This window comes from Petromyzon marinus, chromosome 80 (assembly GCF_048934315.1).
Source record: "Petromyzon marinus isolate PM22_M1 ecotype Great Lakes invasive population chromosome 80, UKy_Petmar_22M1.pri1.0, whole genome shotgun sequence".
Lineage (NCBI taxonomy): Eukaryota > Metazoa > Chordata > Hyperoartia > Petromyzontiformes > Petromyzontidae > Petromyzon > Petromyzon marinus.
In genome coordinates, this window is record NC_133746.1 from 5,613,460 (window position 1) to 5,757,638 (window position 144,179).

The 144,179-nt window shown below is 44.8% G+C and overlaps 1 protein-coding gene and 2 long non-coding RNA genes across 4 annotated transcripts; 2 read left to right on the plus strand and 1 right to left on the minus strand.

Moving 5' to 3' along the window:
• The first annotated feature begins 22,284 nt into the window (after positions 1-22,284).
• Positions 22,285-26,951, plus strand: LOC142907636 (uncharacterized). Its single transcript, XR_012931157.1, has 3 exons — positions 22,285-24,200; positions 24,575-24,892; positions 25,838-26,951. It is a non-coding gene; the product is annotated as an uncharacterized LOC142907636 (long non-coding RNA).
• Positions 26,952-27,058: 107 nt separating this feature from the next.
• LOC116958581 (sodium channel regulatory subunit beta-2-like) lies at positions 27,059-68,184 on the minus strand. 2 transcript variants are annotated; one of them, XM_032981297.2, is made up of 6 exons: positions 67,241-68,175; positions 60,454-60,504; positions 54,686-54,843; positions 41,824-42,037; positions 37,227-37,365; positions 27,059-30,389 (listed from the first exon to the last, which is right to left on the minus strand). In XM_032981297.2, the coding sequence occupies exons 1-6, from the start codon at positions 67,260-67,262 to the stop codon at positions 30,347-30,349; spliced, it is 627 nt and encodes a 208-aa protein (XP_032837188.1). In that variant the 5' UTR covers positions 67,263-68,175; the 3' UTR covers positions 27,059-30,346. The 2 variants fall into 2 exon arrangements, with proteins under 2 accessions (XP_032837188.1, XP_032837189.1); XM_032981298.2 differs by lacking the exon at positions 37,227-37,365 and having other exon boundaries at positions 67,241-68,184.
• Positions 68,185-127,868: 59,684 nt separating this feature from the next.
• Positions 127,869-137,924, plus strand: LOC142907634 (uncharacterized). The gene is made up of 2 exons (XR_012931146.1): positions 127,869-131,196; positions 136,165-137,924. It is a non-coding gene; the product is annotated as an uncharacterized LOC142907634 (long non-coding RNA).
• Positions 137,925-144,179: the final 6,255 nt, after the last annotated feature.

The window sequence follows — 144,179 nt, forward strand, 5'->3', positions numbered from 1 at the left end:
GTGGTGTTGGTTAAGAAGCTTATGGCAGATTGTATTTTTGTGCGCGGTGTCCCGCCCTACTGTCGTTGGTTGTTGTGAGTCAAGATAGCTGTTTTTTTTTTTAAGGGAAGGGCGGTTGATGTTGAGACAGTGCGGAGAGAGAGACAGGGCGTGTGTGGAGAAAGTGCGTGGCCAAGTGGTCACGAGGGATAATTACAGGAGGGAACCATCGGGGAACATTGGGATCAGCTGAGATAATTCGAGAAAGGGGACGTGGCCGGGGGCAGAGCGAGGCCATGCCAGAGAGAAATACTAGGCGGCGGGTGAGGGAGCTTGGGGCTGCCGTGTGATTGAGGTCGTCTGTCTCCATGCCTTCGCTGTCTTCAGGCCATCACTGTCTTCGCGTCGCCGCTACTCATGTGTTGCCCTAACCCAAATATCTGGATGGTATCCTAGCCCAAGTATCTGTATACTAGCCAAGTATCTGCATATTATACTAGCCCAAGTATCTGTATGTTACTCCTAGCCCAAGTATCTGTAGGACACGAGATCAAGTTATCTGCACGACGCGCCTTAATAAATATATAACGAAGACTACAGAGGTTGTCCGAGAGTCATTACACAAGTATGGCCGGAACTGCTTCCACGTGAAGACTACGGAAATACAATTCCTGCCGGGCCACACAGTAATTTAGCTCAGGGTCCGGCTGGCATATGCAATGACATGCTCCTTGTGACAGAATGGCTCCCAACCTACTGCTGCAGGCATTGGTGTCCAGGATGAAACCTGCGGAAAAGTCAGGGATGAGGTCATCCTTGAGCATGGTGAAGGCCACTTGGCAGGCCTCCGTCCAACTGTAGACGTCCTTGGGGGAAGTCAGTTGGATTAGTGGGCGTGCAATCTCACTGAATCCCTTCAACGAACCAACAATAATAAGTGGCCAGCCCCAGGAATTACCTGATTTCTGTCACATGTCTTAGCCCCGGCCACTCCACCAGGGAGCATACCATATCCGGGTCGGTTCGCAGCCCTGCTTCACTCACGCGGTGCCTGAGGTTCCCACCTCGTGCTGCGTGATACATCACTTACGCGGCTTGAGTTTGAGGTGGGCCACTTGCAGTGATTGCAACACCTCCTGCAACCTGGACAAGTGTTCAGGCAGGAGTTTACTGAACACTTTTACGTCATGCAAATAAATCAAACACTGTCGGGCGGTTGTTGGGGCGTGGTTTGCGCGCCGGTGGAGTGGCTTTAATGCTGTGGCATCACACATGCTTAAACAGATTTTGTTACACTGGATAGATGGGGCTGAATGGGCGCGGTAAGGGCTAGAGAGAAGATGGAGTGCTCTGTTACAAAAGGGTGTTGAGCTGAGTGGACTTGCCAATGACTGGTACCAGCTGTGTCAAGATCGGCCTCTGTGGAGGAGGCTCGTGAAGGACGCTACTGGGTAGTTGGAGGCAGAGGAGCGATGCTCACAACCACAAGCAGAGTGCCAGGTGGTTACAGTGAGGGAAAAAAGTATTTGATCCCCTGCTGACTTTGTACGTTTGCCCACTGACAGATAAATGATCAGTCTATAATTTTAATGGTAGGTTTATTTGAATGGTGAGAGACAGAATAACAACAAAATCCAGAAAAACGTATATAAAAAATGTTATAAATTGATTTGCATTTTAATGAGGGAAATAAGTATTTGACCCCCTCTCAATCAGAAAGATTTCTGGCTCCCAGGTGTCTTTTATATAGGAAACGAGCTGAGATTAGGAGCACACTCTTAAAGGGAGTGTTCCTAATCTCAGCTTGTTACCCGTATAAAAGACACCTGTCCACAGAAGCAATCAATCAATCAGATTCCAAACTCTTCACCATGGCCAAGACCAAAGAGCTCTCCAAGGATGTCAGGGACAAGATTGTAGACCTACACAAGGCTGGAATGGGCTACAAGACCATTGCCAAACAGCTTGGTGAGAAGGTAACAACAACTTGATTAGTTGCTTTCGTGACTGCAGGAATTACTCTTTGGTTTTTTCGGTAAAGTCACGTAGAAATAAGAAATAACAATAAAATAAAATTACATAATAGCATACGACGTTTACATTTCAACGCAAGCAATCATCATCAGGTATAGAAGAGATAAATTTAAGAGAGAGAGGAAACACAGAGAGATGGAGAAGCACATCAAATTGAACAAGATTTAGTAAAATTTGGAAACAATGTAATGCAGCACAGAGGGTCAGTCAACACACAATTAACGCATGGTTCTGGCCGATTACGTTATTTCAAAGATTGATAAATTATAGGTTAAGAGTGATAGAGTACAGATCACAGACACATATACAGACATCCAAGCAGAGAGAGCCAGCACAGAGACACACAGAGAGAGACACACATGGGACAGAGTGAATAATGCTTCTGTGTCGAAGCCTTAAATAGAGGGGAGGGAAAGGGGGGGTTGGAGACAGAACAAAGGAATACAAATTAGATGGACTGGGAGCCACCGTACATGCAGAAGTCAGATTAGCATGCCCACAGGGACTGTGTAGAGAAACAAGCCACATGGACTGGGAGCCACCGCACATGCCGATGCAGCGTAGTGCATTATATTGTTTCCAAAATTTACTAAATCTTGTTCAATTTGATGTGCTTCTCCATCTCTCTGTGTTTCCTCTCTCTCTTAAATTTAGCTCTTCTATACCTGATGATGATTGCTTGCGTTGCAATCGAAACGTCGTATGCTATGATGTAATTTTATTTTATTATTATTTCTTATTTCTACGTGACTTTACCGAAAAAAAACAAAGAGTAAGGTGACAACAGTTGGTGCGATTATTCGCAAATGGAAGAAACACAAAAGAACTGTCAATCTCCCTCGGCCTGGGGCTCCATGCAAGATCTCACCTCGTGGAGTTGCAATGATCATGAGAACGGTGAGGAATCAGCCGATAACTACACGGGAGGATCTTGTCAATGATCTCAAGGCAGCTGGGACCATAGTCACCAAGAAAACAATTGGTAACACACTACGCCGTGAACGACTGAAATCCAGCAGCGCCCGCAAGGTTCCCCTGCTCTAGAAAGTTTGCCAATGAACATCTGAATGATTCAGAGGACAACTGGGTGAAAGTGTTGTGGTCAGATGAGACCAAAATGGAGTTCTTTGGCATCAACTCAACTCGCCGTGTTTGGAGGAGGAGGAATGCTGCCTATGACCCCAAGAACACCATCCCCACCGTCAAACATGGAGGTGGAAACATGCTTTGGGGGTGTTTTCTACTAAGGGGACAGGACAAATTTACCGCATCAAAGGAACGATGGACGGGGCCATGTATCGTCAAATCTTGGGTGAGAACCTCCTTCCCTCAGCCAGGGCATTGAAAATGGGTCGTGGATGGGTATTCCAGCATGACTGACCCAAAACACACGGCCAAGGCAACAAAGGACTGGCTCAAGAAGAAGCACATTAAGGTCCTAGAGTTGCCTAACCAGTCTCCAGACCTTAATCCCATAGAAAATCTGTGGAGGAAGCTGAAGGTTCGAGTTGCCAAACGTCAGCCTCGAAACCTTAATGACTTGGAGAAGATCTGCAAAGAGGAGTGGGCCAAAATCCCTCCTGAGATGTGTGCAAACCTGGTGGCCAACTACAAGAAACGTCTGACCTCTGTGATTGCCAACAAGGGTTTTGCCACCAAGTACTAAGTCATGTTTTGCAGAGGGGTCAAATACTTATTTCCCTCATTAAAATGCAAATCAATTTATAACATTTTTGACATGCGTTTTTCTGGATTTTTTGTTGTTGTTATTCTTTCTCTCACTGTTCAATAAACCTACCATTAAAATTATAGACTGCGCATTTCTTTGTCAGTGGGCAAACGTACAAAATCAGCAGGGGATCAAATACTTTTTTCCCTCACTGTAAAACTCAGCAAGTTAGTACAGCAGGGAGCACAGGTGGTGCATCGGCCAATCATCTCAGTCAGTTAACCCATGGTACCAGAATCTGTTCTATTACCTGCCAACGGGCATTCGAAACTTCACGTAGCCTGGCACAATCGCCGTGGTGATGCCACCGCCACTTAGTGGCAAATGGCGGTAGTTGTTGTTGGTGAGAGGAGGTGAATGGGGTGATTGGAGATGAGCGGTGGTGTGTGGGTGAGTGGTGGTGGGTGGGGTGAAATGTGGTGAATGGGGTGAGTGGTGGTGTGTGGGTTGAGTTGCGTCAATGGTGGTGAGTGGAGGTGAATGCGCTGAGTGGAATGAGTGGGGGTGAGTGGAGGTCAGTGGTGCTGTGTGGGCTGAATGGGGTGAGTGGGATGAGTGGAGGTGAGTGGGGTTTGTGGAGGTGAGTGAAGGTGAGTGGGGTGAGTGGGGTGAGTGGAGGTGAGTTGGGTGAGTAGAGGTGAGTGGGGTGAGTGGAGGTGAGTGGGGTGAGTGGGGTGAGTGGAGGTGAGTTGAGTGAGTAGAGGTGAGTGGGGTGAGTGGAGGTGAGTTGGGTGAGTAGAGGTGAGTGGGGTGAGTGGAGGTGAGTGGGGTGAGTAGGGTGAGTGGAGGTGAGTGGGGTGAGTGGAGGTGAGTGGGGTGAGTGGGGTGAGTGGAGGTGACTTGAGTGAGTAGAGGTGAGTGGGGTGAGTGGGGGTGAGTTGGGTGAGTAGAGGTGAGTGGGGTGAGTGGAGGTGAGTGGGGTGAGTAGGGTGAGTGGAGGTGAGTGGGGTGAGTGGAGGTGAGTGGGGTGAGTGGGGTGAGTGGAGTGAGTGGGCCTTACCTGGTTAAAATAGAAGTAGTTTTTAGTTGAAAAGCGGAAGTAAGTCATGGCGACGTCTCCTAGCGCTGTGCAGGTGAACAGTGAACCAGAACAGCACTCGCTTTAGTCGTGAGCTTGCATTTTCCACTGCAAGTATGGACTGAGATTCTTTTTTTTGTATTTTAAACGAGCCCCCTTATCGCTTTCGTGCAGCTTTTAGTCGGATGTGGTGTGGGTGGCCTGCTCCTTGCCTACAGATTGGATCACTCACTGGTTGGAAATCCGCCTCCACAATGGTAACAACGCAATGAGTCCAAACTGATTAAATTTTAAACCAGGGACGTGATTCGCAACCTGATGGCTTTGGGGGAGGCCGTCACCATCCAGCAGTTGATTAACCAAGGCTACTGCTGCTGATGATTATGTAGATGCTGCCCTTCCATTTGTATATGAACGCTCTAAATGCCCCTTGTGAGTTGTTGACTCCAATGTGTCCCCTTGTGCCTCGCTTTGGTCAGTCGGGACTGCAGGCTGGATGAGTAGTCCACCGACACACACAGAGAGAGAGAACGCAGTCAGCCCAATAAGCTGACTCGAACTGTGAGTGAGGAGTTCAACAATAATAACGATAAGCACAGTTTATACAAGTCAAGACGTAGGCTTTCGCGACGAACAGCACGATTTATAATCGATTTATTTGGGGTCAGATGGCCGTGTAAGTAAAACGTTGCGTCGTACACCCCTACTCCACCCGACACGGACACAATAAACTTGTCACGTTGTGAGAAAATAATTAGAGTTACTTCTTCACCAACAGCAGCACTCCACTGGTAATGTTGGAGAGCGATTCACAAAGACAAAGATCCCTGCATAGCCTTTCACAGACTGTTGGGGCAAGTGCTGTTAGTGAGCACCGATGAAGGCTGGCAAGACACGCGAGGGGATGGGTGGCCTTTGTCTCCCCAGTGGCGATGTTTACACACTGCACCAGGTACTCATTTGAGGCTGAGTCGACCTAGGGGAGGCCCAAGACCGGTCCAGATAATCGTCACTGATTTTGGCCGTGAGCGGGAATCGAATTCGGGTCGCCAGGTTCGTAGCACAGCGCGCTAACCGCTACACTACCGCTCCCCACTACACTACACACAGACACACACAGACACAAAGACAGACACACACACGCGTTCATAGTTGTGTACGGTTGTTCTACTCGGAAGCTACAGCCAATAGGGTCAGGGCACGTTGCCCAGAGTCGTGAAGATGCCCTCCAGCCCCACTGTGGCCTCCCCACTCCCAAAGCGGCGGGGCCCGGGGCGGTCTCCCCAATTCACCGTACCCTGGGGGACGGCTCCGCCTCAGGAGGTGGCAGGAAGTGATAGGCAAAATTTGACGTGTTCACACAAATAAAATATTTGTTATATTATAGAAATACATTTAGAAAAAAACGTCGCAATATATTTTTACGTGAGGTCACAGATATTTACATGGTCACGCAGGTTATTCGTATTAAATTAGTTATACAAAACCAATTAGTAATGGTATCGAGGCATGTGCGTACACTCTCTATTGTGGTTGTTAATGTTTTTTTCCTGGTCCTGATACCAGATCTAAAAGATATCCCTCGCTGGCAGCGTGACTCATGGTTACAGAAAGATTATATCACGGATGTACGATACATACTCACACACAGAACGTGGTTATCCGAATCCCCAGTAAAACACAGAAGGACGGCGTGGCTTAGCGGAAGAGATATTCTTTGGTTCTTTCGGTAAAGTGACGTAGATAGAAATTTTTTAATAAAGTGAGTAAAAATAAAAATGATAAAAAAACATGAATGTAGACTGTAGCCTGGTTCTTAATCGGAGTGAGTGTACTGGTAGTCTATAATGTAGACTGTAGCCTGGTTATTAACCTGGGTGAGCATACTGGCAGTTTATAATGTAGACTGTAGACTGGTTCTTAACCTCGGTGAGCGCACTGGCAGTCTATAATGCAGACTCTAGCCTGGTTTGTAAGCTTGGTGAGTGTATTGGCATTCTATAATGTAGAGTGTAGCAATGATTTAAAGCTTTCGTGACTGCAGGGATTCATATTCTTGGTTCTTTCGGTAAAGTCACGTAGAAGGGAAACGAAACAATAATAAAAATATAAAACAATAAAATTCTAACGACGTTTCGACTGCAACACAAGCAATCATCATCAGGTGTGAAAACCACAACAAGAAAATTTGAAAAAAGTGGCGGTTATTTTTAACAGCACCACGGAGAGAGATTTGACAGTTTGGGTATCACAAAAAAGATCTCCAAAATCTTGAATAAACACAAGATCCAGGTCCGTTTCTACACATTACATAAAATCCGTGATCTGGTTCCGTCTGTAAAATATGTGATTTCGGACATACAGTACCCTGGCGTCTACAAACTAAGTTGACTCTGTGGTAGTAGTTACATTGGAGAAACCAAACGACATGTCTCGGACCGGATTCGTGAACACAAAGCAGACCTGAAACACAGTAGGACCAACACCTCGGCCGTGGCAGATCACTGTTATAATTCAGTAGGTTCACATGACATTGACTTCTCCAAGACGGAGGTTCTCTGCAAGCCATCTGGCTACCATGAGAGATTCGTTCATGAGGCCATCCACATATACAAACACAGAGACAATTTCAACCGAGAAGATGGATTCTGGCTTAGCAATCATTGAAAGGATTTGATAAACCATTACGGGTCTTAATTGATTGATCACACTTAAGGTGGCTTTCAGACCGCATTAATTATTTTTCGTCTCCCCCGTCCTCTTTTCCGAACATAGATGGACTCGAGTGTCCATCTGAACAAACTGTCAAATCTCTCTCTGTGGTGCTAACGTAAAAAATAACTGACACTTTTTCAAATTTTCTTGTTGTGGTTTTCACACCTCATGATGATTGCTTGTGTTGCAGTCGAAACGTCGTGATAATTTTATTGTTTTATATTTTTATTATTTTATTGATTCCCTTCTACCTGACTTTACCGAAAGAACCAAGAATATAGTATAGCAATGGTTATTAAACTGAGTGAGCATACTGCCAGTATATAATGTAGACTCTAGCCTGGTTCTTAACCTGAGTGAGCATTCTGGCAGTCTATAATGTAGACTTATTATTGGTTCTTTCAGTAATATAAAAATAAGAATAAAATAAATATAGAAAACAAAAATATAAAAACTAAAAACAAAAATCACAATGTTTCAATCACAACACAAGCGATCGTCTTCAGGAGGAAAGAGAGAGATGGTCACCTAAGGCAACCGTTTATAAAGGTTTAAAAATGGGCGTGGCACGAGAGCAAAAGATCATGTGGCGCAGCGAAGTGGGCGGGTCATATGTGCCTTGGAGTCAGAGAGCAACAATGTGAAGCACAAAACATGCAGTACCACAACTCGTCTCTGTCAGAACGAAGTGGGCGGGGCACATGTGCCTTTGGGCAAGACAACAAGAAAACGACACAAATCAAGTCATGACTTGATCTGTGCTCCCCCGACAAGAACACATAAATCAAGTCACGACCCAAAGTGGTTTATGACATCTTTACAATGATTGCTGAGTTAATAACCATCCTCTCGGTTGAAATTGTGTCTTTTTCTATATATATGGATGGCTTCATGAGCGAATCTTTGTTGATAGCCAGTTGGCTTGCAAAGTACCATCGTCTTAGAAAAATCTATTTGGTGTGAGCCAGCTGCATTAAAATAATGATCAGCCATGGCAGAAGTATTGGTCCTACCGTGTGTCAAATCTTCATTATGCTCACGAACAGGGTCCGAGACATGTCGCTTAGTTTCCCCAATGTAACTGCTGCTGCAGATACAGCTTAGTTTGTAGATGCTGGGATATTGCATGTCAGGAATCTTGTCCTTCACAGATGGAATCAGATTACGAATTTTATGTACTGTTTTAAATCGGACCTGGATCTTGTGTTTGTTCATGATTTTTGAAATATTTTTGGTAACCCCTGCTATGTATGGCAAGGTGATGGTTTTGATTGGATCCTCAGATGGCTCCTTCCGCACGATTGGGGTGATGGCTTTGCGGATTGTGTAGTCAGAATATCCATTCGCCTTGAGAGCTTAGTGTACGTGTTTGAGTTCACTGGTTAGGTGTTCATGGTCGGAGATACATTGAGCTCTGTGGTGTAGTGTTATGGTGAGGGACTTCTTCTGGGATGTATGGTGGTGGGAATCAGGTTTTAGGTAGGCGTCAGTATGGGTTACTTTCCTGTAGATAGAATGGCTCATTGAGCAATCTGGTCTCTTTTTTATTATGACATCCAAGAAAGCTAGCATGCCATCCTCTTCTACATCCATGGTGAATTTAATGGCTGGGTGTATGGAATTGATGCGGTTGAGGAATTGGTTCAGAGCCGGTCGGCCATGTGGCCAGATGACAAACGTGTCATCCATGAACCTTTTCCACAAGGACGGGCGTAGAGTGGATGCCTGGATGGCGTCCGTCTAAAACATTTTCCATGAAAATATTGGCTACAACCGGAGATCAGGGAGAACCCATTGGGGTGCCTTCAGATTGTTTGTAAAATGTTCCATTCCAGGTGAAGTATGTATTAGTGAGGCAGTGTCTCACCAGGGCCAGTACATCAGCATTCCTTACTTAATTGGCTGTGTTGGGTGGTGGTAGGTTTAACGACACATTTATATTTACGCAATCTCACCCAACAAAAACCTATCTTATGGATAAATCCACAACATTTACAAATTGAGTACCGCGACGTTTCGCTGGTAATTCAATTATAGCTTCATCGGGTAATTTTTGTTGTTGCCAGAATTACTTACACTCTTCTTGCCTTTATAGGCGGCTTAAAGAGACACTTCAGTTATCAAAGACTAACACTTATGGAAACATTCCCTTCTCAAAATGCCACGTGCCATTGATAATGGGTGACATTGTTAAGCGTATTTCATCGGCATTAAGAAATAATGAGAGTTTGGATTTAAGAAAAAAAAATCAATTCGACCAACAAAATCCAATGATTCGTTCAACTCTAATCTCGCTTGTCATCTATTTTTTAGAAGCTTTTTGTTATTTCTTAGGTACGATAGAAGGTACGAAATTACGGTACGATATATATTTTCCGAGTACGAAATACAAAAAATAAAGTCGTTCCGAGGAGTTCCCCATGCGAGCGCCGCGGTGGCTCGGAGATGTTAACTACCTCGCCTGGTTTGCAGGAGGTCGAGGGTTCGATCCTGACCCCGACGATGCATGCTGAGTATTTGGAGTTTGCGTGTCTCTCTCTCATCATCATCACGGTGGTGAGATGTTAATTACTTCGCCGAGTATACAGGAGGTCGAGTGTTCGATCCCTACCTTGATGATGCTTGTTGTCTATTTCGAGTTTGGTTGTCTCTCTCATCATCATCACGGTGGTGAGATGTTAACTGCCTCGCCTGGTATACAGCAGGTTGTAGGGTCGATCCCGACCCTGAGGCCGGCTGTATATTTGGAGTTTGCTGTCCGCGGTTGTATGGATTTTTCTCTGGGTCCTCCGGTTTTTCTTTCCATATTTAGAGCCGACGTCACGCGTTTAGAGTATTTATCTGCAATACATTTTCACATGATGATAAGCCACTTTGTTGAGCTATAATTCGCAATGACCAGATCGCTTCTGAAAGAGATATATAGCTCAGTGGGCCTTACCTGGTAAAATAAAAAATATATATTTAGCATAGTTATAGTTTAGAGACGGCATAAACGCAAACGTCGCGACGTTATAATGGAACACTTTTTCTATTGTACTGGCAACGGTATAACGAAACAGCATTGATCGAATTGACATTAAGCGGGGACTCTCTGTGCCCGCGGCATTATGGGAACAGCATTAGCACTGGGGAGACAGATCCAGCTGGCCTTGGTGCTGGCCACCCACCCTCTCGTGTGCTGTGTGGGCCTTCATAGGTGCTGCTACTCGCTAACAACACTTTCCCTTAACAGGCTGTTAGAGGTTATACAAGGGATTTTGTCTCTCTCTGTACGAGTATGTGTGATTTATACATTTACACTCACATCACTTGCCGTAACAGGCTGTGTGGGCTATACGGGCATCTTTGTCTTTGCAAATTTACTCGGAAACAAACAGGTGGAGTTTCCATTCTCTCAGCCACCAAATAAACTTTTTTTCACAATCAGCCATGCTCTATCCACTGCTGGATACAGATCAATGTGATGATGTCTCTACCCTGTGCGTGTTCTCTAATCTACGTATTCCGTTCTCTCTGTCTCTCAGTGTAATCACCATCACCATGCTCTATCTTTTGCTGGATTGAGATCAATGTGATGATGATGTCTCTGCCCTGCATATGTTCTCTAATCCACGTGTTCCTCTATCTATCTATCTCTTAATATGAACACCATCAATATCAACCATGCTTAATCCACTGCCGGATGAAGATCAGTGTGATGATGATGTCTCAACCCTGCGTGCAATCTTTAATGCACGTGTTCCTCTCTCTCTCTGTCTCTCAGTGTAATTCCACGCATGTATATTTCTCCACGCGTCTTGCAAACTTGTAAGATTTTGCTTCCTTTTCTGTGTCTATGTTCGTCTTTCTGAACGCGCGTTACAGCACGCGGAGCACGCGGATCCAAACCTCTCTCGAGCCAGCTTTTATTGTCAAGGCAGCAGAGAGAAGTTTTGAGTGGCGGGTTTGACAGAGAGAAGGTTGAGTTGGAGGGGAGTGGAGTGAGATGAGAAGGGGTGAGGGGAGCAGAGTGAGATGAGAGAGGAGAGGCAAGAGATTGAGATGAGAGGGAAGAGGCACGAGAGTGCGTCAATGGAAGTGGAGTGAGATGAGAGAGGCAGGAGAGTGCGTGGAGAGGATTGGAATAAGATGATAGGGGAGAGGTAGAAGAGTGTGTAGGGGAGGAGAGTGAGATGAAAGGTGTGAAGCAGGAGAATGCGTGGAGGGGAGTAGGGTGAGATGAGAGGGGAGAGACAGGAGAGTATGGCGATAAGGGAGAGTTAGTCGAGTGAGATGAGAGGGGAGAGTCAATCTGTGCGTGCGATCACGAAATTGATCCTGTATCGGATTGGGAGTCAGAAGAGAGACAGAGGGTAAATGATCGTCTCTGACACGGACATTTAGAACCTGATCGAGAGACAAGCACACACACGCAGCTCTGCTCGCGCCTGCGTAAACAGCATCAACAGCATCAACGCCGCCGCAATTTCCCCGAAAGGAAATCGAACTTCTCACCGAGCGAGCGACGTCATTGCGAGGAGCTCCAGCACGGAGCTGGAGACGCGAACAGCGGGAGATCGAGGCCGAGTCGACCTTGGGGAGGCCCACAACCGCTATCGAGCACCGGTGTTGGGTGGCCGTGAGCGGGAATCGAACTCGCGTCGCCGTGGCCTGCGGTGCAGTAGTGCGCTAACCGCTGCGCCACCGCTCTCCCGCGCCTGTGCGTCACACGGGTGAGAGACACGCACCCCATACTTACCCCAGCAGTCTGTTGGAGACCACAGGTGCATCTTTTGTCTTTGTGCAGTGTGCTCAAGGCAGACTCGCGAGTACCGCTATCCACCACGTGTATCCGTAGCGGATAGCGCGCAGCACTACGAACCCGGCAGAGACCCGAGTTAAATTCTCGGAAGCGTGTTGTTATCACTTTAAATCAGACGGTAGTTCCATAAAACAAGATCGATGCATTATTTACTACAAGTTTTTGTTTTATTCATTAACAAACTCAATTTTCTTAACTTAAACATAATTTATACCTAAATTGGTGTTTTTTGGCATAGAGATCCGATGAAAATGGATATATATTAATGATATTATCCGCAGCCATCCTCCCAGTCATTATCGCGGATAATTGAGAGTCTACTCTATTTGGCACTGCTATAAATGTCCATTCGGTGATTAGCCCACTTCGTTGAGCTATCATTTGTGATGGCCAGGTCGCTTATGAAAAAAATCTACGTAGCTCAGTGGGTTTTACCTGGTAAAATAAAAGCAGTTTATAGTTGAAGGCGGCAGGAAGTCGTGGTGACGTCTCCTAGCGTTGTGCAGGTGAACAGTGAACCACAGAGCAGCACGCGCTTTCGTCGTGATAAAATGATTTTTTTTTACTTTAAACGAGTCCCCTTATCGCTTGCATGCAGCCTTTATTTGGCTCCAGTGTGGATCGCCTGCTCCTTACCTACAGATTGAATCACTCACTGGTTGGAAATCCGCCTCTACAATGCTATCAACGCAACGAGTCCCCACTGATTGAATGTTACACCAAGGACCTGAGACGTTGCCTGATGGCTTTGAGGGAGGCCGTCACCATCCAGCAGTTGATTGACCAAGGCTGCTGCTGCAAAATACTGAATCACTGTGCTGCTCAGCCGCGCAGCTCAAGAAAGTCGTTCAACGTCAACCGCTCAGGAGCCGCGTTATAACGGGGGCGCATTCTGTGTTATAGCGGGGGCACATTCCGCGTTATAAAGGCGGGCGCATTCCGCGTTGTGCTAATGCATTCTGGAATGGAAGAAGCAAATTATTACTTACCAAATAATGTAGGCTATAACTATTTTATTTGCACCGTGTCTTGGGTTTAGATGAACGCAGTTCTCACAGTGAAAGTATTCATAAAAACAATCAATTGAAAGGTTACGACTTCTCACAATTAAGTTATCCTGCATCTTTAATTCCGGGTTCATGCGTCTTGGATTTCCTCAAGGTGGGTGTGGATCGCACAACTTGATGCTGCTGCTCTATTGGTTCGATAGCCAGATGCGTTGATGAGCAGGCTTGGTCCAAGGTAGACAGCAGGTAGTTAATTTTTCATGAATGATTTTTTTTTTAAATCATTGTATCTTCATATTTAGTTTACTTGCTTATCTGTTGATGAGGGGGCTCCTATGCGTGGCATAACGCTGCCACGTCCACCCAGAACCTGGAGTTTAACCAGTTGCACTTCCGCGCCCTTTAGGCCCCTCTTCGACTATTCTAGAAGTGGCATCACGGGGGAGTGCTCCAGTCGTGTACTTGCACAGTACAGCAGCGGACTGGAGGCCCCTCTGTTGCCATCCAACATCCTGAAACTTTTCACCATCGCCTTTTGTACTATTTTTGCCTTCTCTGTGTTTTAAAAAATATATACAGGATTTGTTGATTGCAGGAGATCTAAGCACCACCTAGTTGAGTGGAGGAAGTGAGCACCAAACGGTAGAACGTTGATTGGTTGAGCTCATTAAGGCAGAGTCGTAGGACAGATTCCGCTCGTGGTGGTGGTGGGTTTGCTGTTTTCTGCCATGCCATAGTAGACGAGCCAACAGCAAGCAGCAGCAGCAGTCAGGGTCATAGAAAAACACGAGCAGGCACTTGGGGGAAAGTGTGGCTGGAAGCGGATCGATGATCGCCAAGTAGTATCATCATCATCACACGCCCACCATCACAATCGTCATCATCCACGGTAAATACAACTTCTAAATGTGTTTATTTGTTTTGCCTCGTGTTATTGTCTATTTCTATTACCACACAATTTAAACCAAGCGTATGGCTGTTATTTGTTTGCACAGTTGATCTTACGTTGTTGAGACGTTTTCACTTTCTCGGTGAGACCACATGGCTCACGTAGCGCCCCCATCGCTCGATGTGACAGGCAGGAGGAGTTCTCTCGGCCGTGTCACTCATAGCCACCATCGGGTGTCTGTCGAATTGATGCATCTTAAAATGTATAGGGCATGGGTTGTACTCATAAGTGAACTGCATCTCATGGATTCCGTCCTGTTACAGACAGGTCTAATAATATAATCAGAGCGGCCACTCCTATCCTCTACAGAGTAAACGATACAGCTTTTCAGTTTATATGAGCACATTTGCAATTCGAATAATCTTGAGTTGAGAGCGGTGATGCAGTGGTTAGCGTGCTGCGATAAGTTAGATTCCCGCTCACGGCCAACACCAGTGACGATTATTGGAACCGGTCTTGGGCTTCCCCTAGATGTCCATTCACCCATTTTCACTGACCGGTGGTGGTGAAGTATGGTCGACCAATCCCCATAGCTAGCCCCGGTACGGTCAATCAGTGGATTGGCAAAGGGTATTGGAATGAGCCAAGTTTTTCCTGTGATGTCTTCTTGTAAACCAAACTCAGATGGTGGAACACTGTCGAGGCTTTTGAAGTCAGCTGTCGGCTGTGAATCACTTTCTGAATCTGACACTGGGACGTGACCGGTGGTGGCATCAGATGCATTACAACCACGGTGTTAACTACATCGCCTGGTCATGGGTTCGATGCCGACCATAAGACTTGTATATTTGGAGTTTGCATGCATGCGTCTAGAATTTATTTCGCACCATATGTAGCCAACTGCGCTCATCAGAGGTGCGGGGTAAGGACAACAATCTAGCACAAAAAGCAGTTTTAAAGAAATTAGTTTTCATTCTATATTTAAAAGTGCATAGCTCCAGTGACTTCATAATTTCCCCGTGATCGCGTGGATTTTTTTTTCCGGGTCCTCCGGTTTTTCCCTCCACATTTAGAATCAGCATCGTACGTTTAAAGCATTTGGCTGCTTGTATACATTTCCACGTGATGATGATGTGCCACTTCGTTGAGCTACAATTTGTGGCTCGGTCACTTTTGAAAAAGAGCTACATAGCTCAGTGTGCCTTACCTGGTGAAATAAAAAATAGTTGTTAACATAGTTTATTGGCTGTGACGACCTGATGCAACCACGCGTGCCCTTTTCAAAACGTTGAATCGTTACCCCGATTGTGCTATCGGCATAACATCGTGAGATATGCAACCTCAGAGCTACCTCTGAAATCCCTTCCAATGACACTTCCCCACCTGCACTGCCACCCGAGAGTGATGTTCGTCGATGTACAGTCAACCGCTATGTATTACAGCAATTCCCACAGCTGGGGTTTTCATAATAAGTCTGTGTGTGGAGAGAGACGGTGTGTGGTTGATGCTACCAGACTGCCCAATATCCACGCATAACAACGTTCAATGCTGGTCCCTGCATTCGTTTTTCACATTTTCCTTGTCCAGAAAATGGCCCCATTGAGCACTTGGGTGCCACCGTGGCTAGGATAAGTTAACTACCTCGCCTGGTATGCAGGAGGTCGTGGATTCGATTCTGACCCTGACGATGCCTGTATGTTTGGAGTTTGCTTATTCTCCCCATAATCACGTGGATTTTCTCCGGGCCTCCAGTTTTCCCTCGACATTTAAAAACAAGAGTATTTGGCTGTTATACATTTCCACGTGATACGTCACTTCATTGAAATATCATGTGGTCAGGTCGCTTCTGCAAAAAAATATAGCTCAATGGACCTTAACTGGTAAAATAAAATACAAATTTTAGTTTGAGTTTACATGATGGCTATTGATGGCGAGAAGTGTGTTCCTTAACTGGCACAGCTGTGAGTATTGCAAGTTATCTCAGACACGTGTGTTATATCAGTTTGGGGATCATTAAGTGAACACAATGTATTTATTTATTGCTATATACAGTGTGCATTGTCAGTCATGCAGAATGTACTGTAATATTGCTAAAGACATCGTGAGTGGTTCCATTTGTAGTGACTGGGAATGTCACCGTGTGGTGCCGGGCCTGTGAGGCCACGGCGGGATGTATATTGTTGTGTTGAGACCCCGGACACGGGGTGTAGTACCAGCCCTAATGGGGGCTTGGGTGAGCGCTGGTTAAGCGCGGTGGCACCATGCACAGCGTGTGGTGCGGGCTCCCGTTGAGAGAGCGAGGGAGTGTCAGCCAGCTAGGGTTACATTGGGGGCACGATACTCCGGCTGACCTCGGGACATGTGACCGGATGCTACTGGAAGGGGGGCCACCGGTGGAGGGGGCCAATGGGTGGTCACGTGGTCCGAGAAGAACTCTTGAGAGCCTTCGGGCAAGGGCGAGAGAGATCGAGAAGGTGGGTGGGGTGAGAGGCGGAGCCAGCCCCAGCCCAGCCCAATATAAGGGGGGCCCTGAGAGGGGCTCGGGGTTCTTACTGTTTGAGAGGCAGGAGATCCACGTCAAGCTTGAAGAAGCCTCCAGCCACGCGGTCCGGGACCCAGCTTGTGGTCCGGACCAGGATAGTGGAACCGTGTCTAGTTCCATCGTAGCGTGGTTAGTTGGGTGGTTACCACCCGAGGGTATGTTGTGTTAATAGCCCTGGAGTATGTTGTGCAAATCTTATATATAAAAGTCTCCGCACAAGGGATTTGGATCAGTTTGAAAAAAAATTGACAGCCAGCATGCCCTAAGCCCCGCGGTGGGAATATGCTATTCCGTTTTCTCATCCGTAAACTTTAAAGTAGTTTAATGAACAAATTTGTGACATTCTTATTTAAATTATTTACTTATTGCACGACATCGACCGTACCAACTGACGACAATTGCGTGGGGGCGGCGGACCCTGCCAAGTGATGCGCGTTCGGTCCAGCTCACGGGGGACATTTCATTTTATGCATTTTACATGCAATACATCCACACATAACACTGCGGATATTTCTTCACAGTGTGATGTCCTCTGCGCCCCCCTCTGCCCCCCAACACAATGCGTCCAGTTAATACTACAGAGTCCGTAGATAATAATATGATAGTGCTTAGATACCATTTTTCTTGCACGGGCGGGGGGATGGGTGTGGGGGTAGCAGCCCAGCCTCCAGCCTGCCAACGTGCCACCTCCCCTGCCTCGGCAATGTAGGCCAGGATGGGGGCTCCGCATGGGACTAGGTCTCACCAAGGCTATGGTAAGTACATTTCCTTGCTTCTTACACTACAATCACGTTCGTACAAAACTGTTGTTTTATTAATCACCTTGGAAATGATATTATTTTTGTTTCTGTGCTCACAACATATATATTGTTCATAACTTGCCCATTACTTTCACCTTTTTTATTCTGTCAACTCACATTAAAATACACCTCTTTATGCAAATATCACCTTACTATTATTACATTACTTATCTTCACTTACATCTTTCGTGACTGCAGGAATTTTCATTCTTTGCCTGTTTCGGTTATGTCACGTAGCTACAAACATTTCAATACGTTTTGCTTTTATCACTATGCCATACACACCATGCATATCGCTCAACAAATATTTTCGGTTTATTACTTGCCCATTACTTACATCATCATTATTTTGTGTGAACTCACGTTAAAATATCATCTTTATTCTTGTGTTAACTCACGTTCTAATACACCCATTTTCACAATTATCACCTTCCTGTTATTACATTACTTCTCTTCACTTACAGCTTTCGTCCCTGCAGGGTTTCATATTCTTTGACTTTTTCTGTTACGTCACGGAGCTACAAACATTTTAATAAATTCTGCATTCGTCTCAATGCCATACACACCATACAAATCGATTATTTTTTGTTTATTACTTGCCCCTTACTTTCTTCTTCATTATTGTGTATACTCACGTTCAAATATCATCTTGATTCTTGTATGAACTCACGTTCTAATACACATACTTTTTAAAAATATCACCTTCCTATTCTTACATTCCTTCTCTTTACTTACAGCTTTCATGACTGCAGGATTTCAGATTATTTGCCTCTTTATTTTACATCACGTAGCTACAAACATTTTTTTTACTATTTTTTATTTGTCACTATGCCATACACACCATACAAACCGTAAACCTTTTTTTTTGGCTTATAACTTTGCCCATTACTTTAATCTTTATTATTGTGTCAACTCACGTTAACATATCTTCTTTCTTATTGTGTCAACTCACGTTCATATACATCTATATTTATACATATCACCTTCCTATTCTTACATTAATTGTATTTACTTACACCTTTCGTGACTGCATTCTTTCATATTCTTTGCCGCCCAGGTAAAACTGCATGGCCGTGAGTCGCAGCCATTACCACTACACCTTCGCGTGCGACAGGGATGTCCTCTGGCTCCCACATTATTTCACATCTATTTTTACCACGTACTTCGTGAAGCCTTCAATCTGCTACAGATACAACGGGAGGCTGATCGATGCCCGGGTGCGGTCAAGGGATGGATCCCTATTGTTCAACCATGTTATGTATCTCAATGATCTGGTAATTGCTGCTCACTCAGAGGACGAGTTGGAGGCGCTGCTGCTGAACCTGGAGCTTGCCATCAGCCCCACTAAAACTAAGCACCTGCCTGGCTATTTTGTACCATCGGACACTCCACCCCCACAACTCTCAATGAGTGATGGGGCGCTTGTGGAGAGAGTGGAGAGTTTGCGATACCTGGCCAGTGTGCTCATGACCGGCTCCAGTTTCACAGCAGAGGTCTCACTCCGAATCAGTCCAGGGGCATTGTTTTTTCATCGGTTGCATAACGCCGTGTGGAAGCTACCTGGTATGTCACTCTGCACCAAGCTTCAGGTCTTCTCGGCCACAGCAATTCCCTCCATTCTCTACGCATGCGATACGTGCACCCCCCTAATGGAACATCTTCACCGGTTACAAACATTTATGCTGGCCTGCCTATGATCCATCCTGGGTCTTACCACGCTCGATTGTGTGAGGAGCTCACTAAGCCTTTAAAGATGTGGACAAAGTCCTAACCGTGAGCTCCTCCGGCAGGCAAGGCTGTGTTGGCTGGACCATGTAGCCCGCATGCCCAGCCACCGCGTGACTAAACAGATTTTGTTCAGCCGGATTGTGGGGGCTAAACGAGCGCAGCGCAGGCTCGAGAACAAATGGCGTGATGTGCTACAGGAGGATGTACAGCTGAGTGGACTTGCCGATGACTGGTACCAGCGGTCTCAAAATTGGCCTCTGTGGAGGAGGCTTGTGAAGGACGCTACTGGCCAGTTGGAGGCAGTCGTCCTCCAACAACAACGGGGGGCAGAGGAGCGACACTCACAACAACGAGTGAAGTGCCAGGTGGCTAAAGCACAGCAAATTGGCACAGTAGGAGGCACAGGTGGTGCATTAGCCAGTCGTCTCAGTCAGTCCACCTGTGCCATCTGAGTTTGCCCCGTGGCCACAAGCGTCGTGGTACCGTCACCGCCACTTAGTGCCGAATGGCGGTTGTTGTTGAATCTATGTATGTATGTGTGAGTCGATATGTGCGTGTAACTACATGTGTGTGTCTAAAGTCGATGTCTGTGTGAGTCCATATGTGTGTGTGCGTGTTAGTTGATGTGTTTCTATGTGTGTGCGTCGATGTCTGTGTGTAAGTCCATGTGTGTGTCTGCCTTTTTCGCCTGGGCAACGCCGGGTACTTATCGCTAGTAGTTAATAAACATGTTGCTCCTAAGACATTGTCTGCGACTCAGTTGGACTCACTACACGTTCAGAGGCAGCCTTTCGTCGACAGGCTCTATCGGAAATTTTAATACGAACTCTGTGGCTCCTCAACAGCAGGAGTAGTAGGTAGCACGAGCATCGATCGGTCGATCATTAGTATTTATTCTCGATCGAAAGTGTAACAATCAAAATCGTAATTTGTGCTTCATTTTGAGTGATTTATCCAATCATTTATTTCGTGAGTTATAATTTACTAAACTGTGCGATGTCAGAGAAACCAAAGCGTGTTGTTTTAACTTTGCTTTTAAGAAAAGAGAGTCGCGGAAAATGGATATTTTTGGATTATTTGCGGTTTTTATTTTTTTTCTCCGTGATTAGCGTGGATAATCAAGAGTCTACTCTATAGCCGTTTACCGCCCGCGTTTCAAGCATAGGAATGCAGAGCGTGTGTTAAGCATCTATATTCGCTAGGATTCACCATTGCTATGCACTGTTTGCAGGACTGACTCAACAGCTTTAAGCATTATATGAAAAAAATAATAGGTTTTTACCCTTTTTGGCAATAACACAGTTGTGTTAAGATGTTCAAACGCCAAATAGATATCTTGTTGCAAAGAATCAAGTCTGCATTAACCACACAAACTTGTGGTGAACATTCACACAGACACTCTCATAATGTATGCAACGTCTTTGAAACTGATTGCCCTACAGCAGACAGCCTTCTTTATGGCCTTGTCTCACCACCAGTGTTAGACGAGAGAACACCAAAAGGCAAACAGTAGCTCGGGTCGAGTGGCTAGATCATGGGATACTTTTTTGCCAGTAGTGTAGGCGAATCAGTTTATTTATGCCAATTTCACAGAGTAAACAAATTGGGCAACAATAAGCTATTTCAATAACAATGTAGTGATGAAATGGATGAAATGTTTTATTTTTTATCTAGGTGAACATAACTTTGCATCTGAGGTTTTGAATGCTTAAATTTAAATATGACACTAGAATTATATTCTTTCAGATCGTATTTGGGGAATGTGATACCACTTACGAGTATGTATCAGGGCCATGTTATCCAATAGGTCGCAGTAAACACTGTGCCTAGGGCCTACGAAAACTAAAGGGCCTACGACAAACATTGGACCATTTTAATGGTCCAATGTTTGGACCATTAAGGTGGTCAAGACGGCAGCAACAATGGTGATGAACAGCAACACCACCAGGGGATCCACTTCCAGCAACAGCCCCGAGTTCTCGCCCTGGGCCCACTTTTATTCTGCCAGCGTCGCCTCAATCCGCCCTCACCACGCCCTCTTTCTGGAATCGACTAGTAGGTTCCCGGGCTTCTAGATGGACCCCTTCCTGGGCTTTTCCTTAGATCTCCTCACCTCCGTATATATTTGCTCTGCTGACGTGTACTGCACCCTGCTGCCATTACCACTTTCCCATGAGCAGCCAGCGTTATTACACTACATTTTATGTTTAAAAAATGGAACCAAGATATATTTTTGAATGCATATATTTTCATGGCTGCTCGTTGCAATTTCTTTGCAGTGGTAACAAGTCGTTGACTCCTTGTAAGTGAGGCATATTACCCTGAAATAACAGTCAAGCTTAAACGAAAGTAAAGCAACATGGCGATCGCCATGCGGTCGTCCTGTCAGAACATTGAATTTGTTTTCGATGAATATGAACGGCATCCTTTTAATGCTGTGTCATCCGATATGATCATCGTAGTAAAAAAAATAGTTGACATTTTAGCTTATAATATTTTTAGGCTTACCTTTTTTTTTTCAATCATTTCAAATTAATTATGCTTATCTGCAGCACACAGTCGAATGAGGGCACCGTAACCACATCCATCCAGCGGCTGGACGAAGTTCCGCGTTAAAAAAGCGGAGTGACAGTGGCGGTAGTAAGATGGGCAGCAGAACCAGCTGTAGGAAGTTATCACTGAAGACCTATGAAACAAGTGCCTAGGGTCGCCTAGAAGAACCTTCATCCGGCCCTGGTATGAATAAACACATTCTAATGTGCATCTATTAAGACAAATTGCTAAACATGCAATGTATGTGATTCCACGGGTCATATATTGCCAAATTCAATATATCACATTCCTGCCAGCCATTTTGCTTATGCCACGTGAGGGTGTTTCCTCTGGCAACCTTCGCAATAGGAATGTCTTCATCAAAGATTTCAGTCCCAGCAATCACGAGTGGCATCACTAGGATACAAAGAGTGGCTGTCGCTCTGCAGATGGCTAGCAACTTGATGGTGTGTTCTATAGGTAATTCCACAAAGCTTGAGATGTAAAGAAACGCCTAAATTGTACAAACACATACGTATGCCTTCACATCAATGAATCATTCAGTGGCATTAAACTACAAAATGTATGGATGCATCTGCACATTTATAACGGTGCATCCATTAATGTATCTTGAAGTCACAAAACATGCATCCTATGGCATGTGTAAGGCTTTGATGATTCTATAATTGCATGTTGCTCTTATGTGTTCAGCTCACATTGCCCTCCCCGTAGCCACCAGAAGCCACTCCATTCACCACAATGTACGGATAATTGATTGTTAAATCAAATCACGACAATGAATGCCTTGTATCCCGGATTGTTCTCAACGAGAGAAAAACATGTGAAGAAAAATCATGTGCACATATAGGTAATGTAAAGATTTATGAAAAATAAGAATGGGTTTTTACCCTGTCTGGCATTGAAACGGGAGTTATTTTAAGGTTTTCAAACACCACGAAGGCATCAAGTCTGCATTAAACACACGTATTTGTGGCAAAACATGCAAAGAAACAATGTATGCATTGCCTTTGAAAGTGATCGGCCTACACCAGAGACAGCCTTCTATATGGCCTTGTCTCACCACCAGTGTTAGACTAGAGAATGCCAGTACAAGACAATGCAAATTATACAGTTACATCTATGGGACCCACAAGTGCATGTGGTTTATGTAGACTAGATGCCTTGCAAAATATATCTATTTGGTGTTTGAAAATCTTAACACAACTCATGTTTTATTGCCAGAAAGGGTAAAATCTATTCTTATTTTTCATAATTTTGGATACTGGCAAAAAAGGTCCCCACAGATGTGTAGTGGAATAAATGGGCGCATGGGGGTAATTGGAGAGATTACGCAGGGGTAGGGCAATATGGGTCATATTGGGACAAACAGGTGCGATGGTTGGGACGATGAGGTAACGATTGGGCCAATTAAGCTGGGGAGCCAAGGACGGCTGTGATTGGCTGGTGTTGTTGTCAGGGCTGAAGTGGCGTCTGGAAGTCTGGCGAGGTAACAGGTGTACGGGCACGCGGAGCGTTGTTGGGACGCGGGTTAATTAATTGGAGTGTAATGAGAGCGGGGATAAATTGGGGAGACGTGAGAAACCGGAGTTGGGGTCTGGATGAGGTAGGACGTGGAGCAGCTGAAGAGAGAAGTAGCCAGCAGTGGAGAGAGCACAGTGATAGCGAAGAGCAGAGACTTAGCAGTGGAGAGAGCCCAGTGATAGTGGAGAGCAGAGACAAAGCAGTTAGCAGTGGAGAGAGCACAGCGATAGCGGAGAGCAGAGATGAAGCAGTTAGCAGTAGAGAGAGCACAGTGATAGCGGAGAGCAGAGACGAAGCAGTTAGCAGTGGAGAGAGCACAGTGATAGCGGAGAGCAGAGACGAAGCAGTTAGCTGTGGAGAGAGCACAGTGATAGCGGAGAGCAGAGACGAAACGGTTAGCAGTGGAGAGAGCACAGTGATAGTGGAGAGCAGAGACTTAGCAGTGGAGAGAGCCCAGTGATAGCGGAGAGCATAGCTGAAGCAGTTAGCAGTGGAGAGAGCACAGTGAGAGCGGGAAGCAGAGGCGACGCAGCTAGCAGTGGAGAGAGCACAGTGAGAGCGGGGAGCAGAGGCGACGCAGCTAGCAGTGGAGAGAGCACAGTGAGAGCGGGGAGCAGAGGCGACGCAGCTAGCAGTGGAGAGAGCACAGTGAGAGCGGGGAGCAGAGGCGACGCAGCTAGCAGTGGGAGAAGCACGAAGACATCGGAGCTGACGGAGAAGTGGAGATTGGAGAGACAAAGGCGGCGAGTCGAGTGAAGCACGGCGAGCGAGCTGTGGCAACAAGGCAACTGTGGAGCATTGAGGACATGTGGAGAACTGTAAATGAAGTGGTGTTGGAAGAGAGACAAAAGTTGTCCGAGTGAAGTCAACCACTACCATATGTAAAGCTTACTAACATGCGTTTATACTCGACAGTAATAAATAAGTATTACATAAACTGACATGCAGCTATCAGGACGAAAACGCAATTGAATGTTGTGAAATCATTACTTTTGGCTCTTGCATGGATTGCGTCCGAACATTTCGGACATTGCGTTAATTATTACTGTGGCTTGTTTTTGTCTTCAGTTCAGTAAGCCCCCCCCCCCCCCAAATCGCAACACAACCTCACGCCGAGCCTTTGCTCATGGAGGATAACACGCGGCAGGGTTATCCTGGTCCCATGTTCACACACAAAGGCACATGCGTGGTGCATGGTCACTTTTAACCTCGGTTGGAGAAAACCGTTTACCAGCAGTGTTTTCTTCTCACACAGGCACCGCCGCTGCAGCCACCCGGGCCATGCCAACTCTACCTATAAATGCCACCGTATTTTACCCTTGCCGTAATGGTGTGGACTCTGGTCTTCCTTCTGTTGCTGCTGGTGCTTCTGTACTCGTGCCGTCGCCACTGCTGCCACAGCAGTAATTGGTGCTGTTGGAGGAGACTCGCAAGCATTTGTAGCCGCAGCGGTGAAGGTGGTGGTAGGAGTAGCAGAGAGGGTCACCCTACGGCACAGGGGAAGGAAGGCTCGGACGAGACGCTGCACCCTGCTGCTGGAGAAACGTGCCCCGTGGAGCTGGAGATGAGTGAGGTTCGTGAAATCCTTATCCTTAAATCGATCTCAATCTCCATGTTTGTAGATATTTAGCCGGGCGGTGGTGTTTGTGACCACCGTGGCGCCCATGGAAGAGGTGGGAGTACCCAAACTTTGCCCTACCACCACAGGCTGATCGACTTCCTCTGGGGAAGGGGGGTATGGAAGAATTCAATCAAATTTCCAGAGTGCAGGTCACCTTGGGTTGTGCTGCTCGTCAATGAAACCACGGCAGCATCTTTGCATCACAGTGGAGCCGCGTGGTTTGAGTTGCTGCCCTTTGTTGCACGCCGCCACGGCATGGTGGGAAAACTCCACCATCCAAGCGCGTTGGCCACAACCTAACCTCTCGGTGTGCCGTAGGTGCTACCAGCCACGGTGGCTAGGAGATGTTAACTACCTCGCATGGAATACAGGAGGTCGTGTGTTTGATCCCGACCCTGACGCCTGCTGTATACTGTATTTGGAGTTTGTGGTGTCTCTGCCCATGGTGAAATTATAACTACCACGCCTGGTATACAGGAGACCGTGGGTTCAATTCCGACCCTGATGATGCCTGCTGTATATTTGAAGTCTGCGTGTCTCTCTCCCCGTGGAGCAAATTGGCACAGTCGGGGGCACAGGTGATGCATCGGCCAGTGATCTCAGTCGGCCAACCTATGGCACTTGGGTCTGTCCCGTGACCTCCTCCTGCACCTAGCCTAGCACGGCAGTCAACCAATAGTACCTGGGTCTATTCCGTCACCTCCTCCTGCACCTAGCCTGGCATAGCATTCAGCCCATGGCAGCTGAGCCTTTTTCGTGACCTGTCAGTAGAGCCTTAATTTACTGCAAGGGGCCTCGGAGTGCACCTGGCCTGGCATAGGTGCCGTGGTGACCTCATCACTTATTCGTGTTGGTATTGGTTTCCATGTGTGTATTTGTGTGCGTGTATGTCGACAGATCGTGTATGCAAGCCTTCAAACGGAGCTTCTCCCTCCTGGTGCGGAGGCTCAAGGAGCTCCCGTAGAGGACGTGACAACGGTGTATGCGACTATCGTGGCATTCGGTGGGGAGAACGAACTTCCAGACTGAAGGAATAAACAATCGGCGTGCATCACTAAGTGGCGGTGACGTCACCACGTGCGCTTGTGCTAGGCTAGGTGCACTTTGAGGCCATCACGTGAAGTGTTGAAGTCCCGATGGCAGGGGGTCACGCGACAGACCCAGCAGGGTTTGACTGACTGAAACGACTGGCAGATGCACCAACTGTCCTGGCCACTGCGCCAGGCTAGGCGCAGGAGGTCACAGAACAGATCCTGGTGCCATCGATTTGACTGAGTTGGCTGGCAGATGCACCAACTGTGCTCCTCACTGTACCAACTCTGTGCATTTTATCTGCCCGGCGCTCTGCTCGTTGTGAGCGATATTCCTCTGCCGTCTGTAGTTGCTGGAGGGCGATCCCTCACCTAGCCAATGTCACGCCATTGTCACGCCGCAGTTGAAGAAGGCTGGAGCAGACACTTCTGACGTGAAAACTACAGGGCCAATTTCCCACTTGACAAGTCTATGTCGAAGCTACTATAAATCTTGTGGCTATTCTTGGTTCGTGAAAAAAATATCCCGAGTCTGCAGTCAGTGTGCCAGCGAGGTCACTGAACAGAAACATCACTCCTGAAGTTTAACCACGACACCTGCATGGCAGCCGCCTACACAGGGCCGGATTGAGGTTCCTGTAGTCCCTCGGTACTTCTGTTTCGTAGGCCTTCAGTGACAACTTTCTACAGCCGGTACTGCTGCCCATGTTACTACCTCCGCTGTCACTGCGCTTGTTGCACGCGATACTTCAAATTGTGAAAGGGAGCCTTCCTTTTCGAAGCTAAAGCTGATTTAAAAAATCTCTCTCCAACCAAACATCGGACAACAAAGCTTATCTTCCTTTTGCACTGCTCTCTATTGAGAATGAGATTGTGCGAAAACACCATTACAAGATGTTATTTGCAAATTTAGCAATTAATCTCGAAAAGTTCATCTCCAGTGTTAATTTATCTCACCTTATTAAAAAAAACGACTGACATGACTGCCTCTTTGTATATGCACTATTCCTATCCTTGCTGTATATATGTATTCAAGAAGATATCTTGGCTAAAATTGTTATCATACAAACAACAAAACAACATGGTCAACATTTTCATTCGTAGACCCTTTATTTTTCGTAGTGCCTACTGTGACCTATTTGATATGGCCCTGCACCCGCAGTAAAGCCGTCTTACCGTGTGATTCGGTTTGACATGGACGAGCTTAACTCCTCGGGTGATCGCCTCCAGAGCACATCCGGACTTCTGGGTGCCGTGACCTCACAGACTGAAGCCTTCACTGCGCGTCGGCCACAGGCGGTGTGACATTTGTCCGAAGCCAGTCAATGAGACTACAGGTGTCACGCGATGCCCCACAAGGAAGTTGATTCAGTTCAGTGTGCTTCACCACCAGATGTCACGGTATCAAACTAAACTGGTTTTATTTTTCTCTCCGCCTAATGACGACCGCTTGTGTTGCAATCGAAACGTCGGAGTTTTTTGCTTATTTTATTTTTAATTGATTTGACTTTACCGAAAGACCAAAAGAATAGGTAAAGCCCACTGAGCTTTCTAGCTCTTGGCCACAAGTGACAGCTCGATTAAAGTGGTCGATCATCACGTTCAAATGTAAAGAAGCCAAATACTCTAAAACGCGTGATTGTTGATTGTAAATGTGGAGGGGGAAAAATTTGGAGGACCCGGATAAAAATCCATGTGAGCACGGGGTGAGAGAGACACTGCAAACTCCAAGTATACAGCAGGCGTCAGGGTCGGGATCTAACCCACAACCTATTGTATACCAGGCGAGAGAGTTAACATCTAGCAACAGCTTGCACTCAACGACACACAACTCTATCTGCAGTCGTATGGCTCGCATATTCTCTGCCTGATATCAGAATATGTATTTATTCTGTAGATGCCAGATGAGCTACTGAGGATCGTTTTCATATGCAGTTGGGGCACGGGGTCAGAAAGTTAAAACAAACAATACAAATAGAATAAAAGATACGAGAGCAAAGCATCGAAAAGGAAAGCAAATCACAAAAAAAAGAAATACTTAAAATAGATCAAGGTAAAGCACGTGTGTATGTACGTTGAACTACTTTTGCATCCAACTACTGCACACCGATGGATGGAGCAGAGTTATCAGAATTCATAGAATCACCACCTAACGTGAGTTTCCGAATGTCAGCTCAACGTCGACAAGGACGCCGAGACACATTTACGCTCGTAAACATAAAAAATAAGTAAAAACCCACATGAAGCTGTACAAACACAGCTTACAATGCGGACGGCTCTGCTTCCAAGTCGCCTTGTCAGAGTGATTGCAGACTCGCGTCCATCACTGCGTTACAGTGGACATTTATTACATTCCCTTTCGTAAAAATCCATTTGGGGAATAGGGAATTGCGCAAAAATTCGTGGCCTATGCAATAAATAACCTCAGTTATTTGGCTGTCTAATGGAGGCAGGCCTACGATACGAGAATTGGATCGGTTATAATAAATGATATTCGAGGGCACCGGTAGCCTCGCTGAAAGAGCCTCGGTGAGGACAGCTTGTACACAGACTCTGAGGATGTTAGGGCTGCTGCCCCTCGACTCCCTGTTCTTCTGTGCCCCCCCGCTCTACTCTTCTCCCCCCCTCGCTACTGCTCCTCGTGGCATGATTTAAATAGCTGCACGAACCACTTCGCAAATACACCGCGGTGCCCTTCTCGTACACGCCAACCACGAGCTGCGCAGCGGCGAGAGTGCTCACACGTGCGGAACACACGGGACACCACAACGCACATGCTCATAAGTTAAGGTGCACTGCGAATGTTTGTTGTGGTGCAACCACAACAAAAAAAACACGAACAAGAAAACAGCTTAAATTGACTATGTGACTGTGCAAACAGAAAATCCATGAAAAAAACAGCAAAATATTCCTTAAAAAAGCACTGTACACCAACGCTGTGTGCAAAAAATCCCAGTGGGATGCAAGTCAAACAACAACAACCACAAGAAAACTTAGGTTAAGGCCATCAGTCTAACTCCATACTACAACAAAACTAACATGTCCAAACCAAAAAACGTTTTCGAAATCAACAAAAAATAAAGCCATAATTGCAATACATTACATAAATAACATGTAACACCAAAATCCTAGAGCCATAGCTGGCTGCATGAGTTACTCCACAACAACAGAAGCATCAGTCGGAGTTTCAAATTTTTCAATGCACCATTAAGATCAGCACGCTAAATCAAAATACAGATAATACTTTGCAGCGTCATCTGGAGCGAAACATTTTATTTTATTTTACGCCAATGAATAGCAGTGGCAGCTAGGGGTGTACAACTCCTCTAGAGCAGTTTTGAGAGAATATCTCATTGGTAGCGATTCGAGTTGCAGTTTATGGGCAATAGCATTCCAGACCCTGGGGGCATCAATAGCAAAGGCCCTTCCTGCAGCTTTTGTACGGCAATAGTGAGGACAGCTTGTACACAGAGCCTCAGCGAGGACAGCTTCTTTGCATGTTTGTTGCTCGACATTTGTTTAGGATGCAGCTTGGAGGTGACCATTAATAACCAACTGAAGGCAAGGCTGAAGGTTCTTGTAGGCCATAGGCACTTCTGTTAGTAGGCCGTCAGTGATAACTTTCTGCAGTTGGCACTGCTGCTCACTCGCTTGGTTGTGCGAAAATCACCATTTGAAGATGTTATTGATAATTTTTCAATGAAAACATCTCGAAAAGTCCACCTACAATGTTAATTTCTTGCAACTTATGAAAAAACGATTGACATGACTCTGCCTTTTTTTTGCTACACTGTGCTTATCCTTGCTATATAAATATATTTATTCAAGAAGATATCTTGGTTACATTGTTTATCGTATAAACAACAAAAAATTGTAACATTTTTGTTTTCGTCTGCCCTAGGGACAGTGCCTACTGTGGCCTATTGGATAACACAGCTGTGACCCAGAGAGAGAAATGTCTTGTCTCGCTTGAGAACACGGTGGCTAAGAGATGTTAACTACCTTGTCTGGTATGCAGGAAGTCGTGGCTTTGATCCCAACCTGGACGATACCTGTTGTATATTTGGATTTTGCGGTGTCTCTCTCTCATTCTTCCTGATAGCGTGGATTTTTCTCCAGGTCCTCCGTTTTTTTTCTCCACATTTAAAATCAACGTCATGCGTTTAGAGTATTTGGATGCTGCTATACATTTCCACGTGACAATAAGCCACTTCGTTGAGCAATCATTTGCGGCAAGATCACTTCTGAAAAAAGAGCTGCATAGAGCAGTGGGGCCTTGCCTTTCCCACACCTCCGATTAGCATAGTTGGCTTCGCACAGTGTAAAATACGTTCAACATAAATACCTGGAAAAATAAAAATTAAATAGATGATTTCTATGTTTGAATGTCATTGAGGGGAACTTCTTGCTCAGGCGATCTATGAAGGAACAAGAGAGACAAAACAATTAGCTTCAGTTTTACAGAATAATAACAATAGATGGGTTTGGTGGATTCCATCTATGATATATTACTAGTAGGAAACGTAGTGGACTGGAAGCCCAACCGGGATTAATTCACAGGAGGCAGGGGATTCATTGTGTATGTCTGTGGATATCTGTCCACGTGTATCCGGACACCCGGATATATAACAAATGCGCTCCTATTGGGCATTACTGGTAGGAAACGTAGTGGACTGGAAGCGCAACCGGGATTAATTCACTGGAGGCAGGGGATTAATTGTGTATGTCTGTGGATGTCTGTCCACGTGTATCCGGACACCCGGATAAAATGGGAGGGGTAGGGCTGGGTGGAGAGGGGAGGGTGGGGAGGGGCTGGGTGGGGAGGGGAGGGTGGGGAGGGGCTGTGGAGGGTGGGGAGGGTGGGGAGGGGCTGGGTGGGGAGGGTGGGGAGGGGCTGGGTGGGGGGTGGGGAGGGTGGGAGGGGTGGGGGGTGGGAGGGGTGGGGCTGGGTGGGGAGGGCTGGTCACCCCGTGGTGCCCTTTTAAAACTCAACGTTTAACCTACTCACGCCAGCTTGTGCCCGCCCTCATAGTCGGGCATATTTGCGGAATATACTACGCCGCCATTGACCCTGGCCATTGACCGAGCAACCCAACGTTCCTACCAGCTCCCTCCGCAGGAATGTGTTAATTATTTCGATGGGAATGGTGGGTGTATAACACGTACTTATAGCTGGGAGACGGGAGTCATAATAATAATGATTGTCAGTTTAACAGGTAGGAGGCTTTCACAAACCAATATTATCCATAATAGATGCTTTTTTTGGGTTATATCGTGTAAGACCGAAACAGGAGAAGGATTTCTCCACAACTCTGGCTGTTGCCTAATGAGACTGAGTTGTAATTATCAGCGAAACGTAACACGGGTACTGGAATTGTAAATTTAGTTGTGGGTTTACTCTCCAACACACGTTTTGTTTACGTGACAAACCTTACTGATTGGCTGTCGGGTGGTGGCGGCGGGTTTAACAACACATGTACACTTACACAATCTATCCCAACAAAACTTCTTACTGTGAATAATAATAACAATAATTTCGATTAACAAAATGTGCATTTCGAAACGCTGGGCATTGGGAAGCACGTTTTTTACGTCAAAAAAGTGATTTCTTTTATTTTATTCTTGCATTCGTAGCAATATGTTCATGAGCTGACTGCCAATGTTGAAGTCTGATAGCCACCACAAAAGGAGCCTCAGGTCAGATATTTTGCGCAGTTTTGCCATTCCTCTAGTACAGGAGCGCAGACTACGGTGGCTTATGGTATGATCCATAGGTTGGCTTGCATGACAAACAATCACATTTCTGTGGCTTATCTTGAACGCATCTCCGTGGGTTCAGAAATGCAGCTTGAAAGCTTGCTGAAACAAACTAATTTGTTGCAGTGTATTAAGGCCGACAAAACACCAGTATTTTCAGGACATCCTTGGATTCACAAGGTGATCCCAAACGTTTCTGTAAGAGCCTGAAGGAAGGCTCTTGAAGGTAAAAGGCCTTCCTGATCAAGCTGCGTAACTCTGGCATAGATCTGCCAGTCCAGTGGTATGCTTTTCGATCCACCAATTGACCAATCACACCCCACCACGAAACATGAATTTATAATCCTACATATTTCAGACATTGAAGTATTAACCTCTATATATCACCTCTTTATATGACAAAACAACTTCCTCTGGTGATGGTGCCGATGGCCCTTCCCAACTTTGCACTTCATTGGTGTGGCAAACCCTCATTGCAAAAACGCCCGAGGCCAGGGAGTTGGAAACAAAAATAACAAGAGGCATTTTGGTAAACTGGACTATAATGGTAAACTGGACTGCCATGGTAAACTGTACTTCCATGGTAAACTATTGTTTTGATGCCTTGCACCAAGATTACATTTCGTGGCAAAATATCGGCAGAAATGTATGTACCCTATGCAATTCGAATTTTTTGGTTAATTGTGTAGTGACATAAAATCGGTCAAGTAGCAGCATAGCGCTGGCTGCTGACAGGGAAGGGGATCTGCAGCTTACAGCAGCCCTGACTGACAGCAGGCCACGTGATAGACCAGAGAGGAATCTAGGGGAAAGGTTATGGGAGGGGCACATCGAGAACCTGCTTGTAGGTTCCAGAAGGGGGCGTGGCCGGAGCCGGAGCCAGGCCATGCTGACAGTATAAGAGGGGCCCCGGGAAGGATGCCCCTTTAGATCTTTGTGGATAAAGGATGTAATGAACTGCTTTCGGGGGGGCGGTTGGCATTTTTTTAAGTCCCCCGACTTGATTGAAGAGGCCCAACGTCACGGTTCAGGCTCTAGTGAAGGAGACCATCATGGTTCCTCCAGGCGCTCAGATGTTGGTGCCCTTGCGGCTGCAGAAACAGCTTGATCACGCAGACACCATTGGTGGGGTCCTTAACCCCTTTGAACAGAGTGATTCGGGGTCTCGCGTTGCACGTTGGTGGGGACCCAAAAATAGTAAGGGGGGACCAGGATCCCTTTCTGCAAGTGTTGAACGTCGGGCTGGGCACCGCGGTGGTCCAGGCAGTTATGGTCTTGGCCCACGTGACGGCTGCGTGTTGTGAGGAGGCCAGCAATATAGCCGCAGAGGTCGTTGCCATGGTGGAGCAGGGAGGCAAGTCAGATGAGGCTTGGGGAGCAGCGGGGCGAGTTGCGTGCATTGCTCCAGGAATTTGCTGATATTTTTAGTCAGGGGAAATATGATATTGGCTGCACATCACTATTGCAGCACCATATTTATTGATACGTCTAACACCGCTCCTATACATCAAAATTCATATAGGTTAAGTCCCAAGGAAAAGGACCATGTTCGCCAGGCGGTCGACGAAATGTTGGCCGCCGACATTATCACCCCTTCCATCAGTCCGTGGGAGGCTTCCATTGTCCTGGTTTAAAAGCGGGATGGGAGTTGGCATTTTTTTGTGGATTTTCGTAAGTTTAATTAAGTCTCCGTGGTGGACGCATACCCATTCCCACGGATGGATGACTCTTTGAACGCCCTGTCGGGTGCGCGGTTTTTCTCCACCCTCAACTTGCTGTCAGGGGTTTGGCAGTTGCCTTTTGATGAAGGTTCCAAACCTAAAACCGCATTCCGAACACCCCAGGGATTGTTCCAATTTAACTGTCTTCCGATGGGTCTTCACTCTGCTCCGGCCACATTTCAGCGACTTATGAAGCTGGTCTTAGTAAGCCTCTAATGGGACTCATGCCTCATTTACTTGGAAGACGTAATTGTGTTCGGACGCACGTTCCAGGAATACTTGCAGCAGTTGCAGTTGGTGTTTGTCAGGGTGCGGGCGGCCAACCTTAAATTCAAGTCGCAAAAGTGTAATTTTTTACAGACATCGGTTCGCTATTTGGGCCACATTGTCAGCGAGTCCAGGATAGCTATTGATCCTGACAAAACTGTGTGCATGTGCACATGGCCGACCCCCACATCGGTGGGCGAGGTCCACATATTTGTCGGGTTCGCGTCATGCTACCGCCGGTTCCGACCCAAGTTTTCAACGATCGCTAAACCGCTCCACGGGCCAGAGATTTCAATGGGAGGAGAAGGCCGCGTTTGTTGCGCTGCGTGACGGCCTCGCCAACGTACCTCCCCTTGGATACCCTGATTTCTCTCTGCTCTTTGTGTTGGATACAAATGCCAGCGACACCGGAATCAGCACCGTGCGCTGTCCCCCGCAGAGCAGCGTTATTGTGACGCACTGTGAATTGTTGGCCATTGTACATTTTGTACAGCAGTACAGGCCGTACCTTTACGAAAGGCAATTTATCATGCGGACGGATCATGTGGCCCTTCAATATGCTTTGCGGGTTGACCAGCCATCCGGCCAACTTCCCCGCTGGTTAGAAACTTTGCCGAACTACTCTATCATGGTCACCTACAGGACGGGTGCACGCCACTGCAACGCGGATGCGTTGTCGCGGTTACCGCCGAGGGACCGCTGTGCATGTTTGATGGGTGTTGGCCAATGTAAACCTGCAGCTACAGGATCGCCGTGCACTGTTCTAGCGTCGGTTGATGTTCCACCACCCGCGGCAACCGCTCCCTGTGACAACACAATTGGTCTCACGCACGCTGAATGGGGCTGCCTATAGGAAGAGGATGCGTTCTTATAAAATTACGGTGTCGCGTTGGAACGAGAGGTAGTAAAAAGGTACCAGCAGGAATGTCTCTCATAGCCCTTCGTGATGGGCTGTTAATGGGGTAGGATGAGAAATTGCAGCGTTACTGCATCATCGTGCCAACTGCTCTGCGGGGTAGAGTTACACGGGTTGTCCACATAAAGTTAATGCACCTTGGGGTTCAGAAAACGTTGTTTACCTTGAAGCGTGACTTCTTTTGACCCAGAATGTCGGAGGCATGCCCGGCCACCGTTGTAATCCATCATGGTGTCTCATATTAATGAGCTCATTGCCCTCGACATTCTTGGCCTGTTTCCCGCCACTCAAAGGGGAAACAAATTCCTTCTCGTCGGGGTGGAATATCTGTCCTGGTGGCCGGGGGCATGGCCTCTGCCAGATCAGTCGGCCGCGTCCATCACAGGCACATGGGTACGTTTTCGAGAAAGGGACCCTGGAACACCTCCTTACAGACCAGGGTTGAAATTTTTCATTAAAATTGTTAAAGGAGGTGTGCGACTCCCTGGGCACTAAAAAGATCCGGACATTGCTCTACTACCCCGAGACTGAGGGGATGGTAGAGCTCTTGCACAAGACTCTTACGTCCATGCTGTGCTAACAGGTTAATGAGACAGTCTAAATCTTGACTTAAATCTTTCGTGACTGCAGGAATTCATATTCTTGGGTATTTCGGTAAAGTCACATAGATAGGTTCAAATAAAATAACAAAAAATTACAAAAAACTATGACATTTAGATCGTAGAAAACTGTAGACGACCACTTGTGTTGCGATCGAAACATCTTAGTTTTTTGTTATTTTTGGTTATTTTCTTTGAACCTATCTACGTGACTTTACCGAATGACCCAAGAATATGAGACAGTCTAATTGGGATTTGCACGTTCCGGATGTTCTCGCCACGAATAGAATGGCCCCTCATGCCTCAATAGGGTTCTCCTCCTTTATCCTCATGTATGGGATGGGATGTGACCCCCCATGGAGGCTCAGTTAGGCATGGACCTGGGCAAAAAGGTCGCTGTGCCCATGCCCATGAAGCTTATGATCAGGCGGCTGATGTAAGTGCGGAGGGTATCTCGGGGAAATTCTGCCAAACGGCAGGCCGTCAATGAGAAGCTTGTAGGACTCCGTGAATCCGGAAACCCATGGACCCCTGGGGACAAGGCATGGTTACATTGCCCCAAGGTGCCCCTGGGCACATCACCTAAATTTCACCGGTCATGGCAAGGCCTGTTGAGGTGATTGAGGTCAGAAGGTCGCAGTGTGTGCGTATCCAGGTCGGTCGCAAGTGTTGGTTTGGTTGAAACCCTATTTTCCACCTTGTGATGCCACTTCATCCCCACCACCTGAGTGCCGGGTGTCTGATATGTCCGGCGAGCTAGGGCGAGCAGGCTCGGAGGGTGCGCCTCAGCAGGATTCCATTGTTTCGCCTGCAGGATCCCAGTGGCTGACACCCACAGACCCACCGACGGCACCTTCTACAGATGGACTAGGGGCGACAGAACTGCCGTAATCTTCTTCTTATCCCTCGTCTTCTTCTCGGGAGGGGGCCGCGCTCATTAGGCCATTTATTAATCATCCCGGGGGTCCCCAGGGAGTCCATTCTTGTCCCATCTGGGGGCCCAGCGATGAGAACGCGCTCCAAAAGTGTTAGATTTCGATAACCCACATCTCTTTATAATCCCTGGGGTATGCGTCTATTACCGTGGGTTCTCGCCGTAAATTGTTAATTCTCCCTGTTGGTTTTCTTAAGCCGAGACGGCTTAATTTTTGGTTTTTACGGGGGGGTAATGTAGTGACATATAATCAGTCACATAGCAGCATAGTGCTGGCTGCTGGCAGGGAAGGAGATCTGCAGCTTGCAGCAGCCCTGACTAACAGCAGGCCACATGATGGACCAGAGAGAGATCTAGGGGGTCATGGAAGGAGCAGATCGAGAACCCGCTAGTAGGTTCCATGGCCGGGGGCGGAGCCCGGCCACGCTGACAGTATAAGAGGGGCCCCAGGAGGGGACCTCGGGGCTGTGGATTGGAATGGGATCCTGTCGTGCTGCTGGAGTCCTCACCGTCATCCCCATCTTCACCATCTCGACGTCGCCAGTCAGGCAGTCTACCAGCTGTCCTGACTGGGAATCGTAGTTACCAAGTGTTAACTGTTAGGCTGTGTTAATAAACAGAATTTCCATTGTTTAAGCACCAGTTTTGCCTACAACTCTCAACGTGTTATACATTCCATTGCTGCATTCATCCTCCGTTTGGGTCACTTTGATGCTGTTGTCTTTCTAGGCTCATGCATCACAGACCCCCTTGCAAACTAATAAGGGGATTGGCTAAAACGCGACCTTGCGTGTAACAAATTAAAGTCTATTGATATCATTTGTCAGCAGAAAAATATAGCGTTTATAAACATTTGCAGGTGGAGGGGTGTGTTGCGATCGAAATGTCGTGAGTTTTTGGTTTTTATTACATTTGTATTTTTTCATAAAAAAATATAATTTATTTTATTATTTTATATCTACGTGAATTTACCAAAAGAACTAAAGAATACAGAAAAATATATCCGAATAAGTGTGAGCTACATAATCATTGAACACGTAATACATGCAACTTTCTCGTACCTCTGCGTGGTTTCTTGTTGTGTAAATTCAGATTTCGACTTTTTACAGACATAGTATCCGATGGCACCACATAGAAGACAACAAAGGAATGCCACCAAAGCTATACTTATATAGATGTAAGGTAACTGAGGCACCGATTCTGGAAACAGACAGACAAAAGCGAACGTTACGTTGGACAAACGCAGCTGATTCTCCACTGCAATTCAGAGCAAACCTAATCTATGAACAAAACCATTTTTATTTTTCCAGGTAAGGCCCACTGAACTGGATAGATTTTTTTTAACCGACCTGGCCACAAATGATAGCTCATTGAAGTGGCTTAACATGTGGACATTTGAATCTTATGGGGTTCCATAAGCCCCTGGCTCTCACATAAACATTATAATATAATGTAAACAAAAACTTTGCTCTTTTTCACCAATGGGTTTGAAGGATGGTGGCAAGTGTTGTCTTGTTAAACTATGCCTTTAAAACCGAAAACTACTTACCTGCAATACCTCTATTTAGTACACTATCGAAAGAAATAATTTACCTGCCTCTGTCAATCATCGTGTTTCTCAGTGTGGATTTGTGAACACACTTTGTAAACAGTACATAATATATTCAGCCTACGTGTTAAACAGTACATAATATAGTACACATTTTCAATGCGCTGTTCATATTGTAACAAGCGTTTATACCAATGTTACTCTACATACTGTAGGAGTGGGTCGCCACTCCTCTTATCCGCATTGGTACGAGCGGTATGTGGGGACTATGGCTTGATCACAAAAATAACGATCTGCACAGATGAAACACGGACGAGAGAAGTATTATCAAACAGGAGGAATTATCGGTGCAACGCATTTCATCTGTTAAATATCTGCAAGTAATAGGATTGTCATCGATTGATTCTGGCTGCAGACATTGGTAGGTCACAAGTAATAATGAAGATTAGAGAGCATTTTCACTGTATTATGCATACCGTTATGGCAAATAAAGGACTTAAGTCGTGTAGGCAATTCTAGATTGGAAGCTTTCGTGACTGCAAGGATCCATACTCTTTGGTTCTAATCGGTAAAGTCACAAAGTGTTGTATATGTGGTGTGTGAAAATTTGATGAAAATAATGAAAATTCAATGAAAATTTAAATGTGCATAATTAATCCGGAATTATGTTAATTTGGTAATTATGCATATAAATATGCTAATTCGAGAGGTAATCGTATTAATTATACGAATAGGTGTGGTTATGTCAATGATAGCCTTAATGAAAATCAGGCCCCGCCTCGTTGACGGGGTGGGGTTATCAATCGGAATAATGCAATCAATCATATGCAGTTATGCTAGTGTCAACTCGGCTTCGTTGTCCCCCCTCGTATTATCGATCAGTGTAATGCAATTATTCTCACTTTAACGTTTTTTGAGTGGATTAGTGTGTTTATATTTTAGGTCCCCAGGTTCATATCATTCTCGCTTTGACATTTACTGAGTATGGATTAGTGTGTTTATGTTTTAGGTCCCCAGGTTCATATCTCGTCGCAGAATCAGATCTTATGCAAAAATTTCACGAAAGATTCACACGACTACTTCTGCATTAATCAATTTATTTTCAAATTAAACCTTAATTATAATATAGTATGTGAACTCTCAATCTCGGAACTTCAACACGGTATCAATACAATATCATCAACGACTGTACTCAGCGTTAGCCCGTAGTGGCTGCGGGCTCTTTCCACTGCTGGAGTATCTGACGCTGCGCTCGCGGGCGGCAGGTCACGCTTTTCTTCTGCTGTGATGAGTTGAGATGAATCTTCTTCTGCTGAGTGAGTTGAGATGCACGCGCTCCCTCTGTTGAGGTGCCCAAGCGCTCTCAGCGCTGGTGACGTGAAGTGGCGCGCTGTTGCGTGCGCTGCCTCTCCTTGAAGATGCGCGAACGTGCCCGTGCTGGTTCGCTGACAGCAGATTTCCTCCACTGCTGTATGACTCAAGTCGCACGCCCTTTCTCTGTGGAGATGCTGAGGTTGTTGGCGGCTGGCCAAGCTTTTCCGCTGCTGGTTGAGCCACGTTGCACTCGCTCTCTCTGTGGAGATGCTGAGGTTGTTGGTGGCTGGCCAAGCTTTTTCGCTGCTGGTTGAGCCACGTTGCACGCGCTCTCTCTGTGGAGATGCTCGAGCGCTCTCAGCGCTGATTCGCTGACAGCAGTTTCTTTACTGCTGGATGACTGCTGCACATGCTTGCTTGGCGGTGCTGGTGGTCTTTTTCCGCTGCTGGATGGCTGGCACTTGATGTAGGAATAAAGTTTCGAGTGGTACTTTGTTCCCTGCCCTGGACTCACTTTCGTTGATACATCGCGACTCAGCGATCCTCGCTACTCAGCGAGGCTCGTGCTCCTTGGAGCCAGCTGTTAGCTGCGACTGCTCGTGTCTGTCGACTTCTTGCACGTTGATCCGTCTCGACTGCCTTGACTGACTTGACTTAGCCGTTATATTAAAAAATACTCTCCGCTCTGTGCAGTGAAAGGGGAGGGGGGGCGTGGTCTCTGTGTGTGTGCGTTCGTGTGTGTGTGTTTGTGTGCCATCTGCCACAACCCCGGGGGGGGGAGGAGGGGGCGACCCTCTTCGTAACAACAGCTTTCCTCACTAGGGTGTTAAATTCTTTCCTCGTGCTGTGGGGAGAGACAAAGACGGCCGGGAGGCTCTTCCTCTCTCTCTCTCAACCTTTGAGTTAACTTCCCCTCCCCTCTTGGTGACCCTGGAGGCTGTGTCCATCAACCGGTTTGTTTGTGAAATCGCCCCCTGGCCATCTGGTGATTCGCAGATAACCTCTCTGCCCTCTCTTGGAGATTATTATTCTATACATTTATGGCCTTTTTATGATTTCCATCTGTGTTTGTGTGTTTTTGGGTTTGTGTGTTTTTATTCATTATTTCGGGTCATTAAAAATATATATTTGCAAATATTATTATTGCTATTAATTTTGGAAAAAGTCGATATCCAACATGACCGTGGGAGTTATTATTTATTTAATTCACTGGCACTCCTAAGCCCCGGCTTGCTGTTGCTGTAGCTGGGTTGGGTTTTTCCCGGCTCTTTGCTTACATTTGCAGTTTTGCTGTGCTCTGTGTTTTTTTTTCTTTAATCTTATTTTAACTCTGCTTATTATTCGCTTATGGCTGGAGGTTAGAGAATTCATTTTGACTTAGAAAAATTCTGATTGTCATATGCTTCGGGTCAAGTTGTATAGAAATTATCAAAATATGGAAATAACATTTCATATTGAATTAATAGACGGGTTATGGTTCACTGACGTAGCTTGTGGCCTGGTTGCCAATTGGAGTGGGTGTGATGATTGACCATGTTATCCCACTTCTGTCGTTGAATCCTGAACTTTAACGTTAGTTTAATAGTACCACAGGTTAAATGGATGAGCTTTTTTTTTACTTAACTATGTCTAGGCTAACGCGAACTCTTGGTGACCCTAGGCTCCTTTGCGTTTACGCCAGTCTCCTGCAATTCGCTGTGCTCTGCTCTGTCTGCTCCCTCTGACCCTGGGAGTTTGTGAACTGTCATCAGTAGGTCATGGCAAATGGCTTTTCATGACCTCCACATGCCATGCTGAGGCCTGGGTTGGTGTTGTTTTTATTCATTATATATATTTTTTAAACAATAGAAATATGTATCTATATGTATCGGAAAATTACTTGTTAATATTAATATGGAAAAGTGGCCTATATACAACAGTAGGTAAAGAAAACAAAAAATCACGACGTTTCGGCCAAAACACGTGGCCTTCATCAGGTGAAGGGACCGGACTGTCCAGAGGACAGCGTTTGAGTAAACTTCCCTCCACCCCCCCCCCCCGTGCTGGTCCATCATGTACTTCATACGTGCATCATGTCCATTTTTATGCAAATTCCTTTGTCAAGGCACTTTTGTTTCCTCCCACACAGCTTAAAGGGCGCGACCTGGGCTTGGCTGTTTTCACTCGTGTAGGCAGTTTGAGCAGCTTTGGATAAGACTTATGACCCTGTCCATATGCGAGCATGGAGTGCATTCACTTGTTCAGTTTTTCTGCGCATTCGTCCTCACTGCTGCACTTGGACGACATGACAACAGAATGATCCTCGCCAGGTGGGTCATGGCGTTTATGTGCGTGGTGGGATGGAGTGGCCAAAAACACATTTATTAATAACGATTTGGACTTTCAGTTTATTCGAGACCCCGGGGTCCACATGAAAGGACGCTACTTCGTTGGCCAGGTCGCGTCCGAGAAAAATCTATGCAGCTCAGTGTGCCTTTCCGGGTAAAATAAACAAAAATAGTTTGGTTTATAGGTGAGCTTAAAAGGCAGCGACTCTGAGCAAATTAAACAGTGAGCTTTTAGCGAGCAAAATAAAACATGACCAGACTTGACAGTATCTTCTGATCGTTTCATCCTCAACAAAACATGTCATGGAAAAAACCGGAGGACCCGGATCAAAATTCATGCCACCACCACGAGAAGAGAAAACGTGGACTCCAAATATATAACAGGCATCGTCAGGGCCCGGTACAGAACCCAATACCTCCTGAATTCCAGGCGAGGGAGATAACATCTACGTGGTGCCCCACACTCACCGCGTCCCTCGTCAGTGGCGGCCACCACCTCCAGGATGAGTGATGTCTGACCCTCATTGAAGGAGGGCAGCAGCAGCACTTGGCACAGGTAGATTCCCGAGTCGGAGGGCTGCACGTCACGTATAGTGATGGAGGCGTTGCACAAGTCGGTGGTGCCGAGCCAGTGAGCTCGCTCCAAGAAGGTGACCTCTCCCTTGCTGTTCTTCGAGAAGACCTGCAACGTCCAGAGAAAAAGTAAAGGGTGAATTGATAAATCGTCATCACACTGACAACCAAATACAGATTCCTCTTGTATAGCCTTAACAGACTGTTGGGGGCAAATGCTGTTAGCGAGCAGCACCTATGAAGGCTGACACGGCACATGAGAGGGTGGGTGGCCAGCACTACGCCTGGCCGCCTTTGTCTCCTGAGTGGCGATGTTTTAAACATTGCACCAAGTACTCATTTGAGGCTGAGTCGATCTAGCGCAGGCCCAGGACTGGTTCAGATGATCGTCACTGGTGTTCGCCATGAGTGGGAATCGGCCTTGGGTCGCCGAGTTCGGGCTGATGGTAAGGCCCCACCTCTTTGTAGCACGCTACTCTTCTAGCAGCAGCGCCTCCAACCCCTCTGTGCGAGCAGCAATCGCCAGATCATCAGCATACATAACATGGTTAACCAATAGGGAACCATCCCACGACCGCGCCCACGGAACGATCGGACAGAGAGAGAACACGTGGTCTCCAAATATACAACAGGCATCGTCAGGGTCCGGGATCTAACCCAAGTACTCCTGCATACCAGACGAGGGAAATAACATCTCGCCACCATGGCACTCAGACTCAGAAGCGCTAGGAGTAGGAACCACACTATGGGCGGGAAGGCAGCAGCAGTTACGCAATGAACCGGGGCTACCAACAATTGCCCCAAGCTTAGCCGGCCCTCTGCATATGCAGGTGTTGTGTTGGAGGAAATCTGAGCAGCCAGAGAAAACCCTCGCGTGCCTGCGAGGGGGAAACACTCTATCCCATCGTACAGATGGAACACAGGTGGAGTCCACACGCATTAAACTGCTGTTGTACCACATTCTCCTGACAGAGCCAGGGGCACGGCTCCTCTTCGACGCCCACCCATGGTTAGAAGGGAGTGAGGTGGAACATATCGAGATTACCGGTAGTCCACACACTTTGCCGGACCACCTTCTCCTGGCAGTGCCAGGGTACGGCTCCTCATTGATGCCTTAAATGTGTACCTGGCACAGTGTGTGATATATATCAGCACTGGGGATACAAAGGCAACTACTGTACGTGGTATTTTTCGGTAAAGTCATGTTGAAGAGAAACAACAAAATAATAAAATATATATAAAACAATAAAAAATTCTCACGACGTTTCGACCATAACTCAAACGGTCATCTTCAGGTGTGTTGGTTCGCATAAATTTATCTTAAATAAACGGAAGTGAAAATCTTAAATTTATGCGAACCAACACACCTGAAGATGACCGTTTGAGTTATGGTCGAAACGTCGTGAGAATTTTTTTTATTGTTTTATATATATTTTATTATTTTGTTGTTTCTCTTCAACGTTACTTTACCGAAAAAACTAAGAATATGAATTACTGCAGTCACGAAAGCTTTAAATCAAAATTTACTGTACGTGGTGTTATTGTTTTACCACCCAACCCCGTGTGTGTCAAGCTGACCTTTATTTGGTGCTCGCCAACGGCATTTGCCTCAATAGCGTGTTAAAAGCTACAAGGGGGATATTTGTGCTTTTGTCCCTGCATTTCCATGACGTGATGTGTTTCTTTAGTGTTTTGGAAATCCCCATTCAATCCCTGGATCGAATTACCCTTTGTAGGTGAAGATGAAACGATCAAATAATACTGTCAAGTCGGGTCATGTTTTATTTTCGCTCACTAAAAGCTCACTGTTTAATTTGCTCAGAGTCGCTGCCTCTTAAGCTCAACTATAAACCAAACTATTTTGTTTATTTTACCCGGTAAGGCCCACTGAGCTGCACAGATTTTTCTCGGACGTGACCTGGCCAACAAAGTAGCGTCCTTTCACGTGGACGTTTATAGCAGCAGCCCAAATACAGTTGAACCTTATGGCGGGACCCCGGCGCCTCGAATAAACGGAAGTGAAAATCTTAATTAATTTATTTATTTTTGGCGAATCCGTCCCACCACGCACATAAACGCCACAACCCACCTGACGCGAATCATTCTGTTATGTCACGTCGTCCAAGCGCATCAGCGAGGACGAATGCGCAGAAGAGCTGAACAAGCAAATGCACTCCATGCTCGGGTATGGGCAGGATCATAAGTCTTATCCAAAGCTGCTCAAACTGCCTACACGACTTCAGTCCTTTATTTTTCATAACGATATGCATAATGCAGTGAAACTGCTCTCTTATCTTCATTATTATTTGTGACCTACCAATGTCTGCAGCCAGGATCAATCGATGACAATCCTATTACTAGCAGGTATTTAACAGATGAGATACGTTGCAACGTTAATTCCTCCTGTTTGATAATACTTCTCTTGTCCGTATGCATCTGTGCAGATCGGTCATTTTGCGGTTGAGCCAGAGTCCCCACATACCGCTCGTATCAATGCCGATAAGAGGAGCGGCGAACCACTACTCTGTAGAGTAACATTGGTATAAACGCTTGTTACAATATGAACAGCGCATTGAAAACGGGTACTATTTTATGTACTGTTTACAAAGTGTGTTCACAAATCCACACTGAGAAACAAGATGATTGACTGAGGGGTGTAAATTATTTTTTGGATAGTGTATTTAAAGAGGTACTGCAGGTAATTAGTTTTCAGTTTTAAAGACATAGTTTAACAAGACAACACTTGCCACCATCCTTCAAACCCATTGGTGATAAAGAGCAAAGTTTTTGTTTACGTTATAATATGTTCATGCGAGAGCCGGGGGCTTATGGGAACCCGGGGGTTCCAGTTGATCATCGATTATATCCGGCTACTTCCAACACTATCTGGCGGTCTCGGGCCAATCGAGTGAAAACGGAAAAAACCACCGTGAGCCTGACAAGAAAAATAGCTACGCTTGAATTCAGCGTTAAATATTATATACACTACATTATACACTACATACAACTAAAACAACTTAAGAAAATAAAATACTGCTCGTATATATTTGTAATGACTAATAACTACGCTTATAAAAACATAAAAAATGTCCAGTGCGTGTAATTCGGCGTTCGCCCGAGCACCAGTATAAAGGCGGCATCAGTGCGGTGATCGTCAAACACAAGATGTTGCTGAAACAAGAGCGTAGTAGTATAACCACGCACATCACCCCATCCAGAGTTTTAAAGATTTAAGTGGTAAATACGGTACAGTAATAGTGCGGGGGATTTCCAGCACCAAAGGTGAGTCTACATCAGAGAGGTCCGGGATATAATTTGCCCGGTCTCCGGCTGGCCTGCATACCAACGTGAAGTACGGAATTTGATCTCCACCTAGAGCGCAGAAAACTGTCATTAACATGGTGACTTAAAAAAAGCATGCAATAGATCAGAGACGTCCCTGGGGTACGGTGTATAGGGGTAACCGCCCCGGGCCCCGCCCGGTCGCCTTTGACTAACAGTGGCCTTTAACAAACTGTTGGGCCACGTGTTGTTACCGAGCACCTATGAAGGCCAGCACAACAAACGAGGGGGTGGGTTGCCAGCAGCACTTTGTCTCCCCAGTGGCAATGTTCACACATCGCACCAGATACTCATTTGAGGCTGAGTTGATCTAAGCGAGGCTCAGGACCCGTTCAGATAGTCGTTGATGGTGTTGGCCATGAGCGGGAATTGAACCCGGGTCGCCAGGTTCGCATAGCAGCGCGCTGACCACTCCGCCACCGCTCCCCCCCACTCGCTTCTCTGAACAAAATAGTTCCGCAGTTCAGTTTGCAAGTGCGAGTTGGCGTTTTAAGTCGAGGGAAAAAAATACAGCATATATAATGGAAGCTTTCGTAAGTGCGGATATTCGTAAGTCATGTATTCGAAAGTCGAGGACTGTCAGTCCTTGTGGTGAACCATAGGTATAACTGCTTTCATAACCTGCATATTTGATTAACCGGCACCATCCGTTCCCCATAGATGCCGAATAATACAGCGTTTGCTGTAATTCTATTTTTTGAATTGTTAGAGCTTGGATATAGCCAAACTAATTAAAGAACCAAATGAAATGGCATTGGTAACTGGGTTGAGCCCATCACCTCACTGCAATCCAGAAACCACATTAATCACAGGCAGAGGCTTAATACCTGAATTGAAACCAGGATCTCAGCTGTAGTTGCACAGTGCTGCCCTCTCACCTGACTACTTTATTATTAGTCGATGAGCACTGTTAATCTATGGGAACTGTAAGTCTATGGGCAATGTTAGTCTATGGGAAATGTTACTTAATTGAGAATCAAATTAAATGAATATAGTATATGGGCAATGTTACCCTATGGGACATGTTAGTACAGTAGACTAGATTTTCCGCGCAAATTGACGGGAAGGACTGTGATGGATAATTCAAAATAGCAGGTAATTTAAAAATATTCATTTTCCGCGGATCTATATGCCAAAAACCACGAATACCACATCATATTTAAGTTAATAAATTTGTATTTGTTAATGAACAATACAAAAACTTGTAGTAAATAATGCATTGACCTTATTGTTTTATTTAACTGCCTTCTGATTCAAAGTGAAAACAACACGTTTCCGTTTCACTATCAATCGCACGGTTTCGTAAATAAAAAAAATAATCCAATAAATGACTCGAAATGAAGCATAACTGACGATTTTGATTGTTACTCTTTCGATTGAGAACGAATACTAACGATCGACCCATCGATGATGCGCGTGCTCAGTGATAAAACTTTCCTGCTCCCACCCAGCACAAGGCTCTGCCCACTAAGTGGACAGCAGAGCCACACCAATCGACATCAAACTCCGGCGATGTTGTAAAGATATGCAACTCCTGTACTGTAGTGGCGATCACGTGCATGGATTTCGGATTAACCGGAGCAACATATTCCTTCGGTTTAAGCACGTGACTTGTAAACATTTCCAAGAATAACAACGTTGTCTAACTGTTTTTAGATGATTAATTTGGGTTTAAGGGAAAATCCATGAGCTATTCATTAATGTCAAAATCTCAGGTGTTGTCTATATATAGAGAATGTCTACACCCTGTAACGGCACAATTGAACAGTACCACACAATGGTGCGCCAGGTGCAGGTTTTACAATGGCAACCATCGCAACTGTGCACACAAAGCGAAAATAAAGTCCTGTCAACAATGTGAACAATTGGGTGCAACCAGCGGAACATTAAATGCACAGTAGATATCGTGGACAGAGCTAAACTAAAACTCTAAATTACAGTTTACGCATTGGGATCCGAGGATGTAATGTGCATAATTAATTTGAATTATTAGTAGGAGTTGATAATCGATTAGCCGGCTTCCAACATTATCCAGCGGTCCCGGGCAAATCCGGAAAAACCGGCAAAGCCGCTACAAAGGCTATCACCAGTCCGGCGATCGGCAGTGTGCCTGACAAAGTAGCTACGCTTGATTTCAGTGTTAAATAGTCTATACAGAACATGATACACTACATACAATGCAATGAAAATACTGCTCGTATATCTTTGACTAATAACGACAGTAATACAAACAGAATATAAAGTGCAATCTGACGAAAATAGTGGCCTTGGCATCAGTCTGGCGATCGTCAAAACACAAGTTGTTGAAACAAGAGCGTAGTAGTAATAATAGCACGTTCGTATCACCCCATGATGCTGAGTCTTCGAGCTTAGAGTGGCAAGTGTGGTACAGGAAATACAGAAACTTTTTACAGTAGGATATTTTTTTTGTCTGCATGCATGTTTATTTATGATATTTTCACGTAGTAAACACATTTTAAACACAACAAAAAACATTTGCACAGATAAAAACATGTTTTACTTGAAGGTGCAAAAATAAGCTACAGTATTTAAATCCGGCGCCCCCTCTCCGAAGCCGGAGGATAATTATTGATGATTGACTAATTATTATGTCGTCAGGAAAGCCACACTGAGCTACTACTGCTAGCTCTTTTATAAAAAGCCACCTTGCTATCACACAATGTCTCAACGAAGACTGGGTTTATTATCGCCGTGTGGAAATGTATAGCGGTAGCCAACGTCTATAACTGCGCGATGTTTATTCTAAATCACCATTTATTGACGCGCTGCTAGGGCTGGCTCCGCTTTGCTGTTGCCAGTCACCCCAGCTGGCTGTCTGCCGTTGTTTACTATTTAAACAGCGGTGTCTGATAACAAAGCGGCCAGGTACATTCACATCCTGGGGCGGGTCGATAAAATAACAACCACTTTTGTGAGAAAAATATCAGCAGCAGTGGTTTGTCTTTTTATCTTATCTAATTTTAATTTATACAGCAAAGTATATTTACAGCAACGTATATTTACTCAATTGTACAGCAGCATGCTGTTATTAGATGAGTTGATAAGAAGTATGGTAGTGCGTGAAAATGATGATGATCATGATAGTAACGATGAGTGGTTAATGATGAGCGAGTGTGATGGATGGGTAGGGGGTGGGTTTTGTTCAGCGAGGGATCATCATTGAGTGTGTTTTAAGGCAAGAACGGAAAAATAGACGCTTATGTCGGTTGTTTGACGTATAAGAGTAGCTTGTTCCAGTCTCAGGTACTGGAATTGTAAATGCTGTTGTAGGTTTGTAGTGATTTCAACTGAGTCGCAGACGTACTCTTGGAGGCAACACATTTATTTAACACCAACACACGGGGTAACTGCCCCATAACAGAATAACAACCTATGGTGGTGACCACCAGGCTAACTACACTAATTACAACATAACTGCGACTACGGACCAGGACCAACAGCTCAGGTCCAGATCCACGTGTTGGAGACTTGTAGAACATAGGACGTAGACGAAGGTTTCTTCAGGATGAGCAACAGCGACGGTCTCTCTGGGGGACCCGGATTATATTCTCTGCGGTGTGGCTGGCTCCGCCCTTGGCCAAGACCACCTTCCAGAATCCTTGAGCAGGATCTGGACTACGACAGGTGACCACCCCTAGCCCCCACTTGGGGCCCCTTTGTAGACTTAACCGGTCACGTGTCCTCTCAGGTCAACAAGAGTGCCACGACCTTTAGTAACCCCATTTCTATGGCAGGCACTCCCACACCCTATCCTGTAGGGGCCGGCACTGCACGCCAAGCGTGGTGTTTACGTAACAAACCCTTGCTGATCGGCTGTGTCAGGTGGTGGGTTTACATATACATTTATGCGATCTGACTCAAAAAAACCTACATTGTGGAAAATAACATAATAATAAAATAACATACACACCTGCCATGATTATTAATCTGTTGGGGCAGTAGCTACCTGATGCCGATCCCTCTGAGTGGCAGTGTTAGGAGTGCATCCCTACCCCCACGGCTGCTGGCTTCAGTATGAACGGGGGGGGGGGGGGACCATCTTTATCATAGCTTCTTAACAACGTAGAGGACCGCAAAGCTTGGGTCAATGGCGAGATGTTAACTACCTCGCCTGGTATACAGGAGGTCGTGTGTTCGATCCCAACCCTAACGCCTGTTGTATATTTGGAGTTTGCGGTGTCTCACTCCCTGTTATGGCATGTATTTAATTGCCTGGACCTCAAGTTTTTCTCTGCACATTTCGAATCAAGAGTATTTAGTTGCTGCTATAGATTTTCACATTTTAAGCCACTTATGTAAACGCAGGGGCCAAGTTCCATTCCTGCTTGCACCCACCAACAAAGGTGATAATTATCTGAACCGGTTCCTGGGCCTCATGAAGGTCGACTCAGCCTCAAAACGAGTTAGTGGTGCGGTGCGTAAACATCGCTGCTATGGAGACAAAGGTGGGTGGGCGTCGTGATGGCCACCCACCCCATCATGTCTTGCTGGCCTTCATAGGTGCTACTCGCACAGCACCTTGGCGAATAGTTTGTAAATGCTCCAGGGGAGATCTTTGTCTTGTTTGTTTATATGCCCTGCAGTTTGGTGGGTGTGTGAGCAGGTGTGTTGTTGGTCCGGCTTAAACGACCCCCTACCTTGTTGTTGCCGGATGGCAATGCTGTTGTGGGCAGTGCCGTGGGGGGCGGGCCTACTTAGATTGGCCATTCCCCTCATGGCGATTGTAACCACCACAGCGGCCAAATGGGGGCTCTGGATGGGTGCGAGGGGCTGGTAACCCCTCCACCTTCAATTAATTACCACAAAACCACGAATGAAAAATGTAATTAATAAGCTTATGCAGGATGCACCGGGGAGGGGGGGGGGGCAGACGTCTATGACGTCTCCGGGCCAAACCCCAGTTGGCGGAGCCAGGAGACTGAATCCTTACCCTCGGGGCTCCTCCAGAAACAAAAAAACTACTGCGGTGGCCACTTGGAATTTTCGAATGCTCACTGCAGAGGAGAGGCTGCCACTCCTCTGTCGGGAGCTGGACCGGTACCACCTGGATCTCTGTGGTATTCAGGAGGGCCGGTGGACTGGCTCTGGCTCCTGCCACCATGAGGGGTGGACAGTCCTCTACTCGGGGCAGGAGACTGCCAAACAACAGGGAGTAGCTCTTCTTCTGAACAAAATAATTAAGGGGGCATGGGAGCATGGCGGTGAGGTGTGGGAAGCTGTAAGCCCCAGGCTACTTTGGGCTCACCTTCCCATCAACCAGAGGCGAGGAGTGGTGGTCGTAGTTACTTATGTCCCCACTGAAGACAAACATCCGTGGAGGGATGCAGGCAAGGCTGATGAGTCAGATGCCTTCTATGACCTCCTGTCACAGGTGCTAGCTAAAGTGGCCCCATGGGATAGAGTCATCTTGTTGGGTGACTTCAATGCCCGAGTTGGTCATGATGCTAGCACCTGGTCTGGAGTGATTGGAAGGCATGGGCCAGATCAGCTAAATAAAAACGGTAGGAGGCTGCTAGATTTTTGTAAGCCCATGGGCTTGTAATTACCAACACGGCATTGGCGCATCCACACATCATGGATGCATTCCGGATCCAAGCAAGAACATCTGCTGGACCACAGTGACGGAAGAGCGGATGTGGGCCCATGTCCTTGACACCAGGACCTACCCTGGAGCTGATCTGCCCACTGACCATCGACTTGTCATCTGTAAGATGCGCCAGCCATTTTTCCACTCCGGTGGTGGGTGTACACCCAGGACCCCATTCAAACCCATAGTGGCATGGTCTCAGCTAGCTGATGAAAGTTACAAGCGAGAATTTCATCATCGCTTGCGGCTGGGTTTGTCATCGTCCCCCACTCCTCCTGATGTTGAGGAGAAATAGGCGAGATTTAGGACTGTGGCTAATGCAGCTGCCATGGTTGCTTTGGCTACATGGTCCAGACCTCTGCGGAGACCCTGTATGACAGAGGAGGTGTTCAGGCTGGCTGAGAAAAAGCGACAGGCCGACTCTCATCAGCTACGCATCCCACGTCGGAGAATGAGGAGGCTTACCGCAACCTTTGCTCGGAGGTTCAGAGAGCCATGAGGTGCTGGAAGGATGGGTGGTGGTCACGGGTTGATGAAGAGATGGAGTCTGCCTCAATGGCCCGCGATCACAAATCGCTCTTTAACTCTATCAAAAAAGTAACCTGCAGTGCCACACCTCTTACCATCATTAGGGGAAAAAACGATGATCCAATCTCCGACCCCCAGGAACAGGTTAGCATATTTGCTGAGCATTTCTGTGAGGTCCTGGGGGAGGGGAAATCCCTCAGCCTGAAAACAACGTGGAACAAAGTGGGGATGACCCTGCTGAGGCTGTGGTGCATCAAATATTGGAAGAAGAAGTCACCTCCTGTGAGTGGCTGGCTGAGGTGCCATCTGTTGAGGAAATACTGACGGCGTTCCGGAGTCTGAGACCAGGAAAGGCACTGGGCAGAGATGATCTCCTAAGCGAAATGCTGAGAGAGGGTGGCGTTTGTGCACAGACTGCCCTACATGACATCATAACAACAGTCTGGATGACTGGATGGGTTCCACAGGATTGGAAGGATGTCCTGGTGGTCCACCCCCTTTAAGAAGGGGGACCACACTGACTGTAACAACTACAGGGGCATCTCACTCCTCGGTGTGACAGGAAAGGTCCTGGCAAGGATTATTCAACATCGCCTTGCGAGGCATGCTGAGGAGAGGCTTGCAGAGCCCCAATGCGGTTTTAGAAAAGGGTGGTCCTGCAAAGATGTCATATTTTCTGTCCCTCTGCTACAGCAGAGGTGTATGGATTTCCAACAAGACTTACATCTCTGCTTTATTGACCTGGTCAAGGCCTATGATACCATCAGTAGGCCAGGGCTCTGGGTTGTTCTTCGTGCTTTCGGAGTCTGTGACTCTCTGCTCAGGATAATTAATGACCTTCATGATGGTGAGCGGGCCCGGGTAAAACTACGTGGCAGGGAGTCCGAGCCATTCCGTGAACACCTTGGGGTGCGACAGGGATGTCCTCTGGCTCCCACATTATTTAACATCTATTTTGACTACGTAGTTTGTGAAGCCTTCAATAGCTGTACCTGAGGAATTTCCATTTGGTACAGATACAATGGGAGGCTGATCGATGCCCGAGTGCGGTCAAGAGATGGCTCCCTATTGCTCAACTATGTTATATATGCCGATGATCTGGTAATTGCTGTTCACTCAGAGGAGGAGTTGGAGGCGCTGCTGCTGAACCTGGAGCTTGCCACGAAGAGGTGGGGCCTTACCATCAGCCCCACCAAAACTAAGCACCTACCTGGGTATTTTGTGCCATCAGACACTCCACCCCCACAACTCCCAATTGGTGATGGGGCAGTTGTGGAGAGAGTGGAGAGTTTCCCATACATGGGCAGTGTGCTCATGACCAGCTCCGGTTTGACAGCAGAGGTCTCAGTCCAAATCAGTCGAGCAGCATTATATTTTCATCGGTTGCGTAACGCTGCTGTGTGGAAGCTACCTGGTCTGTCGCTCCGCACGACGCTTCAGGTCTTCTCAGCCACACGTTTGTGAAACGTGGACCCCTCTGGTGGAATATCTGCGCCGGTTAGAAACATTTAAGGTGGCCTGCCTATGATCTATTCTGGGTTTAACCAGGCTGGATTGTGTGAGAAGCTCATATATCCTTGAAAGATCTGGACAAAGTCCCATCGGTGAACTCCTCCGGCAGGCAAGGCTGCATTGGCTGGATTATGTAGCCCGCATGCCCAGCCACTGCATGTCTAAACAGCTTTTGTTCGGCCGGATCGAGGGGGCTAAATGGGTACGGCATGGGCTAGAGAAGAGATGGACTAATGTGGTACAGGAGGATGTGGAGCTGAGCGTACTTGCCGATCACTGGTACCAGCGGTGTCAAAATCGGCCTCTGTGGAGGAGGCTCGTGAAGGACGCTACTGGGCAGTTGGAGGCAGTCGCCCTCCAACAACAACGGAGGGCAGAGGAGCAACGCTCACAACAACGAGCGGAGCGCCGAGTGTCTAAAGTGGAGCAAGTTGGCACAGTAGGGGGCACAAGTGGTGCATCAGCCAGTCATCTCAGTCAGTCGACCCTTGGAATCTGGGTCTGCCCCGTGACCTCGTGCCAGCTGGTGTTTGACACTTCACGTGGCCTCAACATGCACATCGCCTGGCACAAGCGTCATGGTGACGTCACTGCCACTTAGTGGCGAATGGCAGTTGTTGTTACGACCTGCATTAGAATCAACACACTTGTGCCTGCTGCTATACATTTCCACAAATGGTGATAATCCACTTCGTTGAGCTATTGTGATGGCCAGGTCGCTTCTGAAAAGAGCTACATAGCTCAGTGGGCTTTACTTGGTAAAATAACAAAAACGTATAAAAGATACAGTATATATACTATGTATATTATAAGGTGGTATAAGAGAGAAAAAATGCCACTTTTTTCAAATTTTCTTGCTGTGGTTTTCACACCTGATGATGATTGCTTGCGTTGCAGTCGAAACGTCGTGAGAATTTTATTGTTTTATATTTGTATTATTGTATTTTTTCCCTTCTACGTGACTTTACCGAAAGAACCGAGAATAAGATAGTATAATGTTTTGGTAGCGCCGGATCATTTAGACAGCAACGAGCGAATGCTGTCCAATGGTAGCGTTGCAGAGTTGACATCGTTGCTATGATTTTTGTTTTATTAAACCCTGCCTTAATGACCCACTCAAGGAGGGAAAGATCCACTCAGAGTGTTTGATAATGCACGACAAGAGCAGGGCACACATTTACGGCTGAGCGGACCTAGGGGGAAGTGGTGGTAGCCACGTAATTGATTAATTTGCATACGTTATTTATTTTATATTCAGTGACTTTCTTAACTTTTCCTATACTTTGCACTGCTATCGTTGTTTTAGTTTAACATGTAGGCTTCACGATCGATATTATCCATAATAAGTTTTTGGGTTAGATTGCATGAAAATAAATGTGTCATTAAACAACTCGGGTTGTTGCCTGATGAGGCTGATTGTTGTAATTACTGGCGAAATGTAAGAGTACTTGAATTGTAAATGTTGTAGTGGGTTTACTCTCCAACATACTGCTGTGCATGTACTAGTAGCGAATTGGCACAGTGTTTACATGGAAAACCTTACTAATTTGCTGTGTCGGATGGTGCCAGCTTTAACAACACATTTATCTTCACATGATCTAACCAAAAAACCTTTATTATGAATATGTTTTTTGTGTATTGTGTTTGTTTACTGTCGTTACTTTCCGACTCCCCCGCTGTCCACCGTGCAACCTTTTCCTGGACATTTGTGGAAAATAAAAATACTACAGAGCCTTATCATAGCCCGTGCGGTTTCTCCAAGCTCACCTTCTCTTTGCTGCCATTCAACATTCGTAGCCAGTGAAACTCGAAGTGCTCGCTGTTCTGATTGCATGTGTAGTTGCACGGCAGGATGGCGGTCTCCCCAGTGGCAGCGCTCACCCACTGCTGCACCCACACCTCGAAGAGCCCCTCACAGCGGGCGCCTGCAATAGAAGACACGTCGGACAAGTGATGGTCAGGGGCATCGTGGTGTCTGGAAAAAACAACCCCCTACCTCCTCGTTATGCCGGATGGCAATGCTGTGGTGGGCAGTGCCATGGGGGGAGGGCCAACTTAAATTGGCCATTACCCTCATGGTGTCTGTAACCACAGTGGCTAAATGGGGGCTCTGGATGGGTACAAGGGCCTGGTAACCCCTCCACCTTCAAATAATTACCACAAAACCACGACTAAAAAATGTAATTAATAAGCTTGTGCCGGAGGTTCCAGGGGTAGAGGCGTCTATGACGTCTCCTGGCCAAACCCCAGTTGGCAGAGCCAGGAGACTGAATCCTTACCTTCGGGGCTCCTCCAGAAACAACAAAAACCACTGCGGGTGGCCACGTGAAATGGTCGAACAATCACTGCGGAGGAAAGGCTGCCAGTCCTCTGTCGGGAGCTGGACCGGTACTGCCTCGATGTCTGTGGTATTTAGGAGGTCCAGTGGACTGGCTCTGGCTCCTGCTGCCATGAGGGGTGGAGAGTCGTCTACTGGGGGCAGAAGACTGCCAAACAACAGGGAGTAGCTCTTCTTCTGAACAAAAGCATGAACGGGGCGTGAGAGCGTGGCGGTGCGGTGTGGGAAGCTGTAAGCCCCAGGCTACTTTGGGCTCGCCTTCCCATCAACCAGAGGCTAGGAGTGGTGGTCGTGGTTACCTATGCCCCCACTGAAGATAAACATCTGTGGAGGGATGCAGGCAAGGCCGATGAGTCAGATGCCTTCTATGACCTGTCACAGGTGCTAGCTAAAGTGGCCCCATGGGATAGAGTCATCTTGTTGGGTGACTTCAATGCCCGAGTTGGTCATGATGCTAGCACCTGGTCTGGAGTGATTTGAAGGCATGGGCCAGATCAGCTCAATAACAATGGTAGAAAGCTGCAAGATTTTTGTAAGCCCATGGGTTTGTTATTACCAACACGGCATCGGCGCATCCTTACAACATCATGGATGCATGCTGGATCCAAGCAATAACATCTGCTGGACTACATAGTGACGAATCAGTGGATGCAGGCCCATGTTCTTGACACCAGGACCTACCGTGGAGCTGATATGCCCACTGACCATCGACTTGTCATCTGTAAGATGCGCCTGCCATTCTTCCACTCTGGTGGTGGGTGTACACCCAGGACCCCATTCAAAGCCATAGTGGCATGGTCTCAGCTAGCTGATGAAAGTTGCGAGAATTTCATCATCGCTTGCGGCTGGCTTTGGCATCGTCCCCGACTCCTCCTGAAGTTGAAGGGAAATCGGCGAGGTTTAGGACTGTGGCTCATACAGCTGCAATGGCTGCTTTGGGTACATGCTTTAGACTCCCCCAGAGACCCTGGCTGAGAGAGGAGGTGTTCAGGCTGGCTGAGAAGAAGCGACAGGCCCACTCTCATCGACTACAGAATCCCACGTTGGAGAATGAGGAAGCTTACCGCAGCCTTCGGTCGGAGGTTCGGAGAGCTGTGAGACGCTGAAAGGATGGGTGGTGGTCGTAGGTAGCTGAGGAGATGGCAATCAAAAATGACTCTTTAATTCTATAAAAAAGACAACTGCAGCACCACACCTATTACGATCATTAGGGGAAAAAATGGTGATCCAATCTCCGACCCCCAGGAACAGGTTTGCGGATTTGCTGAGCATTTCTGTGAGATCCTGGGGGAGGGGAAATCCCTCAGCTTGGAATACGTGGCACAAAGTGGGGATGACCCTGCCAAGGCTGCGGTGTCTCAAATATTGGAAGAAAAAGTCACCTCTTATGAGTAGCTGGCTGAGGTGCCATCTGTTGAGGAAGTACTGAAGGCAATCCTGAGTCTGAGAGCAGGAAAGGCACCGGGAGGAGAAGATCTCCCAAGCGAAATGCTGAGGGAACGTGGCGTTTGTGCACATACTGCATAACATGACATCATAACAAGTCTGGACCACTGGATGGGTTCCACAGGATTGGAAGGATGCCCTGGTGGTCCTCCTCTTTAAGAAGGGGGGCTCCACAGACTGTAACAACTACAGGGGCATCTCACTCCTCAATGTGCCGGGAAAGGTCCTGGCAAGTATTATTCAACATCGCCTTGCTAGGCACGCTGAGGAGAGGCTTGCGGAGCCCCAATGCGATTTCAGGAAAGGGCGGTCCTGCACAGATGCCATATTTTCTGTCCGTCTGCTACAGCAGAGGTGTAGGGAATTCCCACAAGACCTACATCTCTGCTTTATTGACCTGGTCAAGGCCTATGATAGCATCAGTAGGCCTGGGCTCTGAGATGTTCTTAGTGCTTTCAGAGTCCCTGACACTCTGCTCATGATCATTAAGGACCATCATGATGGTGAACGGGCCCGGGTAAAACTACGTGGCCGGGAGTTGAAGCCATTCCTTGTACACCTTGGGGTGTAACAGGGATGTCCTCTGGCTCCCACATTATTTAACATCTATTTCGACCACGTAGTTCGTGAATCCTTCAATAGCTGTACCTGAAGAATTTCCATCTGGTACAGATACAATGGGAGACTGATCGATGTCCAGGTGGGGTCAAAGGATGGCTCCCTATTGCTCAACGATTTTATATATGCCGTTGATCTGGTAATTGCTGCTCACTCAGAGGAGGAGTTGGAAACGCTGCTGCTGAACCTGTTGCTTACCATCAGCTCCACCAAAACTAAGCACCTGCCTGGGTATTTTGTACCATCGGACAATCCACCCACACAATTTCCAGTTGTGGAGAGAGTGGAGTTTCCCATACCTGAGCAGTGTGCTCATGACCGGCTCCGATTTAACAGCAGAGGTCTCGCTCCGAATCAGTTGAGTGGCATTATCTTTTCATCGGTTGCGTACCACTCTGTGGAAGCTACCTGGTCTGTCACTCCGCACGAAGCTTCAGGTCTTCTCGGCCACAGTCATCCCCTACCTTATCTACGCTTGCGAAACGTGGACCCCCCCCTAATGGAACATCTTCATTGGTTAGAAACATTTAGGCTGGCCTGCCTACGATCCAGCCTGGGTGTTACCAGGCTGGATTGTGTGAGGAGTTCACAAATCCTTGAAAGATTTGGACCAATTCCCATCTCTGAGCTCCTCCAGCAGGCAACACTGCATTGGCTGCGTCATGTAGCCCGCATGCCCAGTCACCGCATGCCTAAACAGCTTTTGTTCGGCCGGATTGAGGGGGCTAAACGGGCACGGCACGGGCTAGAGTAGACATGGAGTGACGTGGTACAGGAGGATGTGGAGCTGAGTGGACTTGCCGATGACTGGTACCAGCGGTGTCAAGATCGGCCCCTGTGGAGGAGGCACGTGAATGACGCTACTGGGCAGTTGGAGGCAGTCGCCCTCCAACAACAACAGAGGGGGGAGGAGCGATGCTCACAACAACGAGCGCAGCACCGGGTGGATAAAGCACAGCAAGGTGGCACAGTAGGGAGCACAGGTGGTGCATCAGCCAGTCATCTCAGCCAGTAGACCCGAAGAACCTGGGTCTGCCCCGTGACCTCCTGCCAGTGGGTGTTTAGACACTTCACATGGCCTCAACGTGCACAGAGCCTCGTTGTGACGTCACTGCCACTTCGTCGCGAATGGCGGTTGTTGTTGTTGGCTAGGATATGCTATCTCTCTCCCCTGGTATACAGAAGGTAGTGGTGGGTTCGATCCCGACCCTGACGCCTGCTATATATTAGGGGTTTGCGTCTGTCTCTTTCTCTCCCTGGTGGCGGCTTGGATTTTGTTTCCAGGTCCTCTGGTTTTTCCCTCCACATTTAGAATCAACGTCACGTGTTCAGAGTATTTGGCTGCTGCTATACAATTTCCACGTAATAAGCCACTTCGTTTAGCTGTCATTTTTGATGGCCAAGACGCTTCTCAAAAAGACATACAGTAAATAGCTCAGTGGGCCTTATCTGGTAAAATAAAAAACATGGTTTGGCTTTAAATAGTTTTAACACACTTATTAAGGGTCTTATTCAAACATGACTTTAGAAAATAGGTTTCTAACATCGTCGTCATCGTCATCTCTGTGATATTCTCTCTCACATACACAGCAAAGACAAATCTCCCCCGTATAGCCTTAGACATACCGTAGGGGACAAATGCTGTCCACGGGTAGCACCTATTCAGGCTGGCACTATGACAAACGAGGAGTGGGGTTGGCCAGCACCACGCCCGGCCGCCTTTCTCTCCCCAGTGGCGATGTTCAATACACCAGGTGATGATTTGAGGCTGAATCGACCTAAGGGAGGCCCAGGGCCGGTTCAAATAATCGTCACTAGTGTTGGCCATGAGGGGGAATCGAACTCGGGTCGCCCGGTTGGTAGCACAATCACTCCTACAAACACAAAGTAGCAGTGTTCCCTGTGCGGTGAGTGGCTGGGTGAGTGGGTGATTGAAAGAGTGAGTTAGTGGGTTCCTGTGAGAGTGAGTGGGTGGTTGTGAGAGTGAGTGAGTGAGTGGGTAAGTGAGTGGGTGTGTGGGTGAGTGGGTAGGAGAGTGAGTGAGTGGATGGCTGAGAAAGTGAGTGAGTGGGTGGATGGTTGTGAGAGTGACTGAATGGGTGGTTATGAGAGTGAGTGGGTGGCTGAGAGTGAGTGAGTGGATGAGTGAATGAGTGGGTGGCTGAGAGAGTGAGTGGCTGAGTGACTAAGATAGTGAGCAAGTGGGTGGGTGGTTGTGAGAGTGAGTTAGTGGGTGAGTGAGTTGGTGAGTGTGAGAGCGACTTAGGTGGGAGTTATTTTGTTTACCGAAATTAAATTAAATGGCTCTTCTTGTCATATTGGTTCTCGACCCCTGACCATGGGAGTGCAGTTTACCGTTCCGACCGCAGGTATTGTGGTCATTGTAAACATGACTCCTTGTAAAAAAAGGTGTCAGTTTTGTTGCCAGATAAAACAGTAAAAACAATTATCATATTGTTTTACTGGCAAATGAGGTTTCCAATGGTGTACAATTAGCCTTCTTCAGGTGAAGGAACAGAACTGTCAGGACGATACCGAAAGAACCAAGAATATGCACTCAATGTTTGTGTATTGTTTGTTGTAACTTTCTGACCCTATGCCCCTACTGGACATCTATGAAAAAGGGCTTCATAGCTCATCCGATTCCTTCAAGGTGAATAAAGATTTGGATTTTCATTCTGACTGGGTGGCCTCCGTCTAGACCGCAAACTATAATGCTTTGATACAAGGCGTGGTGATGTGGTCAACACGCATTTGGCTGTGATACATTTCCATGTAACGAACGATAAGCCACTTTGTTCAGCTATCATTTGTGATAGCCAGGCCGCTTTTGAAAGATAATTTTAAACATAGCTCAGTGAGCCTAACCTGGTGAAATACAAGTAGCTTTTATATTTCAAAACAAAGTGTTCACTTGATGAACAGATGTATAGGCAATTAATTACTGCTGCTTAAGAATAATTCACACATTATCGAACACATCTGTTTGGTAAGATTCAGATGAGACGCTAAAAGAAATTGAACTAAGAAAATGTAATCTAGCCGACAGCTCGGGCCCAGTAAACAATGCAACGTTGGGTCAACGTCCGGCGAAAGGGACCAACATTGCATGTGGTGTGACGCAAGCACTTACACACGAGAAGGTGGAGGTAGATCAGAGTTTGGCATCTCCTGACAGAAGCTTCTGTAATACAATCAAACGGCATTAATTGATTACATAACGGTTTACAGACTCAGAATATTTTTTCGACTCCAGCAGGAGGAATCTGATGAGCTGTAAAGCTATTTTTCACACAGGTGTCCAGTAGGTCAGAATGTTACGACGAACACAATACAAAAACACCGATAGGAGTGCAACGTACATATAGGGAAGGTAAGCAAGTCACTAAATATAATAAAAATATGAGTACAAATTGCATAAGTACATTAATTCCTGCCGATGTTTCAACACCAACTGGAATATTGGGCAAGGCAGCAAAACAACAACAGTAACAGTTCCAGACCACACCAAGACAACAACATATTTATTTCGACTCCAGCAGCAGGAATCCGATGAGCTGTAAATACAATGGCACATTAAGACTGAATTATCTATACAAGGCGTAAGGATCAAAGTTTATAATCACATTTGCAAATGTGGATGTGTCCAACACTAATCTCCCTTTTCAGAATATTTTCATAAGGAAGCTTTACGATACTAAGGGAGGAAACAAGGCTGTTCCAAAACGATGGTGCTGCAATACCAACAACAATACCCCGGTTTACGTGGGGGATGTGTTCCTGAAAGGTGCGAGGACGAACATCGAAACAACGTCAATCACTGCCATTTAAACACAGAACGGCGGGTACGCTGTTAATGTGCGTATCTTCATGTATGGGTTTCTATGAGTCTATATGCGTCTTCATGGGTCTCGATGGCTCTCCATGGGGTTCTATGGGTCTCTATGCGCTCGTAATTTCCACACGATAAGCCACTTCGTTGAGCTATCATTTCGTGTGCTCAAGGTCACTCATGAAAAGGAGCTACTGTACATAGCTCAGTGGGCTGCATGGCAGCAATCCCACCCTCGATTTAGCACCACCACCCAATGACGTTTGACTGCGCAAAACAAGACAAAAACTCCCCTTTTGTCACTTGCAAGCTGTTCCCACCGCTATTGATTACACGGACAAATATCCTTCCCATTTAGCCTTGAACAGGCTGTTGGGGAAAGTACCAATTGAATTGCGTAAAAGGTCTGCGAATATACGATCGCAAATATACACAGTCTTATCTCCACAACCGATGAGTGCTGAACTAGCCACTAATTGGCATGTTTTGTTTACATGACAACCTTAACTAATTGGCTGTATCAGGTGGTGGTCGGTTTAACGACACATTTATACTTAAGCGATCTAACCCAAAAAAACCTCTTATGGATATTTGTCGCGAAAGCCTACTTCGTGTAAACCAAATAGACAGCATATTACACACAGACACGTACAATATTAATTTATTATTTGAAATGAACGCGATGCTGAAAAAGGCACGACATCATGTGCATTTATTCAATGTTCCGGCTGCTCAGTTTTAATGCAGTTAAAGAGATATCCATCCACCCATCCCTCCATAGCTCTTTCCTGTAAATAATCAGCGAGCAGTGTGCGCGTTTTAAACTCGTTAAGTGGGCTCCTGGCCTCTTGACCGGACGCGCAGTGAGCATCAAAGACAAAGATCCCCCGTGTAGTCTTAACAGACTGTTGGGGCAAGTGCTGTTCGTAAGCAGCAGCAGCAGCACCTTTGAAGGCCGGCACAGCACACAAGGGGGATGGGTGGCCATGTTGTATATGTAGTGGGTTTAACGCGCGCAGGGGTTTGCAAACAGTGTGCACGCATGTGTGAGCTTGGGACAGTGAGGTCTCGTCAGGGCAAACAGGTACAGACAAGGAGAGCAACGAGAGAGACGACCAATTAAGATGCATAGCGGTGATTGGCTGGCTGCAAATGCAGATACGGGGTAGGCGCCTCGCAGGCGGCTGACGGAGGCAATAAGCGTGGCGGAGACACCTCGTGAGCGACAGCTCAACGAGGGCCACCTGAGGTCTCTTAATGAGTGAGAAGATATAAGCTGATGTGCGGAGAAACGCAGTTGAGTTGGTTGGAGTGAAGACCAGACAAGAGAAGTCCGGGACCCTACTCTCCACATCCTCGTCCTCTCCAACGGTGTTGGCTGATCCCCCGCTGGAGGCAAGGGCGAGGTTGGAGGAGTGAGGGTAGACAGGCTAGCAGTAGAGAGGCTAGCGGAATCCTAAGTCTGAGTGTGCGAAGACTAGCCATAGAGAAGCTGGCAGAGGATATAGCGAGAGGCTAGCAGTATAGAAGCTGGCAGAGTATAAACAGTATAAACATCACCACTAGGGAGACAAAGGCGGCTGGGCGTGGTGCTGGCCACTCACCCCCTCGTGTGCCGTGCCTGTCTTCATAGGTTCTACTCGCTAACAGCACTTTCCCCTACAGTCTGTTAATGCTACACGGGAGATATGCGTCTTGTGTGTTGATATAGTGGGTGTGTGGTTGTTGCTACTAGCATTATAATGAACACGCTTTTATCATTTGTGATAACCACGTCGCTTCTGAAAACAAAGAGTTATATAGCTCAGTGGGCCTTACCCAGTCAAATAAAGATCGTTTTAGGTTTAGTTTCGCCGTACCCTCGGGACGGCTCTGCCTACACTCCACTGAACCGACCTCCAGCTCGGCTCAGCACCAAATTCAGCTCTACATTAAGTGGGGTGTTATACCTCGGTATGCAGAGGAGAGTGCGTCTTGTTTATGCTCTACCCCCTTCCTGATGTTTGCATGTCGTTTTGAGTTTGCATATTGTTTTGAGTTTGCATGTCGTTTGGAGTTTGCATGTCTCGCTCCCCATGGTCACATGGATGTTTTCTCTCCGGGTCCTCTGCTTTTTTCCTCCACATTTCCAAATATGTGCTTAGAAATTAGATTATTTTGCTGCTATTGATGTCCACGAAATAAGCCACTTGGTTATCAATTGTGATAGCCAGGTCGCTTCTAAAAAAAATAAGTTAATACCTCAGTGGGGTTTGCTTAGTAGAATGGGGATAGTTTAGTGTTGTTTTTGTGTTTGTGTATGTGTAGTGGGTTCACGGGACTCGGAGACGGTGAAGTAGAGGCAGCACTATTTATTCAAAGCTTTGCAGGTTTACACTAAGAAGGGGTAACGGCCTCGTCACCCGTATACACACCGGGACACCCTCTAGGCTAACAGCCTAACCACTTTACTCCCAGTTTCCTCCACTACAGGCACTAGAGGAGGCTATCTGACCTGTCCCTGGTCATGGCACAGGTCACGGCACCCAACAAGACAGACCGACCCTTGAAAGGGCTCCCGCTCTGAGGCTCTGGGGCCGCACCACTGGCTTGCCCTGCCGGCCCTGAAAAGGGCAGCAGTCAGGGTAGTTCCAGGGTCTATCTAGCTGGCCTTCTTCACTGGTTCTTCACTCTTGGCTTACCCCAACACTCTACCCCGAGCTCTTTGGCTCCCCGCCCTTTATACCAATACACCACTGAAGGGCGGGGCTGTCGCGGACGTGTTTGTGGCCACAACTATGTGACCGTGTGTTCCCTTCTCGCAACACCTCTACATCTGTTTGGGTTATTTGTTTACCCTTCTTGTACTTTGCACTACTATCGTGTTTTTTCTACTGTTTGTTCTTGTTATGATGGTCTTATGCCATGCCCCTACTGGACATCTGTGAAAAGAGCTTTATAGCTCATCGTATTTCTCCTGGAGTATAAATATTGAGGTCACGCGTGTTTCTTGCGGTGAGGAGATGGTATCTCCCTCGCCTGGTATTCAGGTCATGGGTTCAATCCCGACCCTGATGATGCCTGTTGTATATTCGGAGTCCGCATATTTCCACATAAGCTGCTTTTTAGACCTTGGGGAGGAGGCCCAGGGCCGATTCAGATATTTGCTGTTGTTGGCCGTTAGCCGGAATTGAACCTTGGCTATTTGCTGGGTTCGTAGCGCAGTGCAGGAACGTTAAACCAGGGCCGGATTATAACATTCTGGGACATACGCTATGTCAAGCTCAAGAGGCACCATAGCGTTACCAAAAAAGTGTAATATTGTAAAATAAATATCAATTAAAATAGAAATAGGCAGTCACCAGTATTACGACGATCCATTTACATTTAGGTAATGCCACCATGGATAGATTTACGCCGCACCTTCCGACATGACTGAACACATTTTAACAGTCAGTCTGGTTTCCAACGTGGCTTGGCATGCAACTTTGTTATTCTCGATAGTTTTTTGTGGATTTTTGTTTTACTTATGTCCTTCCCCTGGCATCTCCAATTAGCCATGGTTGGTTACATACGGTACAAAAGAAGTTGAACATACATAAATATTGCCGATGAAAGAAAAAATAAACCACATTGGCAAGTTATATTTCGCATTTTTAAACGTATAACATAGCATGTGGGAAATCTATAGGGGTCCGATTTATGACGATACTATTTACGACGGAAGATTTCCAGGAACACATTGTGTCATGAAAACGGGGACCGCCTATATACATGGGTGATGTAAAACTTGAAATTTCGTATTATATGTTGATTAAATGAGTTCCTAAGCTGTAGCCGACTTAGCCTATTACCTTAATCCAGCACTGCACAAACATCGTCATCATCATCATCCGCCATAGTAAATCTATTGCTGCATGAAGGCGACCCTGCGATGAAAAGATCCACCCGGTACGTGGTGCAACACACAAAAGCGCCCAATGTAATGGCTCAATCTCGCTGCAGTGGCATCAACATCAGCAAAAGCTGCTCTTCCTCTTTTGAAGGACACAATTGCACCTTATGGCGGTACCCCGGGGTACCGCAGTACCCCGGCTCTCGCATAATGTCCGCGATGCAGTCATTTTTAGTCTGTTGATGGTCGGCGATGCGGCAATCGACTCATCTCGACGAGCTGTACACGATGCACTATCCAAAGTATAAATTATCCTGTACAACTGTTAAAAGATGGCATCGGTCAGGGAGCTAAGCAAAAACCACTGGGATATAGGTTTTAATCTATGTTACAGCCACTTGTAATTTAACTAGGTTCTCAAGTGCATTTGATGGTCTAAGCCCAGTCACCAATGACTCTATATGTATTAAAAAAATGCAGGCAAAATGTTCAATTTGATTTGGTGGAATAGCAGATCTTTCATGAGAAAAACTCTCATGGCTGCACACACACCCATACACAAAACACATTAATTTGGTTTTCACTTACTTTCGCTATATTCCAGCATTGAAAGCTTAAACCGGTTTCACTTTAATTATAGATTTGAAGTTTTCGTGACTGCAAGGATCCTTATTCTTTGGTTCTTTCGGTAAAGTCACGTAGGTAAAGAACGTGACTTTACCGAAAGAACCAAAGAATACGGTTTGACTTTCAAATGAAAAACTCATCGCAGGGTGCATGGGAGAGTTTGACCACGAGTTTGTGAGACATCCTGCATATAATAATTCTACTGTAAGACTTCCAAATGGCTTCATTGTCTCATCATATGGCGCTACGACCTTGAAATAAATTGGACATAACAAAAGGTCAATTTTTTCCGTTTCAAACGCACATTTTAAGTCAAAACAGGGCTGCGAGCCTCACTCATCTTTCAAAGGGCATTTAGCGACACTTTTGCAACACGGTAGCCCACAGTACACCCGAACCAAATCGCTATCCTCAGGGGTGTAACGATTCACTTTACTCCCCCATACTCTACTCCCCAAAAAAATAGTCTCCCAGAACTAAAATATTTTATTGCCTCGGCCATTTTGTATTATTTGGTACCCCGGGGTACCGCCGTAAGGCTCAATTGCACGACTGGATTGTCTTTAGTGCATCTCTATAATTCTATCTGCCTCTATCGTGGAAAAGTGGAGTCATGGGCACCACCTCCTGCCTCTGACATTCCTGCATAAGGACATCAACAGCAGCTGGCCGATGCTGCACTGCAGCACCTGCTAAGATGGAAAATTAAAGACAGCCAGAGCTGTGCGTTTAGGGCCATGCAACCCAAGCTATGGACCGCACAGTAAAATCATATAGACACATATTACGTAGAGACTTATAGACACAAAGAGACATAGACTCATGGATACAGGGAGACACATATACATAGATACTCAAAGACACAGGGAGACAGGTAGACACAGGGAGACAGATACACACAGACTCACAACGACACAGATACTCATAACGACACAGATACACTGAGACTCATAGACATAGGGAGCCATAGATAAGACTCATCGAGACACAGAGACTCATAGACAAAGAGACACGGCACACGAAGGGTGGGTGGCCAGCACCATGCCCGGGCCCCTTTGTCTCCATAGTAGCGATGTTCACACACCACACCAGGTACTAGTTTTGAGTCGACCTAGATGAGACCCAGGAATCGGTTCAGATAATTGTCACCGGTGTTGGTGGGTGCGAGCAGGAATCGAACTCGGCTCCTGCGTCGTTCACAATCTCCATTGTCCCTCACGATGCCCCCCCTCACCTCCCTGTGCTCAGACAGGTTTCCGCTATTTTTCCTTACTGGCTACCCTCCTTTGGAAAAACTCTCACTCCACATAAAACAAGCAGCTTCACGAACCATGTGTTGTTCCCCCCTTGAGACTGATCTATTTTCAATATCGTACACTTCTCCTACTTCCCTCCCTTTTATCACCCATTCTTGCCATCCCTTCCCTTCTAAAACACTAATTTCCCATCCCCTTTTTCCATAAGCCAATACTAATGTAAAGTGATTTGACAAAATCGCTACATACAATCCTGGATGAGATAATGCAGCCGTGCGACCCGCTGCGCTACCGCTCCCCGGGTATAGGCTGCACACACACAGATACGCACCTGCTGCTGTTGGTGTCTTCATGTCGATACCTCAAAGTTAAACTGCGCTACGTCCCATTGTTTCGCAACTCCCGCCTCCCAGCCCGCGCTCGTAATAGGCGTGTCTTAGACCCATTGATAAGATTTTAAATAAATACATTTGATCATCAATTATCCGGCACGCGATTATATCCGGCTGGTTCCAACATTATTTGGCAGTCCCCGGCAAAAATAATAATTAAAATACTGCACTATATACATCACCCCATGCAGTCTTCGAGATTGGAGTGGTAATTATGCTACAACAAAAACAGTAACTTTTTAAATTTATTTTTTTATTTTCGTCTATTTGTATGTTTTTTTGCCAATGTCATACGGTAAAAAATTTAAACGCCTAAAAACATGTTTCGCAATAATTTTAAAAAATTGATAGTTTAAATAATAATGATTAGTGATTATCCGGCGTTTTTAAAAATCAGGCACCCCCTTCCCCGTTAAGCCGCTGGATAATTGCAGCAATTAGTGGGACCCCGGGGTCCCATCTCTGCCCCGGGGTGGGAAAAACCGCGTAGCGACACGAGTCTTGCCTTACCGACAACAAAACTAGTGTCAATCGATTGGCCTCGTCGAGAGCTACTCGGGGCACTACGTTTCGTAAAAAGTTGAAAAATTACATAAACACGTTAAATTCACTGCGGGGGCGGGATCCGTCCGGTGTACTTGCGGGATCACGAGTGGGCGGACTGAAAAATAATAATTATTTACCTGATTTTTGCGGGACCCCAGGGTCCCGCCAAATGATTCAATTATCCAGTTGATCAACTGTAGTGGTATATACACACACACACTCCTATTTACTTGTGTAGGGGGCTGTGGAAGAGATGGTTCTTGAAGGGCGAGTTGAGATGGTTAAAAACAGGTGGCTGGAAGGCACTGTCACACGTGTAATAATTAAGTGGGGGGCCCAGTGTCCGAAAGGGGCGGAGCCGAGCGAGTGTATGAGGGTAAGCGAGGCGGTTGCTCGGGAACTAATCGACAACCAGAGGTGGCCGACATCGGGGTTGACTGTTCAAGACTCAACTTAGCGGAAACCACCGGGGCTGAAGATATCCATAGCCATTACGAGTGTGGCAATCGTTAAGCGCAAACTGCATATACGGTCGGAGAAATAAAGCTAAATTCCTTTGAAAATTGATGTCTCCAAGGAGCTTCCTTACACTTGTGTAGTGGCATAAAATAGTAATGTGGCAGCATAGCGCTGGCTGCAGGCAGGGAAGGGGATTTGCGGTTTACGGCAGCCCTGATGTCAGCAGGCCAGATATACACCAGAGGGGGATCTAGGGGAAATGTAAAAGGGGCACACAAAGAACCCGCTTGTAGGTTATAGAAAGGGGGCGTGGCCAGTGGTGGAGCCAGGCCATGCTGACGTATAAGAAGGGCCACTGTAGGGGACCTCGGGGCAGTTGTGCGGAGTGGGATCCCCACCATTCTTCTCGTCATCTTCACCATTCTTCTCGTCGTCTTCACCATCCTTCTTGTCATCATCTCCATCTTCACCATCTCGGGGCATCACCAGCCAGGTAGACTACCAACTGTCCTGACTGAGTAACGTCGCCGACAATAGACTAATTATAAAGTGGTAACCCCGATGGTGCTGTTAATAAAGAAGTGCCTCCAACTATTTTCATCTCTGAGTTAGCCACTACACTTGTGATACTAAAATATGTTATTGTTACTCTTTGGTTCTTTCGGTAAAGTAACGTAGGTATAAATAAAATAAATCACGACGTTTCCGGCGCAACACAAGCATTCGTTATCAGGTGGGAAAGCATGGTCTGCTGCTGAGGAAGACTGTTTTCTAAGGTTTGAAATGGGTGTAGCCCATGGGTTATAAAGAAGTGGCCGGGGCTAGTGATGTTAATGTGAGAAATTAGCATGTAACTAACATAGGCAGGCAGACTGTGATGTTTCCATCCTACCTGCCTGATGACGGACGCTTGTGTTGCACCCAAAACGTCGTGATTTATTTTATTTTATACCTACGTGACTTTACCGAAATAACCAAAGAGTATGGATTCCTTCAGTCACGAAAGCTTCATATCAAGATGTTATTGTTAGTTTTTAAAATGAGGGTCAGGAACACCAAGTCTGTGATGCTCTCCATTTGCCTCATGGTGGCGAAATTCAGGAAGATCGTGGTTTCGATACCGAACCCCAACGATGCCTGTTGTATATTTGGATGAACGGAGAGGTCAACGATTCAATACAATTATTAAATGTGATGACACATTGGTGGTCTGGCCACACGACAAAGATACACTTTACGAATTTCTAAATCATCTCAACTCGCAAAACCCATCCATCCATTTCACCATGGAAGTGGAAGCTGACAGAAATCTACCATTTTTGGATATTCTGCTCGGACGGGGTCGAAATGGTAAAATAACACACAGCATTTACCAAAATAAAACGCATACTGACGACCTATCTGAATGCAGAGTCACACCATCACCCCGCACAGAAATCTGCTCTTATCAAGATGCACATTCATCGAGCTAAGAAAGTGTGAGATAGTGACAGTCTGAGAAGTGAAATTCAACATGTTAAATAAGCGCTACAAATGAACGGTTACAATGATGCACAAAACCAAATCAAATAACACGAGCATTGAACCTGCCCAAGTAATTAAAATGATAAGAATACCGTACATTGCCGGATTAACCGATAAACAAACCAGATGTTTAGAAAAACAAAATATCCGCGTCACATTCATCACGGTACATACAATACAGACGTAAATATTTAGTACAAAATATGTATTACTGAAGCTATCAACAGAAGGTATGTACAGGATTAACTGCACTTGTGGCAAATGTTATGTTGGGAAAACAGGATGAATAATCAACACGAGATTAAAAGAACATCAGACAAATACTCCCAAATACAACTGTCAACAGTAGCAGAACACGCGTGCCAACAAGGACACTCAATTGATTTTGATAATGTTGAAGTTCTGTGCAAAACTAGCTACTACTGGCCAAGACTAATTATAGAATCTATCGAAATTTAAAGAAATAAAAAATAATTGTAACCGTTCGGATCGCTACCGACTTAGTGATGCGTGGAAGCGAATAATCAAATAATACATTGTCTAAATGCATGTCTATACAGGGCACCATACTTAAATAGGGATTACCGTTGGTACAGCTATTTTAATACATATAATTGACAGGAAGGACAGGATCAAAGGGCTCACATAATGCGCATGCATAATGTACGTTGGCTCATTAATTCCACCCCCCCGCCCCCCCCCCCGACTTCGCGCAAGAGCGCAGAAGTGTGGTCACCACATATACGCTTCTATATAAGGAACGAAACAGGTAGACTTCTCCACAAATCTGGCTGTTGCCTGCGGAAGCTAGTTGTAATTACTGGCGAAACGTCGTACTTAGATTGTAAATGTTGTGGCTGGGCTCTCCAACACACCGGTGTGCTGTACTAGTGATGAATTGGCATGTTCTGTTTACGTGACAACCCTTACTACTTGGCTGTGTCGGGTGGTGGCGGGTTTTAACGACACATATTTACGCGATCTAACTCCAAAAAACTCAATTCTGGATGATATTGATCGTGAATGCCTATGTGTTAAAATGTCCATATGATAAGCTAATTCGTTGAGCTATCGTTTGTGGCCATGTCGCTTCTAAAGAAAGTAATAGAGCTCAGTGGGCTTTACCTGGTAAATAAAATAGTTTTGCGTTAGTTTAGTCTGTGGGTCTCCATGGGTCTCGATGTACCTCTATGCGTTTCTATATACCTCTATGTACCTCTAGAGGTCTCTCTATACCTCTGTAGAGGACTAATTGCGGACATGACGTCACGCTCGCCTCCAGGGGCAATGACATCATGGGAGGTGGCGTCATGCACGCCTGGAGCGGGATGATGTCATGTCCCACAAGGGTACTTAACGGGAGCCCTTGACGTAAGCGGGGTCGTAGCTGGAGACAAGGGACTGAGCAGGGTGAAATGGAGGGCCAGGGGCAAGGGGATAGAGGTCTGTAACAGCACAGCTTAAGGGCTAGGTGTGGCTGCGCTCCTCGGTCGGCCGTTGTTGGCTGAACCCACGGCCAGCGCAGAGAAGGCAGCACGGACAGCCTGCTGTGGAAGGGAACAGATAGGACCGAGCCTAGGACCCTCTACCCTTGTGGGGAAGTGTTATCCCCTGTGTCATTGGCAATAGCCCTTAATTAACTACTGGCGCAAGCCCTTACCTTAATCTCCGTCTCCGAGTCGTCAGGAACTCTTCTACACCTCTATGGGTCTCTGTGTACACCTGTGGGTCTCTATCAGTCTCTATGTACATCTATGAGTCTCTATGTGGTCTGTAATTTTCACATAATAAGCCACTTCGTTGAGCTATCATTCGTGGCCAGGTCGCTTCTGAAAAAATAAACAGAGAGCTACGTGGGCTTTACCGGGCAAAATATCAAATGTGGTTTATAGTTTTGTAACGGTCCACCCTTTTGTGACATGAGCTTTTGGAGGTTTCGGTCTATAACTGAAACTCTAGCTCTCAGTACTCGCACCGCTGTGGTTTAGTTTATGCTGTTTCACGGGACGCACCCAATGACCGTGTGCGGAGTATAACAAGGATCAATGGCAGTATACTGCAAAATAATGGCATTTATTTTTAAATGTAATCTATCTATATATATCAAAAGTTGCGTGTGGGTTTGTGGCGGGTTTGTGTGTGGGTTCGTGGCGGGGTTTGTGGGGGGGTTTATGTGAGGTCGCGTGCTTGGCTCTCCATAAAAAAAATAGCCAGGTAACACGTCGTAAGGCCCGCAGTGAGCAAGCGCTATTCTTTTTTCACATCCGTCAACTTTAAATTAGTTTGATTAGCGATTTAGTGCAATTTTTGTGCGCTTCCCTTTTATTTATTTATTTATAGCACATGCTCGGCCATACCAATTCACGCGCCTTTGGTGGGGAGGACGGCCCATGCCAAGTTGCACGCCTTCGGTGGGAGTGAGGGGGACATTTTCTTTCCCGTTAAAAATCCTATAAAAATACACTAAACGCTCAGGTAAATTCTTCACTACTATACAGTCAGTAAATGCCACCACTCTAGGCCGTAGATATTACTGCAGAGCGGCCGGGGACATCGTGCCTTGGGGGAGGGGGGGGCGGTCAGGGGTAGCAGCCCAGCCTTAGCCTGCCAAGGTGCCACCTCGGCCGGCTAGACAATCTAGGCGAGGCAGAAGGCTCTGCACGGGACTAGGCCTCACCACGCCACTCTGTCAGGTGAGTACTTTGTGCTTTAGAGTCAATAAATACTGCTATAGAGTCAGCATGTACTACTATAGTGATAACAGATACCACAACAGTCGGTATGCACCGCTGTAATCATAGCAGGTACCACCGTAGTCAGTATGCACTGCTGTAATCATAGCAGGTACATCCACAGTCGGTATGCACTGCTGTAATCATAGCAGGTACCACCACAGTATGCACTGCTGTAATCATAGCAGGTACCACCACAGTATGCACTGCTGTAATCATAGCAGGTACCACCACAGTTAGTACGCACTGCTGTTACATTTTTAAGAGTAGTTTTGAAATATTTTAAGACCCGGGCAATGCTGGGTACTTCCCGCAAGTATTTAATAGTTATTAAATTGTTTAATGGTGACAAGATTGCTACTTCTCCGGGGGAGTGAAAATATCAACAGCAGTTATAGCAACCCAAATCACCATCATAATAGCAACAACAAACAATACAATCATAAAAAACCCGACAATACCGGTTTCATGGATTTCTTCAAATACGAACGCTGATGGGTAACAACTGCACAGCAACCATCCAGGGTACGTACTAAGTGTTACCCCAGTACTTGAACAGATTAAATAAAACGTTCCAAGGACAACTTCATGGCCCTCAGGTTGTCACCTCCCTTCATCCCCGCAAGTGTCCCAGCTGCCTTTGACCCGCAGTCTTCAGCATTCGGGAGGGCTACTTTCACGGCAGCGGTGGGCAGTTTTCTGTGACAATCCACTCCTGGGTGGCGGACAGGTAAACAGAACCTCTGTCCACAGTAAGACTCCAGGTGGTTGCGCTCGCGAGCCAGCAACCTGCCGTCACCAACACTCCTGGCTCCAAGACTATGGTTGCTGTGATGACACACTGGTGAGCAGACCAGCAGTCTACAGCAGAACCACATCTGGCCACTGTTGTGAAATTTTTGATGAAAATAATAAAAATTAAATGAAATTTGAAGTGTGCGTAATTATCCGAAATTATGTTAATTGATGTAATTATGTCCATACATTATGCTAATTCGAGAGATAATCGTATTGATTTATGCGAGTGGGTGTGGTTATGTTAATGGTAGCTGTAATGATAATTAGGCCCCTCCTCGCTGATGAGGGTCGGATTATCAATCGGGATCATACAATTAATCGTATGAGGTTATGCCAGTGTGGTGTAAGTATACCAGAGTAACTCGCTCGTTGTTTAACTTCACATCAACGCTCGGTAATATAATTATTCTCGCTTTGACATTTACTGAGTGTATTAGTGTGTTTATGTCAGGTCTCCAAATTCAGATCTCAACGCAGAATACAGTTCTTATAAATAAGATGATTATGCATAAAATCAGGAAGAAACACCCAGACACTTCTCTGTTGAGCAATTTTATTCTAAGCGAAACCTTAACTTTATGATATGCAAACTCTCGAACTTGGAATTTTCAACACAGCATCAACACAGTAAACATGAACAATTGCGTTGTTTCACTTTGGCAACTGCACGTATGATTAATTCCACCGCGTAACGTGAGCTTAATTGGTGATAGAGAGAGTCGTTAAAACATGCATGCACGTTATTCTAAACAAAAACCTTAACTCTAATGTGCAAATTATTGTACTTGAAATTGTCAGCACAGTACTACAGGCGATGTTCATTCATTGATCCATCTTTACAACCCTCAAGAATCACGTTATTAATTGGGTAATGGAACAATTGATTACTTCCTCTGAGTACCACGAGCATATGGAAAATACGAATAAAAGTCCTTAGAAGTTCATCCGACGATATTCATACGAAAAGGCAATCAAACAATTATTACTCCCAAAGGCACAAATATACGACAATATATTAATCGGCAAGATTATATAATTAATGAAATGTCTTGGAGTAAGGGCGGGCTACGGTGTGCGTGCACTCCCACTAGCGATCCTTATCTTGGGCGAAACTTTAATTAATTTGTGGGCAGGATCGCCTGATAAAGAAACCGGTCTAACACGATATTCTCCCCGTGAGCGGAGAGCTTCGTGGCGGAGGTTTCAAGGATTAATTCGTATTGATGAATCTATTGGTAATTTATGCGATTAGAAGTACAACCACAAAACAAAATAATTAAGAAAAAAATATTATTATTAATGTACTTATAAACGACGGATTGTTATCACTCGGTGAGCCGCGATGCCTTCACGGCCACTGATTGTTCACGTATTTGAGGACTAGGCTTCTTGTTAATGATTCGTGTATGTTTTGAGTAATATGGATTGGTTGAGTGGGCCAGTGTTAGGAATCAATTATTTGCATCGAGCAGACGCCAGGTGATGTGGTGGCAGTGTGGAGTATCATACAGATAGTCGATTCTTCTTTCACGGCAGTCGGGTTCGGCCCACATTGGTGGACGAGTTGACACGGTGCGCTGTAGACGCGATGATCCGTCGGTAGATGGCGCTCGTGGCTCATCCGCTGGCAGCGGGCACGGTTGTACGCCGTCGGCGTGATGACCCGTCGGCAGGTGGCGCTCACCGCTCGCCTGAGCTGGCACGGCTTGGTTGATCTCTGGTTGCGCGCTCTCTGGCGCTGAACGAAGCAACGTTCATTGCGATACTTCTGATGGTGCTGAATTCGCACGGCGTAGCATGTCGCTAAGTAGCGAGTCTCGCCATTCTGGCGAGTGGTAGAGTCTTCTCCTGCGTTGGTGGTGGCTGATCTTCTGATGGTCGCCGTCTTCTTCCGCTGGCCAAAAATTTGGTCCAAGATGGACTAGACCCCGATACACCTGCGCGTTTCATTGAGTGTCATTCTCGAGGGCGTCTGCTGCTTCAATTTGTTCTTCTATTGTGGGGACTCTTCTTCCTTGGTCTGGGTCTAAGGCCTTTGTGATTCCTGGCTTCTCAGTTTGATGTTTTCTTTGCGTTATTATTGGTTGAATTGCTTTTGCTTCACCCGAGGGGAATACGCTCTTGCCCTTGGGTTCTCCTTCCTCAGTCCCTTGTTTATCTGTTTGGCCACTAGTGGGCGGCATATACTCCATGAGGGGACCGTCATTTGTTAATACTGGTCGTAAGTCGGCTTCCTCGAGGTCCTTTTCCTGTCTGTAGGTTATTAGTTGAGTGGTTCGTATTTTTGCTGGAAGCTTGTTTTCGTTTCTGATTGTCTGTGATAAGTCGTTGAGTTCTTGCGTTATCATTGGGATTCCCGTGGAGTCTTTTGCGACTTCTTCATTTTCTGGGTCCTTATGCTGCTCCGGCATTGACTGTGCCCATATTTGTCGGGATTCAAGGTTCATAATGGGTTTAAGGCGATTTAGTAGTTCGATTCCAATGATCAGTTCTTTTCCTGGGTTTTGTACGACATATAGTGGATGGTTCATGTTGATTTCGTTGAACGCGCGCTTCATCATGACCTTGCCCAAAGTTCGCATGTGGATCCCTTCGCATCCGGAGTAGGTCAGCCTACTTGGCATTATCTGTAGTTCATATTCTTAGCTCTTTCGGTAAAGTCACGTTGAAGGGAAACAATAAAATAATAAAATATATATAACAATACAAATTCTCACGACGTTTCGACCATAACACAAACGGTCGTCATCAGGTGTGTCGGTTTGCATTAAATGATTTATTTGAAAACGGCTTATTTATTTATAAAAAAACCGTCAGCGCCACGCGCAGCGATTTGGCAGTTTATTTAGAAGGACTAGTCCATCTATGTTCTGAAAAGAGGAGGGGGGAGACGAAAAATTAATGTATGCTGTCTGAAAGCCACTGTAAGCGTGAACAATCAATTAAGACCTGAAATGGTTTATCAAATCTTTCCAATGATTGCTAAGCCAGAATCCATCTTCTCGGTTGAAATTATCTCTGTGCTTGTATATGTGGATAACCTCATGAACGAATCTCTCATGGTAGCCAGATGGCTTACAAAGAACCTCTGTCTTGGAAAAGTCAATATCATGTGAGCCTACTGAATTATAACAATGATCTGCCACGGCCGAGGTGTTGGTTCTAAAGTGTTTAAGGTCTGCTTTGTGTTCACCTACAAACTGGCTCGTTTTTTGTCTGAAATCCTGCGTCCTTTCACTGGAAAACCGCCTCTGCGGTACAAAATTCTACTCACCTGGTATCGACAATCAAGGGTATTTCCCTGTCCCCAGACGACCTGCTTGTCAGTTTTGATGTAGTTTCCTTATTCACCAAGGTTCCTGTACCTGACACCATCGCAATCATTGAAGACTTGGTTCATCAAGGACTAAACACTGAGGTACCCCCCTGGTGAGACACTGTTTAACCAATACATACTTCACTTGGAATGGAACTTTCTACAAACAAACTGAGGGCACCCCAATGGGCTCCCCCTATCTCCGGCTATAGCTAACATTTTCATGGAGAAATTTGAGACTGACGCCATCCAGACTGCCACTCTGCGCCCAACCTTATGGAAGAGGTACATGGATGACACTTTTGTCATCTGGCCACATGGCCGGCCCGCTCTAGACCAATTCTTCGACCACATCAATTCCATACACCCAGCCATCAGATTTACCATGGAAGTCGAAAAAGATGGGAAGCTACCTTTTTTGGATGTCCTAATTAAAAAGAGACCTGATGGTTCAATGAGCCACTCTGTCTACAGGAAAGCTACCCATACGGATGCTTATCTGAAACCGGATTCCCACCACCATCCATCACAGAAGAATTCTCTCATCAAGACTCTGTATCATAGAGCCCAATGCATATCCGACCAGGAACACATAGGCAGTGAACTCAAGCACGTACACCAAGCTCTTAAGGCTAATGGTTACTCCGACTATACAATCCGCAAAGCTATCACTCAAACCATGAAGAAGGACCCTCTTGAGGAGCCTTTCAAAACCATCACTTTACCCTACATTGCGTGGATCACAAAAAAGATCTCCAAAATCTTTAATAAACACAAGATCCAGGTCCGTTTCAACACATTACATAAAATCCGTGATTTGGTTCCGTCTGTAAAAGATGTGATTCCGGACATACAGTACCCTGGTGTCTACAAACTATGTTGCCTCTGTGGTAGTAGTTACATTGGAGAAATCAAACGCCATGTCTCGGACCGCATTCGTCAACACAAAGCAGACCTTAAACACGTTAGGACCAACACCTCGGCCGTGGCAGATCATTGTTATAATTCAGTAGGCTCACATGACATTGACTTTTCCAAGACAGAGGTTCTTTGTAAGCCATCTGGCTACCATGAGAGATTCGTTCATGAGGCTATCCACATATACAAGCACAGATATAATTTCAACCGAGAAGATGGATTCTGGCTTAGCAATCATTGGAAAGATTTGATAAACCATTTCAGGTCTTAATTGATTGTTCACGCTTACAGTGGCTTTCAGACAGCATACATTATTTTTTTGTTTCCCCCCTCCTCTTTTCAGAACATAGATGGACTAGTCCTTCTAAATAAACTTCCAAATCGCTGCGCGTGGCGCTGACGTTTTTTAAAATAAATAAATAGGCCGTTAAGAAATAAATAAATTAATGCAAACCGACACACCTGATGACGACCGTTTGTGTTATGGTCGAAACGTCGTGAGAATTTTTATTGTTTTATATATATTTTATTATTTTATTGTTTCCCTTCAACGTGACTTTACCGAAAAGCTAAGAATATGAATTACTGCAGTCACGAAAGCTTTAAATCAAAATCATCTGTAGTGTTTCATTCTTCTTCTGGAGGGCAGTCTGGAGTTCGTCAAATAGGTCTCTGGATATCATGGATATTTCTGCTCCAGTATCACAAAGGACCAGTATTACTTCCATGTGGACTCGTCCGACCGGTCCTACGGGAATTAATTCTCCCAGATCGTACCCTCTACCCTCTGGTATCACTTCGGTGATTGCTTTCGTGTTTCTTGAGCTTCCTATGTTCACTTGGGCTATCTTTGCGTTGGGTGCGTCCTCTTCCTGTGTGTGTTCTGTTGGTATTCTTGCCTTTGATGTTTGCATGAGAGTCTTCATATTCACTAGGGGTTCTCTTTCTATCTGAATGTGGTGAGCGTATCGATTCCTGTTGGCTGACGGTGATCTATGCTCTATTCCTAATGGAGACGGCAGTGGGAGGCGATATGGTGATTTGTTCGGTGGGCATCGGCCTCCGCGTTGTACGTATGATCAAGCATTCGCTCTCCATCCTCCATAGTTCCAAGATCCGCCTTTTTCTGTATTCCATGGCTGTGGCGACCGTGGGTGCCAGTTCTATCTTGCCTCGTTCCTCTCCCACCCACGTGGGACATTATTCGGCGGGTGGTGTATGGGTGTTGATTCTTGTCGATTTGGCGCCATCTCCTGGGGGGTTCCATGCCCGTCCCGTGTGGTGCTGTTATTATTTCCAGGAACTCCGCTTCCCTCTAGGTCGAGGCGTTCTTTATCCTTGGTGACGATGTGTGTTTTGGCTATGTTAGTGGTCCTCCGGCCGTTCACCCAGGCCGTGTGGGCCTTGCTTTCAATCTGACGTAGGGAGGCAGTCTCGGGGTCCAGCATCATTCCTACTATTCTCATTATTTCTGGTCTTAGTGATTGGAAGAACATCACTTTTAATATTTTCCCTTCTTCCTGGGCGTTGTCCACGTCACCTGTGTAATATGCTCTCTTGAGGCATAGGAGATAATCTCGTGGGTCTTCGTCTGCACGCTGAGTCATCAGTTTTGCCGCGTTCAACCCTTCGGATAGAGTGAAGTATTTCCCAAATCTTTTAACTTCTGCTCGGCTTAATTGTTTGAAATCGCTCTTGACCCTATGTGACAGGGAAGTTACCCATGGTCTGGCGGGTTCATGTAAGCTCCTTGATAATAAACATGCCTGCTCTGCTGATTTACCCAGACCCCGGATCTTAGCCTTCTGTCTTACGGTAGCTATGTGAGTGTGTATATCCCTGTTCTTGTTGTGTGGATCGAAATAGGGAATCCTCACGGGCGCTTTGTCCATTAGCTTGAGGGTTTTACTGTTAAAAGTGTGTTGTTCGTCGTCGGTGGCATACGTTTCTGAGGAGCGCTCACTCGAGCTGTCCCTGTCTTCGCTATCACTACTGTAATATTTCCCTTGTCTGTGTCGTGGTCTCCCTCTGTCCGAGGATTTGTATTTGTCCCGTGACTTTTGTCTTTTGTTTTTCCTATGTGGGTCTTGTGATCCGTGCTTGTGGGCTGGTGTGCGTCATCTCCTTGACCTGTGTCTATGTGGTGAGTGTTTTTGTCCTTGACCTTCATGCCGTCCACTACGTGTGTGATGCCTGATAGGTGATGCGCTGTATTTATGTTGGTCTCGTGCTTCGTGACTGTCGGGATTCCTGTGTCTGTCATCTGTGGTGCGGGTTGTTTTGCGTTGGTGATTTTTACGTGCCGTGCGTCTCTCTGGTGAGCTGTCTCTGCTATCCGTGTCATCTTGGTCATGTTTGCGTGATGTGTGTTTCTCTGGTGAGCTGTCTGAGCTATCTGTATCTGAATTTCGATTTAAAGCTTTCGTGACTGCAATGATTCATCTTCTTTGGTTCTTTCGGTAAAGTCACGTAGAATGAGAATAAAATAATAAATTGATAAAATAAAATAACACAATAATATTCTCACGACGTTTCGGCCACAACACAAGCGGCCTTCATCAGGTGAAGGGAGCGAGACTGTCTGGTAGGACAGCGCTGGAGTGAGAGAGCCACGTTCAGATCACGGCTTTTAAGCTGTGTGAGAGGAACAAAGAGCCTTGACGAAGGAATTAGCATAAAATTTAGCATTGAAAATGCTGAATGATTAGCTTGTGACTGGTCACAGAAATAGCTATGTTAAAAGTTAAAGCATACACCTCCGCAGAGGCACCCATTGTTAAAAGGAATTAGCATAGAATTTAGCATTGAAATAGCTAAATTAAGGCATTCGCTTGTAACTGCTACAGAAATAGTTACGTTGAAGTCAGAGCATACACATTCACCGAGGCACTTAGTACAAATCAAAACAGGAGAATTTAGCATTTAAATAACTAGGCGAATTTAGCATTGAAATAACTGGGTGATTTGCTGGTGACTGGTCACAGAAATGACTACATATCTGAGCTATTCACAGTATTATATAGTGAACCAATAAAAACTAAAATATAAATTACCTTCATGTTATCAATAAACTCTATATTCTCCAATCAGCTAAGCTACCAACCATAAGTCGTTATATATCACAATGCTATATGGCGAAAAAATGGGTGGATTCTTACCCTCAAATTTCCGTACCACGGATAGCTACGGGCCCCGTTCAGACGGACGAGTTCGTCCATGGTCGGAACAGAGGAGGGGGAGAGAGACAGCTGCGAAGCCCTAGTATACTCCATGTTGTAAACCATACCATTAACCGTGGTGTGAGAGGTATTAAGAGGCAATGCTGGCGAAAGAGCTGCGGTCTGAAGGTCATCGTAAAATTACAATTAATTAAGAACAGAAATGATTTAACACATCTTTCCAGTGGTTACTAAGCCTGAATCCATCTTCTCGGTTGAAATTATCTCTGTGCTTATATATGTGAATGGCCTCATGAACGAATCTCTCATGGTAGCCAGTTGGTTTGCAAAGAACCTCCGTCTTGGAGAAGTCAATGTCATGTGAGCCCACTGAATTGTAACAGTGATCTGCCACGGCAGAGGAGTTCGTCTTACCGTGTTTCAAGTCTGCTTTATGTTCGCGGATGCGGTCCGAGATATGTCTTTTGGTTTCTCCAATGTAGCTACTACCACAGAGGCACTTTAGTTTGTAAACGCCCGGGTACTGTATGTCTGGAAGAGCATCTTTTACAGATGGAACTAAATCACGGATTTTGTGTACTGTGTTGAATCGGACCTGGATCTTGTGTTTATTCAGGATTTTGGAGATCTTTTTAGTGACCCCTGCAATGTAGGGTAAGGTGATGGTTTTGAGTGGCTCCAAAAGAGGATCCTTCTTCATGACTGGAGTGATGGCTTTGCGGATTGTGTAGTCGGAGTAGCCATTAGCCCTGAGAGCCTGGTGTACGTGCTTGAGTTCACTGGTAATGTGTTCCTGGTCGGAAATGCATTGGGCTCTATGGAATGGAACTTTCTACAAACAAACTGAGGGCACCCCAATGGGCTCCCCCCTATCTCCGGTTGTAGCCAACGTATTCATGGAAAAATTTGAAACTGACGCCATCCAGACTGCCACTCTACGCCCGACCTTATGGAAGAGGTACGTTGATGACACCTTTGTCATCTGGCCACATGGCCAGCCTGCTCTAGACCAATTCCGCGACCACATCAATTCCATACACCCAGCCATCAGATTTACCATGGAGGTCGAAAAAGATGGCAAACTACCCTTTCTGGATGTCTTAATTAAAAGGAGACATGATGGTTCAATGAGCCACTCTGTCTACAGGAAAGCTACCCATACAGATGCTTACTTGAAACCGGATTCCCACCACCATCCATCCCAGAAGAACTGCCTCATCAAGACTCTATACCATAGAGCCCAATGCATTTCCGACCAGGAACACATTACCAGTGAACTCAAGCACGTACACCAGGCTCTCAGGGCTAATGGCTACTCCGACTACACAATCCGCAAAGCCATCACTCCAGTCATGAAGAAGGATCCTCTTGTGGAGCCACTCAAAACCATCACCTTACCCTACATTGCAGGGGTCACTAAAAAGATCTCCAAAATCCTGAATAAACACAAGATCCAGGTCCGATTCAACACAGTACACAAAATCCGTGATTTAGTTCCATCTGTAAAAGATGCTCTTCCAGACATACAGTACCTGGGCGTTTACAAACTAAAGTGCCTCTGTGGTAGTAGCTACATTGGAGAAACCAAAAGACATATCTCGGACCGCATCCGTGAACATAAAGCAGACTTGAAACACGGTAAGACGAACTCCTCTGCCGTGGCAGATCACTGTTACAATTCAGTGGGCTCACATGACATTGACTTCTCCAAGACGGAGGTTCTTTGCAAACCAACTGGCTACCATGAGAGATTCGTTCATGAGGCCATTCACATATACAAGCACAGAGATAATTTCAACCGAGAAGATGGATTCAGGCTTAGTAACCACTGGAAAGATGTGTTAAATCATTTCTGTTCTTAATTAATTGTAATTTTACGATGACCTTCAGACCGCAGCTCTTTCGCCAGCATTGCCTCTTAATACCTCTCACACCACGGTTAATGGTATGGTTTACAACATGGAGTATACTAGGGCTTCGCAGCTGTCTCTCTCCCCCTCCTCTGTTCCGACCATGGACGAACTCGTCCGTCTGAACGGGACCCGTAGCTATCCGTGGTACGGAAATTTGAGGGTAAGAATCCACCCATTTTTTCGCCATATAGCATTGTGATATATAACGACTTATGGTTGGTAGCTTAGCTGATTGGAGAATATAGAGTTTATTGATAACATGAAGGTAATTTATATTTTAGTTTTTATTGGTTCACTATATAGTACTGTGAATAGCTCAGATATGTAGTCATTTCTGTGACCAGTCACCAGCAAATCACCCAGTTATTTCAATGCTAAATTCGCCTAGTTATTTAAATGCTAAATTCTCCTGTTTTGATTTGTACTAAGTGCCTCGGTGAATGTGTATGCTCTGACTTCAACGTAACTATTTCTGTAGCAGTTACAAGCGAATGCCTTAATTTAGCTATTTCAATGCTAAATTCTATGCTAATTCCTTTTAACAATGGGTGCCTCTGCGGAGGTGTATGCTTTAACTTTTAACATAGCTATTTCTGTGACCAGTCACAAGCTAATCATTCAGCCTTTTCAATGCTAAATTTTATGCTAATTCCTTCGTCAAGGCTCTTTGTTCCTCTCACACAGCTTAAAAGCCGTGATCTGAACGTGGCTCTCTCACTCCAGCGCTGTCCTACCAGACAGTCTCGCTCCCTTCACCTGATGAAGGCCGCTTGTGTTGTGGCCGAAACGTCGTGAGAATATTATTGTGTTATTTTATTTTATCAATTTATTATTTTATTCTCATTCTACGTGACTTTACCGAAAGAACCAAAGAAGATGTATCTGTATCTGGTTGGTCATGTTTGCATGACGTGTGTCCCTCTGGAGAGCGGTCCCTGCTGTAGGTTCCTTGTCCGTCGTGCTTGCGTGGGATGTATCTTCCTAGTGAGCTGTCTCTGTCATCTGCATCGTGTCAGTCATACTTGTATAGTGTGTGTCTTTCTGGTGAGCTGTCTCTGTTGTGCCGCTCGTTTCGCCCCGTCTCCGCCATTTTTGGTACTATTCGTACTGCATATCCTGGCAACTTTGTTTTGGGTTTTTGTCTCTCTCTAACTTCGAGGTTGTCAGCCCCATGTTTTTTTTCTGTTTTATCCGTATGTCTCCTTCCCTTCTCTCGAGTTGCGAGGGGGTTTCTTTGTCAAAATTGCTTTGATTAGTAGCCATACTTTTTGTGGGATTTGTCCCTGGGCTACGTCTGCGTGGCTCGAAGTGTGATAAACTGTTACTTCCGTATGTGTTATGTGTATCAACGTCTGTGGGTTTCGCTGGTGCAGCTAGCGCCGATTCTCTTTCTCTCACGAGGGCGTGCAGACGTTCTACCTCCTCTCTCAGGGACAGTTTCTCCTGTCTTTCCCTTTAAAATGTTTCCTCATTCCATAACCTTTTCCTGTCTGTCTGCGTGAGGAGATATGAGTCTAACTTTGCTATTTCTGCAATTTTTACATCAGGTTCGACTTTGCTACATTTTATCACGTCCCTGAGTAGCTTACCTCGATGTGTCTTAACGTCCTCGATATGGCTCCCCTCCCATATGTCTCTTTGCTCTGTCTGTTCTCTAGCAGACCGGCCAGTACGTTGTAATACCAGTTCGTGATATTCTGCTTCCATTGATTCCGTCTTAGGGGGTCTGGCCCTCTGAATCGGTGTCAACCTCAGGATGGTGCGGATCATGTTCCATCTCTACTATGTAGTGTAGTCAATAGACTTAAGAGTGTATCTTAATTCTAACATCTCGTGTGCGGCGTGAGCTACTCTGGAATTCCACTTCAGAGTGCATGTAAAACAATCGTATCGCAGAATGCGGTCAGTTCGACTCGAGCAAATAATCTTAATCCAACTGTCTTTGTTATGCTACTCTGGTATTTTCCTTTAGAGTGCGTTTTTTCTTCTTTGGTTCTTTCGGTAAAGTCACGTAGAATGAGAATAAAATAATAAATTAATAAAATAAAATAACACAATAAAATTCTCACGACGTTTCGGCCACAACACAAGTGGCCTTCATCAGGTGATGGGACTAGACTGTCTGGAGGACAGCGCTGGAGAGAACACAGCCAAGCTGAGACCGCGACCTTTACGCTGTTTGAGAAGAAACAGAGCGCCTTGACAAAGGAATTTGCATAAAAATTTGTATTTAATTGGCGGACTTAGCATGATGAACGGTGTAGAGGGGGTGAACATGTGCAGACAGGTGAATGGGGGAGGGGTAGTTTGCATATTGATTGTGTGAAAAGGGAATTTAAGCTGCTGCGGAAGTTTGGGATACCACTACTTGAAAAAATATACTGTACCATTGAAAATTAGTTCAATGTTTGGTTCGGATAATTTAGCATTGAAATAGCTGCGTGATTAGCTTGTGACTGGTCACAGAAATGGCTATGTTAGAGTCAAAGCCTACACATCCACAGAGGCACCTAGTACAAATCAAACAGGAGAATTTAGCATTGAAATAACTGAGTGATTATCTTGTGACTGGTCATAGAAATAGCTATGTTAAAGTCAAAGCCTACACATCCACAGAGGCACTTAGTATAAATCAAACAAGAGAATTTAGCATTGAAATAGCTGAGTGATTAGCTTGTGACTGGTCACAGAAATGGCTATGTTAAAGTCAAAGCCTACACATCTACAGAGGCATCTAGTATAAATCAAACAGGATAATTTAGCATTGAAATAACTGAGGGATTAGCTTGTGACTGGTCATATAAATAGCTTTGTTAAAGTCAATGCCTACACATCTACAGAGGCACCTAGTACATGGACGCCAAAGGGGCTGCAACCAATCGACTATCATATAGTAAACCGATGTGAAAAAACCTAAGTCTAAATTACATCAATATAATAAATGTACTCAATAGATTCTTCAATAAGCTGAGCTAATAACAGTAACTGGGTATACACTACACTATATAATGAATACCACATAGTAAACCAATAAAAAACTAAAATATAAACCACCTCAATGTTATCAATAAACTCTATATATTCTCCAATCAGCTATGCTACCAACAATAAGTCGTTATATATCACAATGCTATATGGCGAAAAAATGGGTGGATTCTTACCCTGAACTTTAGCACCACGGATAGCTACGAGCCCCGTTCAGACGGACGAGTTCATCCATGGTCGGAACGGAGGAGGGGGAGAGAGACAGCTGCGAGGCGCTGTTATACTCCATGTTGTAAACCATACCATTAACCGTGGTGTGAGAGGTATTAAGAGTCAATGCCAGCGAAAGAGCTGTGGTCTGAAGGTCATCGTAAAATACAATTAATTAAGAACCAAAATGGTTTAAAACATCTTTCCAATGGTTACTAAGCCAGACTCCATCTTCCCGGTTGAAATTGTCTCTGTGCTTGTATATGTGAATGGCCTCATGAACGAATCTCTCATGGTAGCCGGTTGGTTTGCAAAGAACCTCCGTCTTAGAGAAGTCAATGTCATGCGAGCCCACTGAATTACAACAGTGATCTGCCACGGCAGAGGAGTTGGTTCTACCGTGTTTCAAGTCTGCTTCATGTTCGCGGATACGGTCCGAAATATGTCGTTTGGTTTCTCCAATGTAGCTACTACCACAGAGGCACTTTAGTTCGTAAACGCCCGGGTACTGTATGTCTGGAACAGCATCTTTTACAGATGGAACCAGATCACGGATTTTATGTACTGTGTTGAATCGTACCTGGATCTTGTGTTTATTCAGGATTTTGGAGATCTTTTTAGTGACCCCTGCAATGTAGAGTAAGGTGATGGTTTTGAGTGGCTCCACAAGAGGATCCTTCTTCATGACTGGAGTGATGGCTTTGCGGATTGTGTAGTCGGAGTAACCATTAGCCCTGAGAGCCTGGTGTACGTGCTTGAGTTCACTTGTAATGTGTTCCTGGTCGGAAATGCATTGGGCTCTATGGTATAGACTCTTGATGAGGGAGTCCTTCTGGGATGGATGGTGGTGGGAATCCGGTTTCAAGTAAGCATCTGTATGGGTAACTTTCCTGTAGACAGAGTGGCTCATTGAACCATCAGGTCTCCTTTAATGAAGACATCCAAAAAGGGTAGCATCTTTTTCGACCTCCATGGTAAATCTGATGGATGGGTGTATGGAATTGATGTGGTCGCGGAATTGGTCTAGAGCAGGCTGGCCATGTGGCCAGATGACAAAAGTCTCATCCACGTACCTCTTCCATAAGGTTGGGCGTTGAGTGGCAGTCTGAATGGCGGCAGTTTCAAACTTTTCCATGAATACGTTGGCTACAACCGGAGATAGGGGGGAGCCCATTGGGGTGCCCTCAGTTTGTTTGTAGAAAGTTCCATTCCAGGTGAAGTATGTTGGTTAAGCAATGTCTCACCAGGGGGGTACATCAGTATGCAGTCCTTGATGAACCAGGTCTTCAATGATAGCAATGTCAGGTACCGGGACTTTGGTGAACAAGGACACCACATCAAACTTGACAAGCAGGCCATCTGGGGACAGGGAAATACCCTTGATTGTCGATACCAGGTGAGTAGAATTTAGTACCGCAGAGGTGGTTTTTCCAGTGAAAGGTCGCAGTATATCAGCAAGAAAACGTGCCAGTTTATAGGTGGGGGAGTTGATAGTAGAGATGATGGGACGAAGGGGTGTATCTTCTTTGTGTATCTTTGGAAGGCCATATAATCTTGGGGGTCTGGCAGCAGAGGGTTTCAACGAGAACTGTTTGGTCTGATCAATTAACGCTGTTGAATCAGAGATGATTTTGTTCGTTTTGGTAACCAGGCTGTTGGTGGGATCTCTTTTTATTTTTGTATAGCTGCCATCGTTGAATAGTTCTTGAATTTAGTTGTTATATTCTGTTTTGTCCATGATGACAGTGGCATTGCCCTTGTCAGCTGAGAGGACGACAATATCATCTCTCTTTTTTAATTAAGATAATTCAAAGCGTTCATCTTTGCTGATGTTGCTAGGTGGCAACTTAGCGTTTTTGAGGGTTGCAGCGATTTCAGATCTTGCTACGTCTGCAGAGATGTGACTCAAGCCCTTGAGTTCAACGTCGACATGGGCAATGATATCATTAACCGGTATGTGTCTCGGTGTGACAGCAAAGTTTAGACCTTTAGCTAAAACGGATTTCAGACCGTTAGAAATGGAACTGTTACTGCGATTAATTACGACTTTGTTGACGTCTATCTTTTCGCTGTGTGGATCCGATTTTTTATTGGAGAGGTGATTTAATTCGGAAATGAAATTGTCCCTACATTTGGTCGACATAGTGGCAGCCGAAGAGGTAGTCATATTGCCTACATGTTCCCAATCCGATGTAGACATTGTTGCTGTCAATGTTAAGTGTGATTTGTAGAGTGTCTTGTCTAACTGATCGAGTTCGGTGCGTGTAAGTCTGATTTTTTCCGAGATAAGAGCGAAGCTAGTTCTAGCTAGAATTCGTTTTGCATTGAGAGAAGTTGCAGCAGCAGAGGTTAGTGTAAATGTGGTTGGTATTACCTTAGAGTCGCGGCATCTCTTCAGAAAGGTGAGAGACTCGATTAGTTGAGCCTTCTTATCCCGGAGTCTGTTGAATGATCTTAAGGTTGTGTGGAATCCCTCCCCGTAGAGGCGGTTAAATTTCGATTTAAAGCTTTTGTGACTGCAAGGTTGGTTCTTTCGATAAAGTCACGTAGAATGAGAACAAAAAAAATAAATAACAATAAAATTCTCACGACGTTTCGGCCACAACACAAGTGGCCTTCATCAGGTGATAGGATGAGACTGTCTGGAGGACAGCGCTGGAGCGAACACAGCCAAGCTCAGACCGCGATCTTTAAGCTGTGTGAGAAGAAACAGCGCCTTGACAAATGAATTAGCATAAAAATTAGCATTTAATTGGCGGACTTATCATGATGAACGGTGTAGAGAGGGTGAACATGTGCAGGGAAGATGGATTCTGGCGTAGTAACCATTGGAAAGATATTTTCAACTATTTCGGTTCTTAATTAATTGTATTTTACGATGACCTTCAGACTACAGCTCTTTCGCTGGCATTGACTCTTAATACCTCTCACACCACGGTTAATGGTATGGTTTACAACATGGAGTATAACAGCGCCTCGCAGCTGTCTCTCTCCCCCTCCTCCGTTCCGACCATGGATGAACTCTTCCATCTGAACGGGGCTCGTAGCTCTCCGTGGTGCTCAAGTTGAGGGTAAGAATCCATCCATTTTTTCGCCATATAGCATTGTGATATATAACGACTTATTGTTGGTAGCTTAGCTGATTGGAGAATATATAGAGTTTATTGATAACATTGAGGTGGTTTATATTTTAGTTTTTTATTGGTTTACTATATGGTATTCATTATATGGTGTAGTGTATAACTAGTTACTGTTAATAGCTCAGCTTATTGAAGAATATATTGAGTACATTTATTATATTGATGTAATTTAGACTTAGGTTTTTTCACATCGGTTTACTATATGATAGTCGATTTGTTGCAGCCCCTTTGGCGTCCATGTACTAGGTGCCTCTGTACATGTGTAGGCTTTGACTTTAACATAGCTATTTCTATGACCAGTCACAAGCTAATCTCTCAGTTATTTAAATGCTAATTTCTCCTGTTTGATTTATCCTAGGTGCCTCTGTGGATGTGTAGGCTTTGACTTTAACATAGCCATTTCTGTGACCAGTCACAAGCTAATCACTCAGCTATTTCAATGCTAAATTCTCCTGTTTGATTTGTACTAGGTGCCTCTGTGGATGTGTAGGCTTTGACTTTAACATAGCTATTTCTATGACCAGTCGCAAGCTAATCCCTCAGTTATTTCAATGCTAAATTCTCCTGTTTGATTTGTATTAGGTGCCTCTGTGGATGTGTAGGCTTTGACTTTAACATAGCTATTTCTGTAACCAGTCACAAGCTAATCATTCAGCTATTTCAATGCAAAATTCTCCTGTTTGATTTGTACTAGGTGCCTCTGTGGATGTGTAGGCTTTGATTTTAACATAGCCATTTCTATGACCAGTCACAAGCTAATCACTCAGTTATTTCAATGCTAAATTATCCTGTTTGATTTGTACTAGGTGCCTCTGTGGATGTGTAGGCTTTGACTTTAACATAGCCATTTCTGTGACCAGTCACAAGCTAATCACGCAGCTATTTCAATGCTAAATTATCAGAACCAAACATTGAACTAATTTTCAATGGTACAGTATATTTTTTCAAGTAATGGTATCCCAAACTTCCGCAGCAGCTTAAATTCCCTTTTCACACCATCAATATGTAAACTACCCCTCCCCCCCTTGCCTGTCTGCACATGTTCACCCCCTCTACACCGTTCGTCATGCTAAGTCCGCCAATTAAATGCTAATTTTTATGCAAATTCCTTTGTCAAGGCGCTCTGTTTCTTCTCACACAGCTTAAAGGTCGCGGACTGAGCTTGGCTGTGTTCGCTCCAGCGCTGTCCTCCAGACAGTCTCGTCCCATCACCGGATGAAGGCCACTTGTGTTGTGGCCGACACGTTGTGAGAATTTTATTGTGTTATTTTATTTTATTAATGTATTATTTTATTCTCATTCTACGTGACTTTACCGAAAGAACCAAAGAAGATGAATCCTTGCAGTCACGAAAGCTTTAAATCGAAATTTAACCGCATCTATGGGGAGGGATTCCACACAACCTTAAGATCATTCAACAGAATCCGGGATAAGAAGGCTCAACTAATCGAGTCTCTCACCTTTCTGAAGAGATGCCGTGACTCTAAGGTAATACCAACCGCATTTACACTAACCTCTGCTGCTGCAACTTCTCTCAATGCAAAACGAATTCTAGCTCGAACTAGCATCGCTCTTATCTCGGAAAAAATCAGACTTACACGCACTGAACTCGATCAGTTAGACAAGACACTCTACAAATCACACTTAACATTGACAGCAACAATGTCTACATCGGATTGGGAACATTTAGACAATATGACTACCTATTCGGCTGCCACTATGTCGACCAAATGTAGGGACAATTTGATTTCCAAATTCAATCACCTCTCCAACACAAAATCGGATCCACACAGCGAAAAGATGGACGTCAACAAAGTCGTAATTAATCGCAGTAACAGTTCCATTTCTGACGGTCTGAAATCCGTTTTAGCTAAAGGTCTAAACTTTGCTGTCACACCGAGACACATGCCGGTTAATGATATTATTGCCCATGTCGATGTTGCAATCAAGGGCTTGAGTCACATCTCTGCAGACGTAGCAAGATCTGAAATCGCTGCAACCCTCAAAAATGCTAAGTTGCCACCTAGCAACATCAGCAAAGATGAACGCTTTGCATTATCTCAATTAAAAAAGAGAGATAATATTGTCGTCCTCTCAGCCGACAAGGGCAATACCACTGTCATCATGGACAAAACAGAATATAACAACAAAATTCAAGAACTACTGAACGATGGCAGCTATACAAAAATAAAAAGAGGTCCCACCAACAGCCTGGTTACCAAAACGAACAAAATAATCTCTGATTCAACAGCATTAATTGATCAGACCAAACAGTTCTCGTTGAAACCCTCTGCTGCCAGACCACCAAGATTATATGGCCTTCCAAAGATACACAAAGAAGATACACCCCTTCGTCCCATCGTCTCTACTATCAACTCCCCCACCTATAAACTGGCACGTTTTCTTGCTGATATACTGCGACCTTTCACTGGAAAAACCACCTCTGCGGTACTAAATTCTACTCACCTGGTATCGACAATCAAGGGTATTTCCCTGTCCCCAGACGGCCTGCTTGTCAGTTTTGATGTGGTGTCCTTGTTCACCAAAGTCCCGGTACCTGACACCATCGCTATAATTGAAGACCTGGTTCATCAAGGACTGCATACTGATGTACCCCCCCTGGTGAGACATTGCTTAACCAACACATACTTCACCTGGAATGGAACTTTCTACAAACAAACTGAGGGCACCCCAATGGGCTCCCCCCTATCTCCGTTTGTAGCCAACGTATTCATGGAAAATTTTGAAACTGACACCATCCAGACTGCCACTCTACGCCCGACCTCATGGAAGAGGTACGTGGATGAGACTTTTGTCATCTGGCCACATGGCCAGCCTGCCCTAGACCAATTCCGCGACCACATCAATTCCATACATCCAGCCATCAGATTTACCATGGAGGTTGAAAAAGATGGCAAACTACCTTTTTTGGATGTCTTAATTGAAAGGACACATGATGGTTCAATGAGCCAATCTGTCTACAGGAAAGCTACCCATACAGATGCTTACTTGAAACCGGATTCCCACCACCATCCATCCCAGCAGAACTCCCTCATCAAGACTTTATACCATAGAGCCCAATGCATTTCCGACCAGGAACACATTACCAGTGAACTCAAGCACGTATACCAGGCTCTCAGGGCGAATGGTTACTCCGACTACACAATCCGCAAAGCCATCACTCCAGTCATGAAGAAGGATCCTCTTGTGGAGCCACTCAAAACCATCACCTTACCCTACATTGCAGGGGTCACTAAAAATATCTCCAAAATCCTGAATAAACACAAGATCCAGGTCCGATTCAACACAGAACATAAAATCCTTGATCTGGTTCCATCTGTAAAAGATGCTGTTCCAGACATACAGTACCCGGGCGTTTACAAACTAAAGTGCCTCTGTGGTAGTAGCTACATTGGAGAAACCAAACGACATATCTTGGACCGCATCCGCGAACATAAAGCAGACTTGAAACAAGGTAGAACGAACTCCTCTGCCGTGGCAGATCACTGTTATAATTCAGTGGGCTCACATGACATTGACTTCTCCAAGACGGAGGTTCTTTGCAAACCAACCGGCTACCATGAGAGATTCGTTCATGAGGCCATTCACATATACAAGCACAGAGACAATTTCAACCGGGAAGATGGAGTCTGGCTTATTAACCATTGGAAAGATGTTTTAAACCATTTCGGTTCTTAATTAATTGTATTTTACTATGACCTTCAGACCACAGCTTGACTCTTAATACCTCTCACACCACGGTTGATGGTATGGTTTACAACATGGAGTATAACAGCGCCTCGCAGCTGTCTCTCTCCCCCTCCTCTGTTCCGACCATGGATGAACTCGTCCGTCTGAACGGGGCCCGTAGCTATCCGTGGTGCTAAAGTTGAGGGTAAGAATCTACCCATTTTTTCGCCATATAGCATTGTGATATATAACGACTTATTGTTGGTAGCTTAGCTGATTGGAGAATATGGAGTTTATTGATAACATTAAGGTAATTTATATTTTAGTTTTTTATTGGTTCACTATATAGTACTGTGAATAGCTCAGATGTGTAGGCCTTGACTTCAACATAGTCATTTCTGTGACCAGTCACTAGCTAATCACTCAGTTATTTCAATGCTAAATTCGCCTAGTTATTTCAATGCTAAATTCTCCTGTTTGATTTGTACTAAGTGCCTCGGTGAATGTGTATGCTCTGACTTTAACGTAGCTATTTCTGTGACCAGTTACAAGCTAATGACTCAGATATTTCAATGCTAAATTCTATGCTAATTCCTTTGTCAAGGGGTGCCTCTGCGGATGTGTATGCTTTAACTTAGCTATTTCAATGCTAAATTCTATGCTAATTCCTTTATCAAGGGGTGCCTCTGCGGATGTGTATGCTTTAACTTTTAACATAGCTATTTCTGTGACCAGTCACAAGCTAATCACTCAGCCATTTTAATGCTAAATTATATGCTAATTCCTTTGTCAAGGCATTTTGTTTCCTCTCACACAGCTTAAAGGTCGTGATCTGAACGTGGCTCTTTCACTCCAGCGCTGTCCTACCAGACAGTCTCGTCCCTTCACCTGATGAAGGCCGCTTGTGTTGTGGCCGAAACGTCGTGAGAATATTATTGTGTTATTTTATTTTATCAATTTATTATTTTATTCTCATTCTACGTGACTTTACCGAAAGAACCAAAGAAGATGAATCATTGCAGTCACGAAAGCTTTAAATCGAAATCGAATCACATGTTCATTCGTTTGTATAGAAAAACCGGAGGATCAGGATAAAATTCCATAAGATCACGGGGAGAGCATTAAAACTCCAAATATAGGCATCAGGGTCGGGGTTGAACACACGACTTCCTAGGCACGGGAAGTGACATCTCGCCACTGCGGCACATTTGTATTTTGGCTCATCTATGTGTAGAGATTGTATCACTACCAACGATACTCACCTGTCATGGTGGACACTATGTAGCACGGATAATGATTAGGAAGTAAAAACAAGCCCTCTGATTTGAACTTAACGGGTCTGAAAGGAGATTGGTTAGAGGCAGGGACTTGATGGGATTGGAGGAGAAAAACAAATGGAAAGAGTGGGAAACGTCGGATGATTGAAAGGGAGGACAGTTGAAATACATTATAAAAAGTGGAAGGTGATTGGCTTGGTCGAAAGCAGGTCAAGAAACCTTGGAGAAAGATGCTTGAGGGATATATATATATAAAAGGGAAGCTAGGAAGTTCGGGATGCTTGGAGTGAAGGGACTCCTTGAAGATCGTGTTTTGTGCTGGAAGAAATTAAGACTCCTACTGTTGAAGATTGCTGTGTCGGGTGTCACTACATATTATGTTGAACTTCTTTCGCAATATACGTAGCCAACCATCACAAATCAAAACTTAATTAACGAAACTGTGGCATTGCATATTTTATCTGTATTTGTGTGTGTGCACAGATCATTTATACGGCCGTGCATGACATGGACAGTGGAACTCAGGAGCTGGACGAACTGATGCTGAACAGCATCACACCTTACGCCACCACCCTGTACCTGGACGGCTGTTCACCTGCATGCAGCATCATCCTCACAGAGGGCTGATTATTGTTCGCATGACTCTGGTGGTCACTCTTCCTTTGGCGAGGCTCGGATTTCCATCTGTGGAGGAGATGGGACATGTCGTGGGCAAAGGACTCTGTGTAAAAGCATTGTTTCACGTTCTTCATTATGAATACGCAATTGACAAACCCGGGAAGACTTGCAGGTTTCCCAGGACAGCTACCTTAAAAAGACAATGGTCCCCGGGGAAATCAGTAGAGGTGGCAACCCAAAGGCGAGACAGGCCCCTTCCGATGGAATGTGGAAATTCCATCAACTAGCTCACGACCCCTAAAAGGAAATTCTTACTCTTTGGTTCTTTCGGTAAAGTCACGTAGTTAGAAATAAAATAAAATAAAATCACGTTTCGATCGCAACACAAGCGGTCGTCATCAGGCAAAGGACATTCTTACGTGAGTAGAGAGACTATAAAGCCAGGGTCCACACGACATCGCTCTCAAAATTATGTAACTTAATAACCCGCAACTGCTTTATCCACATATGAGCGAGTAGTTAAGCAACAAAGATGTAGTAGTTCGAGAAACGGGGCTTGGCCGGCTGCGGAGTAAGGCCACGCCGGGGATACAAGGGGGCAAGCGGGGAGGTGAGGGGGCTGCCATGGGATTGAGTTCGACTATCTTCACGCCGTCGCTGTCTTTGCATCGTCGCTGTCTTTGCATATTTCTGTCATCGCTGTCTTCGCATTGTCCCTGTTGTTGCTGTCTTCTCTTTGTCGCTACTTGCATGCAATCCCTAGCCGAAGTTATCTTTGTGTCATCCCTGACCAAGTTATCTGCATGTCATCCCTGACCAAGCTATCTGCGTGAAGTGCCCTAATTAACAAATAAAGCAACCCTCTACATTTTGTTTTAAAAGTGTCGTGACTGCAGGAATTAATATTCTATGGTTCTTTCGGAAAAGTCACGTTAATACAAAACAAAATTAAGTGAATAAAAATATCACGATGTTTCGATCGCAAAACAAGCGGCCGTGAGATAGACAAACACACTCAATTGTGATGGAAAAAAATTGGAAATTGCAACATATGATACTGTTTGTTTTTTTTGGTAAAGTCACGTAGGTAAAATAAATTTTTAAATAAAAGAATACAACTAAATTAAATCACGACGTTTCGGAGGCAACACAAGCTTCCATCTTCAGATGGAACAGTCACAGCAAGATAGCTGCATCAAGTGGGGAGCTCTGAGACCCTCGAGCTTATATAAAGGTTAAGGGGGGGGAGGAGCCAAGCAGGGGGCGATGGACGACGATGGCCTGCGGGGCTAAGTTTTCCGTCTTTTGGTATGTTGAGGGTTCAGGGGAAGCGATGGTTCACTGCACGGGGGCAATGAAAAAAGTGGTGAAAAAAGGCTGTGCGCTTATAAGGTAGCTGAAGTTTTGACTTGGTTTATGACATATTTCTAGTGGTTCATAATAACGGTTTTTGGGTTAGATCGCGTTTATTTATAAATGTGTCGTAACCCTCCACCACCCGACACGGCTAATCAGCAAAAAAGTGTCACGTTGACAAAAGACAAATAATTCACTACTTTAGCCCACCGGTGTGTTGAAGAGTGAATCCACATTTACAGTATGAGTACGACGTTTCGCTGGTAAATACTTCCAGCATCATCGGGCAATTCGCCAGAATGGTGAAGCCCTCGCTTGCTCCCGGTTTTATATAGAGCAGCAGGGTGACGTCATCACTTAACTCATATCAGGTGCAGAGATTAGAGGCGGAGGGGGGGGTAATATAATTATATAATCGATTAGTAATCAGTCATTGGTTATGATTAGTAATGAGTTGTAGATTAGTAATTCTTTAAATCAAAATGTAATGTGTATTATTTAATAATACGCTTCCAGGCCGCACTAAGCCGGTAGCTGTCAGAGCGATTAAAGTTATTCTTGTTCCTCTCAATTTTAATGGATTCTCTAATTAGTCTTTGCCAGTAATAATTAGTTTTACACACCACTGCAACATTGTCAAAATCAATTGAGTGTCCTTGTTGACACGCATGTTCTGCCACTGCCGACAGTTGTGTTTGAGATAATTTAATATTTCTCTGATGTTCTTTTAGTCTTACACTGATGTTACGTCCCGTCTGCCCAATGTAGCAGCTGCCACATGAACAATTAATCCGATATACACCTTCTGTTGATAGTTTAGGTAATGCGTCTTTAGTGCAAGATACTAGTTTTTGAATTTTGTGTACTGTACCAAATCTTACTGTAATGTTTTGCTTTTGCAAAACGCGGGCTAATTTGTCAGTTACTCCTGAGATATATGGAATTGTTATTGTTTTAACAATCTGGTCGCTTTCAGCAGTATTGCTTTGCGATCGTGATTTGGCATTCAGTGCTCTGTTAATTTGAGCATTATTGTAGCCATTCTGTCGTAGTGCGTCTTTAACGTGTTTAATCTCTCTCACTAGACTCTCACCATCTGACACTGTCTTAGCCCGATGTATGAGCGTCTTGATAAGAGAGGATTTCTGAGCTGGATGATGATGTGATTCTGCATTCAGATAGGCATCAGTGTGTGTTTGCTTTCTGTAAACGCTGTGTGTTATTTTACCGTTTAGGCCATGTCCAAGCAAAATATCTAGGAATGGGAGTGTGTTATTCACCTCCATTTCCATGGTGAACTGGATGGCCGGGTTTTGTGCATTGAGATGATTTAGAAAATCATTAAGTGTATCTTTACCATGTGGCCAGACAACCAAAGTGTCATCCACATATCTAAACCAAAAGGATGGTTTTAATGTGCTCGAGGCAAGTGCTCTTATTTCAAAGTTTTCCATGTACAAATTTGCTATAGCAGGGGATAAAGGAGAACCCATTGCTGCTCCTTCCTTTTGTTTAAAAAAATCCCCTCTCCATGAGAAGTAAGTGTTATTTAAACAATGGCCAGCAAGTTTCGGGATATCTTTTGGTAAACCAGTATTCTTTACTAGTGTATCAAGTAATTTAAGCGATTCGTCCACTGGAACCTTAGTGAATAGAGAAATCACATCAAAACTTACCAGACTATCATCAGGAGTAAGTTTAATATCTTTAATCACATTCACAAGATGTTCTGAATTTTTTATGAATGAAGATGTCTTACCGATGTAGGGCTGTATTTGTTTGGTTATATATTTTGCTAATTGATATGTGGCAGAGCCAATTGTACTGACTATGGGTAGTAATGGGATGCCGATTTTATGAATCTTTGGTAGCCCATAGAGTCTAGGTGGTTTTGAGGCCCTTGGCTTAATTAGGTATTGCTCATTTTTAGGGATTAATGAATTTGCAATTATTGCAGTGGTCTTACGTTCTAAAGTATTAGTTGGATCTCGTTTAATTTTAATGTAGGTACTTTCCTCTAGTAAATTTCTAATTTTATTATCATAATCGGCTCGTGACATCACTACAGTAGTGCGGCCTTTATCAGCTGCTAGGATTTGGATATCCTTATTTACACGCAGCTCTCTTAAGGCTTTTGCCTCGTTAGAGCTAATATTTACTTTTGGAACTTTGCTTTTCTCAATTATTTTAGCAACCTCATGTCTAGTCATCTCTGCCTCATTATGTGGAAGGAGTCTAACTGCTGATTCTACCTCAGCAATTATCTCATCCACTGGAATTGTGCGTGGGGTAACGGCAAAGTTAAGGCCTTTAGAAAGGATAGAGACCATGTCACCGGTTAATACAGTGTTAGTCAAGTTCAGTACAGTTTTGTTTTTAAATTTTTGGTTTTTAGTAGGGATTTGTTTATTATGTAGTCTTGAAAATTTATTAATTTGGTTAGTTTTTGTTAGTTTAAACACATTATCAGCCGATTGTTGTGTTATGTTATCGATTATATTCCAATAATGCATAGATACACTATTGCTTATATCTAAGTGTAACTGCTTTAGCGATTCCGAAATGTAAGATAATTCACTCCTATTGTGCTGTATTCTCTCTATTAATAATAATTCGCTAGCTTTGTGTAATATTTGGTTAGCTTTAGAAGACTTTATGTGATGTGTTATTTTAACTGCGTTTGGTATTACCTTTGAATCTCTGCACCTTTTGAGGAACGCCAGTGAAGATATCAATTTAATCCGCTTAATGCGAAGCTTCTACAATTTTCTGGTTTTAAGAAAAGTATCCTCCCCATAGAGGTTAGTCAGTTTAACACGTAGGCTTTCGCGACCAATATTATTCATAATAACGGTTTTTGGGTTAGATCGCGTTTATTTATAAATGTGTCGTAACCCTCCACCACCCGACACGGCCAATCAGCAAAAAAGTGTCACGTTGACAAAAGACAAATAATTCACTACTTTAGCCCACTGGTGTGTTGAAGAGTGAATCCACATTTACAGTTTGAGTACGACGTTTCGCTGGTAAGTACTTCCAGCATCATCGGGCAATTCGCCAGAATGGTGAAGCCCTCGCTTGCTCCCGGTTTTATATAGAGCAGCAGGGTGACGTCATCACTTAACTCATATCAGGTGCAGAGATTAGAGGCGGAGGGGGGGGGGGTAATGTAATTATATAATCGATTAGTAATCAGTCATTGGTTATGATTAGTAATGAGTTGTAGATTAGTAATTCTTTAAATCAAAATGTAATGTGTATTATTTAATAATACGCTTCCAGGCCGCACTAAGCCGGTAGCTGTCAGAGCGATTAAAGTTATTCTTGTTCCTCTCAATTTCAATGGATTCTCTAATTAGTCTTTGCCAGTAATAATTAGTTTTACACACCACTGCAACATTGTCAAAATCAATTGAGTGTCCTTGTTGACACGCATGTTCTGCCACTGCCGACAGTTGTGTTTGAGATCATTTAATATTTCTCTGATGTTCTTTTAGTCTTACACTGATGTTACGTCCCGTCTGCCCAATGTAGCAGCTGCCACATGAACAATTAATCCGATATACACCTTCTGTTGATAGTTTAGGTAATGCGTCTTTAGTGCAAGATACTAGTTTTTGAATTTTGTGTACTGTACCAAATCTTACTGTAATGTTTTGCTTTTGCAAAACGCGGGCTAATTTGTCAGTTACTCCTGAGATATATGGAATTTTTATTGTTTTAACAATCTGGTCGCTTTCAGCAGTATTGCTTTGCGATCGTGATTTGGCATTCAGTGCTCTGTTAATTTGAGCATTATTGTAGCCATTCTGTCGTAGTGCGTCTTTAACGTGTTTAATCTCTCTCACTAGACTCTCACCATCTGACACTGTCTTAGCCCGATGTATGAGCGTCTTGATAAGAGAGGATTTCTGAGCTGGATGATGATGTGATTCTGCATTCAGATAGGCATCAGTGTGCGTTTGCTTTCTGTAAACGCTGTGTGTTATTTTACCGTTTAGGCCATGTCCAAGCAAAATATCTAGGAATGGGAGTGTGTTATTCACCTCCATTTCCATGGTGAACTGGATGGCCGGGTTTTGTGCATTGAGATGATTTAGAAAATCATTAAGTGTATCTTTACCATGTGGCCAGACAACCAAAGTGTCATCCACATATGTAAACCAAAAGGATGGTTTTAATGTGCTCGAGGCAAGTGCTCTTATTTCAAAGTTTTCCATGTACAAATTTGCTATAGCAGGGGATAAAGGAGAACCCATTGCTGCTCCTTCCTTTTGTTTAAAGAAATCCCCTCTCCATGAGAAGTAAGTGTTATTTAAACAATGGCCAGCAAGTTTCGGGATATCTTTTGGTAAACCAGTATTCTTTACTAGTGTATCAAGTAATTTAAGCGATTCGTCCACTGGAACCTTAGTGAATAGAGAAATCACATCAAAACTTACCAGACTATCATCAGGAGTAAGTTTAATATCTTTAATCACATTCACAAGATGTTCTGAATTTTTTATGAATGAAGATGTCTTACCGATGTAGGGCTGTATTTGTTTGGTTATATATTTTGCTAATTGATATGTGGCAGAGCCAATTGTACTGACTATGGGTAGTAATGGGATGCCGATTTTATGAATCTTTGGTAGCCCATAGAGTCTAGGTGGTTTTGAGGCCCTTGGCTTAATTAGGTATTGCTCATTTTTAGGGATTAATGAATTTGCAATTATTGCAGTGGTCTTACGTTCTAAAGTATTAGTTGGATCTCGTTTAATTTTAATGTAGGTACTTTCCTCTAGTAAATTTCTAATTTTATTATCATAATCGGCTCGTGACATCACTACAGTAGTGCGGCCTTTATCAGCTGCTAGGATTTGGATATCCTTATTTACACGCAGCTCTCTTAAGGCTTTTGCCTCGTTAGAGCTAATATTTACTTTTGGAACTTTGCTTTTCTCAATTATTTTAGCAACCTCATGTCTAGTCATCTCTGCCTCATTATGTGGAAGGAGTCTAACTGCTGATTCTACCTCAGCAATGATCTCATCCACTGGAATTGTGCGTGGGGTAACGGCAAAGTTAAGGCCTTTAGAAGGGATAGAGACCATGTCACCGGTTAATACAGTGTTAGTCAAGTTCAGTACAGTTTTGTTTTTAAATTTTTGGTTTTTAGTAGGGATTTGTTTATTATGTAGTCTTGAAAATGTATTAATTTGGTTAGTTTTTGTTAGTTTAAACACATTATCAGCCGATTGTTGTGTTATGTTATCGATTATATCCCAATATCACACAAAGCTAGCGAATTATTATTAATAGAGAGAATACAGCACAATAGGAGTGAATTATCTTACATTTCGGAATCGCTAAAGCAGTTACACTTAGATATAAGCAATAGTGTATCTATGCATTATTGGAATATAATCGATAACATAACACAACAATCGGCTGATAATGTGTTTAAACTAACAAAAACTAACCAAATTAATACATTTTCAAGACTACATAATAAACAAATCCCTACTAAAAACCAAAAATTTAAAAACAAAACTGTACTGAACTTGACTAACACTGTATTAACCGGTGACATGGTCTCTATCCTTTCTAAAGGCCTTAACTTTGCCGTTACCCCACGCACAATTCCAGTGGATGAGATAATTGCTGAGGTAGAATCAGCAGTTAGACTCCTTCCACATAATGAGGCAGAGATGACTAGACATGAGGTTGCTAAAATAATTGAGAAAAGCAAAGTTCCAAAAGTAAATATTAGCTCTAACGAGGCAAAAGCCTTGAGAGAGCTGCGTGTAAATAAGGATATCCAAATCCTAGCAGCTGATAAAGGCCACACGACTGTAGTGATGTCACGAGCCGATTATGATAATAAAATTAGAAATTTACTAGAGGAAAGTACCTACATTAAAATTAAACGAGATCCAACTAATACTTTAGAACGTAAGACCACTGCAATAATTGCAAAATCATTAATCCCTAAAAACGAGCAATACCTAATTAAGCCAAGGGCCTCAAAACCACCTAGACTCTATGGGCTAGCAAAGATTCAAAAAATCGGCATCCCATTACGACCCATAGTCAGTACAATTGGCTCTGCCACATATCAATTAGCAAAATATATAACCAAACAAATACAGCCCTACATCGGTAAGACATCTTCATTCATAAAAAAATCAGAACATCTAGTGAATGTGATTAAAGATATTAAACTTACTCCTGATGATATTCTGGTAAGTTTTGATGTGATTTCTCTATTCACTAAGGTTCCAGTGGACGAATCGCTTAAATTACTTGATACACTAGTAAAGAATACTGGTTTACCAAAAGATATCCCGAAACTTGCTGCCATTGTTTAAATAACACTTACTTCTCATGGAGAGGGGATTTCTTTAAACAAAAGGAAGGAGCAGCAATGGGTTCTCCTTTATCCCCTGCTATAGCAAATTTGTACATGGAAAACTTTGAAATAAGAGCACTTGCCTCGAGCACATTAAAACCATCCTTTTGGTTTAGATATGTGGATGACACTTTGGTTGTCTGGCCACATGGTAAAGATACACTTAATGATTTTCTAAATCATCTCAATGCACAAAACCCGGCCATCCAGTTCACCATGGAAATGGAGGTGAATAACACACTCCCATTCCTAGATATTTTGCTTGGACATGGCCTAAATGGTAAAATAACACACAGCGTTTACAGAAAGCAAACGCACACTGATGCCTATCTGAATGCAGAATCACATCATCATCCAGCTCAGAAATCCTCTCTTATCAAGACGCTCATACATCGGGCTAAGACAGTGTCAGATGGTGAGAGTCTAGTGAGAGAGATTAAACACGTTAAAGACGCACTACGACAGAATGGCTACAATAATGCTCAAATTAACAGAGCACTGAATGCCAAATCACGATCGCAAAGCAATACTGCTGAAAGCGACCAGATTGTTAAAACAATAAAAATTCCATATATCTCAGGAGTAACTGACAAATTAGCCCACGTTTTGCAAAAGCAAAACATTACAGTAAGATTTGGTACAGTACACAAAATTCAAAAACTAGTATCTTGCACTAAAGACGCATTACCTAAACTATCAACAGAAGGTGTATATCGGATTAATTGTTCATGTGGCAGCTGCTACATTGGGCAGACGGGACGTAACATCAGTGTAAGACTAAAATAACATCAGAGAAATATTAAATTATCTCAAACACAACTGTCGGCAGTGGCAGAACATGCGTGTCAACAAGGACACTCAATTGATTTTGACAATGTTGCAGTGGTGTGTAAAACTAATTATTACTGGCAAAGACTAATTAGAGAATCCATTGAAATTGAGAGGAACAAGAATAACTTTAATCGCTCTGACAGCTACCGGCTTAGTGCGGCCTGGAAGCGTATTATTAAATAATACACATTACATTTTGATTTAAAGAATTACTAATCTACAACTCATTACTAATCATAACCAATGACTGATTACTAATCGATTATATAATTACATTACCCCCCCCCTCCGCCTCTAATCTCTGCACCTGATATGAGTTAAGTGATGACGTCACCCTGCTGCTCTATATAAAACCGGGAGCAAGCGAGGGCTTCACCATTCTGGCGAATTGCCCGATGATGCTGGAAGTACTTACCAGCGAAACGTCGTACTCAAACTGTAAATGTGGATTCACTCTTCAACACACCGGTGGGCTAAAGTAGTGAATTATTTGTCTTTTGTCAACGTGACACTTTTTTGCTGATTGGCCGTGTTGGGTGGTGGAGGGTTACGACACATTTATAAATAAACGCGATCTAACCCAAAAATCGTTATTATGAATAATATTGGTCGCGAAAGCCTACGTGTTAAACTTTCTAGTGGTTGCTTAATTTTGTTGTGTCTCTGTTTGTATATCTGGATGGCTTCAAGGACAAATCTTTGGTAGTATCCGGGAGGTTTGCAGAGTACTTTGGTATCGTAGAAAACAATCTCATGGGAACCCACTGTGTTGAGACAATGATCAGCCACGGCCGAAGAATTCGTTCAGTCGTGTTTCAAATCTGATTTGTGCTCACGAATTCGGGGTACTGTAAGTCAGGAATGACATCCTTTACGGATGGGATCAGATCACGGATTTTGTGTACTGTATTGAACCGAACCTGGATCTTGTGTTTGTTTAGAATTTTGGAAATCTTTTGGTAACGCCTGCTATGTATGGCAGTGTGATGATTTTTATCGGAGTGTCAAGTGGTTGTTTAATTTAGTTTTCTTTTATTTTAAATTTTATGTTACCTACGTGACTTTACCGAAAAAGCCAGTCAGTCACGAAAGCTTCAAATCAAGAATTAATGCAACATATGAGTTAATTCAAGATGAATATGGGATGTATCAATGCGTTTAATTACAGTCTGTTCTGTTACGTGGTAGTTGTTGCATTCCTGAAGAAGACTGCCTTTCGGAAAATCGCGTGATAAATATATATGAAATTTGATAAAGCACACTCAACGATAACACGTGAGATGCGAACGCAGGCCGAACAATGACTGAGGCGTGTGGGTAGCATCTAGAATAATCCAGCAGCATCTCAATGCCATATGTGAAGTGTAGTTCTGTTCGCTCAATCGCGTTATGTCCAATTCGCATCCACGTTAGAAAATGTGTTCCCTAACACATTCATCGCGTAATGTCCAATTTGCGTCATGAAAACACGCAGCGTTACAGAATCGACGTATTCTCTTGTGTGGCTGCACCCGGTGTCTATGGTAAAAAATTCGCCTTATGTTCACACTGCACTTAACACGCTGTGCCCGTCTCTCATCATCACTGACACTCGCAATGCAGTGACACCAACTCATTTTAAGCGTTCATCTGAAGACAAACCCTGGGATTCATTTCTCACTCGTTATTTTTCCGTAAAACACTACTAGGCCGGTTTGGAGTAAGGATTGTTGGCAAAAGGCACCGCAGCAGAATTTAATGTCATGGCAAAATGTCGCCGACCTGCTGTTTCTAAGCCTGCCTGTTTTGGGCCACCTGGTGGTAGTGCGGCTTGGCGTTATCGGCAAGGCTTGCGGTTTTCCAGCCCTGCTGGGGCTTTAGCCACCTCTGATAATCCGTGCCTGCCCGTGGCCTTACTCTGAGACGTTGTTTTTTTTCTAATCTAAATTATATTTTTTACCAGGTAAAGCCCACTGAGCTCTTATCTATTTTTTGCAGAAGCGACCTGAACATTTATAGAGCCAAATACTCTAAACGGATGTTTATGAATGAGACAAATTCACGGGTGGAACATGCGGCAGGGGTCTGAATCGAACCCACGGCCTCCTGCATACCAGGCACCAGGCTTACTGTGGCATCACTCCCTAACGATCTGCTCATCACCGTTTCCACCATAAGTCCCTCAATTCGCTAGAAACATCCTTGCACTCTACAATCTCGCTCGACAACCACATTTTGGACATGATAAAGACCTGCAATCACCATATCAAGGCCTTGTGGCACAACCACCCAATGTTGGCGAGTGCCACAGAAAACACCACTGGCTTGTTGCATTGTTGGCACTCGCCTTAATTTTTACAAAGTCATCCCTACTCAGGCATCAGAAAAGCAAACTCGACAAACTCGAGTGCCTCCAAAACAACCTGTCCCGTGCTCTCCTTGGCATGAGATGTCGCCATACAGCTTCCATGGCATTGCTAAAAACGTTGCACTGGCTCGCCATGAAATCAGAGAAGCATTTTACTGTTCCCACTGAGTTGTTTCTGAATTGCTCCCGCAATTACTGTCCACCCTTCTCAATCTACTGACCCACATCTAACCGCTGCCCCCTACGGGGTATGTCCAATAATACGCTCAGCGTATCCAGAACCAGGACTTTTCTAGCTGAGGGGCGTTTCTTTGTGGCCCCAACGATTTGCTGGCTCTATAGCAAAATCTCTCTTAGGCACGTACGCAGCATGTAAGCAAATGTAAGCAACATCCACCTTCAAGCAGCAGTTCAACGCTCAGCTGTTCAGGCTCTCGCCTGTTCAGGTTTTTCATCTGTTCAGGCTCTTGTCTGTTCAGACTCTCATCTGTTCAGACTCTGACCTGTTTACGCTTTCATTTGTTCAGGCTTTCACCTGTTGGGGATCTCATCTGTTCAGGCTCTCACCATTTCAGGATCTGGCTTGTTCAGGCTCTCACCAGTTTTGGCTCTCACCAGTTCAGGATCTCATCAGTTAAAGCTCGCATCTGTTCAGGCTCTTATCAATTCAGGCTCTCATCCGTTCAGGCTCTTGTCAGTTCAGGCTTTCATCTGTTCATGCTCTCACCTATTTAGGGTCTCATCTGTTCAGGCTCTCGTCTGTTCAGACTCTCATCTCTTCAGTTTCTCATCTGTTTAGGCTCTCATCTGTTCAGGCTTTAGCCTGTTCAGGCTCTCATCTGTTCAGGCTCTCACCTGTTCAGGCTCTCACTAGTTCAGGATCTTGCCTGGTCAGGCTTTCACCAGTCCAGGCTCTCACCAGTTCAGGCTCTCATCAGTTAAAGCTCTCATCTGTTCAGGCTCTCATCTGTTCAGGCTCTCACCTGTTCATGCTATGTATGAGCAACTTTCAGCGCTGACTCTGAATCTCTGAGTTCTCAATTGAACAATGTGTCAAATTAATGAAATATGCATGCAGTATAAATCTTGTTAATTGTTCTTATTATCGTATTTTATTATTTTCTATATTACAGTCATAAGAACAGATTCATATGAAAAAAATGACAAATTCAGCCCCACGTTAATGTCTCTACACTTAGCGTCCCGTGTACAAAGCAAACTCCTCACATACGAAGCATTCCTCTGAACACAATTTACACGGCTGATGCATGCATACGATATATTGCGGATATACAAATACGTGTGCACAATCTACACAGCTGATTCATACATACCATATATTGTGGATATACAAATAGGCGTGCATATTAACCTTCATGCACGTAACATAGTAGAGTCGTGAATTATATAACAAAAACTCGTCAATAACTTTGAAAGAAAAACAATAGGCTACTTTTTGTGTCATGGTACTCATAGCTCACTTGCAGCAAGTACCCATCTTTTCCCGGGGAAAAAATAGATTTCAAAACTTGTCTTCTCTTAAAAAACAAACATATGAAGATGTAGTGGCATAGTGCTGGCTGCTGGTGAAAAAGGGGTACTGCGGTGTATGGTAGTACTGAAGTCAGCAGCCAATGATATACAGGGGAGGGGGACATCTAGCAGATAGGTCACAGGAAGCCTCAGGAACCCGCGAGTAGGTTCCAGAAAGGTGGCGTGGCCGGGGTGGAGCGAGGCCAAGTTAAGAGTATAAGAGGGCTCCCTGTGGGGGACCTCGTGGCTGCCGCTGGAAGTGGGATCCCCGTCGTGCTGCTCAAGTCCATCGTCGTCACCATCTCGTCATCATCACTATTCTTCTCGTCGTCATCTCCGTCTTCACTATCCCAGGTCGCTGCTAGTCAGACAGCCTACCAACTGTTTAACTAAGTAGTGCCGCCAACAATAGATGGTCTTAATAATAATAGTGTGCACCCACGTAGGGTGTGTGTTATCCCGATAGTGCTTGTTAAATAAATAAGTGCCTCAACGTCTTACTGTCTCCGAGTTGAATCACTACACATACACAAATACTAAGCTATTGTGAAAGCCTGGCATTCCGTTTGTCTGTCCATGTGTCCATCAACAAAATAATAAGAGGCTTGCAGAAGTCCTGAATCAAAATAGAATGTGGGGAGTAAATCGTTGATCTAAAAGGATTCCTAAAATTGCAAACCCACCCCCCCCCCCCCTCCAAAAATATTTTCATATTGTAGGCCTACGTAAATAGAGTCAGTAGTATCTAGTGACTATATAATAGTATCTGGCTCTTCAGTAGTATCTACTCCAGTAGTAACTACTGACTACAGTAGAATCTCCTGACTGAAATTGCATCTACTGACTATAGTAGTATCTTCTGACTATAGTAGTATATACTGACTCTATAGTAGTATCTGCTGACTCTGTAGTTGTATCTACTGACTGTACTGCAGTATCTACTGAGTACGGCAGTATCCACTGACTCCATAGTAGTATCTACAGACTGTATAGTAGTAGCTACTTACAGTAGTAGTATCAACTGACAGTAGTAGCATGTACTGACTGTACAGTAGTATCTACTGACTCTATAGTAGTATCTACTGACTCTATAGTAGTAGCTACTTAATATATAGTAGTATCCACTGACTATTGTAGTGGCTACTAATTCTAAAGTAGTATATGCTGACTAGCAGTATTTGCTGGCTCTATAGCAGAATCTACTGACTCTGCAGCAGTATATACTGATGGTAGTGAAATCTACTATCATAGTGTTTACTGACTGCAGCAGAAGCTCATGACTACAGTAGATTCTAATGACTCTTCAGTAGTTTCTACTAACGCTATAGCAGTATCTACAGACTCTACAGCAGTATCTACTAACTATGGTAGTAACTACGGATTGCACAGTAGTATCTACTGACCTTACAGTAGTACCTACCGACTCTACATAGTATCTACGGATTGTACAGTAAGATCTGCCAACTCCATAGTAGTATCTACCGACTCGACAGAAGTATCTACCGACCCTAACGTAGTATCTAATAACTCTACAGTAGTAACTACTGACTCTATAGTAGTACAGTGAGGGAAAAAATATTTGATCCCCTGCTGATTTAGTACGTTTGCCCACTGACAAAGAAATGATAAGTATATAATTTTATTGGTAGGTTTATTTGAACAGTGAGAGACAGAATAATAACAAAACAATCCAGAAAAACGCATGTCAAAAATGTTATAAACTGATTTGCATTTTAATGAGGGTAATGAGTATTTGACCCCTCTGCAAAACATGACATAATACTTTCGGTGGCAAAAGCCTTGTTGGCAATCACAGAGGTCAGACGTTTCTTGTAGTTGGCCACCAGGTTTGCACACATCTCAAGAGGGATTTTGTCCCACTCCTCTTTGCAGATCTTCTCCAAGTCATTAAGGTTTCGAGGCTGATGTTTGGAAACTCGAACCTTCAGCTCCCTCCACATATTTTCTATGGGATTAAGGTCTGAAGACTGGCTAGGCCACTCCAGGACCTTAATGTGCTTCTTCTTGAGCCAATCCTTTGTTGCCTTGGCCGTGTGTTTTGGGTCATTGTCATGCTGGAATACCCATCCACGACCCATTTTCAATGCCCTGGCTGAGGGAAGGAGGTTCTCACCCAAGATTTGACGGTACATGGCCCCGTCCATCGTCCCTTTGATGCGGTGAAGTTGTCCTGTCCCCTTAGCAGAAAAACACCCCCAAAGCATAATGTTTCCACCTCCATGTTTGACGGTGGGGATGGTGTTCTTGGGGTCATAGGCAGCATTCCTCTTCCTCCAAACACGGCGAGTTGAGTTGATGCCAAATAGCTCCATTTTGGTCTCATCTGACCACAATACTTTCACCCAGTTGTCCTCTGAATCATTCAGAGGACAACTGTGCTTTCTTGAGCAGGGGGACCTTGCGGGCGCTGCAGTATTTCAGTCCTTCACGGCGTAGTGTGTTACCAATTGTTTTCTTGGTGACTATGGTCCCAGCTGCCTTGAGATCATTGACAAGATCCTCCCGTGTAGTTCTGGGCTGATTCCTCACCGTTCTCATGATCATTGCAACTCCACGAGGTGAGATCTTGCATGCAGCCCCAGGCCGAGGGAGTTTGACAGTTATTTTGTGTTTCTTCCATTTGCGAATAATCGTACAAACTGTTGTCACCTTATTCTTTGTTCTTTCGGTAAAGTCACGTAGAAGGGAAACAATAACATAATAAAAATATAAAACAATACAATTCTCACGACGTTTCGACTGCAACACAAGCAACCATCATCAGGTGTGAAAAACACCTTCTCACCAAGCTGCTTGGCGATGGTCTTGTAGCCCATTCCAGCCTTGTGTAGGTCTACAATCTTGTCCCTGACATCCTTGGAGAGCTCTTTGGTCTTGGCCATGGTGGAGAGTTTGGAATATGATTGATTGCTTCTGTGGACAGGTGTCTTTTATTCAGGTAACAAGCTGAGATTAGGAGTACTCCCTTTAAGAGTGTGCTCCTAATCTCAGCTTGTTACCTGTATAAAATACACCTGGGAGCCAGAAATCTTTCTGATTGAGAGGGGGTGAAATACTTATTTCCCTCATTAAAATGCAAATCAATTTATAACATTTTTGACATGCGTTTTTCTGGATTTTGTTGTTATTGTCTTTCACTGTTCAAATAAACCTACCATTACAATTATATACTGATCATTTTTTTGTCAGTGGGCAAACGTACAAAATCAGCAGGATATCAAATACTTTTTCCCTCACTGTATATACAGACTATAGTAGTATCTACTGCCTCTATAGCAGTATCTACTGATTATATGGCAGTATTTTTTAACTCTACAGTAGTATCTACTAACTCTAGATTAGAAACTACTGACTACAGTAGTATCTACTGACTCTACAGTAGTGTCTACCGATTTTACAGTAGTAGCTACCGACTCTACAGTAGTAACTACTAACTCTACAGTAGTATCTCCTGACTCTACAGTAGTATTTACCGACCCCACAGTAGTATCTAGTGACTCTACAGTAGTAACTACTGCTTCTACAGTAGTAACTACTGCTTCTACAGTAGTATCTACTGACTCTACAGTAATATCAACTAACTCTATAGAAATATCTACTTACTATATAGCAGTATCTACTAACTCTATAGTAGTATCTCCTGACTGCAGTAGTATCTACTGACTTTAACCGGCCTCCCGTCGTTGCTCAGCGAGCTAGTTTGCGTTTATAGGTTCAACCACGATTCAGCGTTTCCGCACATGCGCAAATGCGTGCTTTGGCACCGCAATCAGCGTAATAATAAATTATTATAAAGTGTGATTTTATTAGTTTCCATTTGACCAGGAGCTAGTGTATTGTATCTGTGTACTTTGTTGAAACGTAAACCCAACAGTTTGTCAGTTAAAAGCGTTGCAAGGATAGTCGTGCACAGACAGACAGAGAGATAAGACGTACAGACAATAACTGACTTTTACAGGTAAGATACACAGCGTTCAGAGAGTTAATAAGAGTTGGAGATTGTACTTACCACCTGATGAGCATTACATTTTCAAATGTGTTTTTATAACCAGTTTTTAAACACGAATAGTTACAAAGGAAAACACTTCCATAATCAGACGTATTACCAAATAAACAAATTATAGAATGTTGCTGTCACAATTCATTGTGGGATTGTTTGTTTTTGTGAGGACAGAGGCACAAACCCCTGGCTGTGTGTTTCCATTATCCACTTCCATTTCATAAAGAAGGAATTTAACTGCCATGTATCTTTGAGGCAGAGAAGTCTGGTAAATAAAATGTGACGTAGAACTACAACAATAATTCCTGGACCCAATTACAATTTCAAGCCGCTTTCCTTTTTACACCGAGTTCGACAATGACCTTACAGCCGCCAAATAACAACGCCGCTGCTGCCAGCGCATATTACCTTCATGTATGTAAATGTATGTATGTTGAACTTATTTCGCACCATACATAGCCAACCATGCTAATTGGAGGTACATAAGACCGCCAAACACTTCCTACGGTAAATGTTGTTAATCCCGCCACCACCCGAAATAGCAAATAATTAAGGTTGTTCACATGAACAAAACGAGCTAATTTGTGGGTAGTTTTCAGCACACTGGTTGTCTATTGGAGAGTAACCCCACTACAACATTTACAATTCGAGTACCGTGACGTTTTGCCGGTAATTAAAACCAGCCTCATCAGGCGACAGCCAGAATATTAGAGATATTTTTTTCCTGTTTCAGTATTAAATAGGACATTTGCCATCTACTTTCGACTAAAAGATACGTAAAGAAAATAACCCAGGCCACCAATAATATCAGCTTGTGGTTGTCCTACTAAGCTAATCTCTGGTTTAGTTTAGTTACGTCAAGATTTAAACTCTAGTTATTTGGACAAAGTCATATCTCCATTCGTACATGCATTACTGAAGTATATTAAAGACACCAACTGTGCTTTTAAATATTCTCAGATTCACAGGTTTCTCGACGTTCAGTTTTCACAATGGACAAACACTCTGTGTACATCGTTGTTGCAAGTTAATTGTGCGAACCATAGCACCGTGGTAGTATCGCCAAGTATGAAGGAAGGCCCTTCACAATTCACATTGTACATCACGACTCAACCATCACACAGTGCATACGCAATAACAATCATACTCACCAGCATGAACAGCGCGCAGAATCAGCAGCAGCATCATCAGAGGCACACCTCCCATTGTAACGACATTCATCCTCATACTGATGACCATCTGTACTCAAACACTATGTGCAAAGACAGTTTTCCAGTAAAGCAATATGGACTTGTAGCAAGTGCTGTTAGCGAGCACGGTTCACGCGAAAATGGTCTGGCTCGTTCCAACGCCGACTGATGGTGACTCACCTTACCAATATTTTCAATCAAGGCTGAGCCAAGCTAGGCGAGACCTAGAACAGGTGGTGATATCAGGTGGTTTTGGTTCTTTAGTGGTCAGAACTCAACATTAAGGTGGCTGGATTTGTAGCGCAGTGCATCAATCACTGTGCTACTGCTCTCTCTACTGCAACAACAACAACCGCCATTCGCCACTAAGTGGCGGTGACGTCACCACGGCGCTTGTGCCAGGCTATGTGCACCCTGAGGCCACGTGAAGTGTCGAACGCCCGCTGGCAGGAGGTCACGGGGCAGACCCAGGTGCCACGGGTCGACTGACTGAGATGACTGGCTGATGCACCACCTGTGCCCCCTACTGTGCCAACCTGCTGTGCTTTAGCCACCCGGCGCTCCGCTCGTTGTTCTGAGCGTCGCTCCTCCGCCCTCCGTTGTTGTTGGAGGGCGACTGCCTCCAACTGCCCAGTAGCATCCTTCACGAGCCTCCTCCACAGAGGCCGATCTTGACACCGCTGGTACCAGTCATCGGCAAGTCCACTCAGCTCCACGTCCTCCTGTACCACATCACTCCATCTCTTCTTTAGCCCGTGCCGCGCCCGCTTAGCCCCCTCAATCCGGCCAAACAAAAGCTGTTTCGGCATGCGGTGGCTACATGACCCAGCCATCGCAGCCCTGCCTGCCGGAGGAGCTCACCGATGGGACCCTGCCCAGATCTTTCAAGGATTTGTGAGCTCCTCACACAATCCAGTCTGGTTAAACCCAGGATGGATCGTAGGCAGGCCAGCCTAAATGTTTCTAACCGGCGAAGATGTTCCATTAGGGGGGTCCACGTTTCGCAAGCGTAGAGAAGGGAGGGAATGACCGTGGCCGAGAAGACCTGAAGCTTAGTGCGGAGCGACAGACCAGGTAGCTTCCACACAGCGTTACGCAACCGATGAAAAGATATTGCCGCTCGACTGATTCGGAGTGAGACCTCTGCTGTTAAACTGGAGCCAGTCATAAGCACACTGCCCAGGTATGGGAAACTCTCCACTCTCTCCACAACTGCCCCATCACCGATTGGGAGTTGTGGGGGTGGAGTGTCCGATGGTACAAAATACCCAGGCAGGTGCTTAGTTTTGGTGGGGCTGATGGTAAGGCCCCACCTCTTAGTGGCACGCTCCAGTCTCAGCAGCAGCGTCTCCAACTCCTCCTCTGACTGAGCAGCTATTACCAAATCATCAGCATACATAACGTGGTTGAGCACACACTGACACACTCACACTGGCACACTCACCTTGCCATACATAGCAGGGGTCACTAAAAAAACTTCCAAAATCGTGAGCAAACACAAGATCCAGGTTCTATTTAACACAGTACATAAATTCGTGATCTGATCCAATCTGTGAAGGATGTGATCCCTGACATGCAATACCCCGGCGCCTAAATACTAAGCTGTGTCTGCGGCAGTAGTTACATTAGGGAAACTAAGCGACATTACTCGGACCGTGTTTGTGAACATAAAGCAGATCTGAAACATGGTAGGACCAATACCTCGGCCATGGCTGATCATTGTTTTAATGTGGTGGGCTCACGCGACATTGATTTATCTAAGACGAAGGTACTTTGCAAGCCCACTGGCTATCAACAAAGATTCGTTCATTAAGCCATCCATTTTCTAGACACAGACAGAATTAAAACCGAGAAGATGGGTACAAACTCTTTGTTTTTTTCGGTAAAGTCAAGTAGGCAAAATAAAAATAAAATAAAACAATTAAATCACGACGTTTCGGAGGCAACACAAGCTTCCGTCTTTAGGTGGAACAGTCACAGCAATATCGCTGCATCAAGTGGGGAGGCTCTGAGACACAACTTCAACCGAGAGGATGGTTTTAAATTAAGCAACCACTGGAAAGATGTCATAAACCAAGTCAAAGCACACAGCATATTCTTTCCCAACTTTTCCATTTTTTGTTTCCATTTTTCCATTGCCCCCGTGCAGTGGCCCACCAGATCCACCGCACCCTCAATATAACAAAAGACGGATTAACTTACCCCCGCACCCCATAAATGTCCCCCACTTGGCTCCTCCCCCCCCCCTTTAACTTGTATTTAAGCTCGAGGCTCTCACAGCCTCCCCACTTGATGCAGCGATCTTGCTGTGACTGTTCCACCTAAAGACGGAAGCTTGTGTTGCCTCCGAAACGTCGTGATTTAATTGTTTTATTTTATTTTTATTTTACCTACATGACTTTACCGAAAAAACCAAAGAGTATGAATCCTTGCAGTCACGAAAGCTTCAAATCTAAAGATGGGTACAAACTGGGCAATCATTGGAAGGACGTTATCAACCAGTTTAAGTCATAATTGGCAATGGTGTTCCCATCCTACCACCTTTCGATGTTAGTTGTGCTTTACGCCCATTTCAAACTTGAGCTTTCACAGTCACTTCGCGCGCTGACCCCTTGGTTGCGGCTCTGCGATCTCACATTAGCATGCTAATCTCTTTTTAACATGCTAATTTTCACCTGGCAGTCCTTTGATTGGTGGAAAACCAACCAACGTCGGGTTGGCTGCCCACCACTTACATTATAATTGGCTGCTGACATTTGGGCTACGCCCATTTCAAACCCTTATAAACAGTTTGCTTGGAAGCTACCCCCCTTTTACCGAAGACGACCGCTTGTGTTGTGATCGAAACGTCGTAGTTTTTTGTTATTTTCTTTGAACCTGTCTACGTGACTTTACCGAAAGACCCAAGAATATAAATTCCTGCAGTAACAAAAGCTTTAAGTCAAAAGCTTATCACCTTTATTTAGGGCTGAAAAATTGGAGATCACGACATGATGTGGGCCCCACACATATGCTGGAACACTTGTGCAATAAATCTTTGCCAGTGGTTAAACAGGAAAGGAAATCTATGCCTTTTGCAGTGCCAATTATTTGGAGAGAGCCAACAGATCAAATCAGCAATTGTTACTTCTGCATGGCTCCCCCAGTGGGGAAAGGTGTCAAAGAAGAAAAAGTGGACTGTGCATTATCCAAGCATTCCATCAAGCTATACTCCCAGTACCCCATAGAGAAGGACTGCTGGTTCCTGATACACCAGAATCATTCTCATTTGAGTCAGATGAGGAAGAGGATAAAACGTATGGTCCTGAACCATTAAGGTCACATGACCCAGATTTTTCCCATCCTCCTCCTCTGAACCACACCTCATAACACAAGGTGAACTAAAAGACCTTGTCAGGGATGTGGAACTATCCAAGAGTTAAGGCAGAGCTTTTGGGCTCCACACTACTGCAGTGGAATCTCCTGGCAGGTGATGTTAGGGTTTCTATGTTCTGTGACCGTCAAAAGGATCTTGTTCCATTCTTCTTCATGGAAGGTGATCTTGTAGCCTGCAACAACACCGATGGTGTGATGGCAGACCTCAACATCGTTCATGATCCAGATGAGTGGAGACTGTTTATTGATTAATCGAAGATGAGTCTTAAAGCTGTTTTGCTGCATAATGGCAATGTTTTGCCAGCAATTTCCAGTTGGTCATGCAGTCCATATGAAGGAAACCTATGACAACATGAAACAACTTTTGAGGTGCATAAACTGTGACCAACATCAGTGGCAGCTTTGTGGCGATTTGAAGGTTGTTGCTCTCTTGCTTGGTCTGCAGACTGGATACACAATGTACTGATGTTTCTCTGCAAATGGGATAGTCGCACGAGAGATTCCCACTACAACAAGATAGATTGGCCACTCCGACAGTCATTGGAGCATGGGAGGAAAAGTGTTCAGCATCTACCACTTGTTGAATAAAAGAAAATCAAGCTGAGTCTGATGAAGAACTTTGCAAAAGCCATGCACAAAACACAAGCAGCTTTCAAGTACCTTTGTGGAAAATTTCCAGGGTTAATTGAAGCTAAGCTAAAGGAAGGTGTCTTGTTTGTCCTCAGATTCGTGAACTTCTTCGAGATGATGCATTTGACAGTGCACTGCTTGGCAAGGAAATACGGAATGGAAAGCCTTCCAGTTAGTGGCAACACATTTTATCGGAAACAACAAGGCAGACAACTACAGGGAGTTGGAGGAAAACGTCTCCAAGGCATACAAAGCCTTGGTTGCAACATTCACTAAAGATACATTTTTTGCACTCTCATCTAGATTTTTTCCCACCGAACTGTGGAGCAGTGAGCGACGAGCATGGCGAGCGATTTCACCAGGACATTGCAACAATGGAGAAACGCTATCATGGTAGATGGAGCCCTTGATTGGTAAGAGTTATTTATTGGTAAGAATGGCCCTCAAAATAAATGGGCAGTCAAGAGAGAGTTGAACCAATCGTAATGTAGTGTTCTTCATGGAGGCACACACTAGAACTTGGAGGCAAAACGTTTATTACACGGCACCAACAGGGCTACTACTTAAACGTACACAAGTTAACTAGACCTCAACGGGGTCACTACATAACCGGATCAGTCAGTAACATTCTGACTGACCCACGATGCCGAGCGAAGACCGAAGATCGAAGAGACGTAGCACCGAGGGTTGATTCCAGAGAACAGCCCTGATCGAGGCTCGGGACTCGGCCTTTATGGGCCGCGGCGTGGCCGGGCTCTGCCATTGGCCACGCCCATTTTCCAGATCCTTCCCAGAGACTCTGGCCCCTACGTCACGTGTCCCTCTCCCCTCATTTTGGGCCCCCTTTGCCACCTCATCCGGTCACGTGTCCTCTCGGTGTCACCCAGACTGTCATGCCCTAGTGACTCCATTTAAGTCACTACAGTAACAAAAGACACGTGGATGCAGTGAGACAGTAGCAGAGTGTGCAGAACGATTACAAAATCATCGTGCCAGAACCATGTTTAAATTAATACCACAATCGCACTGCTGAGACCTGTATCTATGATGGAGATGTGTACATTGGCCTGGTGTTGGTGATGATGAAGTTATGGTGCGGTTGATAGTTCCCATAGTGTCTTGCAGGAAGAGGAATGTCTGAGCAAGGAGGTGGCGAGATGATGTTTGGGTCTGGAATGAGGAGGCGACCTCCAGGGATCGTGAGAGTCGAGGTGCGCTGCTAACCCGAGCATCACTTTGCTGCCCAGTCTACAGTGGAGTAGAGAGGCTGCTCGCTATCAGCATTAACAATCTTTCTCTCGTCTACCCGTGCACCACGGCATGTGGGGATTGTTATCGCCACCTTGCATCTTGCGTGGAAACATTTGGCTTGCGGGAACATTTGTTTCCAAGTCACCCTCCCTCTACCCTTCACGTCACCTACCCCTCCTAAAGGCAAATATTCTCAGTATAGCCTTGCACGGACTGTTGGGGCAAGTGCTGTTAGCGAGCACCTATGAAGGCCAACATGGCACACGAGGGGGTGGTGCGGTTAGCACTACACCCGGTCGCCTTTGTCTCCCCAGGTACTCATTTGAGAACGATTTGACCTAGGAGATGCCCAAGACCTGTTCAGATAATCGTCACTGGTGTTGGCCGTGAGGGGGAATCAAGCTCGTGTCGCCACGTTCGACACGCAGCTTGCACCCCCCCCCCCCCCAAATCCTCTGCTACCACTCACCCTCCCCCGCGTTGCCTCCCTTATAGTTTGTTGTTTCCATGAGCCAGACCTACCAGCAGTCAGTTCACAGAAGCCTCCCTACCAAAACAAACCCCTTAATTTACGTCACCTCAGCGCAAGTAGAAAACGTCGCAGGGACTGCCACCAGCGAGGCTCCCGTTCACGTGGGGGCCCCATGCGTTCGCTTGCATGAATGCTGCGGCAAGAGAAAACGTGAGCGTTGTGATGATGACAGTGGTGATGATGGTGATGGTCGTGATGGTGTTACCTGTGCGTACAGGTGGGTTCTGCATATCCACTTTTCACACGGAGCGATCTTGGTTGGTCTAAATTGTCCGTTTGGTGCAAAGCGTCAGGGGTCAGCAACCTGCGGCTCCGGAGCCGCTTGTGGCCCTTTAAGGGCCGCTTCGTGACGTTTCTTATTAAGCACCACCACCCTCTCGTATTCACCACGCAGTGGCATTGCGCTACTTGAAACATTGAAGGGGTTTTATTACCGATTTCGAAAAAAAGTCTCTAATTATTTTTGGTTGCCGACCCCCTGGTGGAAGTGATCTTACGTTTGTCAGATGGATTGGATCGACTCGCCTCCACAACCGACACGCCGTAGATAAAAACGTGGACATTCTCACCACTGGATTTGCAGGGCATGTACGCTGTAGATGATCGCCAATATTTAATTGATCAGAAAGTCACTTTGCCTTATATTTAAACTTCGAACATGAGTGTTATTAAATTAACTTTGTATATTACTCATCATCAGAACGTCATTATCATCGCCAGCATCATTAGCAGCAGGGTCATCAGCAAAATCAGCAACGACAGCATCATCTGCCGCATCAGATGGTATCGTTGCATCTCTCTTATCCCCAGCCATGATCAATCCACTGATGAGTGAACACATCTCTCTCCCCCATGCCACCAAATATCCGTACCTCAATCGACCATCTTTGCGGTGATCGCCCTCTTGTCTATCGGCTGTACGCTTGGAAGACTCTCTACTTTGCATGTGGCCTCGTGTATGTTTGCTGTACGCAGTGCAAACTTGGTGTGCATGAGTGGGGAGCGTTGGAGCAGCAGTTAGCGCGTTGCACAACTAACCCATCGAGTTATATTCCTGCTCACGGCAAGCACCAGGGACGATTATCGGAACTGGTATTGGGGCCCCCCCCCTAGGTCGACTCAGCCTTAAATGAGTATCTGGGGATATGTACGTTGTGTAAAAATTGCCAACAGGGGAGACAAACGCGGTCGGACGTGGTACTAGTCACCCACCCCCTGCCTGTATCCTGCCGACCTTCATCGATGCCTGCTAACAGCACTTGCCCCAACAGTCTGTTAAGGATATAGGGGGATATTTGTCTTTGTGGGGAGCGGTGGCACAGTGGTTAGCACTACACTCTGCAACAAACCCGGCAAATACCCAAGTTCGATTCCCGCTCACAATCAATAACAGAGATAGCTAATATCTAAACCGGTCCTGGGTTTATTCCCTAGCTCGACCGAGTCATTCCTGAGGGCCTGATATGGTGTGTGTGTGTGAACACGGGCATGGCCTTGACCAACGCAGCCTCTCGTGTGGCGTGTCGGCGTAGGTGCTAATCGTGATCAGACTTTACCCCAACAGTCTGTTAAGGCTAGACGGTGGATCTTTGTCATTTTATCGTCATCGACCACCTCCCAGCGAGAGCCTTTGACAATCCACGTGACATATCCTGGCACAAGCACCATTGTTGCTGGCCCGTCCATAGGAATATGAAGTTTCCACAGCTGGTTTTGGGGGCGCCAATGTGCAGGGTATCGCCGCGCAAGTAAAACGTGTTGTGGAAGAGCAATCCTCACACACGCAATAATTGGGTTGTCCGACGTTTTACTGCTAGATTTAACCCACCATTATCTGGCAGTTACCAGCGAAATGTCCGCTGACAACTGTCAAATGTATGTATGTTTGTGATTCGCTCTCCAACATCACTCGCGGTCGTGCTGATGCAGTCATTCATTGGCACGTGGGATTGTTCATCACGTGCCATATTTATTCAGAATCAAAATTTTACTTAAACTCCAGGAGTAGGAATCCGATGAGCCATGGAGCTCTTTTCACAGATGTCCAGTAGGGAGGTCAGCAAGTTACAACAGCACAATACAAACACGAGAAACTAAACCAAAATACCATTGGAACCTCCTTTGCCAGTAGCAAAATATGATAATTGTTTTTACTCTTTTATCTGGCAACAAAACTGACACCTTTTTTTACAAGGAGTCATGTTTGCATTGACCACAATCCCTGCGGTCGGAATGCAAACAAAAAACATAACTCTGATAATGTATGCACTGTCGTTGAAATTGATTGGTCCACACCCGAGACAGCTTTCCTTAGAGCCTCGTCTTTTGGCGTCATCTGGTCCAACACCATGTGAGACGACGCTTTAAGGAAAGCTGTCTCGGGTGTGGACCAACCAATTTAAAGGACAGTGCATACATTATCAGAGTTATGTTTTTTGTTTGCACACCTACCGCAGATATTGTGGTCAATGCAAACATGACTCCTTGTAAAAAAAAGGTGTCAGTTTTGTTGCCAGATAAAAGGGTAAAAAAACCAAACTAAACCAAAATAAGCAAGTCACTAAATATATGCAATGAATGGAAACATGACAATATGTATATATAACTCCGATTTTTCAACACTAATTGCAAGCTTAGGCAAGGCAGTCCCACACTACACCAAGGCAAGAACACGCAGTAGCTGTCCCTCAATGCAATGGCACATTCAATTGTTACTATCGATATATAAGTATGGATCAAAGTTACAAATCACATTGGGAAATGTGGCTGAATTCAACAAGAATCGTTGGGTGGTGTCAAGTGGAGAAGGGTGCACGACATACACAAAATATGGATCATTACCCATAATAGACGTTTTTGGATAAGATCGTGTAAATATAAATGTGTCGTTAAACCCGTCACCGTCACTCGACATAGCCAAATAGTAAATAAAACGTGCCAATTGGTTACTAGTTCAGCACACCGGTGTATATGGAGAGTAAACCCACAACATTTACAATTCGAGTACGACGTTTCGTCAGTAATTACAACTGGCATCATCAGGCGATAGCCAGAGTTTTAGAGAAATTCTCCTGTATCGATCTTAAATTGAGGGATAAATGTGATGTCACTTGTGAGCCAATCAGGTACGCATGCCAGAGGAGGGGGTTGGGGTTAAGGTGTGCAGATACATTGTAATGGATATCAATTGCCATGTTAAAATGGATAATTGTATTGGGCTACGTAAACCTGCTTTTTTACGATGGCTTCAGCTTGCGCTACGTTACCTGATCCACGTGGTCCTCTTCCTCTCATTGTCAATCCCAAGACCCATTGTCAAACCCAAGAAAACTAAGACGTCCATCTTATTGCCTTTTAACTTTCCCGAGAAAAAGACTAGAAATAGGTGACCAAAGCTTGGGAACAACCTTGTTTCCTCACTAAACATCGTAAATATTCCTTCAAGAATATATTGGAGTGGAAGATCAGTTCTGGATACAACCACATTTGCAAATGTGGTTTGTAATTTCGATCCTTACCCGTGTATCACCACTCGTTCAATGTCAATGTGGCATTGTATTGAGGAGCTACAATTGTGTGGTGTTGGCTCAGTGTGTCTGGACTGGTTTTTTTGGTTTTGCTGCCTTGTCCAAGATGGAAAATTATTATACTTATGCAATTTGAACGTATATACTTTATTTGTATTTGGTAATTTATTTTTAGTGATTTGCTTACTGTTTCTATACTGTCACTTCCTTCGGTTTCGGTATTGGTTGGTGTTGATGATGAGCCTATTCCTTGAGCTATCATTTGTGATGGCCAGGTCCGCTTCTGAAAAATAAGCTAACAGCTCAGTAGCCTTTACCTGGTAAGATGCAAAAAAAATAAGATTAGTTTTATTTGTACATTTTTTTGAAGTATTTTTTTTACTTTCTTGTACTTTGTACTTCTATCGTGGTTTTGTATTGTTTGTTGTTATAACGCTCTGACCCACCGCTACTGGACATCTGTGAAAAATAGCTTTGTAGCTAATGGGTTTCACCAGGATCAATACATATGTAGTGACATCGGGGATGTCACTGTATGGTTCCGGCTCGGAAGGGTCGTGCCGTTCCATGTTCCTACATCGTGGACAGCACCGTGTGGATGGCTGTGTCTAATACCAGCCTTAACGGGGCTTGAAGAGCACTGGGATAGTGCGGGCGCCACACATAGCGTGTGGTGGGTGCTCCCCCCGAGGGGGAGGGGGTGAGTGTCAGCCCAGGGGCAGGGTTGCCCCGGGCCATGGCACTCTGGTTGACCCCGTAGACACGTAATCTGGAATGTCCATACAGGAGGCCCCAGGTGGGGGGGGGGGGCTAGGGGGTGATCACGTGTCCGGAGAAAGCTCTTGAGAAGGATTGAGAGGAAATGAGAATGTTCGGGAAGGCTGGCGGGGCCGAGGGCGGAGCAGCCCCGACCGGAAAGGGATATAAGGCGGGTCCCTGAGAGGGACCGGGGTGTCTCTTCATTCTACATGCTGGAAGTTCCGCGTCTCAAGCTGGAAGCGTTCCGGGCGATGTAAACCATCCTACCAGGGACCATGTGGTCGGAAACCCGAGCGAACTTCCTATTTCCCCCTACTTTGTTTTATGCCATCAAAGGTTACGTAGCCATGGTAGGGGTTCAATTCACAAGAGACAAGTCGTGGGTCTGGCTCCCATCACCATGAGTGTTGTTCTCGTCCCATTCCGTCACCATCCGCTCTGGCGTTCCGCAAGACTCTTCTAGTCTTGTTGCTTCCAACATTGTGAACCTCCCATCACCAATGACTCGATCATCCTTCGCTCACAAACTCATCCACCTCTTTGCATCGCCAAGAGTCATCACGAGCGGTGGTTTTGGAGAATATATAAACCAAAATAGATCAGTCTGCCTCCTCTTTCATATATGTTTCTCCACATACAATAAACATATCAACGCATTTCTTATACATGCAATCACCCGCACACACTGCCGTTTAGCAGTTCATAACTTCAGCAGCTTTGATTCAAGACAAGCAAAACTCTGCACCAGTTTTGACAAAGTCACGAATCATCAGTATAATCAGGTTTGCTTAAATTATGTCCTAGCCCATAAGCTCTGCAGTTCCACCAACATTGATTCAAGCAGCTTTGACTCTGCTGAAGAGATGCACTATTTCAAAGTCGCTCCAGAGTTTACTTGCCTTGAATCAATGCTACTTAAATGATGCACACCCAGGAGTCTGTGTGTGCGGTTGATATGATGTGTAAAAGTTATTTTTTATTTATGTATAGAGAAAGTAGGTTAGTGATGTAAATGCTGATGTTGATAATTAAGCGTAATTTCCCAACTCTGTTGTACAAATATACACACTAATTTAAATAATAAATCCAACCAAAGACAAACAACGATTACACGCAAACATTTGATAAGATTAAAAGAACAAAAATATTGTTTTAAGAATCGTAAAATTACTTAAAGGATTACAACTCATGATTTCACAACGTACATGAAGGATATATGGTATAGTTTAACATGCATTTATATAACCTTTTCGGAGGCTAGGCGTGTCTTAATCCAGCACTGTGATCCTGCACTGTGATTCCTTCTCGTTTACGTTACACGTTGAGATTATTATTACGACCAGGAAAAGGTATATTGAGACTAAACGTAAGTGACGATGTGTTAACAGATGAACGTTATATAGAAAATCAGCGAATACAAAACCTTGCAGTTCAACTCTCTATGTTGTTTATACATTTCAAAGCACAGCATTGATTGAATTCTAAACACACTCTATGTCTCTCACCGTGAACGCAGAGATGGCTCATCTGACTTTGATGGAAGGACAAGATTTGAGACTGACATGTCATTTCAGAGTGAACAACACTCTTGGGTCTTCTCTACGTTGGGAATACAAAGCATCGGATAGCCTGGGAAAAACGGAAACTGTGAGTGTGAAAGCTTTCATTTTAATCGCTCGTTATTAGGCAGATCAATTTTGCTGTTGAAGTCGAGGTCATAGATAAAATCAACTGTGCTTTGTGACGACGAGTATCGGTCCCATTTTAACACATAGCGGGAAAATAAATCTCCGACTAAACAACTTCGCATCGCCCGTGACTGCAACAATTCGTTCGATACAACACCTCTGTCTTGAATGATTGCGCCAACAAATGTGCCCAAAGTAGGCATGCATTGGCACAGTCAGTGAAAATTCACAGACTTCAACGTGACCCAACAGAGCTGGGCGGATCTTCGAGGCCATTGTTTTACGTGAAAAAAAATACTTGGGTAGGAATGCAATTCTAGACGTATCGGAACATGTACCTCAATTGGTCCCCATCACTATATAGAAATGCATAATTGTTCATGCCTCACTCAGTGTTTATACACTTGATTGATTTCACACACCTCTTGTCCTTACAGATCGTATTCTGCAACGATGAATTAAATCCTCCCTGTTATTTTCAGCAATCATTTTCCCAAGCGGAGTTTTCTGGAGACTTGAAGAGGGGGAACGGCTCCATCACCATCAAGAGAGTCACCCTCAATGATAGCGGCGTCTATTCATGTACAGTCAATCATGAGAAAGATTTTTATAAGACAAGGGTGGAGATCTTGTATACCACAAGTACCGCAAGTAAATTGTTTTACTTTAATATGGATGTATTTTCGTGCATTGTTCAAGATTTATCTTTTAACGGAGTTGTTTTTTGCTCTTATTTATATTTGCTTCATTGTTGTTACTTTATTTTATTGTGGTTGCAATTTGTTAACCCGGGTAACCTTTGTTCGTGGTCTCTTGAGTTCTCACCGGGTAAAATTAATTCACTTTATAGAACATTCATTCAGCCAGGAACTTACTAGCAGCAATACAATGACAACTGTTCCACTTGTACAAACATTAAGTATTACTTCTAGATTTGTATTCCTGCTCATGGGAGCTTACAATGAGATAGATCCGGATGTGTGTGGGTGGGGAGGTGAGGTGTCTGTAATTTCGAGCCAAGTGAGACAGACTGGGGTGAGTGTGGGTGGAGAACTGAGGTGAAGTGTCCCTGATTCGAGGCCGCTGCGGTGACCCTGCTAGAGCAGCAGGCGTGTGCTGACACTCTCCTAGTTAACACAACGCCATCTTCATTCGTCACGTGTGGCTTTTGTATAAATCACAAAAGTGGCACCACACAATGGCTGTTGAAATCTGCGGATTCGTGCAACTCCCACTGGCCGCAGTGGGCCGGTGAACTCCTCTGCGTAAACTGCCGAGCCGTCTTCCCTCGTAGCTGTGGGTGTTCTCTGGGTATCCCAATATATTTCTTTACTAGCAGAAAGTACCCGGCGTTGCCCGGGTCTTACAAAAGTTTCAAAACTACTCTTAAAAATCTAACAGCAGTGCGTACTAACTGTGGTGGTACCTGCTATGATTACAGCAGTGCCTATTGTGGTGTACCTGCTTTCGCTGTAGCAGTGCATACTGTAGTGGCACCTGCTATGATTACAGCAGTGCATACCGACTGTGGTGGTACCTGCTATGATAACAGCAGTGCATACTGACTGTGGTGGTACTGCTATTATTACAGCAGTGCATACCGACTGTGGTGGCACCTGCTATCACTACAGTAATACATGCTGACTCTATAGCAGTATTTATCGACTCTATAGCACAAAGTATTCAACTGAGAAAGTGGCGTGGTGAGGCCTAGTCCCGTGCAGAGCCTGCGGCCTCGCCTAGATTGTCCAGCAGCCAAGTTGGCACCTTGGCTGGCTGGGGATGGGCTGCTACCCCTGACCTCCCCCTCCCAGCCACGATCTCCCTGGCCGCTCTGCAGTAATATCTACGGCCTATAGTGGTAGCATCTAGCGAATGTATATAGTAGTAACCGCACGCATCGGGGTGGGGGTGACATCACACAGTGAAGATTAAAGCTCAGCGTATAGTGTATTTTTATAGCATTTTTCACGCTAAAAAAATGCCCCCCTCACTCCCAGCGAAGGCGTGCGACTTGGCATGGGCCGTCCCCCCCACCAAAGGAGCGTGAGTTGGTATGGTCGTACCCGCGTCATAAGTAAATAAATAAAGCGGTAGCACGCAAAAATCGCACTAAATCGCTAATTAAACTAATTTAAAGTTGACGGATGTGAAAAAGGTATAGCGCTTGCTCACGGCAGGGCTTACGGCGTGGTATCTGGATATTTTTATTTAACATAAATCCTTCGCAAGCGCGAACACACACAAAGCCACACACAAACCCACAGACAATTTTTGACTTATATTTACTCTATATTACAAAGCACTGCTTAAAGTAGACTTGTCTAAATATTCAATTGCAGCACTTCTGTAAAATATCCTTCAGAATCAGTTAAGCCTTTTCAGAAAATTATCATGTGTAGATGAATGAAGATAATGTAATTGGCGTGTATAATATATATTGGGAAATACTCCCGTTCGATATCCAAGCTCCATCAAGTAAGTTGAAATCGAGACATAGGGCAGTGGTTCGTGAACTGATGAGGCTCACACGACTGCCAAGCCATAAATTACTGGGCTAATGTTTAGCAGAGGACTAATTAAGCAGATTCGGTCATGAATGTAGAAATATAATTAAATTGATTTATTTATTTTATAACAGCTTATAACATCTAAGAATTATGTAAGGAACGATAATGATGATATAACGATATTGTATAGTGTACCTTACACTGCATGGGTGGGAAAGCGCTGCCCTCTACTGTGCCATCACTTTATGGAACTCAGCGGAAGCTCTGGGATATCTGCTTCCAAAGACGGTTCTCTAAGACGAAGCTTTGCATGGCTCTGTGTGAGTGCAGAATTTATTATTAATCTCACGTGAATATATATTATATTCATATATTTTAAGTGGGAATGGCGGAAACAGCAAGCAGCAGTCCGACTTACTAATCCAGTTCCACCCACCACCACTCCTGAATACACGTGTGTGCCCGTACTGCGGCAGAATCTGCCAATCCCAGATCGGTCTCTTCAGCCATCCTAGGACCCACAGATAATCCAAATTTCTATGGAAGACAATCATCCTTCATTGCAAGGGATGGATATAAATATAGATCTAAAAATCAATCAATGGGTTTTGTCGAAGAACAATCTTGGCTCGCCCCTTGGGTATATTGATGTGTATATATATGGAAACACCCACTCTCAGATATCATTTGCCACTGATGTTGGCCATGGTCTGGGATCGAACCGAGGTTGTGAGATGTATGCTGCAGAGTGCTAACCACTGAATAAACCCAATTGCACGTAATTTATAATGTTATATTTCAACACATTGGCGGGTTTTAACGACACATTTATACTCTTTGGTTCTTTCGGTAAAGTCACGTAGATAGATATAAATAAAATCACGAAGTTTTGGGTGCAACACAAGCTTCCGTCATCAGGTGGGACAGCCACAGCAAGAAACAATTGCTGAAGTGGGCAAAAGGGCTGCTGTAACAAGAGGCTATATAGGTAAGAGAGGAGAGAGGAGCCAGGGAGGCTAGAGGGATTAAAGGGCGAGCACGGCAAAATGCCGGGGGGGGGGGGAGGGAAGTGCTATATAGGTAAGAGAGGCAAGAGAGGGTGGAGCTGCTCCCCCCTCTCTTATCTATATAGCACTTCCACCCGCCCCCCCCCCTACCACCTGGCATTTTGCCGTGCTCGCCGTTTAATCCCTCTAGCCTCCCTAGATCCCTGCAGTCACGAAAACTTCAAATCTAGATACATGTATGTATTTAGGCGATCTAACCCAAAACCTCTATTACAGGGGTCGGGAACCTTTTTGACTAAGAGAGCCATGAAAGCAAAAAATTTATTTCAGTGAGAGCCATATAATATATTTTAAAAGTGAATTCAACTAAATGTCAGTATAATAAGCCTCTGAATTTATTCTTTTAAATAATGTTGTTATAACACTCACCATTAATGCGACTTCTGGTGCTGCATGGATTTGCTGATGTCTTTGTAGTCGGGTTGGTACTTGGTGAGGTTAAGCTTCATGCAAGCGTTGAGGCTTTCATCCATTAAACGTGATCGTAGGTTGGACTTGATGTTTTTAAGATGTGAGAATGACTGCTCACATGCATACGTAGATCCAAACATGGTCAATACAGCAATACTCACACGCTGCAGTGTGTGGTATGTGACAGGAAGCGCGTTCCAAGTTTTGAGAATCAGCTGGTCTTCGGGTTGGAGTTTTTTCATTTCTGTCCACATGTGCTTGCTCGCCAACTCCGCTTTCTGTCGTGTGATTCTTTCCAAATCTTCATTCAGTGAATTGAACTTATTCACCCACATGTCTGAGGCCTTCAGGTCAGCCACTTCTGCTTCAAAATCTCTGACGGAGACACCAGGGATGTAATTCAGGTCGGCTGTGTTCAGTGAACACTCGTTTGGATGGGTGATGAACTTAAAAAGACGAGTGTGCTCACGAAATTCTCCAAAGCGTGCTTTGAAGGACTGTAGGAGACTGGATGTGCAGCCAGCTAGCTGGTGGAGATCAAGGTTTTGAATGGGCTCACTTGCTGTGCATGCATCTTTAAATTGGCTCCGTTTTTCAAAATGTAGTAAACGACCTGTTTCAAGATCCGTGATGAAAAGATCCAGCTTGTTTTCAAAAGCAAATACAGCTTGTTGAAGGGATAACACTGTATTTCCAATGCCTTGCATTTTCACGTTGAGCTGGTTCAGATGTTCAGTCAGATCTACGAGATAGTAAAACTTGAGGAGCCACTCGGTGTCGGCTAGCTCAGGATGCCCGACGCCTTTCATTTCAAGGAAAGTCCGGATTTCGTTCAGCCAAGCCGCAAAACGGCTAAGCACCTTCCCTCTTGACAACCAACGCACATTGCTGTGCAAAAGCAGACCAGGATAGTTATTTACAACTTCATCCAGCAGTGTTTTAAACTGGCGATCATTTAAGGCTCGGGCAACAATAAAGTTGATCACACGAATGACCAGCGACATCACTTCGCCAAACTGCCTGTCACACATCTGAGCACAAAGTGCCTCCTGGTGTATAATGCAATGGAAACTTAGGATGGGTCTATTTTCATGTTCACGGAGAAGCGCCACAAATCCTTTGTTTTTCCCCACCATACACGGAGCACCATCAGTACACACTGAGAGAAGTTTATCCATAGGTAGACTTTTTTCTTGAGCAAACTCCATGAAAGACTTGAATAAATCCTCACCTCTTGTGGACCCTTTTAATGGCAGAACAGCAAGACTTTCTTCGCGCAGTGTGTCACCAACAGCATATCTTGCAATCACGCTGAACTGCGACAAATGGCTCACGTCTGTTGACTCATCCAAAGCCAGAGAAAAGAACGGCGCTGCATTTATGTCCTTCACTTGCGTTTCCTCCACTTTGTTTGCCATCACGATGGTACGATCATGAACAGTTCTTGCCGACAGAGGCATGTCTTGTATCCGTTTGATTATCTTGTCTTTGTTCGGAAGATCATCAAAAAGTTCATTGGCTACATCCAGCATGAACGTTTTAGCATACTCACCATCTGTGAATGGTTTTCCGTTCCTCACTATTGCTAAAGAACCAGCAAAGCTAGCCGAATTATAGTCACCTTGCCGGGTCCATACGCGGAGTTGCTGCTGGCTAGCTTGCACCCTGCTCAGAAGCTCTTGGCACGCTTTCTTTCTGCTGTCTCCCGCAGGGTATTTTGATGCAAAGGTAGCGTGGCGCGTGTCGAAGTGCCGCTTTACATTCGACCGTTTCAACGATGTAATTTTGTCATTGCAAATTAGACACACCGCAGAACCCGCTCTCTCCACAAAGGCGAATTCTTCGGTCCATTCGTCCTGAAATGTACGATACTCGTCGTCTTTTTTTCTTTTCGCCATCTTCTTCGTCGAAGGGTTAGCTTTGAGCTAATGACCGAGCAGACGCAGTCTCAGACTGATTCAAAAGGGGGCGTTTACCTGTTTTACCCAGCAACGGCAAACGTAGGCCAGTATCATCCAATTAAAATAATGGACAATTGCTCCTGCAGCCCTGAACAGGACATGCGCAGTGAAAAATCGATGGATGGATTAAAACAAGTGAGAATATTTTGTTTTATCTGCGAGCCATATGCAATCATCAAAAGAGCCACATCTGGCTCGCGAGCCATAGGTTCCCGACCCCTGCTCTATTATGTGTAATAAAACACTTCTACGACAATCTGGCTGGGTCTTCTTTTATTTATTTATTTTTCGCTACTGAACAGCTCCGCGTTCTCCCACGCTATCACCATCGCTCCGCTTTGCGCGGCGTGAGTTGTTATCATCCGCGCACGCTCACTCCCTCTTCCCGCTCCCGCGCACCGCTGGCAGACGACATGCGGAGAGACCGCCTCTGGGCCGCCACGTGGCTGATGGCGTGCCGGAGGCGCGATACGTGGTCCCGCTTCCAGACTTCCCACACTGACCCTGAGTCCCTTCCGGCTTCCCCTTATAACCCCCTTCCGCGTCACCAAGCCCCGCCTCTAGCCATACCCCCTTACAAACCTTCTAGATAGTACCCCACTAGTACCCTCAGGCTCTGCCCTTGAACCCTGGCCCAGATAATTCATTTCACCCGATTGGCTTAGAGGCTGAAGCGGGAAGCCTATCCCACCGATCAGCGACTGTCAGTGTATGCTCGCATGACATGTGTTGTGGACATTTGCCATGTCTGATTTCCAAAGTGAACACATCAACGTAATGGTTAATTTATATCATCTCCAACTAGCGCTATTGGCTACATACGGTGTGAAAGAAGTTCAACATACACGTACATAATACAACTCCAGAAATGTTAATATATTTGCCTATCTCTGGTTTTGCAGGTGCAGTGACAGCTTTCTTGACAACAGTCAATCATAGGGTGACGACCAGAGAGGAAAGCCGTACCCATAGCACATACAATTATTATATCTTGTCCTCCTGCATAGCTGGAATCATCGCCTTCATTATCTCCATCGTCGCTGTGGTTCTTATTGCCTGGCTGTGCTGGAGGAGAAGGAAGAGGAGTAACGGGGCTCCTATGAGCGTGACAGACATCTATGGTGACTCGAGGGGCACTTCCATTCCTAGCCTACAGGAGAGCCCGGGATGGGCCACACAGACTGGCCAGCTGCAGCTGGATGACGAGGTGGGTGAGCAGCATCTTTCTGCATTCCCTCTCTTCCACAGCACAGCTGAGCTGTGTAGTGCTGTGCCAGTGCTGTGCCGAGCCAGCCCGGCGTATTTCAGGAGGCGCCAGGTTGGGTTTTTTTTCCACTGCAAAACAGAGCCATGCTGTCGACCTCACCGTGGGCGCCACAGTGGCGAGATATTAACTACCTCGCCTGGTATAAAGGAGGTATTGGGTTCGAACCCGATACTGACACCTGCTGTATATTTGGATTATGCATGTACCCCTGTGGTCGCGTGGATTTTTTTCTGGGTCCTCCACGTGATAAGCCACTTGTTTGAGCTTTCATTTGTGGTCAGGTTGCTTCTGAAATAGAGCTATATAGCTCAGTGGGCCTTACCTGGTAAAACAATATTTTTTTAAGTGTTGTACGAAATTACGTCATTGTGTACTGCTTGGAACTCTAGGTCGCTTCTGCAGGACTGGGAGGTGCTCTGGTGGTCTGTAACAACTACTGGGGCTTCTCTATCCTCAGTGTGGTGGAACAAGAAAAGGCCTGGCTAGGATTATTAAACATCGTTGTGCATGCACATTGTGTATGTTGATTACACTATGAATAACCCAACCAAGAATATATATATATCAATTGTAATTTATATCAATGCATTAACCGTGGTCTGTCCACCTGCTATAGCAAAGGTGTAGTGTTTTCAACAGGAAGTCCTTCTCTGATTTATTAATCTGGCCAAAGAAAACGTTATATCTTCATATTGAAACCGGTCCAGAGTGAGGTTACAGTGAGAGAAAAAAGTATTTGATCCCCTGCTGATATGTACATTTGCCCACTGACAAAGAAATGATCAGTTTATAATTTTAATGGTAGGTTTATTTGAACAGTGAGAGACAGAATAACAACAAAATAATACGGAAAAACGCATGTCAAAAATGTTATAAATTGATTTGCATTTTAATGAGAGAAATAGGTCTTTGACCCCCTCCCAATCAGAAAGGTTTCTGGCTCCCAGTTGTCTTTTATACAGGTAACGAGCTGAGATTAGGAGCACACTCTTAAAGGGAATGCTCCTAATCTCAGCTTGTTACCTGTATAAAAGACGCCTGTCCACAGAAGCAATCAATCAATCAGATTCCAAACTCTCCACCATGGCCAAGACCAAAGAGCTCTCCAAGGATGTCAGGGACAAGATTGTAGACCTACACAAGGCTGGAATGGGCTACAAGACCATTGCCAAGCAGCTTGGTGAGAAGGTAACAACAGTTGGTGCGATTATTCGCAAATGGAAGAAACACAAAATAACTGTCAATCTCACTCGGCCTGGGGCTCCATGCAAGATCTCACCTCGTAGAGTTGCAATGATCATGAGAACGGTGAGTAATCAGCCCAGAACTACACGGAAGGATCTTGTCAATGATCTCAAGGCAGCTGGGACCATAGTCACCAAGAAAACAATTGGTAACACACTATGCCGTGAAGGACTGAAATCCTGCAGCGCCCGCAAGGTCCCCCTGCTCAAGAAAGCACATATACATGCCCGTCTGAAGTTTGCCAGTGGATATCTGAATGATTCAGAGGACAACTGGGTGAAACCGTTGTGGTCAGATAAGACCAAAATGGAGCTCTTTGGCATCAACTCAACTCGCCGTGTTTGGAGGAGGAGGAATGCTGCCTATGACCCCAAGAACACCATCCCCACCGTCAAACATGGAGGTGGAAACATTATTCTTTGGGGGTATTTTTCTGCTAAGGGGACAGGACAATTTCACCGCATCAAAGGGACGATGGACGGGGCCATGTACCGTCAAATCTTGGGTGACAACCTCCTTCCCTCAGCCAGGGCATTGAAAATGGGTCGTGGATGGGTATTCCAGCATGACCATGACCCAAAACACACGGCTAAAGCAACAAAGGAGTGGCTCAAGAAGAAGCACATTAAGGTCCTAGAGTTGCCTAACCAGTCTCCAGACCTTAATCCGATAGAAAATCTGTGGAGGAAGCTGAAGGTTCGAGTTGTCAAACGTCAGCCTCGAAACCTTAATGACTTGGAGAAGATCTGCAAAGAGGAGTGGGACAAAATCCCTCCTGAGATGTGTGCAAACCTGGTGGCCAACTACAAGAAACGTCTGACCTCTGTGATTGCCAAGAAGGGTTTTGCCACCAAGTACTAAGTCATGTTTTGCAGAGGGGTCAAATACTTATTTCCCTCATTAAAATGTAAATTAATTCATAACATCATCTTGGTTCTTTCGGTAAAGTCACGTAGAATGGATTAAATAATAAAAATAAAACATAATAAAATAAAATTCTCACGACGTTTCGGCAACAACACAAGAATACCTTCTTCAGGTGAAGGAACAGAACTGTCGGTACGACAGTGCTTCAATGAACACTGCTAAGCTTGGCAGCGTCTTCTAAGCTAGGTGGGAGGAGCAGAGCGCCTTGACAAAGGAGTTTACATATCAACAGAAGAATTTAGCATTGAAGTAGCTGTGTTAATGTGTTGGATGAGCAGGGTGTTAAAGTCAGAAATTTGCATGTAACTGGGAGATTAGCATGATGTTGGTGTGAGGGATTAGCATGTAACTGGTCACGGAAGTAGCTTTGTTAAAGTCAGAGTTTACATATCAACATAGGAATTTAGTATATTGACGCTAAAGAACTGCAACTACCCAACTATCATACAATAAGCCGAGGTGAAAGAACTAAGTATAAACTACATCAATATAATACATATACTCAATATATTCTTCAATAAGTTGAGCTATTAACATGAAGTAACTGGGTATACACTACACATTATAATAAATACCATACAGTAAACTGATAAAAAAAAACTAAAATATAAACTACATCAATGTTATCAATAAACTCAATATACTCTCCAATCAGCTGAGCTACTAGCAATAAATCATTATACATTACAATTCTACGTCGAAAAAAGTGGCAGTTTCTTTTTTCCTTTCAACGTTTGCAGCACGGAATGCGACGAGATTTGTTCAGATGGATGAGTCCATCTATGCTCGGAACGGAGGAGGGGGGAGAGAGAGAAACAGCCACGATGCGCTGCTCTGTCTGTATTGCGTTACAACTATGCTATAAACAAGACTACTATACATTACAATGTTGTACCTTCCAATCTAAACTACACTGTATAATATCGTCTACACAGCCCACTTTAACACCCTGCTAATCCAACACATTAACACAGCTACTTCAATGCTAAATTCTTCTGTTGATATGTAAACTCCTTTGTCAAAGCGCTCTGCTCCTCCCACCCAGCTTAAAAGACGCTGCCAAGCTTAGCAGTGTTCATTGAAGCGCTGTCGTCCCGACAGTTCTGTTCCTTCACCTGAAAAAGGCTACTTGTGTTGTGGCCGAAACGTCGTGAGAATTTTTTTATTATTTTTATTATTTGATTTCCATTCTACGTGACTTTACCGAAAGAACCAAAAAGATGAATCCCTGCAGTCACGAAAGCTTTAAATCCAATTTATAACATTTTTGACATGCGTTTTTCTGGATTTTTTGGTTGTTATTCTGTCTCTCACTGTTCAATAACTTACCATTAAAATTATAGACTGATCATTTCTTTGTCAGTGGGCAAACGAACAGAATCAGCAGGGCATCAAATACGTTTTCCCTCACTGCGTGTCAACCGATGTTTTTAACAAGATGAAGGCCAACAGGCCATGCAGGCTGATGGAATGTGTAAAATAATTTTTCTTAAATTTTATGTGGAGAGATACAAATTGGAAGGAAATGTTCATGGATGGATATTAATTTTGTCTGGAAAAATGCTGGTGAACAGAGTAGCACAGCGCAGACACAAGAATAAACAGCTAATTCGAGACCCGAACATTGCACACCTCACTTTGACATTCCTCCTTGAAGACAGAAGTTTAACCACCAACGGCATCATGAGAACATCAACAGCTGGATGTGCACATCGGCTTTATGAATGCAGCATTTAAAGACGAGCAATTGTGGATATGCAACTCTATGGACCTTGTCGGAAACCACTGTCGTCTGTGCTTATTCAATGCTGGAACAGAAAAACGACACTCTCTCCTGAAGCCCTGTTATGGCCAGCAGACCTCGACATTTAGTTCCTGACCATATTGCCATTCACAAGAAAAGAATACAATGATATTAATTTTATTATATTCTCTGAAATAATGCAGTTTATTAAACTAATCGACTTTATTTAGCAGGTAAAGCCCACAGCTATTAGCCGTTATTCAGAGGCAACCTAGTCACACGTGGTAATTTACATCTAATCATATGTTTATTCACTTGTATAGAAAAACAGGAGGATCAGGATTAAATTCCATAAGATCATGGGGAGAGCATTTAAACTCCAAATATAGGCATCAGGGTCGGGGTTGAACGCACGACTTCCTAGGCACGGGAAATGACATCTCACCACGGCGGCACATTTATATTTTGGCTCATCTATGTGTAGAGATTGTATTACTACCAACGATACTCACCTGTCGTGGTGGACACCACGTAGCACAGATAATGATTAGGAAGTAAAAACAAGCCCTCTGATTTGAATCTGACGGGTCTGAAAGGAAATTGGTTAGAGGTAGGGAATTGAAGGGATTTGAGGAGAAAACAAATGGAAAGAGCGGGAAACGGAGGATGATTGAAAGGGAGGACGGTTGAAATACATTATAAAAAGTGGAAGGTGATTGGCTGGAGGGAAAGCGGGGAAAGATACTTGAGGGATATTTAAAAGGGAAGCTAGGAAGTTCGGGACGCTTGGAGTGAAAGGACTCCTTGAAGATCGTGTTTCGTGCTGGAAGAAATTAAGACTTCTACTGTTGAAGATTGCTGTGTCGGGTGTCACTACATATTATGTTGAACTTCTTTCGCAATATACGTAGCCAACCATCACATATCAAAACTTAATTAACGAAACTCTGGCATTGCATATTTTATCTGTATGTGTGTGTGTGTATGCACAGATCATTTACACGGCCGTGCATGACATGGAAAGTGGAACTCAGGAGCTGGACAAACTGATGCTGAACAGCATCACACCTTATGCCACCACCCTGTACCTGGACGGTTGTTCACCTGCATGCAGCATCATCCTTACAGAGGGCTGATTATTGTTCGCATGACTCTGGTGGTCACTCTTCCTTTGGCGAGGCTCGGATTTCCATCTGTGGAGGAGATGGGACATGTCGTGGGCAACGGACTCTGTGTAAAAGCATTGTTTCACGTTCTGCATCATGAATACGCAATTGACAAACCTGGGAAGGTTTAATGAAGACTTGTAGGTTTCCCAGGACAGCTACCTTAAAAAGACAATGGTCCCCGGGGAAACCACGAGAGGTACAACCCTAAGGCGAGACAGGCCCCTTCCGTTGGAATGTGGAAATTCCATCAACTAGCTCACGACCGCTAAAAGGAAATGATTACTCTTTGGTTCTTTCGGTAAAATCACGTAGTTAGAAATAAAATAAAACAAATCACGTTTCGATTGCAACACAAGGAGTCGTCATCAGGCAAAGGAAATCTTACGTGAGTAGAGAGACTATTAAGCCAGGGTTCACACGACATCGCTCTCAAAATTGTGTAACTTAATAACTCGCAACTGCTTTGTCCACATATTAGCGAGTAGTTAAGCAACAAAAATGTAGTATTCTTAGTTTTTTCGGTAAAGTCACGTTGAAGAAAAACAACAAAATAACAAAATATATATAAAACAATAAAAATTCTCACGACGTTTCGACCATAACTCAAACGGTCATCATCAGGTGTGTCGGTTTGCATAAATTTATTTTGAAAACGGCATATTTATTTATTTATATATATATAAATAACGTTTGCGTCACGCGCAACGATTGGCTGTTTGCCAGGACTAGTCCATCTATTTTTTGAAAAGAGGAGGGGGGAGACGAAATTTGTTTTTATGTATGCTGTCTGAAAGCCACTGTAAGCGTGAACAATCAATCAAGAACTGAAATGATTTATCAAATCTTTCCAATGATTGCTAAGATAGAATCCATCTTCTCGGTTGAAATTGTCTCTGTGTTTGTATATGTGGATAGCCTCATGAACGAATCTCTCATGGAAGCCAGATGGCTTACAAAGAACCTCCGTCTTGGAAAAGTCAATGGCATGTGAGCCTACTGAATTAGAACAATGATCTGCTACGGCCGAGGTGTTGGTCCTACCGTGTTTAAGGTCTGCTTTATGTTCACGAATGCGGTCCGAGATATGGCGTTTGGTTTCTCCAATGTAACTACTACCACAGAGGCAACTTAGTTTGTAGACACCAGGGTATTGTATGTCCGGAATCACATCTTTTACAGACGGAACCAGATCACGGATTTTATGTAATGTGTTGAAACGGACCTGGATCTTGTGTTTATTCAAGATTTTGGAGATCTTTTTTGTGATCCCAGCAATGTAGGGTAAAGTGATGGTTTTGAAAGGCTCCTCAAGAGGGTTCTTCTTCATGGTTTGAGTGATAGCTTTGCGGATTGTATAGTCGGAGTAACCATTAGCCCTAAGAGCTTGGTGTACGTGCTTGAGTTCACTGCTTATGTGTTCCTGGTCGGATATGCATTGGGCTCTATGATACAGAGTCTTGATGAGAGAATTCTTCTGTGATGGATGGTGGTGGGAATCCGGTTTCAGATAAGCATCCGTATGGGTAGCTTTCCTGTAGACAGAGTGGCTCATTGAACCATCAGGTCTCTTTTTAATTAGGACATCCAAAAAAGGTATCTTGCCATCTATTTCGACTTCCATGGTAAATCTGATGGCTGGGTGTATGGAATTGATGTGGTCGAAGAATTGGTCTAGAGCAGGCCGGCCATGTGGCCAGATGACAAAAGTGTCATCCACGTACCTCTTCCATAAGGTTGGGCGCAGAGTGGCAGTCTGGATGGCGTCAGTCTCAAATTTCTCCATGAAAATGTTAGCTATAACTGGAGAAAGGGGGGAGCCCATTGGGGTGCCCTCAGTTTGTTTGTAGAAAGTTCCATTCCAAGTGAAGTATGTATTGGTTAAACAGTGTCTCACCAGGGGGGGTACCTCAGTGTTTAGTCCTTGATGAACCAAGTCTTCAATGATTGCAATGGTGTCAGGTACAGGAACCTTGGTGAATAAGGAAATTACATCAAAACTGACAAGCAGGTCGTCTGGGGACAGGGAAATACCCTTGATTGTTGATACCAGGTGAGTAGAATTTTGTACCGCAGAGGTGGTCTTTCCAGTGAAAGGACGCAGGATTTCTGACAAAAAACGAGCTAGTTTGTAGGTGGGGGAGCTGATAGTAGAGACTATGGGACGAAGAGGTGTATCAACTTTATGTATTTTTGGTAAGCCGTATAATCTTGGTGGCCTGGCAGCAGAAGGTTTCAACGAAAACTATTTAGATTGATCAATTAATGCGGTTGAATCAGAAATTATTTTGTTGGTTTGTGTGACGAGGCTGTTGGTGGGATCTCTTTTTATTTTTGTATAACTACCATCGTCGAGTAATTCTTTAATTTTGTTGTTGTATTCTAATAGATGGCAAGATACCTTTTTTGGATGTACTAATTAAAAAGAGACCTGATGGTTCAATGAGCCACTCTGTCTACAGGAAAGCTACCCCTACGGATGCTTATCTGAAACCGGATTCCCACCACCATCCATCACAGAAGAATTCTCTCATCAAGACTCTGTATCATAGAGCCCAATGCATATCCGACCAGGAACACATAAGCAGTGAACTCAAGCACGTACACCAAGCTCTTAGGGCTAATGGTTACTCCGACTATACAATCCGCAAAGCTATCACTCAAACCATGAAGAAGAACCCTCTTGAGGAGCCTTTCAAAACCATCACTTTACCCTACATTGCTGGGATCACAAAAAAGATCTCCAAAATCTTGAAAAAACACAAGATCCAGGTCCGTTTCAACACATTACATAAAATCCGTGATCTGGTTCCGTCTGTAAAAGATGTGATTCCGGACATACAATACCCTGGTGTCTACAAACTAAGTTGCCTCTGTGGTAGTAGTTACATTGGAGAAACCAAACGCCATATCTCGGACCGCATTCGTGAACATAAAGCAGACCTTAAACACGGTAGGACCAACACCTCGGCCGTAGCAGATCATTGTTCTAATTCAGTAGGCTCACATGCCATTGACTTTTCCAAGACGGAGGTTCTTTGTAAGCCATCTGGCTTCCATGAGAGATTCGTTCATGAGGCTATCCACATATACAAACACAGAGACAATTTCAACCGAGAAGATGGATTCTATCTTAGCAATCATTGGAAAGATTTGATAAATCATTTCAGTTCTTGATTGATTGTTCACGCTTACAGTGGCTTTCAGACAGCATACATAAAAACAAATTTCGTCTCCCCCCTCCTCTTTTCAAAAAATAGATGGGCTAGTCCTGGCAAACAGCCAATCGTTGCGCGTGACGCAAACGTTATTTATATATATATATAAATAAATAAATAAATATGCCGTTTTCAAAATAAATTTATGCAAACCGACACACCTGATGATGACCGTTTGAGTTATGGTCGAAATGTCGTGAGAATTTTTATTGTTTTATATATATTTTGTTATTTTGTTGTTTCTCTTCAACGTGACTTTACCGAAAAAACTAAGAATATGAATTACTGCAGTCACGAAAGCTTTAAATCAAAATTTAAAAATGTAGTAGTTTGAAAAAGGGGGCTTGGCCGGATGCGGAGTAAGACCACACCGAGGATACAAGGGGGCGAGCGGCGAGGCGAGGGGCTGCCATGGGATTGGGGTCGACTATCTTCACGCCGTCGCTGTCTTTGCATCGTCGCTGTCTTTGCATCTTTTCTGTTATCGCTGTCTTCGCGTTGTCGCTGTCGTTGCTGTCTTCAATTTGTCGCTACTTGCATGCAATCCCTGGCCCAAGTTATCTGTGTGTCAGCCCTGACCAAGTTATCTGCATGTCATCCCTGACCAAGGTATCTGCGTGAAGTGCCCTAATTAACAAATAAAGCAACCCTCTACATTTTGACGTAAAAGTTTCGTGACTGCAGGAATTAATATTCTGTACTTCTTTCAAATGTTTCTTGCCGTCGTTTTTCACACCTGATGACGACCGTTTGTGTTATGGTCGAAACGTCGTGAGAATTTTTATTGTTTTATATATATTATTTTATTGTTTCCCTTCAACGTGACTTTACCGAAAGAGCTAAGAATATGAATTACTGCAGTAACGAAAGCTTTAAATCAAAATTCTGTGGTTCTTTCAGTAAAGTCACGTAGATAGAAAAAGAAGATTAAGTGAATAAAAATATCACTATGTTTCGATCGCAACACAAGCGGTCGTCATCAGGCAAAGGAGTCAGCCTCTAAAGGCAAGGTGTTTATAAAGGTTTGGAGATGGAAACAATGAGTTCCATGGTGAAGCGTTTTGATAAGGGAATTCTTCTGGGATGGATGGTGGTGGGAATCAAGTTTTAGATAGGCTTCAGTATGCGTTACTTTCCTGTAGACAATGGCTCATTGAGCCATATAGTCTCTTTTTATTAGAACATCTAAGAAAGGTAGCATCCCATCCTTTTCTACCTCCATGGTGAATATGATGGCTGGGTGTATGGAATTGATGTGGTTGAGGAATTGGTTTAGAACCGGCTGGCCATGTGGCCAGATGACAAACGTGTCATCTACGTAGCTCTTCCACAGGGTTGGGCATAGAGTGGATGCCTGGATGGCGCCTGTCTCAATTTTTTCCATGAAACCAAAGCCTAATTCCCACCACCATCCATCCTAGAAGAATTCCCTCATCAAAACGCTACACTATAGAGCTCAATGTATATCCGACCATGAACACCTATCTAGTGAACTCAAACACGTACACTAAGCTCTCAAGGCAAATGGATATTCTGACTACACAATCCGCAAAGCCATCACCCCAATCGTGAGGAAGGGGCCATCTGAGGATCCAATCAAAACCATCACCCTGCCATACATAGCAGGGATAACCAAAAAGACTTCCAAAATCATGATCTAACGCAAGATCCAGGTCCGATTTAACATAGTACATAAAATTCGTGATCTGATCCCATCTGTGAAGGACAAGATTCCTGACAAGCAATATCCCGGCATATTCCCAGAGCCTGACACTTGCTGAACTGATTGTGTGTGCTGTGTCCTTGCTTATATCTGAAATTCTCCCACCTTGGCTTGTCTTCTCACAAAGGACCAGAATTCCTTTGATTTCGCTCTCAGCCTGTGGGAACAGCTGTCTGTCCGGTGTACGTAAGTGTGTCTGTTCTAATTGTATTGACGTAATCTGTTAAGTCACATCAAGGCCTGGTTCCTGTCCCCTTCCTAATCTCCATATGTGGAAACAGATGCTTTCAATTGCCCCTAAGTGTGTTTTACTAGTTTTTCAACTTTCTGCAATTATTAATCTGGAAGGATGGGGGGGTCCTTTTGTCTGGCTGCGTCCCCCCACCTTCCCTCTCGGTTGGGGGTGTTACATTTTATTGTCTCTCACAAAGAGGGGCGCCATCTTTTGAAGTGTGTACTCTCCAACCATGGAGAAACAATCCCCTGAGGATCCAATCAAAACCATCACCCTGCCATACATAGCAGAGATAACCAAAAAGCCTTCCAAAATCATGATCAAACACAAGATCCAGGTCCGATTTAACACAGTACATATAATCCGTGATCTGGTTCAGTCTGTAAAAGATGTGATTCCGGACATACAGTACCCTGGCGTCTACAAACTAAGTTGCCTCTGTGGTAGTAGTTACATTGGAGAAACCAAATGACATGTCTCGTTCCGCATTCGTGAACACAAAGCAGACCTAAAACACGGTAGAACCAACACCTCGGCCGTGGCAGATCACTGTTATAATTCAGTAGGCTCACATGACATTGACTTCTCCAAGACAGAGGATATTTGCAAGCCATCTGGCTACCATGAGACATTCGTTCATGAGGCTATCCACATATACATACACAGAGACAATTTCAACCAAGAAGATGTATTCTGGCTTAGCAATCATTGGAAGGATCTGATAAACCATTTCGGGTCTTAATTGATTGTTGACGCTTACGGTGGCTTTCAGACCGCATCCATTATTTTCGTCTCCCTCCTCGCACAGATCATTTACACTCGTCCATCTGAATAACTGCCAAATCGCTTTCCATCGTGCTAACGTAAAAAAAACCGCCACTTTTTTCAAATTTTCTTGCTGTGGTTTTAACACCTGATGATGATTGCTTGTGTTGCAGTCGAAACGTCGTAAAAATTGTATTGTTTTATATTTTTATTATTTTGTTTCCCTTCTACGTGACTTTACCGAAAGAACCAAGAATATGAATCCCTGCAGTCACGAAAACTTTAAATCAAAATGTCTCGGACTGTGTCCGTGAACATAAGGCAGATCTGAAACACGGCAGCATTAATTCTTCTGCCATGGCTGATCATTATTTTAATGCGGCTGACTCACACGAAATTGCTTTCTGTAAGATGATGGTACTTTGCATGCCTACTGGCTATCAACAAGGATTCGTTCATGAAGCCATCAACATATACAGACACAGAGACAATTTCAACCGAGAGGAAAGATATAGACTCAGCAATCATTGTAAAGATGTCATCAACCACTTTGGGTCATGACTTGACTTGTATTTTCTTGTCAATCAACCTAAACCGTCAGCAGTGTGGTGTGTGGAGCAGGGTGCAGGGATTTGTGCTGCTGCATAGGCATTCTGCTGCATTGGCTTTGTTGCTGCATTGGCACTCGTGGACCGCCGATGCTCCTAGCGCCGGTGATAGCTACATTGGCATTGTTGTTGCTTTGGCACTCCTGATGCTGTTGATACACTTGGACTATGCCCATCACCAAACCTTTATAAACAGCTTGCCTTTAGAGGCCGACTCCTTTGCCTAATGACGACTGCTTGTGTTGCGATCGAAATGTCGTGATACTTTGATTCACTTTTTTATTTTTTTTATTTTCTATCTACGCGACTTTACCGAAAGAACCATAGAATATCAACCCTCTACAGTTTGAGTTGTCTGAGAGTCATTACACAAGTATGGTCGGAACTGCTCGAATGCGAAGACCACGCCATACAATTTCTGCCAGGTCACACAGTAATTCAGCTCAGCCCCACTCAGGGTCTGGCTGGTATAACAAAATAGATCCCAACCCGATGGTGCAGGCATCGGTGTCCAGGATGGAATCTGTGGAAAATTCAGGGAAAGCCAAGGTGGGGAAATGGGTGAGATGGTCCTTGAGGGTGGTGAAGGCCACTTGGCAGGCTTCCATCCAACTGTAGAGGTTCTGGGGGGAAGAGAGTAGGGTTAAGTGGGCGTGCAATCTCACTGAATCTCTTCACAACCCGACGATAATAAGTGGCTAGTCCCAGCAACGACCTGATCTCTGTCACATTCCTTGGCTGCGGCCACTCCACCACGGAGCACACCTTTTCTGGGTTAGTCCGCACCCCTGTTTCGCTGACCTGATACCCGAGGTATCCCACCTCGTGCTGACTTGAGTTTGAGGTGGGCCGCTTGTAGTCATTGAAACACCTCCACAACCTGGACAAGTGTTCGGGCCGGAATTTACTGAAAACTATCACGTCATCCAGATAAATGAAACACTTTTCCCACTGCAAGCCCCGTATCACTAACTCCATCAACCATTGGAATGCCACGGGTGCATTAATGAGTCCGAACAGGACAACACAGACCTCTAACAATCCCATTGTGGCGGTAAAGGCAGTCTTTGGCTGATCCTCCTCCGCCATCTCCACCTGCGAGTACCTGCATGCCAGATCTAGAGTGGAGAAATACTTCACCCCCGTGACGCTGTCAAAGGTGTCATCGATGCAGGGGATAGGGAATGCATCCACGAGGGTCACTGCAGAGACCCATGCTTTTATGTCACCAGCATAACAGGGGTGGACCATGAAGCCATACAGATATACAAACATAGACATAACTTCAACCG

What these genes read in the sequence shown, in the direction of transcription:
- LOC116958581 (XM_032981297.2), bottom strand. Translation starts at nt 67,262, where the DNA reads ATGAAGACACCAACAGCAGCAG. An exon ending in TGAATGGCAGCAAAGAGAAG is followed by an intron (nt 42,038 to 54,685) that starts GTGAGCTTGGAG and finishes TGGACGTTGCAG; the next exon opens with GTCTTCTCGAAGAACAGCAA. An exon ending in CGCCACTGACGAGGGACGCG is followed by an intron (nt 37,366 to 41,823) that starts GTGAGTGTGGGG and finishes GTCTGTTTCCAG; the next exon opens with AATCGGTGCCTCAGTTACCT.